The sequence below is a fragment of the Nyctereutes procyonoides genome, unplaced genomic scaffold, assembly GCF_905146905.1.
Source record: "Nyctereutes procyonoides isolate TBG_1078 unplaced genomic scaffold, NYPRO_anot_genome, whole genome shotgun sequence".
Lineage (NCBI taxonomy): Eukaryota > Metazoa > Chordata > Mammalia > Carnivora > Canidae > Nyctereutes > Nyctereutes procyonoides.
Window position 1 is genome coordinate 25,462,175 of NW_026575036.1, and position 144,179 is coordinate 25,606,353.

A 144,179-nucleotide genomic window follows, 5' to 3' on the forward strand; every position below is an offset into this window, starting at 1 on the left:
AGAGGGCTGACTTTTCTAGGATGCTTTTTTTTCCCCTTGCTTTAGGGACAATGCAGAACCCTGGGAACTGGATTAAAACCATTACAAGAGCCAGCTCTGAACAGATTGGTATTCGAAATAGAAGCAATTCTAATGATAAAGTAAATGTGAAGTCCAACACAGTTTTGACTTTCATCATGATGATTACTTCCAAGCTTTAAAATAAGTCAAATATTGGAAATGAGATGATTAATGTTTTATTTGGTGTCCCCTCACTACTGGTGTCCTAAGTTTCTAGCTGCCTTTGGACCATCTCAGGTCCCTGGGCACCTAGGCCACATTGCTCTACACTGAGAGGAAACCTCTGGAATTGTCTGTGACATTGGGCCATCCTATCAGGCTGGGAAGATGCCTGTGCTGGAGCAGGAAGTGACTGCAAGCAGAGACTGGGACACTGGAAAAAGGTGTTCCATGAGTGGGGAGGAATGAATGCTGTCTGTGAATAGCCTCATGCCATCCCTTGCAAGGTGTGGGGGTGGGGGGCAGGGCGAGGGGCAAGGAAACAAGGCCACAGAAATGGAGGCTGTGGCAGAGATGTAAGTCAGATTCTTCCCAGGCTTGGGAAATGCAACAATGACCACCATGTTCACCTCAGGAAGGAGGTGCAGTCCAAATCCAGAAGGGGCAAGGCAAAACAGTGAGAAGAATGGCAGAGGGAAGTGTTAGGAATGTCCAGTAAGGGAGCAAAGAAACTGGAGATTGCCCTGAGTCCCCTTCCCTAGTGGATCAACCCTATTCTCCAGAGCTCCTTCCTGTATTCTCTGGTACCTTCTAGACTCCAGTCTGGGGACAAGGTGGCTGGAATTAAGTGCAAGGGTATCCATCAAGAATCCAACCAGCACGTTTTCCCTCTTTCCCTGTTCTTTGTTCAGTAAGCTGTATGTCCAACATGGGGCTTGAACTCATGACCCTGAGATCAAGAGTTGTATACTCCACTGAGTGAGCCAGCCAGGAGCCCCTCTCCCTGCTCTCTGTGATACTGCAGAGGCTGAGGGGGCAATGGGGAGGATTGTGGGAAGAAGAGGTTGGGGAACTATATCAACAAGGTGGGGCGGGGGGCTCTGAGCTCTTTAATAGCAATTGGTAAGAATTTGCAAAAATCTTTTAAGTAACGAAAAAATAAACAGCTAGTAACTCTTTGATTCTCTGCCTCCAGAGAAGTAAAATGTGTTTGGGGAGTAGCCAGCAAGCAGCCCCTGACCCAGTCCCTCTCACCCACCCCTTCTGGCTTGTAGTCCTGCCCTGGTCCCTAAGCCACCCACCCTTTTAGAGTCCCCATGGCATCACGTTGTTCCCTAGCTGTTCTCTGGCTGAGGGTGGGAGGCACTGGAGACCCTCGTATGCTGGTGGAGCAGGCCAAGGTCCCTGAGGACCCTGGGGTGGAGAGTTCTTTGCAGAAGTCGGAGCAGTGAACAAAGAGGCCTTTGAGCCCTGGCGAAAGCCCCAAAGAGCCAATGCCTTCGGCCCAGCCTGCTTGCTGCCCTCATACCCCCAAGGACTGGCTCAAGCAGACTGCTGGCTCTGGCCCCTTCTCCCCAAAGGGGATTTCTGATGTAGCTTTGTGCCCCAAACACTGCAGTGAGGTACTCAATTCACCTGAAATGTCACCAGAGATGGGGCCATCCCCTCAATGCCCTCTCGTTCCTTCTCTTTTAAAAGACTTCGGAGTCAAATAGACTTGCTTTCAGTGTTAGTTTCTACCACTTACTGGTCAAGTGATCCTGAGCAATTGACAATTTCATTTGCACTTATTTCCTCATCTGTAAAATGGGAATGATGATATTATTCACTTCATCAGTTGGTTGTACAGTACCTAGCACATCGGTAAGCACTCAGTAAACATCAGTATCATAATTATTATTCCTAATATCTATCCCTATTCGCTCTTTCCTCTTGACCCCTGCTGGGCTTGACCCTCCAGTCTAACCCATCCCAGTAAATGGGTCCATTAGATGAGAAAGCCTCAGCTGAGCCTGAGCTGGGCTCTTCAAGGATGTGATAAGGTATGCAGTTCCCCAGCCTGGGGAGATAGAAGTGGGAGTCATGTGAAAAAACTTTAGGCACTAGGTACAGGGTGACGTTGACACTGACCTTAGATGATTGAGTGGACTTTCAATGGCCATGTTTGTGTCACTTACAAGCACTCAACTCATATAGAGTCCTGGAATGTTCAAGAAGTTCACTCGTTCCTCTTGCACCGTTGGTGGGAATGCAAACTGGTGCAGCCACTGTGGAAAACAGTATGGAGATTCCTCAAAAAACTAAAAATAGAACTACTTGATACTGATCCAGTAATCCCACACCTGGATATTTACCTTCCAAATACAAAAACACTAATTCAAAGCAATCTATGCTTATTGTAGCATTACTTACAATAGCCACACTATGGAATCAGCCCAAGGGTGCATCAACAGAGGAATGGACAAATAAGAGGTGGCATATATTATTCCACTGTAAAAAAGAATGAAATCTTGTCATTTGCAACAATGTGGATGAAGCTGGAGAGTATAATGCTAAGCGAAATAAGTCAGAGAAAGATACAAACCATATGACCTCACTCATGTGGAATTTAAGAAACAAAACAAATAAGGAAAAAGAAAAGAGAGACAAACCAAGAAACAGACCTTTTATTATAGAGAACAAACTTATGGTTACTGGAGGGAATGTGGGTGGGGAGATGGGTGAAATAGGGGATAGAGATTAAAAAGTACACTTACCATGATGAAAAAATAATAAAATGATTTTTAAAATAATAAAACTAAAGTTTTATCTTTTAAGTTTTGAGAGGGTGCAATGGATCTATGAGAAGATGGCTAATCTTCTGAAACCTCTTTCCAGCAAAATGTAGAATTTTAACTTGTAATTTTAGTAGGTTTGCATATAAGTTTAGTAGGTTTATCTGTGGACCTCAAGTTTACCTCTACTCATCTCACTGTTCAGAGAGTGAAGCCCAGAGGGGTTAAATGATTTGTCTGATGACCCACAGCTTGCAGGTGGCATAGTTCTGACTTGAACCCAGATTGTAATAGTCCTTGCTCTTGAAGGAAATGCTTCCATCTTGTTCTTTGATTGAGATTGTGTTCACTCCCCTTCTTGAACACTGGGAGGCTGTGCAAGCCCACGTGGGCTCCCTGGGGTCATGAGGAAGTTGTTCAAGGGTTAACTCAGGTGGGTGCTGTGCTGGGTAGAAGGGATTGAGGAAGGCAAAGCCAGAGCCCACACTAAGAGCCCAGAAGCTCTGCACGCGGTAGTAAAGGGTTAATAGAACTTGAGTGTGGCTTTGTATGTGTGTGCTCCAGAGCAAGGTTGCATGTGCAAAGGCGCACGTCTCTTACTTGTGCGTGTTGGTGCCACAGGAGCAGGACCGCAGGCCAGCCCGGGAGAGAGGTGCCGCAGTGTCCTGGTATGAATGGGCCTCTGTCTTCAAGGCTGTGTGAGCCTCTGTGTGTACAGGTCCCATTAACTCACCCTCAGCCACATGTGGAAAGGGGAGGAGAGGCCTGGAGAAGCCCAAACCACTCTGAGTCCTTCTGATTTTAGAATGAAGTAGAAGACATAGAAGAAATATAAAGACTCAAAACTCATATATGAATCGAGTACATACACACGCCCTGTCTGGTGCTGTCATAACCTTCTACCCTCAATCCTGTTGTTAACCTCCTGTTACCTATCTGGGTACTTTTGGGTGAAAACTCTTCAGTTAATGCCCTAAGACAGACTCTAGATCGCTGATCCTAATTACCTCTGGGCTGTCTCAGTTCTATCCTCTGTGTTTCTGTCTTTGTCATGATCTGGGTTTGGCTACTCTTTCCCCCCTCACCTGCAGCTCCGTGATGCATCCTCATACCTCCAACCCAACCAAGCAGGTCTCCCTTGCACCATTATGCCTGGGATGGACAGGCTTGGCTCAAGTCCTGCCCTGAGCCCCATGTTCCCACTCCCCGTTCTAGTCCTCTCTGGGCCTCTGTTGCCCTTGGCTGTGGTTTGTTTAATGGACCGACTCCTGTATGGGAGCGACCCAGAGCTCAGGACACAGGGAGACACTTGTCCAAACTGGCTATTTTTTCACCAAAGAAGCCAAACCACAGTGATGGGCTCAGTGGCCTGGCCGAGTGCCTTTTTCATCCCTCCAACCACTAGGCTGGCCCCCATTCCCCTGACTGGCCCTGATTACTAGTGGCCTCTGGTTTAGGACTCCTAGTTACCTATTGGGAGACCTCCTCAGCTGGAATCTGGTCCCCCATGTGAGGGGAGAAGGGAGACCTGGCTTCTGAGGCAGTAGCTGAGACCAGGAGCGATAGCCTGGAGACCAAAGAATAGGCCCACAGAGACCAACATCCATACCATATTCATCCTTCTCTTCCTAGTGCCTGGCACAGAGTGGGTTCTAAAAGAATAAATGAGTGAATGGTTGAATAGATAAGCAAATGGGTAGATGGGTAAGATGGATAAATAAATAAATGAAGACTCTTAGACCCAAGTAGATATTCAGATACAAACCTAATTTGGGGGGTACCAGGCTGGCTCAGTCAGTAAAGCATGCGACTCTTGATCTCAGGGTTGTGAGTTCAAGGCCCACATTGGGCATAAAGCCTACTTAAAATTTTTTTTAAAAATGTTAAACCAAAGTTAAAAAACAAAAACAAACTTGATTCCTTGATCCAATCATGGGAAAGAAGGAAGGAGTTACCTAGGTCTAGAAGGTGCAGCCATCTTACCCCTGAATCTAAAGAAAATCTCTGAGCTCAGACCCTTTATTGCACATCTTTGAGACTTCCCTGAAGGCCTGGGGTTGGAAACTGACCCTTCCTCCATGCTCATGTCCGTTCCTCAGGCCCCTTCTAGCAGAGGCTTCTGTGCTCACCAGAAAATGTGCTCTGCAGCTGAGCAAAGTAGCAATGAGTCAGGGAAGAGTGGAGGGTGGAGAGAGATGAAGCTCAGGCTAATGGTGATGCCAGGAACAGGGCCTGGGGACAAAATGTTTTAGGCTGGGACTAGAGCAAAGCATTATGTGCTTGGACTGGGAGAATGAGGCCATTTCTAGCACCTAACACAGGGACCTAGCGTACCGTAGGCACTTGGGGATTTTTGAATTAATTAAACATTTCTATGTCCTGTTCTCTCTGGCTTACACCCCAAAATCCTTTTCCAAGGGGTATATATAGGACTACTAAGGACCTTCCTCGGGGGGAGGGGGGCAGGTTAGAATGAATCAGGGTCAGCAGTCCTACTCAGCGAAAAGGAAGCCGTGTGTATGTCCACCCCTACCATCCAGTCCCCCTCCCTCACCCTCATCTTCCTTCCTACCACCAGTTACCTTGGTGTTGATCTGGAAGCTGGGGGCACCAGGGGGAGCAGCACAAAGCATCCATGCTTATATGTGCATGAGTGTATATGTGTGACTGTGATGGTCTCATCTCAAGCTCTGGCAAAAGGCCTCCTCACCCCCCTGGCATAAGGGGTGTTTGGGGCTGGAGGTTTTGAGGGGGCAGGGGCTGGTCCTTGATGGAGAAAGGGCTTGGATGATAAGATGGGAAACCACACCACCAAGGCCACAGCTGCAGGGCTCAGAGACCCCATTCAGGAGAGGCCGGGCCCAATAGATGATCTCTGCTGCTGAGCTCTTCATGGAAGGAAATGCTTAGAACTTCTCCAGGGGCCTTGCTGCTGGAACATGCTCCTAAAGTTGGATCACTATTTCCTGCTGCAATTTGCCTTAAGAGAGGCCAAGCAGCAGCCTTTCCTTACAGTGTATCCATGGTCAAAGCTGCCCTCTGAATTAGATCTAGAAAGCCAGGGTTTTGAGACCCAAAGAGGTTTGCCTCTGGTCTCAGTTGAGCCCATTTTCTGAGCAGACAGAGCTGTTGGCTCAGGGCAGGCAAGGCAAGGCCTTGTGAGCCAAGAGAAAACAATTAGGAGTAATTACCATCAAGAGAGGCCCCCAGTGAGGGGTGAGGGTGGGAAAGGCCAGTCTATTTAAAAGGAAGCTGAAAGTGGCAGACTGATTTTGGGGAAGAAATCGGAGAGAGGGTGGGAGGAAGGGTTGAGTGTGTGTGTTGTCTTTCTTCTCCAGTAAAAGAGCAGGACCCTCCCCCCTGGGCCTCTAGCTTGAACTAAGTTCCACCTCTACAGGGGCTCTGTGTACGGAGGTGGGGGTGGGGGAGCAGGAGGGCACAGGGCTACGCATTCCTGAGATTCTCAAACCAGTTGGAATGGCAGAGGAAACTCCATACTGAGGGGACAGAGCAGGAGACACAGAAAGAAGTGAAAAGAATAAATGGAACACTGTGGAGCACCAGAAATGTCTCCAAATGGCCCTACACACACACCCTTGATTCCTGAGCTCCTGTGGAGATGAGCTCTATCTGCTTGGAATCTCCCTCCTCATCATACTCCCATCCTTAGCCCTCCTCCTTTCTAGGTTAGAACCAGAGGCCTCAAAGGAAAAGTTTTGCTAATGCAGTCAGCCCAGAGTTGGGGATAAGACAGTAGGAGAAAGGTTTGTTGTGGGAGGGGTGAAGGGAATTCCTTGGTACCCCTTTCTGGTGAAACTAAGAAGAAATGAATTCAAAGGCAGAGGGACCCCACCATTTCCCTTGACCCTCCAATCTAAGGTGAAGAGGCAAGGATCTCAATCCTGTTCATGAAACAAAAGGGGGGGGGGTGTCAGCCTTTACAGACCCATGGAAGGTTCTCTTCTTTGGTTTCACACGGGTAAAACCCCCATGATGTCCAGGTCACAATGTGCTCAGCCTGTCGAGATGAAACAGTGCCAGCTGTGTGGAAGCAGCAGGTCATGGGGCTTTTAAGGGCTTTGGAGACATGTTCTTGCCTTGGAGTCCCTGTTTCTATCACTGACAGCCTGAGACTTTGGGCTTATTCAATCCCTAAGCTTGTTTTCTCATCTGAGAAATGGGGATAATAGTGCCTACATCATATACTCGTGGGGACTGAATGAGATAATGTATATAAAGTCTTTGGCACAAATGGCTGGGACCAGGGCCTCAATAAATGCTTATTCCTATTGTTAATATTATTAGAAGGTAGCTCCAACTGCTACGTGGATGATGCATTAGAAGCCAGGGATCCTTGGGTGGCGGTTTAGCGCCGCCTTCAGCCCAGGGCGTGATCCTGGAGACCCGGAATCGAGTCCCACGTTGGGCTCCCTGCATGGAGCCTGCTTCTCCCTCTGCCTGTGTCTCTGCCTCTCTCTCTCTCTCTCTGTGTCCCTCATGAATAAATAAGATAAAAAAATCTTTAAAAAAAAAATGAAGCCAGGGACCCTGGGTAGGACACACTGTAAAGCAGACAGGAGGTGAGGACTTGAATCAGGGGGAGGCTGTCAAAAAAGGAAAGCATAGGCACCCAGGACACAGCATGAACAGAATTTTAGTGAGAGACAAAACAAATGAGTAAACTGATGTAGAATTGTTGGGTTTCAGAGCGGATGGCCAAGAAAGCTTTAGATGTTTTCAGTGCAAAAAGGTGGTTTTATTACAGCACGGGGACAGGATGGCAGAAAGAGTTGCACTGGGGCTGTGAGGGAGTGACGGATTATATACTTTCAAGTTCGGAGGGGGTCAGGGACAGCACAAGGCTCCAAGGTATTTCGGACACAAGGTTTCTGGGAGTCTGAGGGGGCTAGCTATTGTTAGGAAAATGTTATTATTGTTAGTAAAAACTCAGTCATGAGACCCTTCAAGATGTGAATTGGTGGGTCCTACACTTGGAGGATGACTGCCAACATAGATCTTGGGGGGTAGAGATAAAGGATGTTTCCAAAGGAATTTCTGTATGTTAAAGTAGACTCACAGGATCCTGAGGAGTGGGGCTAAGATTGCTCTTTGCCCTTACCAAGTGTCAACATCAAGGCAGCTGAGTTTCCAGGGAAAGGTCACCCTGCCTGTTTCAAAGACTTGTTCATGGGCTGCAAAGTAGGAAGGAAATTTGTTTCTTGTTTCCCACATCATTAATAAAACAGTCAGATATGAAATGCTACAGAGAAGAAATGAAGGTACCAGAGCTGGGGAGTGTGTGGGGATGACACTGCACCAGAGGCTGGAGGTGGTGAGGGCCTGAGTCAGGAGGAGATCTGAGGGAAAGCCCTCCAGACACAGCAAATAGGAAGAACCCCTGTGAGGTGGAAGCAAGTTAGATTTGTCAGACCGACACCAAGGAGGCCCCTGTGGCCAAAGACCAATGAGCCCGGGCTGAGAGGTGGGGGAAGCTGTTGTTTGGAGGTGGTGGGCCCACAGTGCAGGGCCCCTGTAGGCCATCGCAGGCATCCATCACTGCCCAGTGATGGGCTGATGGGAGCTGATGGGAAATGGGGCACAGGTACACAAGGAAGCAAAACAGTTTTCCTGGAGTTCAGAAGTGTCTGAAACAAATTCCTTGAAGAGCAGAACAAGCCTCCCCACCTTCCCTCCACTGGGCCCTTTGTAACCCTCTGTAATGCAAGATGACACCAGGGCCCCTGGAGCCCCTGGGACAGACACTGACTCACAATCCAGTCCAGGTCCCACTTTGAAGGAGTCTTCTCCCTGTTTGGTGACAGACGTGCAGATCCACGCAATCATCAGCTATCCCTAACCACATTCAGGAATGAGAAAATAAGAATGGCTTGAAGACTTCCCTTTTCGCTCCAATCATTTTCAAAGGGTTGAAAAATCTTAACCGTGCCTAGAAAACCATTAGAACTCAAGAATGTCCTGGAGGCTTCAAGGGACTCTTCTCACACAGATAAAATCACTTCACCAACACAGTGGAAGATTTTTCAGAAGCTGGTGCTTTCTTATGTTTTTTTCTCTGGAGTAGGAGCTTTACAGGTAGAGAGGTTAGATTGTGAGGAGGAAGGGGTGCAGGAGAGGGGCAAGGAGACAAGGGATGCTGTTAGCAGAGTGGGTTGGAAGTCCTGACTTGTGTGTTTGGCTCAGGAGGGCCCTCTGGCCAGCTCCACAGACAGGCCTGGTTTTAAAAAGTGCCAGGGAGCCATGGATTTGCATGTTATTTGCGTTCCAGGCTTCAATTCCAGGTATGTGGAATGAAATGAATGAATGAACAGTATTCAGACTCTTGGTTAAGGGGTGGACTCAGGAATCCAGACCACACTGAGGATCCAATCACTGGTCCCATTTGGATCAGGAGACACAGACACAGAGACAGAATAAACAGTCAAAGAGACAGAGAGACAGTCTTAGAGAGACAAACACCACCAGGTCCCTTTTTACCAGGGAGTTTCCAGTCAGCGCAAGAAAGCAAAATCCACAGAATTTATTTTAAATAAATCAACTTTTAGGAATTAGGGAGAGTCACGCACAGGTGGATAAATGCAGTATCATCCCTGACTTCTCCACCTCTGTCCCTCCATCATCCACATCCAGCTTCCGACTGGACCAGGTGCCTCCTATGAGTTGGCCTTCTGGATAAGGTCCGTTGCTTGGTGTCTGCATCACCTCCAAATTAGTTAGACTCTAAGGTCCTTGAGGACAAGTGACTTTTATTTCCTTGGTCAAACCATCTTTTCACTCTACCCTCCAGGGCCCTCAAATCCAGGGCTTAAACACATGCTTATTAGACACCCATTGTAAAGGGTTCGTTCCCCAGAGAATCTGACGAGGCAAATGACCTCCAGGAACTTGGCTCTGGCTAATAAACAAGACACAGGCAGCATGTAAAGTGGTCCCGTTTAAAGCACAAGGCAGAAAGGGACTCACAGTCTCAATCTACAAGGGATGTAAAACAACACTGGAAATAAAAAAGATGGAGAAGACTAGAAATATCTGTGGTTAGAAAAAAAATACTATGATTAGGTCCTTCGGACGGAGACCAAGATCCCGGGAAGGCATGCTAAACTGCCAAGGAAAAGGTGTAAGGGCAGGCTGGGGCATTAGGTTTGGGGCCACAAACCAGGTGCAGTGGCTCACTGCAGGCTGCCATAAGCAGTCCTCCTTCCCCAACCTTCAAAATGCTGTCTTTCTCAATCAATGTTTAATGCAGTCACCCTACACCTCCCTGGTTGGCCTGAGAAGCAGTTTGCACTCCTGGCTTGAAGAAAAAGCGCCAAATCACTAACCTGCCCTCTGGCAACAGCCCTCAGTCCATTCCTGATGTGAAAGACAGATTACAAATAGTATGTGGAGTTATAACATTTTCTGATTCTAAGGGCTACAGCTGTCCAAATAAGAGATTTTAAGATAATATGATCAGGGAAGGCTTCAGGGAGATGGGATTTGGGTGTGTGTGCTCTGTAGGTACTTGTGAAAGGGACACAGGAGTAAACTGAATGAGGAGTGCTCAGCAGACTGAAAACTCGGGGCTCCTTTACATCACTTTCCCATACTTTTTCTTCAGGACACTGAGGTTCTGTGGAATAGAATAATTTCCAGGAGTAAGCAGTTGATGGCTACCTGTCAGCTGAAAATGGAGAATTCAACAGCTATGATCTGTCCCATTAGAGTAAGACTCTGACTGGGCTTTAATTGTAAGACCAAGCCATATTAACATTGGCCTTAAACTTGAACTTCGAATCCCTACCTTGACTGAATTCTATTCCATACAGAACTATAGCCCTCAATATTTCAGAATCTTGGGCTCTGACAAGACCCTAGATCTGGTCCAACCACTCAGAATTATCCCTGCCCTATCCTTGACAGCCCAGAGAGGCAGCCTGCACTAATATTATCTCAAGGTTTACCCTCTGGCTCTGTCTCCTAGTTTCTCTTCTATCTCACAAGGGATTCATGTGTAAGGTCCCCCTTACCTTTATGATAGGTAAGTGACCCCACATACCCTTATTGTCTCTCCTCACCTCCAAAGCCAGGAGTGATAGTCATGGACTCTTAAGAGAGGTCAGGATTCAGCACAGGTGATGTAAGGCTCTGGGATCTAAGGAGAGATGCTGGGCTGAGCCCTACATTTTAGAAAAAATTTGAAGCAATGGGTAGGTCCCCCTGGGCAGGGAAATATGGTAACTTTCCCAGGAGTTCAGCATGTAGCCTGTCTGAGTCATCGACAGGGCTTGAGTATCCATATTCCACCTCACCCTGGCCCATCCAGGTGGAGCAAGGTAGAAGACAAAGTCCAAGGGTCAATCGTCTGTCTCTCTTACTCTGGCAAGATGTATCTGAGAGCTGGAGGGATGGCACAGGACCAGAGGCTGAAACATTAAAAAAACGGGGGCTCTCAAGTGAATCCTCTCCCTCTTAAGCCTTTTATAAGCCATGTAAAACCAGGTGGTGATAGACAGACTATGGGATGGGGTTGCTGGCAGTGCTTTTTCAGAACACCTGTTTCTGCTACAGGACACTAAAACTTGGGGCTAACATTGCAGTGGGAAGTGGGTAGAAAATGCTGGCACAATTATAAGAGCTAAAGAAGAGCTGAAGCCACAGGAAGTATGAAGCACCTCATATATATAGAGAGGAGTCACTTCACACAATGCCTCCATGAGGGAGAGAGGGAGTTGAAAGTACTCTTACATCCAACCCCAAACACCCAGGAGCAACAGTCGGTCCCCAGCAACAAATGGGACAGAACTAACCTCCATGCCTTGAACCATGTATTTTCAAATGTTCTGATTTTCTCTGTACAGGGTCCAGGAGTGATTGGTGGGGCTGTGGTTCCTGTTGAAGGCTCTGTATCTAGATAGAGTTAATCATCCCTCAAGTGTCCCTTTTTAAAGGGAGGTGGGTGATTATGAGCACTGAACACAGGGAAGGAGGAAAGACAGGAGAAAAGGAAAGCAATAGGCTTTAGTTTAAAGCAGTTAAACTAAAATATTCATAGCATGCCCTTGGCACTGGAATGCAGGAACCTCCTTATCCCCTCCCCAGTCATCAAAGCCCACCCTTAAATGAAGGAGAAACTAAGTTTCCAGATGCTAGTCCTGATTTTGTTGGCTAGTCCTCTGGAAAAATGGCCCGCTACAGAAGTCTATATTTGGTTCCCACTGAGCCACCCTGGGCCACAACCTTTGTCTCAGCTTGGTCCACCCATGTAGAGTGGTCTCAGGATCCTAACTTCACCTTGTACAAAAATGCATTGGTCAGAAAGGGGGTCCACGTTCAGACAGGCTCAACAATTCCTTATATATTTTTCAAAGTGCTTTTGTTGCATGTTTCATTTTCTGTTATACATGGCAATAAATATTTGTTGCTTTGGTCTATACAAAAAGTCTGTGAGGAAGGTAAGACAGATGTTGTTATCTAAATGGACAAACAATAAATACAGACAACTATCTTGTTCTGAGTCCCCCAGACAATAGCAAGAGCATCTGAAAAACTCAGGTCTTTTGATTCATAGTCCAAATCTATGCCATACTGCCACCTTTCAAATTGTCACTGAAATACATTAAGTACCAAGAATCCATGTGCAGGAATTCTACAATGAGCCTGCACACTGTAGTTTTCTAAAAGAGAATGTGAAAAGGTCTCAGCAACTCATAAATAGAAAGCTATTTATTTCCTATAGAAAAACACAAGAAAGGAAGGGAGGAGGGGAGGAAGGAAGGGAAGGAAGGGAGGGAGGGAAGGGAGGGAAGGGAGGAACAGAGGAAGGAAGGAAGGAAGGAAGGAAGGAAGGAAGGAAGGAAGGAAGGAAGGAAGGAAGGAAGGAAGGAGGGAGGGAGGGAGGAAGGAAGGAAGGAAGGAAGGAAGGAAGGAAGGAAGGAAGGAAGGAAGGAAATGAACAAACGAATGAAAGAAAGGTGGTCTTCCCCAAAAAAGGCAGGCAGTTATGAAAAAGGTAGGACATCTGGTTGCTGGAGTGGAAACAGTAACATTCAGTTAACAATGGAATATTTAAAAAAAATAGTTTTCTTTTCAAATTGTAACCTGTGGTAAAACATAGAAAAATGTACTAAACAAGCTTGGTATAAAACAGAGTAAAATTTTCAAATAAGCCCAGAGAGAAAGCACAATGTTGGAAAGGATGGGGTACAAGGGAAGAAGAGAAAATATTTCATACAAAACTACCTATTACAATACAGAAAAAAGTATAAAACGTTCCTATTTTGGAACTTAAGTACAAAATGACACTGGCATTGGATCGTTTCACTATCTAGCCTGAGGAGCGCTCAGAGGGTGGGGGAGATGCTAGAAAGAACAAAAGGAATAGCAGTTTTTTAGTCTCAAGTTGATCAGTCCAAATTCCACCCGTTTTCCAGTTGAAAATCTTGCCTCCCTCTGTAACCTCTACCCCTAAGCCAAAGTTCATCCAGGCCTCAAAATATTGTTAGGAAGTCCACAAACACCCTACACATAGGGGCTGGGATCTGTGCGTGCTAGAGCTAAATTTGGAAAATGGATATAAATCTAAGGCTAAAGTGGTAAACACATTCAGCCTTTTAAAAAAACACATATCCCTGTGATTGATATATATATATATATACATATATATACACACATATACATATATGTGTGTGTGTGTGTGTGTGTGTGTATATATATATATATATATATATATATATAAAATTCCCTGTGGTTAGAAACATATTTAAACTAGCCACAGACCAAACTAGACCTGCATTCATCCAAAGCTGGAATTTTATGCTAAAGACTGAGGTCCTTCTTCTTGGTCAGAAGTAGGCGGCAGTAAAAGTGGTGCCTTTGTTGCTCCACTAAACCGCTCCCTGGGTGGGTCTTCTCCATATCATGTGTTGTGAGCACATGCAAACCCCTGCTTTAAGGAAAGGACTGCCTGGGACTTTGGGGTCCACCCAGGGCTCATGTGTTGTGCCTCAGGATAGAGGAAGCTACAAATGATAAAACAGCCTTGTACAGAAGCAGATGGATTTCACAAAGAGGCATATAAATAGGGAAGTCCTAGAGGGACTTATGCATGTGGCCCAAAGTCCAAGTTTACAGTCACTTTCCTGACAACACATCTTGAAAATCCTGCGTGTATGTATGTGTGCGTGTATATGCTGGTGGTTTTCATCCCTACTTTTTTGCCCATGCCCTTTCCTACCTCTTAGTAAGGCCTAACAACAAGAGTTTATATGAAACCAGGAATCTGTCCAAGCTTCTCTCGGCCCCCAAATTAGGGACTGAGCGAGGCTGGAGCCCTTTGAAAACAAGATGGCAGAACTGAAGAAGTGAAAAGCAGTCTTTCTCTTCAGCTTAGGGATGTCCCTCACCCCTTTCACAGCACCAAAGTTTCTTTGCAAAAATAGTATCTGAGATACAAAAGGAAAGGCAGATGTGCTTGTGAATGCATCTCGCCAGGGCCTGGTCCAGGATCAAGGGCTTTACAAGAACAGAGGGGTGGGAGCAGCTGTTTCCAAGGTCTCTGGCTGTAGACAACAAAGAGCTGGTCCCCCACAAGGTCAATGTCGGGTAACTGAGACATCTTCACAAAAGCTTTCGGTGGAGAATCTCCCAGACCATCCGCTTCCGGAAGTATGGCATGTGTTGCTGTAGGGACACAGAGATACCCTTAATTGTTTCATTGCTTTCATCCAGACCCAAAACTCCTTTCCTTTTCAATGTTTTCAATTAAAATAGCTTCAGTTGCATTTCTGGTCTTTCAAATTGCTCAATTCTTGATTACATGTAATTTTTTTCCATCACTATCTACCTCTACTACAGTCTTACAAATTTTACTGGACACCACCAGGAGTCCCCAGGCTATACCCAAATGTCTCCAAGAATTTTGAGAATGGTATCTATCAAGTTCTCTAATGTTGAACTTTTAAGCTATGAGATCTAAGGCCTGAAAATCAAAAGCTTACATTTTAGGGGAAGAGTTATAGGAACTGCAAGAGTTAGCTCCGCCCTAGGGCTATGGTGGAAAAGTTTGGTAAAACTATTAATTTAAAGTGAAGGATATAAGCCATAATCTCTAGTCTCAATCCACTTTGGTCTCTGAAGTACCAGATGGACAGAAATAAACAATCACAAACTAAGAGAAGATTGATCAGCTGCATCAAGCGAGGGGCAGGGGAGGAGGGCAGCATGACCAATTACACTAGGAATTCAAGTGGTGGCCTGTTCTAAAACCTAACATGCTAACCAAATGAAGAGAAAATGAAGAAAACTTGCTCTAGTCCCAGTTCAGTTTCTTACAGGATCTGAGGGAGATGGGGGAGAAAGAGGCAGTTAAAGAAGGCTCTGCTAATGACCAGGATTCCTTGACTACAGCAAGTGATGTAAGGGAACCCAGCATGTGGCCTATCACTACCCGTCTTTTTCTTATAACAGTAACCATCATGTTATGAGCCATAGGCAGAGTTCCCTAGGCAGAGCAGTTGGAGGAAAAAATATCTACCAGGCAGCCTGGAGGCAGGGTGGTCACAGGGCTCCATCCTGAAGGCTCGGCTCACCTGTGTGAAGTTGATCGGTCTGTCTTTGGTAATGCAGTCAGCATATTTGCAAGCAAACATGCCACAGTCACTTCCATTCATCTGCTGTGGAATTTCCTGAAAGATTGAAAACAGCAAAAAGGTGACATCTTTCCAAGCTTCTTTCCTTATTAGGTTATAAATAAGAACCAAAGGATATAAATATTATAGGTTTCCCTGAATTTTGAAGAGGTGACTCAGTCCTTCACCCAGAACAATGGAGGCTCAGAGAAAAAAAAATAAGCATCTCAGTCAGGTCTTCCTATTAATATTAATCTTCACATCAGGTACACGGGAGACTATCTTAGACTTCCATGACACCTACAGATGTAAAGACAAGTCCCTGCCACAAGGGCCAATCAGCAAATATTTCCCACAAAGAGCTTACTCTATCTTCCCCAAGGAACCAAACAACCAAGCCAAAGTCAGGCTAGACACTAAGATAAAAGGTCTCTGGGAATTAAGCAATAAAACCCTTTCCTTTTCAAATACCCTAATATCAAGATTTCTACCTGAAGAGAGGAGATCTACCTGGCTTTTCTTGCTGAAGAGCTGCCAGCCATTGGTGTCAAACTCTTTCCTTTTCTTGTCAATGCTTTCTTGCTTCAGGTATTGCCTAAAGGTATTGGGAGAGAAGCAGATGAGTTATGGAAACACTGATGTCAGTTGCCACTCTAAGAATGGGGTTAACAATCTCTTAGGAAGGGTTTTTGTCTATACTTCTGAGGAAAACAGTACACAATGTTGGACAGAGAGTCTCTGGACTGCTAAGCCACCCCTGAAGCTCCCATAATTCATGCCCACCCTGTCAACCCAAGAGAAACAGGACCTCTGCCTCTGACACCCAGATTCCTTCTACCTACTGTTCCTCCTAAGGAATGAGTTTTGATTCTTTTCCTTGGTTTATATGGTCCTTTAGAACTCAGTCTCATGGAAGAAGGTTTCCCTACCAATATCAAGGCAGTTATTCACTATTTATAGTCTTGACTCTCCTGTGTGAAAATTCAATCCAAATTACAATTTGATGAGTGCATACCTCATACAGAGCACTCTTCTTAAGTGCAAACTGTTCACCATTCTGGAACCTACCTCCTCCTGGCCACCAGAGTGGTACAGTGGTACAGTGAGGAATAGGTATTTTGGAAAGAGAAACAGGTATAAAGAGATTTGCATTCTGGTTTCCAGTTGAGCCACTAACTAGTAGGACCTGAGCATATCAAAGTCACCTCTGTGGGTCTTGGTTTCTTCATCTGAAAAATTAGGAGGTTGGATTAGATAATTTCTAACTAGTTACTATATCTATAGGTATATATTGACTCATTCATTATTTTTAGTGCCCTGGGACAATAGTTGTGCCCATGAGGGTATTTTTTTTTTTGGTATTATTATTAAATTTTACTTACTCATACATAATATATCCATTCTTACTCAATATGAAGATTTCCTTTATTAATCTTAATTATTCCATGGAAGGCATCAAAGAAATGACTTCAACAGCTGGAAAAATACAACATACACCCAACACCAAATTCTTTTGTTCTCAACTCCCTACTTACAGGAGGATCCTGCAGGCTTCATTGTTTATCCCACCCATAGAGTCATAATAGGTAATATTCTTCTTTCGGAAGTCCACAACCTGGAAATAAAAATATCTGTGTATTCATAAAATAAGAAAAATAGTTTCTCAGCTTATGCTTCCCTGGAATTTGAAACTTTCTGCCAGATTTCCTACAGCACCATGACAAGTTTGATTGATACTTTGCACTATACCATGCTTAAACTGCAGAGGAAAGAACAAGGGGGCTATTTACATAGCACTATGTAAATAGTAATGAGTGGCCTCATTAACGGCCCTGAAATCTTTTTTTCTAGTATTTAGGTTCTCCATCTGCCATGTGGACAACAGTGAAGACACACACACTCTTTAGAGACTATAAGATGAATGAGATCATTGCCACAGGGTTTCAGAAAGATGATAAAATATTCAGGGTTTTGCTTCTTTCTGTGGAAGTTTTCTCTTTGGCTTTATGCTTTTCTTTTTTAGGTTTTATTTATTTATTTGAGATAGGGAGGGAGAGAGGAAGGGAGCGGGGAGCATGAGCAGGGGGAGGGGCAAAGGGAACAGCAGACTCCCTGCTCAGCAGGGAGTCGATCAAGGCTTGATCCCAGGACCCTGAGATCATGACCTGAGCCAAAGGCAGATGGATGCTTAACTGACAAGCCACCCAGGCACCCTGGCTTTATGCTTTTCAAATATAATTCAAAATAGGCTGTGAGATAACTTTTATATTTTTATTAAGGTATTAAATGAATGTATGTATGTTCTCAAAGAGTCATAAAAATATTAAATTACCAAGTATGCAAGGCAAATCATAATTAGGCAGAAAATAAGTCACAGAATCTGAGTTGGCAGTATCACTAAGAAGTCACTTTTTCTCCCCATGCCTTTTCTTGAGACTGTTTAGACTTACAACTCCCTTTTAAATATTTCCAGAAAAGGAAATTCCACAACTTTCTTCAAAGTCTAAGTATCTCCCACTCTTGACAGGAAGTTCACTGATCTATCCAATTTTTAGCCAATGTTTTACTATTCTTTCTCACAATCACCCAGTGAAAATGTCGAATTACAAACTCACTCCTCTATATATTCTACTAATTACGTAGATTTCTTTTAAATTTGATTGAAAGTAAGAGAGGTACTCACAGCAAGACACCAGTGCACTCCCAGGTGAATGGGCACCAAAAGAATGTCAACAGAAAATACATCCACTTTCTTTGTCCAACGTTTCACTGCCTGATAACCGGCTGTTTTTAACTTAGTGAAGAAAAAGGTATTAAATGCATGCACACTTGGCAATCCCTTCTCTTTACTTCGCTCCATCAACATATTCATGTAGAAATTGATGATCTGTGGGAAGAAATTAAATGTATTAAAATAGATACTCAGTCCCTAATAAAATAGTTGTGTTGTGTGAAGGAAAAGCAGTTGCTGTGTTGCAGAGCATACGTTATTGTTTCTTAATCAATTGAGACTTCAACACCCCAAAGCCTCATGTCCCTGCATCAAATTCTGGAAGGTTGAGGGGCTTATAAACAGTGAAAACAGAAAAAACTGATATAGAGATGTAGATGTACAGATCTACAGATATCTTATGGGGTTGAGGATCCATATGGGGCATGCTGGTCAGATCTGTAGAAGACTGAGGATTGGATCCAAAAATGAGAAGGAGGAGGAAGGAATGCTAGAAGAAAACACTTAAAAGGAAAGGAAGGAACCAAGCAGTTGATGAGACACATTAGAGGTACTTTAATCTACTGGGAATGGGTGAGCAACTTAAATAAATCCTGAGCTCAGTTTAGTGTAATACAGCAAAGACCAATAGTTCAATCCTTTGTGTGAGTCACCTGGTTTTGCACAGACAGAAAACTGTTCCATGACTAAAGACTGCCTTTTCAGCCTAATAAGTTGGCTTGTAGAGGCGAACGGCTCTGGTTTCAAGTAGAATTGAGTGACAGGATAAACCATCAACTATACTGAAAAAAACACCTCTCAACTGACAGTAGCTCAACATTGTCATCTTTACAGAGGCAGACATGGATGTTGTATAAAAACCTACATTACATGAGACATGAAAATCCAGTCACAAACATGAAGAGTCAAGTTTTCCTCCAGAATCTATATGGTTGCTTCCTCATTTTTGTTGACTCCATATATGTCACCAATATCAAGTATGACTGAAAGAGATTTGAATGCTTGATATGGAAGATACAAGATTCTTTCTATTAACAAAACAATATATTCTCTAATAGTGACTATGTCGACTATGGCCCCTGTAGGTCCAGGACTCCCTGGTACTAAAGTCTGAAAGTTACTGTGCCGGAAGTTACTGCATACCTACTTTATGTGGCCAGCTGAGGCCAGGCCAGTGTCTGTCAACTGCAAGGAATGAATGGGCTAACTGATCCACAGCTTGGAAATATGACTAAGAAAACAGGCACATTTTTCAGAATGCTTTTTGGGGAATGGGAAAACGCCCCTGTCCTTTGACAAATATTTACACACTAGGATGCCAGAGCAGTGAACTACTGCCCAACAGTAGGCAACTACATACTGGGTAGGCAGCAGGGAACACTGCCAGGAACACACCGAAACACGGTCTAGACTAGAGAAAGGGCCTATAGATGAAGATGCCGAGGCAGTCGCAGGGAAACCACACTGCCATGAAGCAGAGCTCTGAGGGTGGGGGGGAGGAGGGGAAGACTAGGACTGAAGAAAGACACTGTTCTGCCTTCATCTCTGAAGACTGAGCAACAGGCCCAACCCTCTGGACTTGGGTCATGGCTGATCCTCTGCCTAGTGTGATGCCCAACAGATACCTGGAGCTCAGTTATTTTAAATAATGATCATGAATCAAAACCTAATTAGGATCACAGATTTCTCAAACTGAGGTTTACAATCTAATTCTGTCCCCAAGGATAATGGTGCCAAAAGACAATTCTAGGCTTGTGATAGGCAGCCAGGAATGTAGAAGACCTGCCCAACAAAGCAGAGATTTCTAGGCTATAAAACTACATTCTCTAGTGAGGGAAAACCAGCAAGAAGGAATTGATTCCTCTGGTATTCTACTCATCCCACAATATTAGTCATGTTATGAGGCTAATAAGCCCTTCAATCCAAGGGCGAGGTGAAGAGGTAGATGACCCATCAGTCACTGTAAGCCAAACCTTCCATGGGGCAAACAAGTCATATACTGTAAAAAGCAATATGGACTCAAGCAGAATGTGCAAAGAATCAGGCAAAAAGATAAGGACAATCTAACACATGAAAGCCATGGAAATGTATCTCCTTTAGGTGCCCATCAGAAGGGTATCACCTTTGGGATCATTAACCTGAAGTAAAAAAGAATGACATAAATGAGTATCATGCTATCCATAATTTTCCTTTTTTTTTTTTTTTTTTTTTTTAGGAGGAAAGAGTTCCAGAAGCCAACGAAGTTAAATTTACACAGCCAGGTTGTTTGGCTTCTTATTCTTACATTTTTATTTTGAGAGCATGGATTATAAAGCTAAAGACCAAACCAGCTTAAGTAGTAAGAGACCTAATGATTAGGATATACATTGTCTATTTTCTTTGAGAAATCCCTCTTCCATGGCTTTAGTTCTACCTCCAACCAAGGTTTCTCCACTGCAAGGGAAATGGCCACCTCCAAAGTCAGCTTGTTAGTCAGCTTTAAGGAGTGATCTGGGCTCTTTTTCATTTCCCTTGTATCCCAGTAGGAGAGAGCTTGGTGGCCTCAATGTTCTCCTCATCAGCTGATGTATAATCTGACATCTGAGGCAGAACTGAGATCCCAGTTTCCTCCGTTTTGCAGCTATTATTCTGTCCAAATGAGGAAAATTGCCATAGTTTGGCCAAGACACAGTTCTACCAAAAAAACAAGCTAGTAGTTAGAGAACAAAAAGAATCCTACATGTCAACTCACAGAGGAGGGTTGAAGATGAAGGAAAAAGAAATGAGAGAAGGGATCACAGTGCGTAAGATCAAAGAGAAGCAGTGATAGAGCATTTGCTTATATTTTGTGAAGACAAGGGTCCCTCTCCCCACCACGGGGAGAGCCTTTCTGCATGTAAGACTCTCTTAGTTCCCAAGAGATCTCAAATTCCCCTTCAAATAGGGTGCTAAGGGCAGCCTTGGTGACTCAGCAGTTTGGTGCTGCCTTCGGCACAGGGTGTGATCCTGGAGACCCGGGATCGAGTCCCACGTTGGGCTCCCTGCATGGAACCTCCTTCTCCCTCTGCCTGTGTCTCTGCCTCTCTTTCTCTCTGTGTGCCTCTCATGAATAAATAAAAAAATAAAATCTTTAAAAAAATAAACAAACAAACAAAACAAATAGGGGGCTAAAAGTGGTCAATCAGCCCTGTGCTGTTTGTCTTGCCAATATACCAGCATCTGGGGACAACTGCCAGTGTTGGTCTACCTGTCCCTCTTTTGGGGACCCATACTTGTCTGTTTGCTTGCTGTAGCTCCAGTGCCTCAGGATCTGCCCTTCCTGCTGCCTTCACAGCCTTGGTCATGAGCGCCTGCTTGTCTATGCAGTGCTTTTTGGGGGGTAGGACTGTTGTTTATAGTGTCTTGTTCCTTTGTGATTTTATTTGAAGAGCTGCCAGGCTGAAGTTGGAAAAGCTTCTCTTTAAAAGAAAAGCCTACAATGTTTTTAAACTAAAGACTCAATCCTTTTCCTGTATGTTACCACAATGACATAAATGACCATTGCTATTTGTATCTTCCTTCTCACCCAGTAGACCTGCCAAACTATTGTTTTCTCACCCATTTAGAAGGAAAACATCTCACTAACAGTAAAATCTTAACTTTTAACCCTTTCCAACTTTACACTCTGAACCTTTTTTTTTTTTTTTAAGGTTTATTTTATATGAGAGAGAGTGTGTGCACAAGTCCCACTTGGGGGAAGCTCAGAGGGAAAGAATCTTCCACAGACTCCCTGCTGAGCATAGAACCTGACACCATTGGAACTCAGGACCCTGAGATCTGGACCTGAGCCAAAACCAAGAATCAGACACTTAACTGACTGAGCCACTCAGGTCCCACTGAACCTTTCTAATTGGCTCAGGAAAAATTTAAAAAAAATTAAAAAAAAAAAAAACATTCTGAAAGTTTTGGGTGTTAACACTGGTCCTAAGTAGAGACTAAGACAAGTTTTAAGGGGAAAAAAAGCTTTTTCCTGTTTTACTTCTCTACATTTTCACCTTGACCTCCCTGTTTGGTTGTTTAAATTAAATCTAGCCTTGTCGACCACAATGCCCAAAAGACCAGCCATGCAGTAACACTTAAATACTATGAGTCAGACGATCATTCACTCCTAAGATCTAACCTAATTAATATACAAAGTAGACTTTAGGTAAGCTCTGTGCATTGCATCCCTCACTGTGAACATATACCCAGGATTTTTCTCATATGCAAATCCAAGTAACAAATGATTAGAACCAATGCTAAAGTTTTAGACAAAGACAGGCAGGCAACACCTATTTTTATGGAGTTGTGACAACCGTAATGACTCTTCTCTCTGTGACCTTGCATAAATCCCTGGTTTATCAAAAGGACTCGTTCTATTAAGAAACACTTTGACTATAATGATGTGGAATCTATCAGTGTTGAAACACTAAAATTTGTTGAAACACTAAAATTTCCATTCTGATCATTTTATTCTACACGTTAAGAGTGCACTGCATATGGCAGACACATCATATTCACTTAACTAATTTATCTCATTTTCTCTAGTTTTTCCCCTCCTTATTTCCTAAGGAAAACCTATTCCTTGTGTTAGGCTTGTCTAGTTGGGCTTAATGTTCTACAAGCCATTTTCTCTCTTTATTGAGCATTACTTAAATTTAAATTAAATTTAAGGGCTCCTTGGAAACAACCAGAAAGCTCTGATCACCACCAATTAATTCCCCATTTCCACTTTTGTTATGAAAGAATGCTAGACAAAGAGTTACATGCTCTAATTTCAGATGCTGATTCCACAATAAAAATCAGATGACCTTGGTATATCCCTTATTAAGTCTTACTTATTTCTTTTTTTTTTTTTTTTTAAGATTTTTATTTATTTATTCATGAGAGACACAGAGAGAGAGAAGCAGAGACAACAGGCAGAGGGAGAAGCAGGCTCCATGCAGGGAGCCCGATGTGGGACTTGATTCTGGGACCCCAGGATCACGCCCTGGGCCCAAGGCAGGCTGAGCCACCCACCCGTCCTTTTAAGTCTTACTTCCTAAGTCCCCTCTATCAATCAAGTAAGAATACATCCTTTATACACAAGGCTATTGTGATGCAGAACAGCTGAAAGACACCTCTTTCCTTTCAGAGACTTAAAAATAGGTAACTGGTTGGCCTGGTTAGCTTGATCATCAGTCAGTATGCTATATAGATTCTACCTTAATTCCTCCTGCATTTCCTCACACCCCACATATGCTATTAGTCATTTCTTTATGGCATTTCCCTAGCTGGGAAAAAGTCAGAAATATAGTATTCCAACAGTCTAGTGCTTTTGCATTTTGGAAACAACTGACAATAATTAACAAGGGTTTGCAAAATAAAACCAGAAATAAAGACTTGGCTGCTTGCTATTTTCCCAATTCATCCACATAAATTAGTAGTACGGGATGACAGGAAGGAAAGAATCTTGGAGGGAAAATGAAGAGACCAGAAGTGCAGCATCATCCTGTTTCTCCACATGGGATGGGAGAAAGGACATTTAGTGCTGTGTAAAGGACAAAGTATTTCTTGCCCACAAGCATTTGGGTAGATGGTATCCATCTACCTATTCTGGCTTTCTACATCCTTGATGATTTTCTGTTTCTCCTACTGATTGTTGAGAGAAGTGCTGAAATCCCCAACGATAATTATAAACTTATCTATTTCTTCTTTCAGTTCTGTAAGTTTTGCTTCAGATATTTTGAACTTCTCTTAGATTAAGTCCTTTTGAACTTATCCCTTTCAAAATGTCTGTCACTGGTAATATTCTTTGCTTTGAAATCTACTTGGTATGATATTAATATAGTTACTTCTTTCTCTTGATTAGTTTTTACATGGAATATTTTTTCTATCCTTTTACTTTTAACCTACTTGTGATTGTGTCTTCACATTTAAAATGGGTTTCTTGGGGTACCTGGGTGGCTCAGTGAAGCCTCTGCCTTCAGGTCAAGTCATGATTCCAAGGTCTTGGGATAAAGCCTCACATTGGGCTCCCTATTCAGCTCCCTACTTCTCCCCCTCTCTCTCTGCTACTCCCCTGCTTGTGGCTCTCACTCTCACTCTCAAATAGTAAATAAAATCTTAAATAAAATGGGTTTCTTGGGAGCCAAGCTGCCTCAGTCAGAAGAACATGCAACTCTTGATCTCAGGGTCTTAAGTTTGAGCTCCATGTTGGGTGTAGAGATTACTAAAAAAAAAAAAAAAAAAATCCAGGAAATTTCTAAATAAATAAATAAATAAATAAAATGGATTTCTTGTAGACAGATGTTTTCTTACCCAATCTGACAAGCTGTGCCTTTTACCTGGATGTTTAATCTACACTGTCCAATATGGTAGCCACTAGTTGAATGTGACTATTGAGCACTTAAAATATGACTAATCCAAACTGTGCTATAAGTATAAATATGCTGTAAGTATAAAATGGGTACTATATTTTAAAGAAAAGGTAACATATCTCTAATAAAATTTTAATATTAAATGCCAAAATGACATATTTTATATATATTGTGTTAAGTAAAAAATATATATATATTTTTAAGATTTTATTTATTTATGTATTCATGAGATACAGAGAGAGAGAGAGGGGCAGAGACACAGGCAGATGCCCAACCGTTGAGCCACCCAGGCATCCCATGTTAAGTAAAATATGTCATTAAAATTAATTCCACTGGGGACCCTGGGTGGCTCAGTCAGTTAAGCATCTGCCTTCAGCTCAGGTTATGATCTCAGGGTACTGGGATCGAGCCCCAAGTGGAGCTCCCTGCTCAGTGGGGAGTCTGCTTCTCCCCTCATGCTCTAATAAATAAATTAAAAAGTTTTTAAAATTAATTTTACCATTTTTTGTTTGTTTTTACTTAATGTGACTACTAGAAAATTTAAAATTACATATGTGCCTCATGTTACATTTGTATCAGGCGTACTGGGATAGATCATTTACATTTAATGTGATTATTGATACCAATGGGTTTAAATCTACCATCATGCTCTTTTTTTCTATTTGTCCCATCTGTTCTTTGCATTTTCTTTCTTCTTTTCAAGCCCTCCTTTGGAGTATTTTTTTTCCATTTTATCCTCATTATTTGCTTATTAACTATACCTCTTTGGTTTGTATTTTTGTTTTTCAGTGGTTGCTCCAGGGTTTATAATATAGGTCTTTACCTTATGATAGTCTATCTTCATATAACATTATGTCACTTCATGTACTCTGTAAGAATCTTAGAGTCATATGTACTTCCACTTTCCCCTTCTTTTGTATTGACTGTCATATTTTACATTATAGACCCCACAATACATTTGTTTTAACTAGTCAACTGTCTTAGAGATATTAAAAAATGAGAGCATTTCTACTGCTCATTCCTTTGTGTAGATTGAAATTTCCACTGTTATATTGTGTAAAAAATATCCTTCAATATTTTTTTTTTAATACAGGTCTGCTGGTGATCCATTCTCTCAGAATCTGTCTGAAAAAAGTTTTTTGAAAGATATATTGGCTGCATATAGAATATAAGTTGACAAGATTTTTTTTTTCTTCAGTACCTTAAAAATGTAGCTATACTGTCTTTTGGCCTATATGTATTTCTGTCAGAAACACATTATGTATTCCTCTAGTACATAATATGTCTCTTTTCCTCTGGTTGCTTTTATTATTATTTTTCTTTATCACTGATTTTCAGCAACTCGGTTATTGTATTTTTTAGTGTGGTGTCTCTTCTACTTGGGGTATGCTGAATTTCTTGGATCTGTCAGCATTAAGTTTCCAAATTAGGAAAATCTACCATTATTTATTCAAAAAAATTTTTTTCTGATACCACCTACATCTCATCTCCTCTTTCCTTCTGAGACTCTAATTACATACTCAGAACGCCTGATACTGTTCCTCAGCTCATATATACTCCTCTTTCTTCAGCTTTTTTTCTTTCATTTGGATGGTTCCTATTACTATATCTTCTATTTCACTGTTTTTTTTTTCTTCTGTAGTGTCCAATCTACATGTGTTAATCCCATGTGTTTTCATGTATTTTTTTATTTCAGATACTATATTTTTCATCCCTTAGAAGTTCAGTTTGGGTCTTCTTTTACAACTTCCATTTTTCTCATCATCATGTCAATTTTCCTCTAAACTCCTGAACATATGGAGTGTGTTTATAATATCTGTTTTAATATCCTTCCAGTCTATGCTAGTTCTGTCATTTTTGTCATTTCGGGGTATTTCTAGAAACTGTTTTTCCCTCGTAATAAGTTGCATTTTCCTTCCACCTTGCATAATTTTTGAATGGATGCTGGACACTGTGATTTCATGTTATTGGGTTTTGTTATTACTAGAATATGTTTGTATTTCTTTAAATATCATTGGGCTTTTGTTCTGGGATATAGCTACTTGGATAAAGTCACTTGGATCAGTTTCAAGCTTTCAAAATTTGTATTTAAAAAAAATTTTTTTTTTTTGTATTTAACTTTGCTACCACAGGTCCAGAGTGGCCTTTATTCTAGGACCAGTTTGGACCCACTTCTGAGGTAATATCCTTTAGAGGCCACTATTCAATGCCTCATGATTTTTCCACTCTAACTAGTTGGAATATGAACTATTCTAACCACCTGTTACCTCTAAGCTTTTTCTGATTCCTTCTTTCTGGTTCTTTACCCAGCCTCTGTGGTTTCTTCCTTTCTACATATAGATCAGGGCTCAGCCAAAGATTTGAGGCGGGCCTCTGTACATATCTGATGATTTCTTTGCACAGCAACCTTCCCTTCAGTATTTTACTTCACAAATCTTGGCCCACTTTCACCATCCTGAACTCTGAGCTATGTCTCCTCCACTGAGCAAGACTGTCAGGCACTGCCAGATTCTACTAGCTCTCCACACTCAACAGACCACACTAGTGAGGTGGGAGAAATCATCAGCTCATCTTTTTCATTTTCCTTATCTCAGGGATCTCTGTTATCTATTGTCCAAAAATTGTTTCATGTTTTATTTCATTTTCTAGTTAGGCTGAAAGGGTAAACCTGATCCATTTCATTCTATCATGACCAGAAGCAGAAGTCAGATCCATTTACTTATATGCCTAAAAAATTTCCATGTATCTTTAAATTTATCTGATGCCTTATAATAACATTTAGGCCCTCTAAAAAGTAGAATCATCAGGCCATAAAACAGAGTCATCAAGCTATTGGATCACAGAGGTTATCTAATGCAATTGCCAGGAATCAACAAATAATTTTTAGTGTTGATATCCATTTAAAAATATTCCCTTGTTTCTTGATTGTGATTTTTCAATCCACTTTTGCAACGAATTCCTCCTCTTTAATCCTGACCTCCTTCCTTTAATTAGATATTTCTATTAATAACTTATCACCAGACCCAGTAGGGAAATCCCCATCTATATGTCCCTGGTGTCATCAGCCTTCCAGCTCCTTTTGTATTGACAAAGATAACCAATCCCCATATTCCATTTCTGAGAAGTTTCATTTTCTTACAGTGAGTTAAAAATGTCAGTCCTATCAACCAATCATTAGTCCTTTGACGCTATACAGAATTTAACTATTCATCTATACCTAAATCCATTCATAAAAAATGTTTGAAAGCCTATTTTGTAAATAAGCAATGTAGCCTACTCTTCTTTTAGGAACAAGACCAGAGAAAGAGGAGCCTAACTGCTTTCTCCACATATTCCAAATATAAGACTTCTGGATTTTATTTTCCTTATAAATTATTCGCATCTGTTTCACTTCCACTTCCAGACACTTCCATTGCCTATAAAATGGTAAGAATAATATGCCAATTACCTTATTTTGGAGAAGGACTTACAATAGCTTATAAAACTGACAGGAGATATAGAAAGAAAAGAAATGGTTATTAATGAAAATATTTATTTGAGGGAAGAACAGGATTCTAGAGAGCACGAATTACTTGCAAAAGAAGACTCAGAGTTCTTAACAAAAAAAAGAATTATGTATTTTTAAATGAATATTAATACTTAGAGATATCTACTAATTCCTCATCAGAATGTTAGCTTCTCAAGGACAATAACTTTGAAAGCCTGAGAAGTACAGTACTTTGAAAATGGTGCTTTTCAAAATAGTTATCATCATCATGGACATGTGAATTGGTACCTGCTTTCAAGGTTAACATTCTAAACTCAGAAGACAAGTAAGCACTCTCTACAAAAGTTATGGGTAGGTGTGGTAGAGATAAAGTAGACAAGGAATATTTCCTTCTCCTTGACTTTTCTAAATAATGTAATTTCCACTAACTTTGCTTGCTAAAAATCCAACCTTTGATGGGCCGAAGGAATGGAAAACATGTCCTGATGAATGCTGCCTCTGTAAGGGATCTCACCGAATTAACTGCCATGGTAAACAGCACCGACTCAGCTCATATCCTACTCACTGCTGCCCTCTAGGAGGCTTTGCATAATCTACAACAAATGGGTTACAATGCCTGTAGAATAACTGACTCCTTTCCATTTAGCAGTGAGAGGCACAAGACAGCAAGAAACCACAAATCAATGTCTTCACATCAAAAACATTTAATTGATGGATACTTTGAACTGTCCTTGATTTCTATTTTGCTCTTTAATCTGGCTGAACTCTTTTTTTTCCTGTTATTTGATCCAATGTTCAAATATCACTCTTCTGAACCAAAAGAAGCAAGGATGCTTTCCCCTAACACAAGACAGTATCAAACATACCTTCCTTACCACTCTTTGTCAAAGATATTTCTCAGGGAGTGATTAACTTCTGAAATCTATATTTTAGAAACCTATCAGTGGCAAAGAGAATGGGACTAATCCAGCTGCCCCCAGAAAAAAAAAAAACATGCTGGGCATGGCATATGGCTCTCAAATTCTATACATCTAATCCTAAGACAGGATCCAATTTAGGATTCTGAGGCAGTACAATATAATACATAAGACCTATTGCTTGGGTCTAAATCCTAGCTCTGATTTACTAGGCATGTAACCTTCCAAGTTTCTTAATCTTTCCATGCTTTGTTTATCTATAAAATAGAAATGGATAAAACTACGGTATATACCTCTAAGGTTTATGGTGACTATTATCTGAATAGAACACATAAACACAGTAGTGTCCAACATAATGTAAATGCTCAATAGATGTTGGTGAGTTATTATTTGGAGGAGCCTGAGCTTACAAAATCAGATTATAGATATCTAGAATATCTGGTGCTTACTATATAGAGTATCTCAAAATCTTCCATGGCTGTAAAGTTTTGAGTACACCCAAAATATCAGGCAGGGATGCTTCTACTGGGCCTAAGGAAGGAAGCAGGTACTTAGAGAAAAAAACCCAACCTCATTCTCTTCTTTTGAAGTGAAAAATATTCTTCTAAAATAAAACAGGCTCTTACAAGTTTAAGAATGGGGACAGATTAAAGACTGTAGTGTAATTAATCTACTTAAAATTATCAGCAGGAGGAATGCCTGGGTGGCTCAGTGGTTGAGTGTCTGCCTTTGGCTCAGGGCATGATCCCAGGGTCCCAGGATCAAGTCCCATGTTAGGTTCCCTGCATGGAGCCTGCTTCTCCCTCTGCCTAGGTCTCTGCCTTTCTCTCTCTCTGCATCTCTCATGAATAAATAAAATAAATAAAAAATTATTAGCAAGAGCTGAGGGCCATAGCTTTCTTTCAACCCAGTACATCAAATACTTAATAATATAGCTTTTTCAGTGTCAGTTTAAAAAAATATCATGTATAACTAGGCTACTTTAGAAAGCTTATCTCTCATAACCTACGTGAACTGGAACAAGTACAGATGAAAAAGGAAGTAGAAATGGAAGCTCTGATGGAAATCCCAAAGTACTCCTTCATGCTATAACATAGTGAAAGTTATTAAATATTTGCTTAAACAATGTGAACTGCAGGGTAGGTGCCTTAAAGAGAGTGAGAGTGAATGTCCTCTCCCTCAGTGTCTAAATCTTCCAAACAGAGAAAGGTAAATCATCAATTCTTAGACTCAAAGGTACATAAAAAAATATCAACTGAGGTACTTGTTTAAAATGTGTATCAAAAAAAAAAAAAGTGTATCTCTACCACACTGCCTCATACTCACTCAGGAGAACGGACAAACCTAGGAGAGCTGATTCTGTGTAGGCCATCTGAGGACCATACTTCGAGAAACATTGAGATAATGCTTGATTTACTTTCCATTTAATGTTCACTTACTGTTTGAATATAAAAAAGTACAAGATTACCTCATCATTGAGCCAGTTCAGATGGTTTAGAGTTTGAATATCTTTGCGTGTAATGGTCAAGCGGAATGCTTCACTCAGAACTTCATCCTGATTCCCATTACGAAATACATTCTTTATTTCTTTCTCCATTTCCTAGGGAACCAAGAGGTGCCAGAGATGAAGCATACATGGCTAAGACACATTAGATTTCTCACCAAGTCCCATATAATCCCCAGACTATATTTATCAGTAATCAACTGTTTACTTCTAACATTTTGGTTTGATTTCTATTCCTTCCAGTAATCTCCTGGGTCACTTCTTTTCATCCCATCTTGTCCTCCCTTATCAGCAGTACATTTCAGACCTTTCTTTCTTTTATTCCTAAGTCTGAAATAACCTTCTGCTATCAAATTTTCTAAGTTCACAAAAAAGACCTAATTATATTTCATATCTTTGGTCCACAGGATTTCCTAATAAATAGAACTTTTTTCCAAAAAGGAAACCTTTTTCCAAAAGGTAGTAAGGGGATAAAGGTAGTATCTTTCAGACACTTTTTCCTAAAAAAATTTGGGCTTTTTAAAGGTAAATTATGGAATCCACCACAACTCTAATAAATGTGTTATACTTACCAGCTATATGATAGTTTTACAAACAGAAGAACAGATTACAGAACAGATTATCTTACAATATACTTAGACTTTCATATATTTTCCAAATTTTTATACTGATTTTATATTACTTAAAAAATACTAAGTCTCAACTTACTATTGGATGTCAAACACATACGTTAAAAGTAAAAATGTACATAAAATGAAACATAAATTTATTTAATGTTTTTTTCACTAAAGCTGTGAAAAGCCACCCATAAGTCTTTCTTCAATTTTCAATAATCCTCTAATAAGAGGAATACAATTTAAATGCCAGGTGTTCTGTTATTTCTGTGGTTGAAGTTCATTCAAAGTATTTTTTCTAAACACACTTGCTAGCACAAGAATCTGTAGTATGTAATTTACCTCTGTGATTTCAGGAAATTCATCTTCACTATCAGTTAACTTATGACCTTTCTTTTCTGTTTCTTGGGTGATTGTGACAGGGATCTCCTTTTCAAGAGGTACACGAAGATGCAGTTCTACTGAATCATGTACTGAATGTTCCTGTTCCTGCAATCTCTGCAAAACAGAACTTTAGAGTAAGTGGGATAAAGAAAACTACTCCTTGTCTACATACACTGAGTAGGACTAGCTGGAGAGATCAAGGATATACACTAATCATATAATGCTATGCCACCATAACATCTTGCAATTATAATTGCTTTGATCCCAAATCCAGGTAATCTTCCAAATTAGTTTCAACTTGGATATGCTATTTATTTACAATCTTATCCTCAATTTTTTGTTACCTGATTTTGAAGCTGCAATGCCAGTGCTTTCTGCTCTTCAATCTGGCGCAATCTCTCCCGTGCTCGAGAATCATAAACACTAGTTCTAGGAAATGAAAAGGAACATGACACAAAAGCAGACCACTGTCTTAGTATCATGCACATTGCACAATGAGCATTGAATATAAAGTCTAAAAATCCTTACACTACACTGATATTTTAAGAGAAATATTAAAATATCGCTAATTCTATCACTACACTGATATTTTGAGAGAAACCACATGGTATTATTAAAATTATCCTAATTTTATTGAAATGATGAAAATCATTAATTTACTGCTAAATCTGAACAGGTGACTTTTGTGGATATTTGTAAATGTGTAGTCCTTTTTTTTTTTTTAAAAGCATGCCTCTAAGATTATGGAGAAACTGAAGCTTCATTCTAGAAACCCAAAAATGAGACTGAATCTCAAAGAGCAAATAATATATCACTGAGGTTTTAATTCAAGTATTTATAATCCAAAATTAAAATATGAGTTAATTTTTTTTCTCTAAAAAATGAACAAGACCAGGGATTTGGATAACTCAAAGTGAGTTACTGAAACTGGAGACTAAAAACTTTCAGTAATTTTGCAAATTCCAGAAATGTGAATTATTTAATAAATTAGTTTGGTCATTGTGAAAATTGTGGCATTTATTTTCCCTTCTATGTAACCTAACTTTGAAAGTTTTCCAACTCAATTTAGTTTCAGCAGTTGTTATATATTTAATAAACCTGAGCACAGAAATGTTCTAACCCCAATAGAACTCTAAAAACCCAATAACTTAAAAGTTGTTATATAACTACATATTAAATAGGGAATATTTGCTGATTAAATATAGGTAGGATGATCGGCTGACTACTTCTAACTGGAAAGGAAGTGATGGAGAAGGAAAAATGATGCCAAAAAATAACAACTTACAATTCTTTGATCCACAGCTCTGCCTGGAAAAAAGTAGGACTATGGGTGGGGGAAGAAAATGACAAATGAACAGGAGGCTTCTAAGAAAATTCAAATATTTTCACCAAGAAAATTTACCATTTAAACAATTTACAAGAATGCTTTTATGTATGCAGTAAATAAAAGGTCCTAAATTACATAAAACAATGGCAACTGGGAACTAAAAGAATATAAGTATGAGTCATTTGTGTATATACTAGTTTAAAAGATGACTCAAAGTTCAGCAGAGAAATTAACTGTAGCATAGCTCTTTACCTGCATGAAGAGACCAGTATGACGCGGAGGAGTACATCACTTGTCAAGATAATATGGTAAGCTATAACATTACTCCTCCCAAATGGTTCAGGCTGACAGACTTATTAATGATTTAGTCAAATCTTGGACGACTTCTTGTCAGTCTACTTGAATCAAAATATATTCAACCAAATCATACTGAACACTGAAAATCCCCACCGACACAAGAGTCGATATCAAATTGCTAGTGAGCCAATGCATCACAGTGGAAAATCAGCAATACAAGTCCACTCTAAAGATGAGCGACCAAATCCAATCAATGCAGCTCTTGCTGACAATCCAAATGAATAATGCTTAGCAGAAGCGTTACAGGCATGTTCTCTCTCGTAGAGCCTCTAGCTCTTCTCAAATGTCCTCATCTCCTCGCCAATCCCTAACTGAGGAATCTCCCACAGAAACAAACAGAAGAGTCAATACTTTTCCAAAGAAAACTTTTAGATACACAGAACAAGTAAACAGAGCAAAGCATCAAATTGGGAGTTAAGAAACCTGGATTTCCCAGAGTGGTCCCTGATTCACGTTGTGACTTTGAACAAGTCACTTCATTTCCATGGGTCTTAGTTTCAGATTTGTAAAATATGGAAATCAGAGTCCCATTCAGTTCTTCAATTGCTACAGTCTGTCCTAGTGAAGGAAAGGACTCAAGAGACTATTCCTGGGACGCCTGGGTGGCTCAGCAGTTGGGTGTCTGCCTTTGGCCCAGGGCGGGATCCCAGGATCTGGGATGGAGTTCCATATCGGGCTCCTGGTAGGGAGCCTGCTTCTTCCTCGACCTGTGTCTCTGCCTCTCTCTGTGTCTCTCATGAATAAATAAATAAAATCTTTAAAAGAGAGAGAGAGACAGACAGACAGACTATCCCTCTCTCCTTAGCCTATCTTTTGAGAATCAGTATTGCCAGTCATCCTTAGGCTGGGATTTAACAATGAACATGCTATTCTATTGCCTCCACACTGTCACTGAGGTTAATAAGGGGAAAACATACGATAAGCAGCCTACACCCTTGGCACAGTGAATACTGATGTAACAATGATAAAAAGCCACAAAGATCAGTGGTAGCACTGTGAGGGGCTTAGTGTGTGATACTAAAAACAAGTGAACATGAAAACACATTTACTGCACAATATAAAGAAGTGACAAGAATTCCCCAGAATTTAATGGTATTAGATCATGCTATTGAAATTTATCTTCTTTTATTAGACCATAAACTTAATGATAGGAATTTTTGTGTTTCGTATTTACTACCGTACCCTCTGCCCCAAGAATAGTGCCTAGTACACAGCAGGTACTCACTCCTTATTGAATAAATGAATAATTTAAGGGAAAAGTACTTCTCTTCAATGGATCAAGGTATTTGCTGGCTTAGGAAAGTGAAATGCAAGGGGAGAAAGCAAAATCTTTGGCTTTTCAAAGAGATCATACATTATTTTTCATATGATTGAAGCACACAGTAATAACTAAAACAACTTATGAGCACCTGCTCAGTGCTGTGTGAAATTCTGCTCTAGAGGTTTTATAGTAGTTTAGCCTCATGATAATTCTCATACTAGTTATACTCAACAGAATATTTAATAAGGAATTATTACTCATAGTATAGAGCAAAGGAAATTGAGGTTCAGAGGATAATCTTTCTTGGAAGTCAGAATTAGAAACTATATGCATCCAATTCCAAAGACTGTGCTTTCTACTCTTGCAATGCACCTTTCAATAAACCAAAGCCTTAAACCAACAGGGAGATGATGAGTACCTGAGCTACTCAAGAGAGCATTTCAGGATTTCAAGAAAATGCATGTTTTATTTACTAAGTACCCATCATCTGCCAGGCATTATGATCAACACTAGGTGATCAGTGCAAAGGTATTAGTAATGAACAAGATATAGGGATAGAAGTACTAGAGGAAAAGGCTAATGGTATCTAGAGAAGTCAGAGAAACGTCTTGAGAAAAAAAAACAACACCCAAGTCAGATTCTGTAAAGCAAAACAATAATTTAAGAAGTAGACAAGGACAGAAAGGAAATTTCAAGAGTTAGAATCAGCATGTATAACAGTACAAACACAGGAAACGACATGGCATATTCTGGGAAATAATAAGGGCAGATCTTCCCTGCTAGAACTTAACCAAGAGGCAGTGGTGGGAGATTAAGAATAAAGAGCCAATAAATCAAGCCTTGGGAGAGGGGGGCTCCAACTTCGATAAACAGCATTATTCAATCAGCCTTACCCAACAGACCATTTTTCCCTCCACCTCATTCTTCAGGCGTCACTATGAGAAATCTTCCATAAAGGAAAGGCACGCTGAGTAAAAAACCATAAAGAACTAAAAGCACTCTTTACATGAAATCGACTTTTTCCCAAGAGGGAATACCTACTTTTGCGTAGTACATGTGAAAACACTTTTATAAGTGTTTTTCGTGTATTTTAACCTCCACAGTAAATACTAAGGTATTAATATTGGCATTTTCATTGATAAGGAAACTAAGCTTCAGAAAAGTAACTTGTCTGAAGTTACATGATGCCTGGACGAGAGCAGAATCTAGGTCTGACTCAAGAAAAAAAATTTATAAAGAGTAAGAACTCCAGGGCAGCCTGGGTGGCTCAGCGGTTTAGCGCTGCCTTTAGCCCAGGGCATGATCCTGGAGACCTGGGATCGAGTCCCACGTCGGGCTCCCTGCATGAAGCCTGCTTCTCCCTCTGCCTGGGTCTCTGCCTTTCTGTGTGTCTCTCATGAATAAATAAATAAAATCTTAAAAAAAAAAAAAAGAGTAAGAACTCCATACTACAAAATCTCCTTGAGAAACTATAAAAGAGAATTTTTCTTTAAATATCTAAAATTCAGGACATATAGGAGAGCTGCAAAGAAGTACACAAGCTGAAATGAACAAGAACATTTCATTATTTCTAACTTCCTCAATGAAAAACTGATACTATTATTCCAACAATAGAATTGCTAAGGTCACAGAAACAGCAATGGCAAAGAAATTGCAATCTAAGTAAATCTACTGAATTACAGAGCAAAAAGTTTCATGTAGAAGTATTATATAGAAGATCATACTTGAATTGAGACTTCAAAGATAAGAAAAAGACTCCTGCTTCTTTAGATAGACAAGTTGAGGTAGGGGGTACATACCAGGCTAAAGGAACACTGACTATGAACATAAGTAAGTACATATCACATTCTAGTTCAGCATGTAATAAAAACATGAAAGAGCCCCATCTTCCTATATGGCTCCTCCTTTCACCTCTATCATGACTCTCCTCAAATGTCACTTATCAGACTTTCCATGACCATCCACATAAACATCCACATAAACCCCAGTCTCTATGTTACTCTGCTTTATTTTCCTCCACAGCATTTATTACTACCAGACATATATATTTATTTGTTCACTATTTGTCCCCCATCTCTTTCCTTACACCCCGTATAGCCAGAATGTAAGCTCCTTGAGTGCAAAGCTTTCATTTTGTTCACTGCTATTATCCCTAGTGTCTGTATTAAGACCTAGCACACATAGGTTATCAACTAAAAAGAAAACAGCATGTCAAGAATGTTCTTTTTCTAAAGCTTACCTGGGATTTGGAGCCTGGGAATCTTTCACTTTGAGTAAAATCACAGAGTCTGATCCTAAAAAAGAAACAAAGAGCATATCATTATTAATAAAATCCTACATAGTTATACACTCTAGAGGTCTGTAGTCTCAGTTCCCACACTTTGTCATATTTTATTTTCATAAAAATAATGCAATGTAAGGACAAAGGCAGGATGGAAGAGAAAGAGAGGCAGGTCCATTTTCACCAAGCCAGAAATAGGGCCCAGTGAAGAGCTTGCCTCACAAAGAAAGCAGTTGTTCTAAAATACAAATATATATGCCCTTCATCATTTACTCCTGGGCTGTGCTTGATTCCTGTGCTGCTTCTTTCTGTTTCTGGGAAACAAGAACAAGCCAAGATTTCTCAAAAGTCTTTAGTTCATGAACTACCATGAGACTGAATAAGGTGAAGGCGAGGGGGTGGAGGAGGGAAGGCAGAAAGACAGAAAGGAACAGGTACAAAATTCTACCATTCCATCATTTATTTTCAGAGTTGATAAAGGCAGGAATCCTTCTAAAGGATCATGTCCTAATGAAGTTCTAATGATTAGAATTTCATTCAAAATATTTATTAAATGGTACGAGAAAAGTAGGCAGACACTTCAATGTAGTATAGTATGTTTGTTTCAGTTTAGTTTCATCAAAGCATTTGTCATATAACTTATGTTTCTGAGGTTAAAGGCTTTTTTTTTTTTTTTAAAGATTTTATTTATTTACTCATGAGAGACACAGAGAGAGAGAGAGGCAGAGACATAGGCAGAGGGAGAAGCAGGCTCCACACAGGGAGCCCGATGTGGGACTCGATCCCTGGTCTTCAGGATCACGCCCTAGGCTGAAGGTGGCGCTAAACCGCTGAGCACCGGGGCTGCCCTAAAGGCTTTTTTTAATGGTAGTTCCCAGTAAATTATCTCACAAAATTTTATAAAGGTTTTCATGAATACAAGTAGCTATATATATATATAATGAGGACATCAACGATTTTAATCCTCAAGTGAAAATTTTAAGTAAGTGAGGAATAGCATAAAAAAGAATAATCAAACCATCTGAGGGAGGGAAGAGCTTAGAGACTGATCTATCAAAATATCCCTAATGTATAAGCACTTAATCTAAAACTGTTTTTTTTTTATTTTTTTTTATTCATGATAGAGAGAGAGAGAGAGAGGCAGAGACACAGGAGGGAGAAGCAGGCTCCATGCCAGGAGCCCGACGTGGGACTCAATCCCGGGTCTCCAGGATCGCGCCCTGGGCCAAAGGCAGGTGCTAAACCGCTGTGCCACCCAGGGATCCCCTCTAAAACTGGTTTTAAGCTATATACCTAAATATATACTATCATAAATACACATAACACATAACTAAAGAAGGGGAAAACTAAGCAAACAAAGAAAATTATCATAGAAACCCTTCATTAGCTAGAGTGCTAACTAGAGTAGATATTTTGGTTCACTGAAAATTAGGTGGAAAATCTTTTTGTTTCCAAAATTTGCTGATGACCATTCTAAAATGCACAAACGTACTATACAGGTCTTGTAATTATTACCAGGTTAATAACTTATACTTCAATACTTAATTGATGTTCTAAAACTTTGAGAACTTCAGAGTACTTAATGGCCATTGTAAAGTACTAGAAACAGAGAAAGTACTGAAGTAATTGGGCTGACTGTACTGACTGTAGACTCTGCTCAGGAAGTTAATCTTCTAGATAAAAATACATGAAATCATTTACATCTCTGTAAGAAAAAAGCAAGTTACTTGCAAGGTGTAGTTTATTTGTAGTATGGCTAACTGAATTATCTGTATTTAAAGTTTCTTATATGTTAATTAAGTTACATGCATTTTTTTTTTTTATGATAGTCACGGGGTGGGGTGGGGCAGAGACATAGGCAGAGGGAGAAGCAGGCTGCATGCACCGAGAGCCCGACGTGGGATTCGATCCTGGGTCTCCAGGATCGCGCCCTGGGCCAAAGGCAGGCGCCAAACCGCTGCGCCACCCAGGGATACCAAGTTACATGCATATTACAACCTTGCCTATAATTCACATAAACTGTTAACTGGCTATTAGGATAGAAAATATACAAAACCAATTTTACCTTCTGATTGTGTATTTGAAGCTGGTAAGTTATCTGGCTGATATAGAAGAGAGTGATGATGTTGGGGTTGATGAAGAGGCTCAGAATCTTTGGATCCAAATGCAATATCTGGGGCATAAGATGATAAGGAATATACATTGTGGGACAGTTGCTCCTGGGTAGTTAAAATGCTGGCAGATCCAGATGATGAAGTATCAGAGCCAATGATCTGAGCTGCACAGGAGTTTCCATTTTTAAACAGTGGGTCTTTCAAAGTATTCTTACTGGAACTAAGACATCGAGACCTAGCAAGAGAAAAATATAAAATTCAGTATCAAATAACAAAATGCAGAATTAAATTCATTTGAAATATGTTTCTGTGACTCACAGATGTAAAGGAAAATGTGTGGTAGGTTTGGCTACAGAAAACTGTTTCCCTGTGACCATCTGTAGCAGCTGTCTGTAAATCTCTCTTTCTTCTTCTTGGACTGTCTATAAAAGAAAGAAAAAAATATTAGACACATCCAGTGAGGCAAGTTTTTTTCAAAGCAGTATCTAGACCCCTAGAAGTTCTGCTAAAGTTTAGGTAGAGTCCCTCAAGATAATTAAGAATTATCATTAGGGATATTCTAGAAAAGTTGTAAAAGGAGTTAAATGAAATGCCATATACTTTGGAAAATTATGGGACACATATGTCAGTAAATAACAGTGCAGAGAAACTATAGGATATGAAACCAGAAGGCCAGTAGGCAATCACTTTTGCGTCAACTGACAGCGTCCCAGAAACAAAACATTTGAAGATCTCTCAATTAGGATTCCAACAACCCCTATGATTCTTGGCATCTACTAGAAAAAACCACAAGGAAGTAACCAGAATAGTCAGAATCAGAGTGGGACACCTTGCAGTTTTCCATCCTACCCAATTTTTCAAAGTATCAGTATTTTCCAGAGATGGATTTCCATCTCTAGTATTTACTCTTTTTCCTAAGCCCCACTACTGAATTCAGGGAAAAGCACGTACTTCCTAACATTCATTCATTTGCTAACTTGAATACTCACTAGAGATACTGCGCTGACTAAAATAAAATTTCTGTCCTTACGGAGCTTACATTACAGTTAAAGGGAATCGCAAACAAGACTGACTAGTCAGCTAGTATGAAAAAATTAAAGATGAGGGAATAGAAAGTGATGGAGGGGAAATAACAAGTAAAACCACCTAAAAAGGTGATGATTCAAAAGAAACCTGTATCAAGAAAGAGGTAAATCACAGAAATTTATAAAAGCCTATTCCAGGTAGAGGAATAGCAAATGGACAGGCCCTCAGATAGGTATGTTCTTGATGTGTGCAAAGAAAAGTAAGGTCAATGTGAGTCAGAAGAGCAGTTAAGAAACGAGGTCACTTAGCAGAGAACTGGATTATATAAGGACTTGTAATCACAGGAAAGCATCTGTTCTATACTGATCCCCTGAAGCAATGGGCTGCATTCACTAAATAATATGCCCTGGTCCTTAAAAAAGAAAAAAGAAATATTATATAAGTTTAATACAACCACCAATCTTCACGAAATAATTTTAATACTTTGTGCTGGGGCTAGCAGCATCCTGCAGTATGACATTTCAATATGTGCATAACATTTTATTCAGTTATAAATGTTAAAAGCAGTATGAATTAAGCAATATTTATGCAAATGCAAACAGACTCTAAATTTTTTCTTCTTGATCACATATTAAATTGCTACATACTAAACTTCAATCACATTGTCACTATAATGTTACTGATCTAACAAGATTCACCTTGAACAAAGAAGCATGACAACTCCTTATGAAAAAGAGCTAAACTTAAATTTGAATAGATGAGTAATAAAGTAGAATTAATTAAACCTTTGGTAGAAAAATAGACCCAAGAGAAAAAACAAGTTGCAATTTTCTATACGAATAAAATAAATTCCATTATTTTACCCCTTATACATTAATAATATATTTAAGATAACAGCAGCTCTTTTTTCTAGTGTTTGTGAAGAGACGGTCTACAGTATTGGGCAGGCACTTCAATGATAGTACAAAAGTGATAACGGTGAGCAGGTAAACATTGATATCAATTACCAAATCTGTAGTTTTTGGCTATTGTACTGAGGAAGCCATGAGCATCTGAGGGATAAATTTAAAAACTATAATTAAAAAAAATGACTTTTATTAAAACCTAAATTTGCTATTATAAAGGTTCTTTAAGTAGACAGTGTGAAGAATGAAGCATCATTACAGATTATTAGATTTTAAGAGCTTGCCAGGCAACTCCATAGTGATCTATATACAGGAAAGCTGTGTTATCTAGTACTTTAATGACTGAAATTTTTGAACACCCCTCAATGTAAATTTTGGCCCCACTTTCCCACTACACCAAATAATCTAATTCATAACCAACAATACAATAGGATTAACAGGAGTGGTAAAATAGAGGGAGTAAAGGCAAACCAAAGGAGTAATACCACCTGGATCATGGAAATTAATTCTTTTTTTTTTTTTTTAAGATTTTATCTATTTGAGAGAGAGAGACTGAGCACACGTGTGCAAGAGAGAGACAGAGACAGAGAGAGAACAGGGGAAGGAGTAGAGAGAGAAGCAGACTCCCCACCAAACAGGGAGCCTGATTCGCAGTTCGATCCCAGAACCCTGGGATCATGACCCAAGTCAAAGGGAGGGGTTTAACCGACTGAGCCACCAAGGCACCCCATTAATTCTTAATTAACCAGTCATTTTAGCTCATTTCCATTGTCCTACCAAACTAGATTTTAAAAAAAGCTTTGACTGCATTATCACATCATAGGGAGGAAAATAAAGCAGAGAAACTGCCATTACTGATGGCAGTTGCATACTGATTTGCAAACTGATTACTTTGCATACCAAGGAAATGTAAAGAAATATACCCATCACATGAAGACTTCAAGATCATACCGAGAACAGTGAGATAGATCTTTGCTTGTGGTACCCTACAGACTTCAACTGTATAAAAACACTTCTCTCCTCCTTCACATCACATAGCAAAATGGTTTCTTAGATAAATCTTTATACTTCTAAATAAAACATGAAGAACCAAGGTGCCATTAAGTCATTCAGCTAATTATGACAAACCTATATTAATTCAATGTAAAGAACTGATTTTTAAAAATCTAACACACATAGGTCATCCACAAGTCATTTTCCCCAGTTTTTCAAAGAAAACCTTCTGTCTAAGCCTGAACAACCTCACAGTCATTAGACACCATAAAATGAACAGGAATAGAAGTTCTGTATTCCAAATAATTATCTGAGGTTTCTTGAAGCCTCATACTTTCAGTTTCAACTAACTTATAGTCTAAAAAAGAAATTATAGGAAAAAGATTAAGAACTTTTCACTGTCCTACATGTTAATTTAGAGGCCACAAGAATTTATCTTCTATTTAGGACCATTCAGGTCCTAAAGAAAAGAAAAGATAGTCCTGGCAACTCTCAAAAGAACATATAACACTTGGCTTTACCAAAAGAAAATGCAAAAAGGTAAGTCACTTTATAAACACAATTCTTTTTTGGAGCATCTGGTACTATAAAGTAAAAGGAAACCTCTTTCTCCGCACATTACTTATTAAACTATTTCTACTGAGTAAGCAAATTAGGAAACTAAGAGGAAAGGAAATAATAATTGGATAATACGTTAAAGTAAAAAAAAATTGGCTCATGTTATGTTTTTTTTTTTTTAATTTTTTTTTAAAGATTTTATTTATTTATTCATGAGAGAGAGAGGCAGAGACACAGGCAGAGGGAGAAACAGGCTCCATGCAGGGAGCCCGATGTGGGACTCGATCCCAGGTCTCCAGGATCACACCCTGGACTGAAGGCAGCACTAAACCACTGAGCCACCCATGCTGCCCTCATATTATGTTTTAAACCTAATAAAAGACCAAGGAAAGTTCAAAATCGTATAAAGGTAATTAAGGTGCTGAATCTATTTTTTTTAAATGTGAAAAATATATTAAAAATAAATAAATAAATAAATAAATAAATAAATAAATAAATAAATACTGTGGCAGATTCTTGCATTTAGTTGTTTCTCTTAAAAGGCTTCATCATCGGGACGCCTGGGTCGCTCAGCGGTTGAGCATCTGTCTTTGGCTCAGGGTGTGATCCTGGACTGGAGTCCCGGGATCGAGTCCCACATCTGGCTCCCTGCATGGAGCCTGCTTTTCTCTCTGCCTATGTCTCTGCCTCTCTCTGTGTCTCTCATGAATGAATAAATAAAATCTTTAAAAAAAAAAAAAAGCTTCCACCATAAAACTAAACTGTCTGAAAATTATAAAAATTCAACAGAGAACACAAAGTAAATCTTAAGAAACTAGTAAAACCTTTTGTTATAAATTACTCCAATAACCTTATAAATCTCCCAACTTTAATTCTGTTTAAAGAAATAGTTTTGTACTGTATAAACTTCAACTATCAAAAGGGCATAATTCAACAACTTTCTGGTTTTAAGTCCAAAATTCTAGGTTATAACAAAATTATAAAGTTTGGCTTTTTCTTTTTTTTTTAAGATTTTATTTATTTATTCATGAGAGACACAGAGAGAGGATCCCCGTTTTGTTTTGTTTTTAAAGAATAAAACCATCGGTGTCATCCGGACAAGTCAGGAATTCCAACATCTTAAAATGTTGCTCAGTATGTTGCAAAGAAGCATGTCTGGAAGCAACATATAAGTGAACGGAAACAGTTTTTCTTTTTCTTTTTTTTAAGATTTTATTTATTTATTCATGAGAGACACAGAGAGAGGCAGAGACACATAGGCAGAGGGAGAAGGAGGCTCCATGTAGGGAGCCCGATATGGAACTCGATCCAGGATCCTGAGATCATGCCCTGAGCCAAAGACAGACGCTCAACCACTAAGCCACCCAGGCGTCCCTATCTGTTTCTTTTTTAAAAACATTGTTTTTGCCATTTTACATTTTTGAAATCCCTAGTATTTTCTCTTTCCCAAACAAATCCATATCCTGTAAACAGTGTTAATTATATTAGAGATATTCTCTAGCTGTACTGTCCACCGGGGTAGCCACTAGCAATATGTGGCTAATGAGTACTTGAATTGTGGCTTATGTGACTGAGAAACTAAATTTTTATTTTATTTGACCTGAATTAATTTAAGTGACACATGTGATCAGTGGTTACCCTACTGGACAGTACAGTTGTTTAATGATGTCCTTGCATCAGTCATCACCCAAGTGGTGGTCTGTCTCGTCACCACTTACATGTTTCCAAATTCTTCTTTAAACTTGTATTCTCTTTAAACTCCTGTTGTAAATCTGAAGAGTGCAGTGGGAACAACATCACGTTAATTTTATAGATGGCTTTATATTCCTGAAGGTGGTTAATAAATCCAGCAGTAAGATTGATACACAATTTTCCTTCCTTAACATAAGCAATTGCATCTCCCTTGGAGAGCACAGTATTTGCATGGAAAATAACTTTTCCTCCACTTTGTAAGCTCCCGCCAATAAATTCTTTATTCCCAGGGGGGAAAAAGTATTGTATTTTAATCTAGATTATCTGTACTATCCAAGACTAAATATCTAAATGATCTATTGATAATCTAATGAAGTTTGGTCTAATATTTTGTTTTATACGGGTGATTCTATATTTCTGTAATACAAGTGACTCACTTTTCATAGCAGAATATAGACCAACTGAAGCAAACAACAAACCGAAGCAAAATTTTCTGCATCTGCTTGATGGAATAGGTTCTATCCTTGGCATCTATAGAAGGAAAGGGAACTCTGACTTCATGTTCTATACTAAGCCAGCCTGTGACCTGGAGGGTTGAAAATTATCCAGCTGGCCCAAGTTCTCATGCTGGAGGTTGAAGTGAAAGAGGAGGGGCCAAGTGGCCCAAAGGACTGTTTGACTAATGAGTGAATGGTGGGCTTACAACGAACACAGATAATCTTAAGAATCTCAGTGATCTCAGTGGCAGCCACATGAGGTAGAAGAGGGTTGGGAAGTCAATATCCACCTACCATGCTGCTGTTGTCTGCTTCCTCACAAGTCTCTCTGTACCCTGCAGGCTGCCTAGGCTCCAGGAGAAAGCACAACCCCAGTAACTTAAAAATACTATTTTTGTAATAATACACACATGATACTGAATTCAGTAATACAAAAGTGAAAAATAAATCTCACTTTTGTAACTGTTGCTCAGCTCTCATCAGCAAAGGCAACTGCTGCCAGTTTCTTATCCACCCTTTCCCTACTAAATATAACTTACTAGTTCAGCCATGCTCTGCTTGAATATTTCAGATTCAATACAAAATTAAAACCAAAAGGATATACAGCATTTTTACTAACCATGTCATAAATAATCACATCTTGCCACTCAAAAGATCTTCATTATCGAACTATCTAATTATTTAGACAAAATGCTGTATTCTTGACTCCTTAATCTGTAAGCTCCAGTGGGCTGGAACCACACCACTGTGTTAATATAACAGAAAGTATACCAGACTAGACTCCAGAAGACCTGGGGTGTAGGCTGGCCATTTACCAGTTGCGTGACCTTTAACCTTTACTCTCCTAATGTGTAAAATGTGGATATTACCTCATCTCTACCTACTTCACTGGATAAAAATGACCCAACATAGTAATACATGTGGAAGCATACTGGAAACTCTATATGCTACATAAATGTAAGGTATTGTTATTTATTTGCATCCTCATAGCAAGCAGTCCAAAGCTGACTAGATGCATTATAAATATTTACCATAAGCACACTCCCTACCACATAAATTAAATGCCATATTATATTAACAGAATTTTTTTCCTTTAGGTTCACTGAATGCATATAATAATCAAAGTTTCAATACAACTTCTTTCTTTGGGGGAATATCTATGATCTCAAAGCTCTTCTTACCCATAATGAAGTGATGTAAATTATTTAGCTGGCTTCTTGACTTTCCTTTTATACTGAGGGAAAACTGTCCTAATAAGAAATAAGGGGGCAGCCCGGGTGGCTCAGCGGTTTAGTGCTGCCTTCAGCCCAGGACCTGATCCTGGAGACCCAGGATCAAGTCCCACGTCAGGTCCCTGCATGGAGCCTGCTTCTCCCTCTGCCTGTGTCTCTGCCTCTCTCTTTCACTCTGTATAGCTCATGAATAAATAAATAAAATCTTAAAAAGAAAGAAAGAAAAAGGGCAGGTATTTTATCAAATCCAGCAAGGTTATCAGTTTTGCCATATGAAACAAGAGTTGAGGAAGGGCCCAAAAAAGAGAGAACAGAGGTAGTTTGATGTATGAGAAGTCATTTAGAAAATACTGAAAATTAAGTCTGCTGCTCAACAAGAATAGAAAGCAGTAAGAGAAGTAATAAAGTCCTGATAAAATCTCTCTTCAAGTTCTTTAGCACAGATGACAGCACTCAAAAACTTAAGAAAAAGCACAGAAAGGATTAAGTAAACGGAATGGTTAATAAACATCTAAATCAGAGGGAACAAATGGCTGAGTACAGGGAAAGATTCTAACCTTTAGTAGGCTTTGTTGCAGGTTTTCCTTACCTCTTCTGCTGTACTAACATGTCGCCTCTGAGTTTTCTTGGGGCTCAAAAGGTTTCGACGACATGAACCACTCCAAGATGGACTTGGAACAGGCTTAATAGGAAACGATTTTTCATATGCAGACACATGGCAGTGATGGTTTGACTTTCCTGTAAAAGTGTTTGATAATCCACTAAAAAAAAAAAAAAAAAGTTTGTAAGTAAAGAACAGCAAGAAAATTGAACCTAGTGATTTTTACTTTCAACAAATAACAAAAACAACCAAAGTGTCAACAAAACCAACACCAACAGGGAGAACGGTGGATGTACCATTTGAGAGAAATGTACAAGAAATGATACATGGGTTGCTCTATCAGGTTCTGCTCTATCAGGACTTAAGATGTCCTAGATTGCTATACTATATAATTATCAAACATTCAAAATTGTATCTCTTAGCTTTACAGTTCCTTTGGTCAGGAACCAAAGACCTGGGCAGTATGACCAAAAAGTTGATCAGGTGAGACTTCAGAAAACCTGGGTCTGAGGTACCCAACATACACTCTCTATTTACTCACTACAGCCTCCTCCCCCAATTCCCTTTGAAAGGAATTATTTTAAGATTAAATATGCAAAGATGTATAAGCTGAAGCCTTTCAATGAAGCTTTTAAGCTGAATTTTAAAATTTCCTAAAAAACCAACAGATGGCTCCCTTCCTTCATTAAAAGTAACCAGAAGGCTTTCTCCTAAGCTACATCACTATGTCAGTTCTCCTCCTGGCCTGTTTACCTCCTCTGAAGAATTTTCTTTGTGTTTCTTTAAACTGTTTGTGTTAAAAAAAAAATAATAAAATAAAAAATAAACTGTTTGTGTTCCCCAAATAATGGAAAAAACTGGCAGGAAAAATACTTCTGTGAACTTAAAACCCAGTCTTATCTCTAAGACTAGATTAATAATTTAAAGTTTTTTCTATGTGGTCTTTTTCATTTGTTATTGCCCAGCAAGTATGAGCTACTTGCTCTCAGAATACTAAATCCGCCCCCTCCCCGCCTTTTTTTTTTTTTTTTTTTTTTTTTTTTTTTTTTGCTGAGGATGCAGAATAGAAGATACATAGCTGATTAAACTGAATTCAATGAAATCAACTCTTTAAATCAGTACATTCAGTCTGGATCCAAATGCAATCAGACTAGGTGTAAAGAAATAAAAAAGGACGTATACACTCTCTCAAAGGGAAAAAAAGAGAAAGACAAATTAAGAGAGGAGGTGAGGGTGGGAGAGAAAAGTGAAACAGGTGATGAGGATTAAGGAGTGCACTTGGGATAAGCACTGGGTGATATACTGAAGTGCTGAATCACTATATTGTATGCCTGAAACTAACATAACACCGTATGTTAACTGGAATTAAAATAAAAGCTTAAAAAACTTACATGCTAACTCTTCAAATTACAATGGTTTTTATGTGTGTTAGAGTGGGGAAAGGAACAAGGAGTCAGAATTTCAGGAACAGAATTATTTCCTTAGGATGGATGGATGCCACTACAAAAAGAAGGCAAAGGCTGTACAATTTGTCTGGTGAAGATATAATGAATTCCCCTACATTGCCTTTTGTATTGATGCTTCCTAGAATGTGTGTGTTTAATGCAAAAGACTTTTTTCTAAATAAAAAACAGTGGGAGGACATATTACGATGCCGGAAAGCAACAACGAAAGAGGTTGGGCCAAATACAGCAGTAAGCTTAAAGGAGCTCCCTGTGGCAAAAGCTGTGAAAATGTAAACATTAAAAGAATAATGATTGTAGTGGATCGAAACACACTAAATCTGGAATGACACTAAAAAAGAACAGAAAAATTCAGCTGAACCACATGAAGTGGCTATTAAAAAAAAAAAACAAATTTACTTTGAAAATTGCTAATGAAAAAGAAAGATCTAATCCTATCTCCTGCCTTTCCAGTAGATGTATTTCAGGATAACCAAACAACCCCACCTAATAAGCTAATAAGGAGAAAAAAAACTCCCCTTCACAGAATGACTAATAAGTATAGAAGAAATGGTAACATTGGAAAAGTACTATTTCATTAACTCTAATAAAACTATTATCAGGTCAAAGGTCAAAAAGCACAAACTTCAAGTTATAAAATAAGTAAGTTCTGGGGATATAACATACAACGTGACTATAATTAATAATACTGCTACTGCATATTTAAAAGGGAAGGGAGAAGAAATGGGTAGGAAATATCAGAAAGGGAGACAGAACATAAAGACTCCTAACTCTGGGAAACGAACTAGGGGTGGTGGAAGGGGAGGAGGCCGGGGGGTGGGGGTGAATGGGTGACGGGCACTGAGAGGGGCACTTGACGGGATGAGCACTGGGTGTTATTCTGTATGTTGGCAAATTGAACACCAATAAAAAATAAATTTACTATTAAAAATAAATAAATAAATAAAAGTTGCTAAGGAAGTAGGTCTTAAAAATCTTCATCACAAGAAAAAACTATTTTGTAACTATGTATGGTGACAGATGTTAACTAGACCTATTGTGATCATTTTGCAATATATACAAATATTGAATCATTATGTTATATACCTGAAACTAGTATAATGTTGTATGTTAATTTCACCTCAATTAAAAAAATTATCCAATAAGGATTATTAAATGATATGAATAGCTATTAGGCTAATGTGGAACTGGTCACTGATATAATGCCAAAGTAACATCACTTAGATTACATTCTAGTCATCACAAGGGGGATAAAACCTAACTGTACAAAAGGACCAGATTGTTACCTCCTTAATCCAGAGGTTAATCCAGATCACTAATGAAGAGAACCCAGATTTGTAGGTTTTAATGTGATATAACACAGCACCAGCTTTTATTCAAGACAAAAATCTAGTTTACAAAAAAAAAAAAAAAAAATACAGAGGATATATTACAAAATAATACTATGAGGAAGAAACCTGTCAAATTCAAAAGGTGGAATATTATGTGAAAAAAGTCATGTCATAAGAAAAAGGGGATGTTCTAGATTGTAAAAGGCTTAAGGGCAATAACCACCACATTGAAAAAATGTAGGTAATGCAGAGAAAAATATCTGAAAAGATATGTACTAAGATATTACGGAGATGATCTCTCACTGGTGGAAACATGATGTTTTACTTTTTATTTTTACCTATCTGTTATTTTCTGATTTTTTTTTTTTTTACAAACCATATGTACTTGTTAAATAATGTTATTTAAAAAAAAAAAAAGAACAGTATGGCCTTACTAGTAAAAAAAAAAAAATCTTTAATGATACATACAAAAAATCTTTAATGAAAACAAAATAGCATTATACATTTCATAGTATACATAGCATATATATTATGCTACATATAAGGAAAAGGAGAACAAGCATAGGGAAAAGTTTGGAAGGAAACATACCAAGGGAAGAGGAATAAGATTGTGAGGCATGCTCAAGGATCTTTAGCTTTACTGGCAATGTTTTAATTTTTACAATGTAAATGCATTAACGAATTCTTTTTTTTTTTTTTTTTTGAATTCTTATGTAATTTAAAAATATATTAAAAAGTGGGGAAGACCAGCCCTGGGAGTACTGACACATTTTTCCAGGGTCCATGTGCTAATAATCATAAAATAAATGCCATCTCATTGGTTTCTATCAACACCAGAAAGTTTAGCATTGACTAAGCAGGAAATTATATGATCCCATATTCCTAAAATCCATCACCAGAGTAAAATTTAATAAGTCATAAATAGTATTTTAAAAAGGAAATATTTTACCAATAAAGTTCCCAAGGGAAAAGTTTCTCAGCCAAACTTTATCTGTTTTTAATGATCAGTATAAGCTTGGTGAGGGAATAGGTAGCACTTATGAAATTGGGCTAAAAAGGATAAATTTCTTTGTAACTCTATTTTCTAAGAGTAGTGTAGATCTAGTTGACCAAGGCCAAGAAGTACAGAGTTTCTTTGGTTTAAGCCAGGTCTCTCTGGTCATGTGAGACCCTATAAAACATACTGATTACTTTGCTACTGAAGCTGTAGAAATTGAACGATTTCCACTTTAAGATTCATAATAGCCATATTAATCCCAAAATAATCAAATGCACCAAGATTTCCCTTAAAGCTCTCCTCTAAGGAGAAATTTTGGCTGTCATCAAAATTCAGCAGTGAGTAAATTAAAAGCTGAAGGTTTAAAATGGATTTGTCCATATTTTCATGGTTTAAGGTTCAGAAACAGTGTGTTTATATATATATAATAAAATGCCAAAGTCAGCAACTATCTTATGGCCATTTTCTCTTATATCAGAGGAAAGGCTTGTGAACTAAGTGGCCAGAATACCTACCTTGAGGTCTTTCGGGTTTCGAGGTAAAGACTTCGGCTGTTCCTTGATTTTTGTAAAGCTGAACCTGATGCTGGAGTGGAATTTCTCCACTGGCCATTTGCACTCTGGCCAAAGGTTCTTAAATCTCCTGAGCCAAGAAAACTGTCTGAGGAAGGGTTGTCTAAAAGAATAAAAGTTTGAATAATTAGACAAATATCTTACAATAGTAATTTTCCATATGACTGCAACCATGTCCAACATTGTATTCCAAAGTAATGTGGCAAGCACCATGTCTCTCATGGAAGAAAGATCCCAGTCTCAACTGCCAGTAAAGTCTGCAGTAAGGGAACTTCTACAAACTATAATTGATTCAGCCATACTAACCTGAAAATTGATGAAGGAGCTGAATCCTGCCACAGCCATGTGCCTTATCTGCATCAATGTGACTCCGTGGTGTCCACCAAAAGTCAACATTTTACCCCAACTATATCTTGCAAGCACTCCCAGGCCTGGGCCTGAAAGAAGGTAGGCCAGACCAGTAAGAAAGCAGGTGGAGGGCCAAGGAGAATTGTAATTCATATGAACAACAGTTATTGCTTAATAAGCAGCTGGTGTCACTTTCTTGTTTTTAATTACCATGTTCACGACTCGGGGGCTCTCTCTAAGAGCAAAGATAACCTCGTTGCTGCTTATTCTGGCTGGCTTATGGCAGGAATGACCCATCATACGCATCTGATTTTGGTATGATAACATTTGGTCACTTAATGTCATAACCATCAGATATATCAATACTACCTATGATGCTTGTTACTGCAATCATCGTTAAGTGAGGATTATTTATTATTTGAATCTTCTGACTTGTGGCTTACAAGGTAGGATAAGAAAGTCTCTTGAAATTTCAGGTAGAAATAGAATAATTTCTTTTCTTTCTTTTTTTTTTTTTCTTTTTCTTTTTTTTTTTTTTTCTTTTTTTTTTAAGTAGGCTCCACATCCAGTGCAGGGCCAAACGCACGAGCCTAAGACCAAGACCTGAGCCGAGATCAAGAGTCAGATGCTCAACCAACTGAGCCACCAAAGCGCCGCAGGAATAGAATAATTTCTAAATTCACCTCTCCCTATCTGCAGGATCAGACAATTTAAAACAGTACCTTCAAAATAATTTCAGATGTTAAGTTATGAAACTCTGAGGAACACCAGTGGAAAAATGAGAATGATAATTCTCTACTTCCTGAATTTCTGCCTAATGCTAACATCATTTTGAAGATCTTCTCTCAAAGGATATAACTATAGAACTTTGTGCAAAGTTATTTAAAATATTTAATGTAGCTTTTGATATTGTATCCAAAAGATAGGGTAGGTGACAAAAGTAAGTTTTGTGCTGTTGTGATTGTTTGGTTTTATTTGTTGTTGTTTTTTAGAATCAGGATTATCAGGATTTGGGATAAATAAAACAGCAAAAAAAAAAAAAAAAGCAGCACTCAGGGGTGGTATTACTACTAGCTGATTCACCAGTAGATGAACTTAATTTAATAAATTTACTTTCAAAATGAATTATAACCTTTTAGCTTTGTAATCAGTACCTATACTTAGCATTTATTACTATTATTTTAAGGAGAGAAACCAAGCTGATAAAAATGAGTTATCATTAAAGGACCAGAACATTTTAATCTTTAAATGCAAAGGAGTAACATCAGAAATCTGTTTTCTATACTTTTTTTTTTTTTTGCTAAAATATGATGGGGAAATGATCTAACTAGAGATGTCTACTTGAGGAATAACTCTATTTAAAAAATGCAAAATTACCCTGACAAGTGTGAAATTTGAGTGAGACCAAGGATAAGCCAGAGTTGCCTCCTTAACGGCATTTCACAAAGGTTTCAGCTTTTAAACACAAGGGAAAAAGCACAGCATCAGGCAGTCTGTTTAACTAGAACAAGGTGGTTCCATCTCCACTCAATGACAGCAATGACTAGTCTTCTAGTGTTGATGCAATCAAAAGAGCTCAAGAGGAACCAACATGGATGGGGCTGCAGACACTCTTTTTTTTAGTGATGTTTAAGCTGGTTCCGTCATCGTTAAGAAATCAGATTGCAAATGCACAAATAAGACTCCTTATTATGTGCACATATGCAACACAAAACTATAAGGATCTACACCAATAATTTAATTTTGGTTGTGTTCCAATGATAGAATGATGGGTATTTTTCTACTTTTCTCTACAAATTTTCTATAAGGACAGGAAATACTTTTATGGACATAATGAAATAAACTTTATATTTTAAGAGAAGTATGTCAGGCAATCACAATAAAAGTAACCATCATCAGTTGCTCCTGTTAACTTTCAAGTTTAGTTATTAAAAGTAGCAGGATGCTTTAAGTCATCTACTAAATGACAGTTTGGCAATCTCATTTAACATATTTTCCAAAGATAAGATGTTGATAATGATTCTAAGCATGAGCAAAATCACTTCTTTTCATCTTAATCTACTTTTCTTTGTTTAGTGCTTAAAATGTTTTAATTTTCAATTGTATTCTTAATAGAAGCAAGGTCCTGAAGTCTGACCAGTAGTAAATTATTAAAATAAAAGAGCTGCATTTTCTCTGCTTTCTAAAAAAAGATTTTTAAAAATAGTCTAATCTTAATGGATTAAGAAGCAGATTTTTTAAAAACTTGATATGGAGAAGAAAATTCAGTAAAGCAGGAAATGGTAAGCTCCAGACCCTGGATTCTAAAGTTTGGGGCTTTCCCATGTTTGTTTTCATCTTGATAGAAAAGAGAACAGCAAGAGAGGAGACAAACATCAAGACAGAATGAGAAGACTAAAGAAAGTAAACTGGAGACCCCCATCAAGCAATGAAGCTCAAGGTGACTGACCACAGAAATCAATGTGGAGATTATCGGAAAAGAATACATACAAAGGAGACAGCAGAGACAAAATTCTTAACAATCAGTTGGAATGGGTGTGACAAAGGAACGAAGTTTAAAGTGCACAGTAAAAAGCAGATTTAAACTGAAGATTTTAAGAGAAAAGTATTTAAACCCTTGGCCTTCACAGATTTAAAATTCTGATTGTCAGAGAGCAACCCTGGGGGTCTATGACATGCCATACATTTGTTTGGTCAGGGATAAGATGAAACTTGGTAGAGGCACACAGCCGAATACTCTGCCTCAGGCTGTAAATTAGGGAATAAATCTAATAGCTCGGCAACCCCATTTCAATATGGCTCTGTTAGTCACAGTTACTATTCGCTATTCATCATGTATACAGTAACTGTTATGATTTTTTTTTCTTTTCCTAAAAAATGGCCTTCAAGTGAGAGACAAAACTTCAGTGTAAGATTTGCTATGGGGATCAACTTAGGTATTAGGAGAAACAAAGGAAAAAATGTACCTCTCAAGAATCATGTAATTGAGTAGAAAGCCAAGAATATGGTTAAATACTATCATAGTCAAGAACATGAGATTTTTGAGATGATCTTGGATACATCCTTTATGAATATTAAGGGTCTAATGAAATTTGAAAGAAAAGGGCTATACATACAAATGTTTTTAAGTCATATTATTTATAATAGCTATAAACAGCGAGAGTGAAGGGGACCTAAACCATAGAGAAAATAATGAAGTAAATGAAGGCATGGGCCCATTATCCTAAATCATAGTCCCCTAGGTCCCACTGCACTTCTAAATTTAAAATTTTGGGGATTTTAGAAAGATAACTATATAAATACACACACACACATAAACGCACATACACACTATGTAACACTTCAAGGTATAATTTGAAGGTACATCCTGTAATCAAACATATTGATGTATCTGCAGTGAAATATATAAGAAATATATAAATACTCATATTTACAGAGATAAATAGAAGACAAAATATAAATAGTTTCGCGTCAATTCATGTGGATTTTGCCAAGGAATGACTTCAGGTCAGGTCAGTTTGGATGCCAAGTGAATTATGAAAAGAATTTCTGGTTTTCAGGACCTTTTATATTTTGGAATTGCACATAAAGCATTGTAAATGTGCATATCAGTTCTATGGATTACTAGAAATCAACAGAAAAAGGTAGACACGAAGAATAACATGTAAACAGATGAAAAAGTAAAAATTAGGCTAAAATGTTAGGCTAAAAAAGATGATATGTATTGAATCATACAATGTGTATCATGCAAGTACACACAGATAAGTTACACAGATAAGGCCACAGTTAAGCTACACAGACAAGGCCACAGAGTTGAGTTGTTATGGTCAGCAGATTTTGAGTATAATTTTTATAAATAATTGTTTCTTATTAAGGAATTATTTTAAACTGTAAGTAAATATTATATCCAATGGTAAATCAACATATGAAATTATAAGCAAGCACAGCCTGAATTCAAATGTATATATTAATGATCTCATTTCATTATCCACTCAACTATCCTTCCCCTAGGATTAATAATGAACTATTCAACCAGATTTCAGGCTTTCTGCTCATCAGAAAGGCCTTTCCAATAATAATGATGGCAGAGTTACTTTCTGAGCCAGTTAACTGATTTTCCTATACAAACTATGCACATACTTTGCAGAGACCATTTCCCATACCAACAAACGAATCCAGAGCCCAGGGTACCACCCACCTAAATGACATTTAAATATAATATAAATCTAAAAGATCATCATACTAACGTCTTTTTAGGGAAGGAGATCTCATCTTGCTGACAAAGAATCCTGAGGAAGCCAAATAACAACAACAATTATTATTTGCATTTCATATTTATTATCTCAATTTATCCTTATAAAAATCCCATTAGGGCAGGTTCAGCAGTTTTATTAATATTCCCATATTAGTGGGAATGTGAGGAGACTGAAACATTAAGAGTGATAAGACACGGGATGGCATTATGGCACTATAATCTTCCTGGGTTCTCCTGCCAGGAAGCTAACCAACAAAAACCTCTTAGTTTCCCCAAGACAGAGCCAGAAGATCACTGGAAGTCCTAACCTTAGGAAGGGGGCAGATGGAAAGTCAGGCAGGCCATGGACTAGGAATAGCCTAGAGAATGCTGACTTCTGTCATGGATCACAAGCTGAACAGGCAAGCCCTTGAATATGCAAGCATGGCTGTGGCAGGTGCTAGACAAAAACATGTTAACATTTCCTGCCCTGATGGAGGGACAAGCTTGGGTAGAAATAATTTTTCAGGATTCATGGTTTCAAGCAGAATAGAAATAAGCTAACTCTGTGCTTTACGTCAATCCAAAACAAATATCCTTTACATCATATACACATAGCTCAAAAAAAAAAAAAAAAAAAAAAAAAAAAAGCCCAAACCAAAGTTGTACTGCTTTCCACAATGACATAATAAACAAGTAAGAAAATGGATCTCAAAAAAAACTTTTTCATTAAAAATAAGTGGTTGAGACTAGGTCAGTAAAGTATTATAGCAACTCCCACCCCCCCAACACACACACACACACACACACACACACACACACACACAGTGATGTTTTAGTGGAGAAAATACCATTTTGCTTTTGACAGTGTTTTCACTTTAGAGATGGTAAACACACACAATTTGCTAGAAAGAAATCTGAATGGTACAAATGTTGTGGCTCCAAGTAAAGTGTCATACCTGAATAATAATTTGGGTTACAAGCTGCACTTCTTGTTGAACATGTATAAGATCGGTCCAAATTTCCTTCCCTGGAAGGTAAAATCTAAACAAAGCAAAAGATTTTTCTTAAGTCATATTTTTGACAATAAAATGGAATAAAAATCTATACTAGGAAAAATGTTTCATTAAACAAGATTGTGAGATATTTCAGAATTCAATATAACTATATTTTTACATATCATAAAGAAACTACATACGAATGAGAAAGGAAAATGCATAGACAATCTGATGAAATGAGTGAGGCTTCAAGGGGAAAAACAGGCAAAGTATCTGTTACACAAGTTAATTCAAAGGACGCTCATTAAAAGGTAAATATGCACGTAGTATACCCTGTTCTAAAAGCCAGTTGTATCATTTATGAAAGAGCATGATAAAATGCATCTGATTTTGAATCTTTGGATAACTTCATACAGAAGTTCTTTATCTGGGTGGGGCTATACTCCAGTACTAATCTGGAAATGTGTGGCTATACATTCAGTTAGCAAAAATCATTATTAGGGGCAGATGCTACAGGTATTTAGTGCCCAAGAGCAGAATGCTTAACATTCTGCTTTGCTTGAGAGAGATTCACACAGTAAAGAACTGTCTTTTCCATATTAGTAACAGCTTTCCTACTGAGAAAGATTGTTCTATTAACAATGCTCCTCAGACCATAATGCGTAAATAAACCAGCTGGAGACTTTTTTCTTTTTTAAAAAAATGTTTAAAAAAATGTTTTAATTTCCGCATAGCTAAAATATAATGTTACATTGGTTTCAGGTGCACAGCATAGTGATCCAACTTTTCTGTAGGTTATGCTATGCTCACCATAAATGTAGCTATTGTCTGACACACTATACCCCCCGTGCTGTGTGCCTTTTACTTCTGTGACTTACTCCATAACTGGAAGCCTGTTATCTCCCACTGTCCTTCATCTATTTTGTTCTACCTCCTTCCCCACAACCATCAGTTTGTTCTCTGTATTTACAGATCTAATCATTGTTATTTGTTTTTTAGATTCCATATATTAGTGAAATCGTGAGATATTTGTCTTTCGCAGTCTTAATTCACTTAGCATAATACTCTCTGAGTCTATGCCATACTGTCATAAATGGCAAGATCTCATCCTTCTTTATGGCTGCATAATATTCTACTACTTATATGTATATTACATCTTTCTTATTCATTCACCTATCAATGGACGTTTAGGCAGCTTCCGTGTTTTGGCTATTGCAAATAATGCTGCAATAAACATAGGGGTGCATAATCACATTCTGATTTAGTGTTTTCATTTTTCTTGGGTAAATACCCAGTAGGAGAATTATTGGAATATGTGATATTTCTATTTGCCAGCTGGAAAATTTTAAAACTGTAGATTCTGATTCAGTAGGTCTGGGGTGAAACCTGAGATTCTACATTTCTAACAAGCTCCCAGGGGATGCTGTTGCTGGTGGTCCTTTATAGCACAGGGAAATCTAGCACCTCTGTATACTTACATATTTCCTCCCGCTTAAAGCTCAGCAACTTTAAGACACTAGTTTAAAAGAACACTAACCTGTGTTTCAGTAATTGTAATATGCACAGGAATAATAAAAAGTTTTCTAAAAGATACTGTTCTCAAAAGACTCATACACAGCCTAGTTCTTGTCTTTAATATATCAAACAAAATTGAAAACACTAGAAATATTGATCCTAAAGAGTTTATATATGTTTATCCTTTTGAGTGTGGCATTTAAATTATATCAGATGAAAATTTTAGCCAAAGTAATTCATTAACTAAGGGAAGAAAATTATTCCTAACCTGATGGTCAGAAAATGAAAGGTGGTCCTCTGGAAAACTTGTCTGTGCCAGGAGATGGGTTTTGAATATGGAGTTGTGGTTCACTAAAGTTACTTCTCCAGCATCCATCCTCATCCTATCAGCAATATCATCTGGGGAAAGAATCCAAATTAATTCAAGTCATATAATTCCTCGATAACTACTTTCCTATGAACAAATCATTTCACCTAATAAAAATGACTCCCAAAGAACATCCCTATATTCAAATACAACCCTTCTTTTATAACCATTGGCCAGAAATCTCAAAATATCATGGTCAAAAAAGAGGCCCATGTGCAGAAATTGGCTCCTCTGGAATTTACCAAGATCACCTACCAAAAAGTTCAAAACTTGTGCAAGTATAGAAAAAGATGAACTCAGGATACCTGGGTGGTTCAGTGGTTGAGCGTCTACCTTTGACTCAGGTCATGATCCCAGGGTCCTGGGATCGAGTCTCGCATCAGCTCCCCGGGGAGAGCCTGCTTCTCACTCTGTCTCTCTCTGTGTGTCTCTCATGAATAAATAAAATCTTCAAAAAAAAAAAAAAATCCGAACTCAAAGTTTTAAAAATTTTCCCTAAAGAAACTCTGAATGTTTTAAGTGTAGAAAAAAAAATTATTATAAAAAGAGAGAAAGAAATCTCACCATTCAGAAACAATCACTGTTAACAATTATTTATTTCCTTTGTCTAACTCAAAAGGGTGCTTTAAAAATTAATCCACCTGAACTTTTTTTGTGCGTGCAAAAAATATCATTTATTCATATGGCTCTTAACAGGTATCAGCTCAATTACTATAATGCTACGGCAGAGCCTTACTTTATAACCACCTTTGAAATCTTTGTTAGTACGAAGAACTAGAACAGAACCAAATGAGAGGACAGAACTCAGTGACTTACACTGACATCAACAATTAGAGTAACAGGGAAACAAATGATCAGGGCAGAGAGAAGATAGACTAAGAAAAAGGAAGAAACAGAAAGAAGAGAGAAGACTAATGTGACTTTAAAAGAAGCAAATGGAATTATAAGAATTAACTATATAAATTGTTCAATCTATTTCTGATTGGCGACTAGTCCTGACCTTGTATTGGTCCCCTTTATAGAGATAAAGAATCATGAAGATTGGAAGATGTTGCAATCACAATTCTCAATGCTCCTAGCTAGATGACATTTACCTTCATCAAACTGTTTATCGTACAAAAGTTGGTATGACATAGTATGAAAGAACAAGGACTCTGGAACCAGACTGCTTGAGTTTAATTTCTGTTTACTGGCTCTGCCAGTACAGTTGTTTCTTAACCTCAGCTTCCTTGATGATATTAGGCACCCATGTAAGGCAGTTGTAAAAAAAAAACTAATTGAATTAATATATTTTAAGTACTCAGAACAGGGCCTGGCACATAGTAAATGTTTGCTAGTATGCATCTGGCTTTTTCAATACAATGAATGAGAAAATGTTTCCAAATGATGCTATAAACAATGTCTCAACCTAAAGAAAATTGTCTCATGTTACGTTGTTACATAATTAGATTGAGACCTCCTTTAAGATCATTATTAAGCACAAAAAAGCAAACACGGAAAATGTTAAAAAAAAAAACAAAAACCAACCCACAAACATTCTTTCGATTCAACTTAACTAATCAGAGTAACTAAAAAGATTGAATTACTACTTCATAGTCAGACTTACCCATGTCAGGTCTTTTCACATCACTGACGTTAGCAAAGATACAAAGTCCTATGAAAGAAGACAGAAAACAGAAATGTTACATACTGAAACACCTCCTTCATATAATTATAGAACAGGAAGTCACTCCCAAGTGACATTTGTGTTCTTTGTAGAGAAAACTATAAGGTGGTAAGGAGAGATGACTTGATGGGAAGAGAATAGAAACTAAAACTAGAGGAGGCGATTCCAAACATTTCTGAACCCTGAGTTATATTAAACAGCAATTATGGACTACTCCCAGAATCACAGACTATTACATCAAGGAGTTGGGAGTGCCAACCCTTTGGAGATTAATTTGCATATGCTCATAAAGTTAGTCAGGGACTGCACTGAAATTACAACCTAGAAATTCTTTGCAACCCACTGCTGTATTACCACATGCTAAACCATTTTATAAACAAGTAATAGATCTTAGGGTGATCCCATTAGACTTCTCTTCCATATGTTTTAGTCAGCAGCCAAACATAAAGCTACTGATATTCTGAGAACAATCAAGGAATACTTCTCAGTTGTACTTTTTCTCCCATCATTAATCAAATTGTTACAAACCAAAGTCCTTTTGCCTACATGAAATTATTTTTTCCTCTGATGTACCTAATCCGCCCCCGCCCCCAAAAGAAATTTAAAAACCTAACTACTTGGAACTCGGATAATAAACATACCATCGGCACATAAGCTTCTTGGCACGTCTAAGAGGAAACTAGGGATGGTAATACTCACACTTACTATAATCATAATCTTATATTTTTAAGAAGATTGAGCACTTCATCAACTTTAGTTTATCATCAACTTTATCAATACCTGTATCAGTATCAGGGCTTCAATCCACTATTGAGACCAGATAATGATAATAGGTATTCCTTATGAGCGCAATAACACACAAAGAAAGCCGGCTTGAGCTTTTCTTGGCATAGCTACAGACTAAGCAGAGTAATCATCTGATTACGAGCCTCGTTGGGGAGGATTCCCAAATAACTTAAGCCTTATATTTAGGCTTCGAGTACATTCCCAAATGCTCAACTTAAGAAAAGGCTTCTATTTGGAAATTCTCCAGGTTATTTTTTTTCCCCTTCTTCCATTTTAAATTAAGGGGGAAAAAAAATCCCATCAACCAGTAAACTAGCAGTGGCTTTTTCTCATTTCACCCCTTTAGGCTATTTCATACGTGTCCTCTCTAGCCTTTTTTCTTGATTTAAGGAGAATGCCAATTTAAAACTGTGGTGCCTAGTAGAACAGTCCCAAGTTACTTCCTTTGTATTGTTAAGATAGCTGTAGAGGGAAGGAAGCAAGAAATTAAAGAATTTTACAGACTATGTCCAGACAGGTTAAGTGATTTTCCTGGAATCACATAGATGGGGGCAAAGGAAGATAAAAATCCAGGGCACCTTAACTCCCAAGCAAATGTGTTTTCAACAAACACCACAAAACTTAGTATCCTTTAACAGATCTTCATCAAGGATTCATACGCTTTGGCAAAATGAAAGTAATTCTCTGGGGGATGGTCCTGGGGGATTCCACGCTGTTTCATAATTTTAATAATTAAAAGACTCACATTTACATTTTAATACAAATACACCCAGCTTCTTCCATGTGCTTATGTTAGTTTCTTTTTGCCACTTGCATTTACATTAGAAGTAGAGATATTTTGCTCCAAGACTCAACATGAAATGCTAGATCATGAAATGCTAGATCTGGTGACACCAAATTCCCGCGAGCCTAAGAATGTTTCCATTTTAAGAAAAGTATCCTAATAACGGTTCCTGGTTTGCACTGGTCATTAATTTACTGAAAGAATATAAGCTGTTACAGGTATTCAGGTGAAGTCAAGTTAATGGCTGAACACAAAATATTAGGAAATCTGAAAGAGAGAGAGAGAGAGAGAGAGAGAAAGAGAGAAAAGATGGCCAAGTCCTGACAGTATCAGAATGTAACAGGTATAGCAAAATATGTATAATCTTACAGGCGAAGAAGTGGTTATAAAAGAGAATGTTTACAGTTACGATGGCTAGTTACTAGAAAGTATACAGACTGAGGAGAGGCAATTGGCTTTATCCAGGACCAAATGTGGTTAGAATAATTTATGATACGAGAAGGGCGTGGAAGTGATCTCAACTCTGTGTGTATGATACAGTTTGCAGCATATCATCGTGTGTCCGGGTCTCTCCTATTTGTGTCTATAATCTCCCCCACTTAGACTAACGCCTTAACACTCAAGCCCCTTAAAACACTAAGCATTCCACCCCTCCAGGACACGGACATTCCGTGTGCGCCAGTTACACGCGAGGCACTAGGCACACGAAGATGAGTCAAGAACCGGTCCCTGCTGCTGCTGCTGCTGCTGCTGCTGCAAACACTCACTGTGTCCCGGGGGGAGGGGGAAAGGGGGAAACTGGATCCATCAACAGATCACTCCTAGCAAGAAAAGTAAAGCTGGTGCAGCTGGCAGGAGGCGTGGGAGTCCCGTAAAGGAGAGGAAGAGACTTTTCAAAGCAGTAGTCAGAGGGTTACATCACCTTAGCCCTAAGTGGGAGAACCTGTTTTTTAATCCATTCTGCTCCCTCCAGATTTAACTCCGCTGACGGGTGACATAGAAGACCATGTTTGCAGGCGGGATAATCAATGGGAATTGGGCAAAAAAAAAAAAAAAAGAAGAATGAGACTTCCCAAGATTAAAAAAAAAGGGGGGGGGGAATGAGGCTTCAATGGGGGGGGGAATGGGACTGGGGAGGGGAGGCGGGGGTGGGGGGCGGGGAGAGAAGGGATCTCTAAGTTGGAAGATCTCTAAGTTGGAAGGGACCGTGCTGAAGAGAGATGCTCGAGGCTTCCCGGGGACTGTAATTTCAAAGGCAGGGGAACCTGTCCTCCAGCAGGAGCGCTCAGCACGAGTCATCCCTGCACAGGACGAAGATTTAGGAGCCGATGGGATCCTACTGCACGCGCGCCATCCAATTAGAACAAAGGCCCTCAGCCAAATAGGTGGGCAGCCTGGGGAAAGAAGGCTCCATGACAAACTTCACGGGCACCCCCACCCCCACCCCACCCCCACCCAAGTGTGCCCAGCGTGGGATGAAACGGCCTTAATAATAAAGGCTGACTCCAAAGTGATAAAGGAGCTTAAGTCCTTGCACACAAGATAGGGAAAATACTGCAGAGGCACCGATAAACAGAAATCACCAAGCTCAAGACAAGCCGGGCACCTGTCCAGGAGGGATCGCGCTGGGGGTTCACCGAGACGGAGAGACGGTTCGGGGGCAATTACCCGGAGGCGATGAGCCAGGTAAGCGGACCGCGGCGGGCACCGGGGTGCGCATAGCCCGTGTCTGCGGTGGCGACACTAAGCGGTCATCCCACCTCGGGGGAGGACACCGCCGAGTAAGAGAGTTGCAGGAACGTTTACGCGAGACGCACAAGTAGTCGAGAGAAGGGCCACCGAGGTCTCGAGGGAGGCGGGAGGGGAAGCAGGTGTCCGGGAGAGCGGAGCTTCCCGCCGCGCAGCGCGCCCCCCCCCCCCCGCGACACGAGCCCCGGCCCGGGCGGGGGCGCCCCCGGATCCCGCCCGGCCTTTCTCCCCGGCACGGCGCCCCGGGATGCGGGGCCCGAGGTCACGGCGCCGAGGAGGGCGGGAGCGGGGAGTCGGGCCTCTCCCCGGCCCAGGAGAAAGGGGCCTTGAGGGAACGGCCTCGGGAAGCCGACTTAACGGCCGCCCGCCGGAGCGCGGCCCGGGGCGCGCGGGGGGGAGGGGAGGGGGTCCCAGGGGGCGGGGCGGAGGAAAGAGCGCCGGCCCCACAGCCCCCCCCGCTTCCGCCCGGCCCGGCCCAGCCCGCTGGGCCCGGCCCGGCGCTGCCTCCCGGCCCAGGCTCCCTCCATCCTCACCCCTCCCCCAGCTTCCCGCCGCCACTCACCGAACCGGAACCGGCTGCTATGCGAAGGGGTTTCCGGCCGGGCGCGGAACGCAAAACCCGGGAACCGCCGCGAACCGGAACAGCCTCCACAGCACCGGAAGAGCCGCCCGGTGGCTGCAGCTGCGGCGGCGGCGGCGGCGGCGGAGGGGGCGGGGGAGGGGAAAGGGGGGGAGGGGGCGGGAGGTCAAAGAGCAGAGTGGAGGACCCGGGGAACGCCTGCGCAGTGCGGCCAGGCCCGAGCAGCGCCCAAGGCTGAAGGCAGAGTTCCCCTGTTCCCCTTTCAGTTTGGGGGTTTTTCTCCTTCCCGTCCCGTTCCCGTTCCCGTTCCCGGGGTTACTATTAGTGCAGCCGTCGTCCTTCGCTCTTCTCTGTTCCCTCGAGCCCCTGGCGCGCCGTCTTCTGGTTCCGCTGGGCGAGTTCTGCGTTCGCTCCGGTTTCCATGGCAGCTTTCCGCCGTGGCCCGCCCGCGGTCGGCGGGAACGTGCGGCCCCCGGGACGGACGCAGACCTGAGAGCCGGAGCGAGCGCGGCATCGGGCTTCACGGAGACTCGCGCAGCGGTGGTGCTTACAGTAGCTGTGGGAAGCGGGCGAGGCGAGCCGTTTCGGGGAGGGGCACGTCCTCTCCCACGGCCGCGAAGGGCACGGCAAATGTGGGACGACGAAACAAGTTTCCTAACTTGCAGTCCTGGACGCTTTTACGTCACGTTATGCTCGAATGGCCATTGGGAAAAAGGAAAAAGGGGGGAAAAAAGGCAGCATATTTTTTTTTTTTTTTAGGATTAGCTTAGGTCAGGCTCCGGAAACACGGAGAACTTGGCAGGACTCGGAGGGAGTTCGAAACCTGGGCAGAGGTGTGAGGGGAGCTCCGGCAGGGTCCGCCGGAGACGCGGGTGTCGGTCACCCTGTGAAGGACTGAATGGCCCAGGCGGTGGCCCTCTGGCTGAGGTGGCTGAGGTGACTGACGTGTAGTCCGTGAGATTTTATTTATGGATTTACTCATGAGAGTCACACACAGAGAGTGAGAGAGAGAGAGAGGCAGAGCCGCAGGCAGAGGGAGAAGCAGGCTCCCCACGGGGAGCCCGACGTGGGCCTCGATCCCGGGTCTCCAAGGTCACGCCCTGGGCTCAAGGCGGCGCTAATCCGCTGAGCCACCCGGGCTGCCCCCACCCCCAGCCCTGCTTTTAAAAAGGAAATAATGGGGAGAAATATGTTGGTTCATTCAGACTTTTTACCAAGTCCTTCAGCTTGGCCTCTTGACCCTAGAATCTAGGAGTCTTGGAGAAATGCTTCTAAAAAAAAAATTTTTTTTTTATTCCTTTATTCGAGAGAGGCAGAGGACAGAAGCAGGCTCCCTGCAGGGAGCCCAATGTGGGACTCGATCCCGGGTCTCCAGGGTCGCAGCCTGGGCCGAAGGGAGGCGCTAAACCGCTGGGCCATCCGGGCATCCCAGAGAAACACTTAGGAAACCTCCCGGGTCTGAGCGCAGCCTTAGAGCAGGGGAGCCTCTGGGGGAGGGGCCCCACCTCTTACCTAGATGCTCACTGAATCCAGGAGCTCTTGCCCTGTCAAATGCATAAAAGTATGTTATTTGTACCACTTCCTGTGCTGATATTTTATGTGGTCATGTCCCAAGGCCTTCAGGACGGGGCAGTACCTGGCCCATGACCGTTTTGTCCCAACTCCATCGTTCCACAGATCTGTTCATATGGATTAAACTGCATCTCTATTTCTAGGAGAAATACAGCCATGAGTAAAGAGGAATTTCATCTGAAATTTTTCATGTGTGTGATTCAGTCCCGCGGGTTAGTCAGGACTCCTCAGAGCACAGGTACCATGGTCTCCTGATCACACTCCAAGGACAATGGGTTCTCTTGCAGGGAGTTTCAAGGCAAGATGAGACACTTACTGGTCTAAATGTAGGTGTTAGGGGCCAATTGACTTTATCCGTTCCATCTCCACTGTAGTAAAATATTTACCTCTGAGTCATGTCTCTTCCTCATACGGGTATCAGGCGAGATTTTGGTCTGATCTGTGGGAGTAGGCCCAGGCAGGTAAGAAGGATGGACCTGGGAGTTGAGGAAGAACAGGATTTATAGCATGTGAGCGGGTAGTTGACTTCTCTGTCTTTTGTGGGCCCGTCTGTCAAGAGTCCTTGTTACAACTGTAATCGACACTCTAAGACCTTTAACCTAGTGTCCCAAGAAAAATGGCTTTCTATTCCACCACATGCTCAGAGTAGCTAGTTGCACGTTCTGCTTTTCTCTCATTTATGTCAAAGGAATAGAACCTTTTTTTAAGGTAAGATAGTTATTGAGAGGGGTCATCGCTTCTCTAATTTTTCAATGGATTATGGGGGGAAAAGGCCCTGAACAGCTGAGAGTTACAGAGGAAATGAAAGAGAATAAGTCACACTCTCTTCCCTGAGTCCCACCTTGAGGGTGACCTAGAAATATTGCTTCTCAGCTGGGGGAGCTTCAACTTCCAGCATGCTCATACAAAAGCCACCACCTGAGACAGACGACTTGAAGCCTCTACATGCTGTGGATGATCCAACCACCATGGAAGGCATACCTATTTTGAAAAATGGTGAGGCATGTGGTTAAACAAGGGGGTGGGAAAAGGTGGAAAATGAAGTTTATGCATACATTATAAATTAGGATACAACTACCAAATTTGAAATATGAATTAAAACACAGAGGAGAAAATTTGTGTGTGGGGGGGGAGGATGAGGGAGACAGAGAGAGAGTAGGAGATCATCTGGGAAACTATAGAAAGAGGGACAGTGCTTTCTATGAAAAACAGCTCAATTTAATCAGTAGCCATTCAGTTGGCTTTCTCATGCCTATAAGGCACTAATCTAGTTTATCCTATTACCAGCAAACTTGATGTATAAAAATATGAAACTCAAAAAATGGATTACACAAAGGAGTTATACTACAAAGTGATTCCAAATATTGTAAAATATACTCACCTTAGGAATCCATTTAATAACAAATTTCTCCTGTATGTTTCAAATAGTGTTTAACTTGTAAACAATTTGTATGGAACGTTGGAAACATCTCCCCGTTTCCTCTCAACTGAAATACATCTGTGTTGGAGTCCGTTCATTGCAAACATTTCTTGAGTTCCCACTGTTGTGCCCAATAACATGCTAGAAATGATAGAGACATTGTAAAAATTACATTAAAGAACATAACCTTGTCATTTTTCTAATAGTTGCCAGTTTGAAAATGTCTTACTGAGTCCCAACTGCTCATATTTGAGGAAGAAATTCAAGTCGAAAGTAGTCTTCCTCAAGATGCAAACCAATTCATTGGTGTCATCAGTCTCAGTACCTGTGAAATTTATAGCAATCCTTATTCAATCATTTTTTCAAGCAGTTACCATTCAGTCATCGCACTTCAATAGCAGTACATCTCCTCTACGATAGTACATGACAAGATGAGCTAGACACTTTCCCTTTCCCCCAGGGGCCTGTGATCAGAAGGTGATAACATAAGACAGGGGGGATAGCTTTCGTTCAAAGTGTTGAATTTCAAAAGAGGATGCCATGGAGAGGTAGGAAAGGGAGAGAGCAGCTGACCACCCCTTAGGCAGAGTTCACTCTGGCAGGGTACCATCGCAAAGTCCTAAGCTTCGTGATGCACAAACTATAGCTTAATTTAGTCTCATTTTAGTGAACCTAGAGTTAATCATGCTCACAAGAAAATGGTTTATACACAAGAATACCAACTTAGTAAGATATTGGAGCAATATATATCTGTATATGACAATTGTGTGTAGTCGGTGTCCCTTTAATCACACTTGCTTTGCCCATCCATAAATAGCTGCTAGGTACAAGAAATAAGCCCAGCTTGTGCCCCTGTCCCACAGTTCCTTGGATTTGAATAGATTATTTCTTATTTGCCCTATCTTCCCTGCCTTTCCCATTCTCGTGTTGCTCTATACCTAATACTCACCTCAGAACTCCTTAGCTCTGATCTATCTGGTGCCTCTTCTGTGGTTTGAATTCAACAGTATCCCACAAACAAAATTCTGATGTTAACTTCTGCCTTTAAACACTGAGGACTCAGGTAGGAGTTACAGTGAACCCTTCTAGCTTTCCCACTAGAGATGGAGAATCAAATGTCTTCCCAATTAGTCCCATTGGGACCTCTGTTCCTCCTTTTCTGCCTTTCTCCCTGCCTGCCTCCCTCCTCTCCTGTCTTCCCTCTTCCCTTCCTCCTTTTCTTTCTTCCTCTCTACCTCCCTCCTTACTCCTTCCAAGAAAAGTGGTTGAGCACATACTGTGTCAGGCACTGTAGTTGGCACTAGGAATAGAGCAGCAAACAAGTACATTGCTTACTGTCATCAAGTTTATAGCCCTGTGGGAGTAAGATGGCAATCAGATCATCACACACAGATCATTAGAATGATGCTAGTAGAGTGAAAATAATATCACATAATCAGAGTATAAAAACAGGGTAAGTAAGCAGACGTGAAAAGTTGGAAAAACCATTTCTAAGGAAGACCTGAAAAAGGAGTATGTATCAGCCAGGAAAAGGGGAAAGAAGAGCTTTTTGGGAAAAGGGGCAGTAGGATCTGAATTGAGAAAGAGTTTGGGGATGCCTAGGTGGCTCAGCAATTGAGCACCTGCCTTTGGCTCAGAGTGTGATCCCCGAGTCCCGGGATCAAGTCCTACACCGGGCTCCCTGCAGGGAGCCTGCTCTTGCTCAGCTTGTGTCTCTACCTCTCTCTCTCTGTCTTTCATGAATAAATAAATAAAATCTTTAAAAAAGAGAGAGAGAAGGAGTTTGGCTCATTGGAGGAGCAGAGAAGGCCAGTACAACTTGAGTAAGAGAAGAGTAGCTGGGGAGTGAACTATAAAGATAGTGTAAGAGCCAAATCATGCTGTGCCTTCTAGGTCTTACCATTCCTGAGCTGTGAGAACTCACTGAAGAGTGACAGGATCTGGCTCCTGGGTTGAGGATGACTTGGCAAGAGAGGTTATGTGCTCTGACGGGATTGGAAAATGCCACTGCCTGGCTCTTCTCCACCCAGAGCATGAGTGAGAAAGTCATGCCATCAAACAGCATGGTTGGCAGGGTGAGCCCAGAGCTACCGATGCCACAGTACCCCAAACCCCTAGCCTGTGTCCCTCTGCTGCTATCAGCCTGAAGAATCCATAGGCAGTCCACATGAGGCTGTGTGTGGACAAGCTGACCTCTAATCCTGATGGAAAATGGAACACATTTTATTTCTAATTTCACACTTGGTGGAGAAGCAGCTGCTGTTATTATCTTCTCAGACTCCCTGTCCCTTAGAATAGACCAGCTCTGCTTGTACTGTGATGAGGCAGGCCCCACAGTGTGTGCATTTGTGGATGTTTCTGGCCTATGGAGGATCAGTTCCCAACCCAAGGAAGCCATTTGGTCCTGGCCTGGGAGTGTGTCACCTAAGCCCCTAACCTTTGCGGTTAGAATTCCAGGAGAGCCCAGAGCGTGAGACAATGACATCCAGCACAAAGGCTCAGGGACAGCAATAGCTCTGTGGGTCAGGCTCTGATCCAGCGGATCCAACCTCCTGCTAGGCCCAGAGCTTCTACCTCCGTACACACCTCTCTTAACCACTAATGGACAACTGGCCTTGGCAATCCAGGAATCCTGAGAGGACTACTTATCATGCTGCAAATGGGGGAGTGCACCAAGATAGTAGTGTTATACCCATCTGCCCCCTGTGTTACCACTTCTCCCTGGAAGCATAAGACCTTACTACCATATTTCATACTTCATTTGGGCGATCTGTTACTAGCATTGCCCGATTCTGAGGACCATTCTGTTCCTTTGACAGTAGGACTGTCAAAACCACTCATATCCTGGTTTATGCAGACCAGGATGCGATGTTTCTCCAACACTGTGAATGCAACTGATACATGGAGGTGATCGCTCCCCATAGCCCAGGTTTCTTCCAAGCCAATGTACTTGTTTTCTGCATCAGAAACAAGATTCTCCATATATAGATGCCATGTTATAAGTGACCCAAGACCTGTTCTGTTGTTGAAGGAAAATCAATGGGAGTTCTGCCTCTGTAAAGATTGTCTTAATCTCAACCTAGTTGCCATTCAACATTGATCTGATCCCAACCTTTCAGGACTAGCTCCAGAGAATTTGATTTTTCATGGACCTGAAACTCTCAGGGCTCTTCAAATGTCAACTGAATTGGGAAGATCATTGAGTAAGAAAATAGACTTTCAGGTGCTCTTCTTTCAGTCAAATATGCAAGGATACCAGTAAACTTCCGGAACACTTTTTTCATCTTCCATTGATATTAATCTCTATTAAGAGATAATCTTATGCATCCCCTTTGGGCACCCTACTCTGTGTTGGTCCTCTATCAAATTGCCTCTCAGTCAATCCAGGGAAATGTATTTTTTTTATTCTTATTTTTTAAAGATTTTATTTATTCATGAGAGACAGAGAGAGGCAGAGACACAGACAGAGGGGGAGCAGGCTCCATGCAGGAAGCCCGATGTGGGACTCGATCCCGGGATTCCAGGATCACGCGCTGGGCCAAAGACAGGCACCTTCTAAATACTTGTCTGTACTCTGAAGATCAATATAGAGAATATATCTTTTATTGTTTGGTACCAGGGTATGACATATAAGGTGAGATATTATTTGGCTTTTCTCTGTGCATATTGGCTTTTCCTGACATGCTGAAAACAGGAAGACCATCACCAGATAGTACAAGATAGAAGAAATAGTGGATTTTTAAAAAATATTTTATTTATTAATGAGAGACACGGAGAGGGAGAGAGAGAAGGAGAGAGAAAGAGAGAGAGAGAGAGGCAGAGACACAGGCAGAGGGAGAAGCAGCTCCATGCAGGGAGACCGACGTAGGACTCGATCCCAGGTCTCCAAGGATCAGGCCCTGGGCTGAAGGTGGTGCTAAACCACTGAGCCACCCAGGCTGCCCAAAATGGTGGATTTTAACCACATGGCCTTCTCAGTCCAGCTGACCTTCTTCTTTTGGGTTCAGTCACAAGAAATTGGTACATTATAATTGTTAATTGGAGTACTGGTTTCTTCAATTATATCGCAGGTCCAGTGAAATAACTAAACCCTTGTTAGTCCCTCTAGATTTTATTTTATTTTATTTTATTTTATTTTATTTTATTATTTATTTTTTAAGATTTTATTTATTCATGAGAGAGAGAGAGAGACACAAGCAGAGGGAGAAGCAGGCTCCATGGAGGGAGCCTGATGTGGGACTCGATCCCGGGTCTCCAGGATCAGGCCCTGGGCTGCAGTAGCGCTAAACCGCTGAGCCACCGGGGCTGCCCAGTCCCTCTAGATTTTAAACTCCATGAGAGTTTATTATAACTCAGTACCTGGTACAGTGACTGGCACATAATGAGTCCTCAATAAATATTTATTGAATGTATGAATTAATAATGAATAGAGATTTCCTAAGATTCTTATAAAGAAGACATTTATGGCTTTTCTTAACATGATGTTTTTCTTCCATCAGCTGTCTCTATTTTGTGTTGGTTTTTACTAGTTTAATTCTCAGAAAATAACATCTTCAAGTTTGGAGATAGTACTAAGATGACATAAGCAAGGCCTAAGTACTTCTGAGAAAATCCTTCTTTTCTGGGACTCTCACTCACAACTGACCTGAAGGTTTCCAAAGAGCCTTTTGAGATATTTCCTTGATTTCTGCTTATATAGTTTTCCAGGAACTCCAGATGACTGATCCCTGGACACAAAAAGGAATCTAAAGGATCAAGTGTCTTTGAATAAGGCTATGAGTAACAGTGACATTTCCTTGCTTTCACCTAATTAAGGTAGACTGATTAATGCAATAATTCATTAAAAACACTTTCAACAAATATTTAAGAGTTGGCTTTGAGCCACATGCAGAAGAGTGAAACTGGACCATTTCCTTATACCATACACAAAAAATAGACTCAAAATGGATGAAAGACCTAAATGTGAGACAGGAATCCATCAAAATCCTAAAGGAGAACACAGGCAGCAAACCTCTGTGATCTCGGCCAAAACTACTTCTTGCTAGACAAGTCTCCAAAGGTAAGGAAAACAAAGGCAAAAATGAACTATTTAGACTTCACCAAGATAAAAAGCTCTTGCATAGCAAAGGAAACAGTTCACAAAACCAAAAGAGAACCGACAGAATGGGAGAAGATATTTGCAAATGTCTTATCAGATAACGGGCTAGTATCCAAAATCTATAAACAACTTATCAAACTCAACACCCAAAAAATTAATAATCCAATCAAGAAATGGGCAGAAGACATGAACAGACATTTCTCCAAAGAAGACATACAAATGGCCAAAAGACACTGGAAAAATGCTCTACATCATTTAGCATCAGGGAAATATAAATCAAAATCATGATGAGATAACTACCTCACACCAGTGAGAATGGCTAAAATTAACAAGTCAGGAAATGACAGAAGTCGGCAAAGATGTGGAGAAAGGGGAACCCTTTTGCACTGTTGGTGGGAATGCAAGCTGGTGCAGCCACTCTGGAAAATAGTACGGAGTTACTCAAAAAGTTGAAAATAGAGCTACTCTATGGCCCACAATTGCACTACTAGGTATTTACCCAAAGGACACAAATGTTGTGATCCAAAGGGATACTTGCATCCCAATGTTTATAGTAGCAATGTCCACAATAGCCAAACTTACGGAAACAGATGTCCATTGACAGATAAATGGATAAAGAAGATTTTATACACACACACACAATGGAAACTACTCAACCCACAAAAAAAATTAAATCTTGCCATTTGCATAATGTGGATGGAACTAGAGGGTATTATGCTAAGCAAAATAAGCCAATAATGGGATGCCTGGATGGCTCAGCCCTGCCTTCGGCCCAGGATGTGATCCCAGGGTCCCAGGATTGAGTCCCACATAGGGCTCCCTGCATGGAACCTGCTTCTCTCTCTGTTTATGTCTCTGCCTCTCTCTCTCTGTCTCTCATGAATAAATAAATAAAATCTTAAAAAAATAAGTCAATCAGAGAAAGACAATTATCATACGATCTCACTCATGTGGAATTTTAAGAAACAAAACAGGATCATAAAGAAATAAGATGAAATCAGAGAGGGAGACAAACCATAACAGACTCTTAATCATAGGAAACAAACTGAGGGTTGCTGGAGGGGAGGAGTATGGGGGATTAGTGTAACTGGGTGATGGACAGTAAGGAGGACACATGATGCAATGAGCACCTGGTATTATATAAGACTGATGGGGAATCCCTGGGTGGCTCAGGGGTTTAGCGCCTGGCTTCCGCCCAGGGCGCAATCCTGGAGTCCCGGGATCGAGTCCCGTGTCGGGCTCCTGGCATGGAGCCTGCTTCTCCCTCTGCCAATGTCTCTGCCTCTCTTTCTCTCTCTGTGTCTATCATGAACAAATAAATAAATAAATCTTAAAAAAAATAAGACTGATGAATCACTGATCTCTACCTCTGAAACTAATAATACATTATGTGTTAATTAATTGAATTTAAATAAAAAATAATATCTGCTGCTGAAAAAAAAGAGTTGGTTTTGGGTAGGGGACCCTGGCTGGCTCAGCTGGTAGAGCATGTGACTCTTGATCTTGGGGTTGCAAATTGAGCCCCACATTGGGTGTAGAGATTACTTTAAAATCTTTTTAAAAAGTTGATATTGTGTAGAAGGGGTAAAGAATAGATTGCCTCTCAAATTTCAACCTGTGTTGGGAGTTAGAAACTCTAGAATGTTGTGGGAAGCTTTTCCAACTTTTCCTTTTCCAAAACTCTTTAACATCTTTATTGAGATATAATTCACATATAAAATTCACCCGTTTCAAGTGTATAATCTGGACTTTAGAGTTCCTCCTAAGTAGCTTACAAGTCACCACTCCATCCTAGCAATGAGTAAGTGAAAAGACTGAAAAATTAACAATTCCTGGATCCATAAGAAAGGGCAAACCGCTAGCCCCAAAGTTGGAGAGACAGACCAGCAAGTACAGTTCCTCACGGCTTACTAGAGCAGAGACCCATGAATGGGAACATTCTTGGAACCAGTGATGCTGTAGGAAAACCTGAACTGTAATTAACAAGTTGCTGAAGGCTCAGTGTAGACCATTCTGAGAGTTAAAAAACGCAGGGGGTCCAGTCAAAGGGATTCTACACAATATTGTGAGATTTCCTTTCAGGAGCTCAACCCGATTCTCACAGTAAATATCAAAGAAACCCCCCCTAGGGCTTCCAAAACGGGAGAAGAAAAGGAACTGTTTGGAATACAACAGAGCATTCCTTTCTTGTTAACAAGCCCCGCCTTCACAGGAAACTAATTAACCAGTGCCTAACTTACTGGGGTTTTCTCAGAGCCTAACCCACTTGAGGGAGATAAATACCCAACTCCAGTCCACTCTAGCCTTTCTAGAACTACCTAGGGAGTAAAACCTGAGAAACTTTTGTCAAGTTCACAGTCTTGGGGCAGAGATTGAAATCTAATCATTGGACTATAGATTGCTTCCTCTCCTCACCGCATCTTACCACCACATTACTGAAGGGCAATTTACAGTACTTCCTTTTACCCATTACCTCATGTCTGGCTATCAGGAAAAAATTACAAGGCATATAAAAAGACAAAAAATACAATTTGAAGAGATGGAGCAAACATCAGAACCAAACATAGCAGGGCATTAGCAGACTAGGGATTTTAAACACCTATGATAATGTGTTGAGGACTCTAATGAATAAAATAGCATGCAAAACAGAGGGGCAATGTAAGTAGACAGATGGAAATCCTAAAAAAGAGCGAAAAAGAAATGCCAGAGATGAACAAACAATCATTGTAACAGATATGAAGAATGCCTTTGGTATTAAATAGTACACTGGACATTGCTGAGGAGAGACTCTGAACTACAGAATTTATCAATAAATTCTCAAAAACCAAAAAGAAAAGAAAATACTGAAGAAAACAGAATACCCAAGGACTCTGGGACATCTACAATAGATGTAATATACACAAATTAGGAATACCAAATGGAGGAAAGAAAGAGATAAAAGAACAGAAGAAATATTTGGAACAATAATGACTGAGAGTTTCTCCAAATTAGTGTCAGACATCAAACCACAGACTTAGGAAGCTCAGACATTTATGCTAAAAATAAAGACAAAACCCCCTACACCTAGACATATCATTTTCAAATTACAGCAAATCAAAGATAAAGTAGCAAAAGAAGCCAGGGGAAAAAACACCTTACCTATAGAAGAACAAAGATAAAAATTACATCCGACTTCTCTGGAACCATGCAACCAAGAAGAACATGGAATGAAACATTTGAAATGTTAAGAGAAAATATCACCAACCTAAAATTCTGTACCCTGAAAAATTATCCTTTAAAAGTGAAGAAATGGACTTTTTCAGACAATTTGAGGAAATTTGTTGCCAGTAGACCTGCCTTGCAAGAAATGTTAAAGAAGCTCTTTAAAAAGAAGGAACATAACATGGGTCAGAAACTTGGACCTATGTAAAGAAAGGAAGAACATCAAAAAATGAAAACATGGGATCCCTGGGTGGCGCAGCGGTTTGGCGCCTGCCTTTGGCCCAGGGTGCGATCCTGGAGACCCGGGATCGAATCCCACATTGGGCTCCCGGTGCATGGAGCCTGCTTCTCCCTCTGCCTGTGTCTCTGCCTCTCTCTCTCTCTCTCTCTCTCTGTGTGTGTGTGTGTGTGACTATCATAAATAAATAAAAATTAAAAAAATGAAAACATGAAGATAAAGTAAAAACTTTTATTTTTCTTGTTTCTAGTTAATCTAGCAGATAATAAGTTGTTAAAAGTAATAATAGCAACAATATATTTAATTATGTAAACTCATATACATATCATATCTATACAGCTTACTCTTGAACAATGTGAGGGTTAAGGGCACAGTTGAAAATCCATGTATAACTTTTGATTCCTCCCAAATTTAACTATTAATAGCCTACTGTTCCTGGAAATCTTATCAGTATCATAAACAGTTGATTGACAGATATTTTATATGTTATATGTATTATATGCTGTATCCTCACAATAAAGTAAGCTATAGAAAAGATAATACTATTAAGAAAATCATGAGGAAAATAAATACAATTACAGTACTGTAAAAAAAAAAAACTCCATATAAGTAGACCTGCATAATTTAAACCAGTGTTGTTCACGGGTCAGCTGTATATATTTATGTATGTTTATAAGTGAGTGAAATGAATGACCACATTCTGGGCCATCAAATACACCTTAACTAAAAGAACAGAAATCCTACAATGTCTGCTCTCAGACCACAATGGAATTAAACTAGAAATCAGTAACAGAAAGATAACTGGAGAACACCCAAATATGTAAGGATTTAACAACACATAAAACACACATAAATCAGAGAAGAAATCTTAAGGGAAATTTAAAAAACATTTTGAACTAAATGAAAATGAAAACACAACTTGGCAAAATTTGTTGGATGCAGTGGGAGCAGTACTTAAAGGGAAATTTATAGCATTGAATATATATATATATATATATATATATATATATATATACATATATACACACACACACACACATATGAAAAGAAGAAGGTCCAACATGAATAATCAGTTTCCAACTTGGGAAACCATAAGAAAAGAGCAAATTAAATCCAAAGTAAGCAGAAAAGCGAGATAATAAGAATTAGAACAGAGGGATCCCTGGGTGGCGCAGTGGTTTGGCACCTGCCTTTGGCCCAGGGCGCAATCCTGGAGACCCGGGATCGAATCCCACGTGGGGCTCCCGGTGCATTGAGCCTGCTTCTCCCTCTGCCTGTGTCTCTGCCTCTCTCTCTCTCTCTCTCTGTGTGACTATCATAAATAAATAAAAAAAATTTTTTTTAAAAAGAATTAGAACAGAAATTGGGCACCTGGGTGGCTCAGTTAATTGAAGGTCTCTATTTCAGCTCAGGTCATGTTCTCAGGGTCATGAGGTTGAGCCCCAGGTGTGACTCTGTGCTGGATGTGGAGCCTGTGTAAGATTGTCTCTTTCCCTCTTCCTCTGCCCCCTAACTCCAAGGGGAAAAAAAGAATTAGAGCAGAAATCAATAAATTTGAAAAAAAAAAAAAAGCAATGAAAACACAAGCCAGATCTTTGAAAATATCAGTAAAACCTATAAGCCTTTAACTAGGCTAACTAAGGAAAAAAGAGTGAGGACACAAATTCCTATCAGAAATAAAAGAGGGGACATCACTACAGATTCCAGAGAAAATAAAAGGATAATAAAATATTACTGTGAACAAATCTATGCCCACAAAGTTAATAACCTAAATGAAACGGACCAATTCCTTGAAAGACAAATGTGCCAAAATTCATACAAGAAGAAACAGGTGATCTGAATAGGCCTAAATCTATTAAAGAAATTGAATTAATAACCTTTCAAAAGAGAAAGCACTAGTCACAGATAGATTCCTGGTGAATTCTGTCAAAGATGTAAGGAAGAAATCTTGCCAGTTTTCTACAATCTCTTTCAGAAAATAGAAGCAGAAAAAATACTTCTAAATCTTCTATGTGGCCAGCATTACCATAATACCAAAACCATACAAAGATACTAAAAAGAATACTTCAGATCACTATCTCTTATGAACAGATATAAAAATCCTCAACAAAATATTAGCAAATCGAATCCAAAAAAGAATAAAAAGAATTATATACCATGATCAAAAGCATTTTATCCCAGGTATTCAAGGCTGGTTCAACATTTGAAAATCAATATAATTCATCAGATAAACAGATCAAAATAGAAAAATCACATAATCTTATCAATAAACACAAATAATATTTGACAAAATCCAACACCCATTCATGATGAGATTTTTCAGTATATTAGTATAGGGTAACTGTTTCAACCTAATAAAAACTATCAATGAAAACCTATAGCTAACTTCGTACTTAATGTTGAGAAATTGAAAGCTTTCCCACTAGATAAAATACAAGGCAAGAATGCATCCTCTCACCACTTCTTTTCAACATTGTGCTAAAAGTCCTAGCTAAGGCAACAAATGATGAAAAGGTAATAAAAAGTATAATGTACACAAGGAAATAAACACATTTGTAAAAGCAAAAAATAAAAATAAAAAAATAAAAAGTATAATGACTGAGAAGGTAGACAAAAAACTATTTTTGTTCATAGGTGATATGATTGTTTATACAGAAAATCTGAAAGAATTGATGAAAAATTCCTGGAACTAATTAGTGGGTGTAGGAAGGTTGTAGGATAGAGGTTAATATGCAAAAGTCAATTGCTTTTCTATACACAACAACGAACAGGTGGAATTTGAAATTTAAAACACACTACCATTTATGTTAGTGCCCCCAAAATGAAATACTTAGGAATAAATCTAACAAAATATATACGAGATCTTTATGAGGAAATCTAAAAAGCTCTGGTGAGTGAAACCAAAGAACTGAATAGAGAGATATTCTGTGTTCATACAGAGGGAGACTCAATATTGTCTAGATGTCAGTTCTTCCCAACTTTGTCTATAGATTCAATGAAATCTCAATCAAAAGGCCAGCAAGTAAATTTATGGGTATCAAGATGCAGATTCTGAAGTTTATGGAAAGACAAAAGACCCAGAAAAGCCAATGCAATATTGAATGAAAAGAACAAAGTTGGAGGACAGATGCTACCCAACACCTCAAGACTTACCCTAAAGTTACAGTAATCAAGACAGTGTGGTATTGGCAAAAGAATAGACAAATAGATCAACGGTCCAGAAATAGACACCCATAAATATAATCATTTGATCTTTTACAAAGGAGCCAAGGCAAGACAATGGAACAAAGATAGCCTCTTCAACAAATGGTGATGGAACAACTGGACATCCATGTGCTAAAAAGACTCTAGATACAGACTTTATGCCCTTTACAAAAACTAATTATAAATGTATCATAGACTCAAATGTAAAATGCAAAACTATACAATTCCTGGAAGATAACATAGGATAAAACCTAGGAAACCCTGGGTATGATGATGCCTTTTTAGATGTAATACCAAAGATATTATTCATGAAAGAAATACAGTCGACCCTTGAACAACACAGGTTTGAACTGTGCAGGTCCACATATACATAGATTTCTTACAGTATAGTACAATAAATGTACTTTCCTTATGACTTTCTTAATAACGTTTTCTTTTCTCTAGCTTACTTTATTGTAAGAATACAGTATACAATACATACAACGAACAAACTATGTGTCAGTCAACTGTTTTTGTTATTGGTAAGGCTTCCAGTCAACAGTAGGCTGTTAGTACAGTTGGCCCTTGAACGATGTAGGACACTAACCCCTTGTGTAGTTGAAAATCTGCATATTAACTTTTGGCTCCCCCAAAACTTAACTACTAATAGTAGGAACTATTAACTCTGTACAAGTGGACCCATGCAATTCAAACCCATGTTGTTTGAGGGTGAACTGTAATTAAGTTTTGGAGGAGTCAAAATTTATATGATTTTTGACAGCATGGGGGTCAATGCCCCTAACCCCCATGTTATTCATGGGCCAGCTGCAATAGATAAGCTCAAATTCATTTCAATGAAAGCCTACAATTCAGTGGTATATAGTATGTTCATAGTGTTTTGCAGTCACTTTGAGTTTAGGACATTTTCATCACCCACAGAAGAAATCCTATCCTCATTAGCAGTCACTCCTCATTTCCACATCGCCCTAGTAGGCAATTGCTTATCTGCTCGCTGTCTCTATAGTTTTGCCTATTCTGGATATTTCATATAAATGGTATCATATGGTATGTGGTCATTTGTGAATATCTTCTTTCACTTAGCATGTTTTTTTTTTCACTTAGCATATGTTTTTAAGGTTTATCCATGTTGCGGCATGTATCAGAACTTCATTCTTTTTATTGCCAAGTAATATTCTATTGTATGGACATGCCACATTTTATATATCCTTCATGAGTGGATAGACATTTGGCTTGTTTCCACTTTTTGCTTATTATGAATAAAGCTGCTATGACCATTGGTGTACACATTTTTGTGTGTGTGTACACGTTTTCATTTTTCTTGGGTGTATAAGCTAGGAATGGAATTGCTAGGTCATACGGTAACTCTGATTAACATGTGGAACTGCCAAACTATTTGCCATAGTAACAATATAACTTAACATTTATACCAGCAATACACAGGATTCCAGTTTCTCCAGGTCCTCTCTAATACTTGTTTGTTTTTGTAAAAGTCACTTTAATAGGTGTGAAGTGGAATCTCATTGTGGTTTTGATTTGCATTTCCCTAGTGATTAGTAATATTGAGCATCTTTTCATGTGCTTATTGGTTATTTGTATATTTTATTTAGAGGAATGTCTATTTAAGCTCTTGCCATTTTTTTGTTTTTTAATATTACAGTTTCATTAGATATATATTTTTAAATATTTTATTTATTTATTCATGAGAGACAGAGAGAGGGCAGAGCCATAGGCAGAGGGAGAAGCAGGCTCCTCGCAGGGAGCCTGATGTGGGACTCGATCCCAGAACCCTGGGATCACACCCGAGCCAAAGGCAGATGCTCAATCACTGAGCCACCCAGGTGTCCCTTCATTAGATATTTCATTGAACAGAGTATGTTTTTTTAAAAATTAGTAGACATTGTTTGTTAGAGAAGTTTTAAGCTTACAGAAAATTGAGCAGATTGCACAGTTTCCTCTCTTGTGGCCAGTTTCCATTTATTACTATTTGCATCTGTGTGGTATATTTGTTACAACTGATGAGCCAATATTGATACATTATTAACTAAAGTCCAAAGTTTGTTTATATTAAGGCTCACTGTATTAAAAGTTCTATGAGTTTTGACAAATGCACAATGTCATGTATTATGCAGAAGTTTTATTGCCCTAAAAGTCTCCTGTGCTCCACCTATTTATCATTCTTTCTCTACGCCAGAGAAATGTCATTCTTTACCTTTTCCAGGATGCCATTTAGTTGGAATCATATAGTATAGAGCCTTTTGAGACTGGCTTCTTTGACTAAGCAATATATATTTACGTTTCCTCTATGTCTTCTTTTCTTGCTTGATAATAGGTCATTTCTTTTTACTGCTGAATAATATTCCATTGAATTGATATACCACAATTTATCCATTCACCTTTTGAGGGACATTTTGGTTGCTTCCAGTTTCTGGCAATTATAAATAAGCTGCTATGAACATTCATGTGCAGGTTTTTGTGTGGATGTAGTTTTCAGCTCATTTGGGTAAATACTTAGAGGGGTGTGATTGCTGGATCATATAGTAAGACAATATTTTGCTTTGTAAGAAACTGCCAAACTGTCTCTTAAAGTGACTGCACCATTTTGCATTCCGAAGAAAAAACTTAGGGTTCTTGTTCCTCTACATTCTTGTCAGCATTTGATATTGTCAGGTTTGTTTGTGTTTTGGATACTAACCATTCTAATAACATGTAGTGATATCTGTTTTAATTTGCAGTTCCTGAATGACATATGATGCTAAGCATCATTTTATATGATTATTTGCCATATGTCTATCTTCATTGGTGAGGTATCTGTTCAGACTTTTTGCCCATTTTTAAAATTGGGTTGTTATCTTTTTTTGTTGGATGGCAAGAGTTGTGTATATATTCTGGCTACCAGTCCTTTATCACATATATGATTTGCAAATATTTACTCCCTTTCTATAGGTTGTCTTTTGATGGTAACATTTGCATCACAAAAGTTACTTTTGTGTATTCCAGTGGTTTCATCTTTATTCTCAGTGTTTGCAGCTAGCATATATGCAGGGGGTAGAAACAAAAGTAAGAGGAAGGGAAGTAGAAAGAGCCTGGGGAGGAGAGATGCCTGTGAAGAGGCATTGCCTCAAAGACTTGGGTGGAGAGAAGAAGGAATAAAGCAGATCAAGGAAAAGAGGCACCTTTGGCTCTGGGAGTACTTGGCTCAGGCTCCAGTGGTGGATGCTGTTTGCTTGGTAGCCCTGTATTTTCCCTGAGAAAGGCCCATACATGTAAAAGGAGTTTGTTTTTGAGATCCCTCTATGGAAAATACCAGAGTTCAATGCTCCTCCAGGGTAGGGACTCTGTTTCCTTTAACTTTTCATCCCTCAGCACCTACTACCAAACCTGGCACAAAGCCTTTCCATGAATGTTTGTTTAAAGAGTGAAACAGGTAGGAGACAATGCATCAGGCCAGAGGGAGTGGGGGAGGTATTTTTAGTTGTTGAGGGTGTTTGGATGCAAGGAGTCTCAGTCAATCCCAGCTAGAAAAAAGTTTTCTCTGCGGACAACATGGGAAGCAAGTAAATAATTTCTGATTCCCCCTGTGTACAGGAGCTGATGGCTCCCGAGACAGACATGGGGACCCGAGAACCTTCTGGGGAGTGAGGAGACTAAGCTGATGCCGTATCTGAGCAGTCCTTGGGAGGAGGAGGAGGGAGAGGAGGAGAAAGAGGAGCAGGAGGAGGCGGAGCCTCCGGGCCAGCATCAGCCAGTGGAGGTTGGGAAGCCTCTCCTCTTTCCCCTCCCTGTCGCCTCCACCTGGCTCCTCCCCGCGTTGGCCAAGCTCCCCTCCCCCTTCCCCAAGGACAGTCTGCAAGGAAGCCGTGGCGGAGGAGAGCTAAGACTGAAAGGCAAGAGGGGCCCTTGGGTAAAGACCCCAGGGGAGAGCCGAGAGCGAGGTGGGGATGACCGTGCTGGGAGGAGGCGGTGGGGAGAACTGGAAGGAGAGGACGGGAAAAGAAGAGGGGGTACAGCATAAGAAACTGGAGGGCGGAGGGGGATGGGTAGAGGCCGTCGCGAAGAATCCTACCCTTGGGCTCATCTCCCTCGGCTTGCACGCACAGCCCCCCTCCCTGAGAAGCAGGGATGGGTGAGTGGTGCCCGGACCTCGTCGCCCTTGGTTGCCCGACTCCTGTCCTGGCACTCCTCCAATTCGAATCAGTGCACCTATGATGTTGCCTCCCTGTGTTTCTTCCTCCCGCGTGCTTATCTACACACATGTGGTTTTATATTTAGATTTTATGTCTGTGTATCTCTACGTGTGTGTCGCTGTGAACCTCTAAGGATGCTTATAGATGAATCTGCGTGCATTTTGGTATCCTGTACCTCTATAACTGGTTAGAGATGCAGGAGAAGAACCTGAGCTGTTTTTTGTTTTGTTTTGTTTTTTTGTTTTTTTTTTTTTGCAGGTCAGCACTCCTAAGCGCCCCCCTTGTTATGGTGAATTCTCTCCCTCGCTGAAGCCCCCAGGGGGTGAATGATCCCTGGGGGGTTTGTAAGTGATGAGCTCCCAGTGTGAAAGAGAGGAAAAGAATTCAGGGGAAATGGGATCAGCATAGTCATGTTTTGTTCTTTCGTTCCCAAATTTTTGCCTTCCTCTTTGCACCAGCTACTTGGTCTTTCTTTCTTTGAACATCAGAGATTTGGACATGCACACTCTAGTAAATAGAGTGTTTCTATCTCTGTGTTTATTGTATTCCTTTTGCTGTTTGTCATTATATGCTTTCTGAAGTCCTATTTGTATCTGTATGTCTTAGAAGTAGAATATGGAGCTATGTTTGTGTCAAAGCATATTAGATAAAAGTTTTCATACGTCTCTGTGCATTTTGTATTGTTTGTCAATTCACTAATGCTTTCAACAAGGATTTATTGAACTGTTATGTGCATAGACTTCACCAGGCTTTCATAAGCTGTGGGAGAGTTTTTAAAAAAATGAACATGATCCTTCCCTGGAGGATTGTTCAGTCTAGTTAGGGAAAATGGCTTATAGCAATCATCTATCCGGGGGTCTGCGAACATTTTTTGTAAAAGGCCAGGTAGTAAATATTTAGTCTTTGCGGGCTACCTAGTCTTTGTCACAATAATCTACTCTTGTGGTAGCAGAAAAGCAGCCATAGGATGACATGTGAAAGAATGAGAGTGGTATGGACACTGAAATCTGAATTTCATGTAATTTTCCCATGTTGTGACATTGTATTTTCAACCATGTAAAAATGTAAAATACTTTTTTTAGTTTGCTGCCATACGAAACCTTAGAAAGGGCTGCATTTGATCTTTGTGCTATATAGTTTGCTGATCCTTGATTTAGTCCAACATTTTTGACATATAAGAACCAATTTCAATATCACATAGAGGCGCCTGGGTTGCTCATTGGTTAAGCAGCTGACTCTCAATTTCAGCTCAGGTCATGATCTCAGGGTCCTAGAATTGAGCCCTGAGCCCCAAGATGGGCTCTGCCCCCAGCAAGGAGTCTGCTTCAGGATTCTCTCTCTCCTTCTGTCCCTCCCCATCTCTCTCTCTCTCTCAATGAAATAAATAAATCTTAAAAAAAATACCACATAAAGTAGTGATTAAATGCTAAATGAATGATCCACTACCAGACAGTATATGATTAGATGAGGTCCAAAAAGAATCTCTCCTTGCCCTGTGGTAGTCAGTGAAGGCTTAAAATAGACTTAATATTAATAGAATTGCGACTAGGACTGGTCTTAAATGATGGGGTGGGATATTGATCTGTGGAAGGGCCAGGGTGGCCTTCCGGATGCGAGATGCAGTGTGCTCAAGTACACAAGTGGGAAGGAGCAAAGTAATGTTCAAGTGATGATGGAGCAGAAGATTTGTGGGAGCAAAGGTTGAAGCTAGATCACAGAAGCTTTGACTGCCAGTCTCGGAAGTTTGGACTTTATCTATGGATTATGTGTAGTATGTCTGAGAATCTGTGTCCCTTAATAATACTATGTGTGTTTGTGTATGTATGTCTTCATGAGTGTCTCATTGCATGTATTTTATTGGCATATATTCGGATTTGTGTGTTTATGTGACCTATGTCTTTATCAGCAGCTACCCAGATTTCCCCAGATTCACAGCAGAAACATGAGCTGTGCTTAAAGGTCATCAGCCCCCGTTCAAGTGAATGCATCCTCTCTCCACTGAGGCCCCAGGGTCCGGTGACCTTCCCGTGGAGGTTTGTTTTGTGTCTCTGATACAGTGGAGAAGGGAAATAAACAGAGGGAGAGCAGGTAGGCAGTCCAAGTGGGGAGAGGCAGCGAGGATCACAAAGAAGCGAAGGGTAAGGGAAGACAGTAAGGGAGAAAATTAGGATTTGATAACCATTTTGACTCTGAGAGTATGGAGGAGATAAATTTAAAGATATAGGTTTTAGCCTGGGTAACTGGGAAAGTGATGATTTCGCTGACATTTTTTTGGATACAAAAGTATGTCTTGTGTGTTCCTGTGAGAAAGAGAAGCCTTGAAGACAAAAATAGGAAGGTGGTCACATGTACTGTGTCCATATCTATGTATAGGTGGCAGTGATTGTGCTACTCTTCCATCTGATAGCATGGAGTGTAAGGGGCAAGGCCTGAAGATGAGGTGGGAGATGCTCAAGAGTCAGGGAGCCTGAGAGAATGGGAGAAACTGGAATATCTTTAACCATTCCTGAGCCTGAACCATTGATTTGCGCATGTAAAACCCCAATCCCAGTTCCAGCCTAGCCCAATTCCATAAAACTGAACCCTAATCTTCCTGTAATCCAGCCTGCCCTCGCTTTTCTGCCTCCACTTAGCTGGATCTTGATCAATGGCCCAAACCTCATCCGATTCCTACAATCTGCAGCAGCCCTTCCCTTCATGAAAGGGAAGGATCCTTGAGGCTAACTTAACTTTCCTCCTTCCTTTCTCATTTCTGTTCAGTCAACTGCCCTTCCGCCTGACCTTAGCTTGTTCTTCAAATAGGCTCCAATTGAGGTGGGAAGGATTAGCCAGGACCTTTGCAGTGTTGGGTTTGATTACTGTGACATTTCAGCTTGTCACTCTGCGAGGGAGTGGCCCTCTTCTGGAAGAAGCCCAAAGCACCCAGGCTGTAAAGCCCAGAGTCAGTATAGTGAGAGAGCCTGACTGAGGTGGCTCTTGCCAGTCTAACAGAGCCATTTCCCGAGCACCTCCATCTTCTTGTGTCTTACCTGGTCCTTCCCTTGAATTCTAGAGTGGATCATGACCCATGAAGAGCACCATGCAGCCAAAACCCTGGGGATCGGCAAAGCCATCGCCGTGTTAACCTCTGGTGGAGATGCCCAAGGTAAGGAGGATGGCCCTGCTTGAGGAGGGACTGGGTGGCTGGTAGGCCCCCTTGAGTCTCTTGACTCCCTTCACCTGTAGAACAAAACTATCCTCCTTAATATCCTTTTGTAGATTCACACTGGATTCCTGGGCCTTCCCCAAAATCTGTTAGGTCTAAGTCCCCAAGTGCTTCTGGATATTGTTTGCTCTAATTTACTCAAACCTTTATAACACTTCTTTCCAGATTTTTCTGAAGATTTGGGACCATTTGGGTCCTTTGGTACCTAAAAAAACAGGTGTTTCCTCAAGCAACATTAGAGACTGAAGAGATAAAATGGTTGAGAAAGCAGTAGGTGGATTCACTTCAAGCACATTGGAAGTGGTGGGGAAAGGGAGGGGCCCCTGAACTGGGATTTGGTGGGCCCTACCTAGACCCTTAGGTATTGCCTCCGATGTCTGTAGAGCTCCTGCACTGACCAGAGACCGGCACCTCACTCTGACAGCACTAGAAACAGTTCTACTTCATTCTCTGGCTTTTTCCTCCTTTTCTGTTCCTTCAGCCCTCGAACAAACAGGAACAGCAGCAGTTAATCAGTGCAGATCCATGGGTCGGGGGTGGGGTGCAAAAAGCAGAGCCAAAGAGAACCCCTGTCTGGGTTGAGTCCCAGAAACCTGGAAGTCAGGAAAATCAGGTATATGGAAAAATGAAGTAGGAGATAGGGAATGTGTGATTTTTTTTTTCTCCTTTGATGATCTTGTATATTCTAGTTTATAATGCCTTGGAGAGAGGTAGAATCTCATTGGGAGGGATACCAGGACATGAAGACTGTGCTGGGAAGAAGACAGAAGGAAAGAGATTTCAGCTAGTCTCCCTTTTGCTCTGCTCCACTCTCTCTAGGCATCCTAGACTTTGTGTTAAGGACTCACTTTTTTTAGAGCCCTGTCTTACATGTTGTGAAGAAGTTGATTTCCTTGGGGGAATTTGTAGTTTTAGGAGGAGAGATGACATATATTAGCAAAATTCTTATGTAAGGCTCATAAATAACAATAATCAAGTGTGCCTTAACCAAATAGAACCCACTCTGATAATGAAATGCTAGACCTTGGTATGATTAACCAGGAAAAAGTTCCCAGAGAAGGTAGATTTCGAGAAACCGAACTCTTCGTTGAATGAATTCTTCATTTGGTAATGCCTGGTACATAGTAAATGCTAAGTAAATGTTCCTAATTAAATGCAAAGGAAATTATTGAGCACCTGTATACCAAACAGGATGGCGGGCACTAAGGATATATCCATGAAAAAGTCACATGTTGTCTTTACTCTTATGGTCCTTTTCTAAATGTAGATTTTAAATATGTTTTTTTTTAATTAATGTTCGCTTAATTAAAACTGTGGCATATATCATGAATATGAGAATGCTAGAATGAGGACACATAGGAAGGAGGGCACAGAAGTCCGAGTTCAGGAATAGTGGCCAGATAAGGAATGCAGAGCCCTACTGGAGGCTGACCTGGCTTCTATTGCTTCTCTGTTCTCTCCTGGAAAGAATCCCTTGCTACATAAAGTCTGAGTGTTGACCCTAAAACCTTGGTAGGACCCTAAAACCTCCTCCAAGTGAGGTATCTGAAGTTAGGAAATTATGAAAAAGAAGGACTTTCTGGAGAGGGAAAGAGGGGGGAAAAAAAAGGAAAGAAAAGAAAAAAATGAGAGAGACCTAGGATATAACTTGAGTCTAAGAGCAGCAGAGCCCTTCCAGCTCCTGATCCTGAGCAGAGAAATCCTCATTCCAAAGGGACTTTCACCTGCTTTAAGGGAAGATTATCCTTCATGGAGGCAGGGGCTAGCATAGGCTGATTTCTGGAAGGCCAGCTGGACCATGGCCTTTGGGATCCTGTGACAGGCACAGTGTGCCCAGGGAAATATCCCATTGTGGACCACATAACATCACAGGTGCACATTAGTAGGATGAAACTAAGAGAGGCAGGGAAGCAAAGCAGAAAACTCAAAGAAGAGCTGATAGGTCCCAATAGAAGGAGCAGCTCAAATATAGCAGTGGCCTGCCCAGAGATAGGTTTAATGATCTTCAGTTCTCCCAGGGAGAGGGCACAGAAATGATTTTGCCTCAGAGGCTGTGGGCCACGTGGGAGAGTGGGGTTGGGCTCTGTAAAATCCATAGAGGCCAACAGCTCTGTCATTCCCTGAGTTTAGCAAAGCTGATAACTTCTTAAAGCAGAAGAGAGGCCAGAAGTCAGACATCCTGAGCTCAGAAGCTGGGCTGAGTTGATACAAATCCTAATTCTTCTTTCAACCCAGGAATGACCCCAGCTCTGCTAAATCATACCACATTTGGCCGTATGACATTGGCTTGTTCTGGAAAGGATCATCTGCTCTAGCCCTCTGTCTTCAGATGGGCAGTCCATTCCGAATGCATGTTTATCCTGTTTAAAGTTTTTAAAGGTTTATAGGAACAGGGATTCAATTACCTCTCTGAATTGCTCTTCATAATTTTATTTCATATTCATAATTTTAATTTGCATATTCAAAAGTGTCATTCAGATCTAACATTTATTTCTCATGTTGGAATTACTGGATTTTTTTTTCCTATTCAAAGTCCAGTTAAAATAGAAAGTTTTTAACATCTGCTTTCCAAAAGGTAGTGACTAAGTCATTTATTGTTTTTTTCTGTCTCATGTCATAGAGACCCATCACCCTTAGTTCTCCTCAAAGCCTCTTCCCTATAGGCTGTAATTAGAAACTCCAAAGTACGTGCCTCTGATGTTCTCCAGAGCCCCTCCTGGCTGTACCCAGAATACCCCCTGGGTGGTGCCTGTAATCTTATCCTTCGTCTTGCTTCTAATAAGTCAGACAGCTGTGAATAGAGGGTTATTTAGGGTAACATGGAACGGCCAAGGAGAGTCTGGCCAGGACTGGTCTGGGACCAGTAATGTTAAGTAGGAGAGCCCAAAGAATTACTGGGACTCCCTAGAATAAGTTCGATATACATCCCAATCTGTGATTTTTAGGGAACTGAGAGTTTGAGATGCAGGTATAGGGGGCAAAGAGAGTCCTAAAACTTGGTTTCTAGGAAAACAACTGTCTAACTTAGAGGCAGGATGGATGACCTCTGGAAGGTTGAGGTAAGAGGGTAAAGAGAGGAGAGAAGAGAAGGAATCTTTTTTTCTTGTGGGATTTTTCTTCTGCCCAATGGATTTATATTTCCTACCTGCCATCTATTTACTTTACACTTAAAACCTTTTAAGTCACTTTTCTTAAATCTTTTCTCCCTATGCTTACTGAGCTTGGGAGTGGGAAGCAGTATTCCAACCTATGAATTCCAGAAGAATCTTTTTTCCTTATTTCTTAAGATCACAGATTCATACTCCAGAATTTCAGATATCCCATAGAGAATCCCACAGGCTTTGTGAAAGTCTAGAAAATAAAGGATAGTTTCATTTCTGTTCTGATCATACTGACTTTATTTATCCTTCCTAAGGCACTGATGGCTTTGCGTTGACTCCATTCTTTTCACACACACAGGCTTTCCCTAAAGCTTCTGAGAAGCCTGCTCCCATCACAGATTTTTCCCTTTTGATTCCTTCAATTTTGGGGTGTGAATCTAGACTTCTAGACCTCATGTGACTTTGCTTCAGTGGTGGCGGAAGTGAGCTTTGACAGTGGTGCTCACCAGAGACCTTGTGTGGCAAGCTGAGTCTTTTAGCTCTTACTGAGATCAATTCTTGGAAGCATTCAGCACTGTTCCAGCTTCTTGCAACTGTCCCCTTTGGCTTCCAAGACATCGCTAAGACCTGGTTTCCCTTTTGTCTTTCTTGCTGCTCCTCCTCAGTTTCCCTCATGGATCTCATGTTCCCTGCCTGTTCCTTCAGTATCAGTGTTGCTCCACATTCTATTCCTTGCCTTTCCCATTCAGGTTCTATCATTCTCTTGAGACAGCCTCTTCCAAGTCCTCATGGATGTCCCATAAGAACATCAAGCTCAAGCTCTCCCAGTACGAATGTGTCATCCACACCCCCACCTGCCTGAATCGAAGCCTGCCTCTGCTCAGTCAATTGCACCACAGTTTTACCCTTTGCCTGAGTCAGTCATGGGGCTTTTGCATTGTCCTCTCCAACACCCTGAAATCTTGTTTCCTAGATATCTCCTGTCCAGTGTCTTCTGTTTTGTCCCAAATGCCAGTCTCCAGTCCAAGCCCTCATCATTTTTTGCCTAGGCTGCCAGATAGTCATCTTATCCAGCCTCCTCTGCATTGCTGCCACCCTGATCTTTCCAAGATGCAGGGAGCATCGTGTCTGTCCACTCTCACAATTGTTCAAAGATTTTCCATCATTTGCAACTTTTTTTTCCAGGTCACAGACTCCTTTAAGAATCAAATGAAAGCTGTGGACCTTCTCTCAAAGGAAATTTCCATGCCCAGAAAGCTTTCCATACAGTTTCCTGGGGTCTTTGAATTCCCTGAAACCATCATCTGTGGATCTCCAGTCGAACCCTAGCCTGCAGAATAGGAGCCACACTCCCTCACGTGGCATGCAGATGTCTGCCTGCCTGTATAGCTTCCTCTCTCACAGCTTCCTGTCTTACATCTTATTTTTTATAGTACTGAATTACTTAAGGTGGTTTCTTGACCTTCACCTTCTTCATTTTTCACTGGCCAAAAAAAAAAGATTTGTAAGGAATTGTCCACTGGGTCTGAGGCCAAGTGCTGTCTTATCTGGTATAACCTGTCCTGACTTACTCCTGGCAGCTTGGATGCTCCTTCTCCTTGTTCCCACTGGCTTTATACGTACCTCCCTCATAGGGATCTGTGTTGTAATCATCTTATACTCTTTGCAAGTCTTGAGGACCATTACCAAGTCCTTTATCTTCATATCCCTAGACTATATCATTCACTGCTGTTTCCCCAATGCCTGTAGTGTGTGGAGCACGGTAGGTGTTCAGTAAATATTTGCTCAATGAGTGCATGGACCTCCAGTTTAACTTGGCACATATAGCCACCCGATACCAACTTTGTCAGCCTGCAAACCCCTGCAAATATTCTGATCTTTTTTATTTTATTCCATTCCAGGTAGTTTTGGATTTTGTAGTAGTTAATGATGGATTTTGGTCTGCTGCTGCAGATTTTCTAATTACTGGTTTCTCTAGTACTCACTGGTATATGATAATACTCTAGGCAGGATTCAGGACCATAAGAATAGATTTTAGATTGAAACAAACAAACAAACAAAAAAACATGCTAGGGAAGCATCTGAGGGAAGGTGGTTAAAATGGTTCATAAGAAATTGATCTATCTTGGCTCCGACGTTCCTTGAGCATCACTGTGAAGCCCGTCCTCACATTACAAGGTAGGATGGGTTACCAGGATCAAGACCTGGGAATGTCTTCTGTCTCTCACCAGGGAAGCTCTGCTTAGCACAGTTATCAGTAGCATTGGTGGAGGACTTTACAGCTTGCTCCATGTCTTGTGTGTTATGCAGGGTAGTTCCTCCACCGTACTCTTGGGAGAGATGGTTCTTATTGCTGAGTAGCTACTCAGAAGGAGTAATACTTCTATGGGAGAAAGGGGAAAGACTCTCCTCTCTGTTTTAGTCCTAATTGTTTCTCCCTGTGGAGAGACTGGCTTTGTGACCTTGACCTCTTTGAACTTCAGTTTCCAGATCTGTAAAATGGAGGCAACTTTAGGGTTGTGGATAGGATTAAACGAGATGACATTTGACGAGCGTTTAGCAGTGTCTCCCACTACAGTAAGCATTCAAGATTATAATTCCCAGATTGCCCTGTGAGGAAAGGTCTTAGGAAAGATGAGATTTGGCGGGGAGGGAGCTGACTGAGGGATATCTGGAGCTACATCAACACTAAACATGGTAATTCAGTGTTAGTGGAGGAGAGTTTTCTAGATTCAGAGAAAAGCCTGAGAAATGGACTGAATTGTATCTTGTAGTCCAGGCTGCTTTTCTCAGGAGTAACCTCTCCCTGTTGTCTCTCCTCTCTCCTCACAGGTATGAATGCTGCTGTCAGGGCTGTGGTTCGAGTGGGTATCTTTACTGGTGCCCGTGTCTTCTTTGTCCATGAGGTTGGTTCTCTATTTTGTTCTCTGTTGCTCTTTCCCTATTTTCTGCTCCCCCTTCCCCACTTCCTGTTTCCTCACCTCCCAGTTACATGCTGTCTGACCTATCTCAGCTCCCTGTCTTCATGAGTGTCCCCTGCCATTCCAGTCTCCAATAACGATGGTGGGATCTGGGGATCTACAGACTGGGTCCTCATGTTGCCCATCCAGTTAAAGGAAGAAGTAACCCTCTCTTCCCCTAACCTCCACCAAGATAAAGAGAGAAGCTGAAATGAGAATTTCACAGAAAATTTAGGTATGTCCAGAGCTAGAGCCTTTGGAAAGAAGACTCTCATCAGATTTCTGTAGTTTGCCAAACCTTCTGAGGTTCTGACTCCTCTTTCCTTCTCTCCCTTCCCTCTCATTCTTTGTCCACTCTTCTTTCTGTAAATTTTATCTACCTTCTCCCAAATTTTATCTTTTCCAGTCCTATTTCTCTCTTGGCCTCCCTCCAACACCCTTCTCTTTCCCCTCTACTGTTAACAAAGCCATCTGTTATCTAGTTCCCTGGGAAGTAGATTGGAGGACATGGGATGAGCCATAAGCAAGAGCAATTAGGATGAAATACTAGGAAGGGCACCCTGACCTTTTGCGATTACAAGAAACTAGATGAGGGTCTTGAAAAGTTGATGTCTTCTTCCTTGCACAGTGTTAAATATGACAGTGTCATGGGCATCCAGGACTCAGTAATGGGAGGAGGTGACTTGATTCTCAAAACGCTTCTTCCCAGGGATTCTGTCTTAATCGTGGGGGTTTAGGGAGAACTGGCCTAGCAGGGGCTGAATGGCTGTAATGTGCCCCACAGGGTTACCAAGGCCTGGTGGATGGTGGAGATCACATCAGGGAAGCCACCTGGGAGAGCGTTTCGATGATGCTTCAGCTGGTATGTTCCAGAGACTCCCATCCCGTATTTGTCCTGTCGTTGTTGCACCCCATTCTGGTTTGGCCTCATGGTTGCCTAAGTCTCCCCCCAACCCACAACAATGTGGCTTGACATGAAGGGTTCTATGACTAGAGAGGTGCCTCAATTGCTCTTTATTCTTTGAGTTTGAAAACATCACCCTGAAAAAAAAAAAAAAGAAAAAAAGAAAACATCACCCTGTTTTCCTACGGTGGCATGGGGGCAGGAATGCGGTCACAGGACAGTTTGCTCTTTAAAGAAAGGTCATAGGCAAGACTTGAGGAATTGGTAAGTAAGCAGGTCCTGCTCTGGGGTCACGGGGAAGGTCTGGCCATGAAAATAACTTTACCAGAGGACTGGAGCCAGAGCCAGAAGTAGAGCTGAAATCTGCCAGTCCTCATGTGATGGTGATAAGGTCACCTGAAACCAGAGTGTTTAAGGGAGGAAGAAACCAGTATAGAGTTTCCAGAAACACCCTAAGATTATGCTGATTGCCTCACAACCCCTTGAGCTACTTTCTCTAGGTCATATACCTATTTTCTGATTTACTGAAAGATCTACAAATTACATTTGTATCCCCATTCTTTACCTCTATCCTCTAAAAATCCATGGGAGGAAATTTAATGTGCAGTGCTTTGTGAAGGTTCTTTATAGGCAATAGTGCCTGCTGTAAAGTGGTCTGAGAATGAGCCAGACTTCTCCATCAATACTCCCAAAGTCATGGATGCCAGTATATATGATTTGTGAAAACCCTAAGTATACTTACCTCTCTTGGGGTATCTCTAAACCACTGACAATCCTCAGAGCCATTTTTCCTGTGAATACCTAGGTCTTGTGTCTCCTTCCACTAGCGCCATAGATCCTGAAGAGCAGAGAGGAAAGAATTGGCAGTGCCTGGTTACAATTAGAAATCAGTGAGTTCAAGAGGGAAAAAGTACTACCAGACACATTGGGATGAACTCCTAAGAATAGTTTGGATGCAATCTGATGCAGTCAGGTCACTAGGGAGAATTTCCAAAGACTGAAGCCAGTACTATTTCATATGCTTCCAAGAACACGCGAAAGATGGAGATGATTCCAAGAGCCAACAGCATGTATGTGTTCCTTTGCTCCCCTTGAGGATAATCACTTTGATGACAATGCCTTCAATGAAATGGGTTGATCTGAGCAGTCTTCAAACAGGTGTAGCAGAATATAAGGAGTGAGTGACCCTGTGGTAGCTCAGCCAGTATCATTTCCCTCTCCTTTAGAAGGGACAAATGACCTGTAAGGATGTCAGGGTATGTCCTAGAAAGCCATGTGGTTATGACAGCCCATCACAGTGTTGGAATAGGGGAAATCTTAGCATGTTCAGTCAAAATTCAGCTTTCTCCTCTGCGGGGGTGGGGGGGTGGGGCTGACTCCTACCTCTTCCCCATAGGGTGGCACAGTCATCGGAAGTGCCCGGTGCAAGGATTTTCGGGAACGAGAGGGGCGACTTCGAGCTGCCCACAACCTAGTGAAACGTGGGATCACCAATCTGTGTGTCATCGGGGGTGACGGCAGCCTCACTGGGGCGGACACCTTCCGTTCTGAGTGGAGTGACTTGCTGAGTGACCTCCAGAAAGCGGGTGAGACGTGGTTGTCAGAAGCGTGTGCACCCCCACCCCATTGGAGGAGATCGTTACCCAGACACGAACGGGGCGGGGGGGGGTGGTCCTTGCTCTCCTCACTGTGCCACTGCCTGCAGTGCCCACTGGCTGCGGGTCCTGCTCCCTCTGCCCATCTGTTCTTTAGGCATGCCAGGCCCCTCACCCGGCGGCTCCTGGTTTCTTGTCTTTGTCAGGTAAGATCACAGCGGAGGAGGCTACGAAGTCCAGCTACCTGAACATCGTGGGCTTGGTGGGCTCAATTGACAATGACTTTTGCGGCACTGACATGACCATCGGCACCGACTCTGCCCTGCACCGGATCATAGAGATCGTGGATGCCATCACCACTACTGCTCAGAGGTGAGGGGGCCTGCAGAGAGGCAGCTGGAACTGACTAAAGGGCTGGGGTCAGAGAAGAGGCACGCACTGGAGCTGCAGGCCATAATGACCAGTTTTCTGGTGCTGGGACACTCTAACAAAGAGTGATCTCTAGGGCCTGAGACTGCACTGCTGTCTGAATGCTGTAGGCTTGCGTCTTCTCACCATCTAGCCTACTGGCCACACTAGCTCTGGGGGCTTTGACACCCAAAGGATGTCCCAGGATTAGCGTCCAACCTGAGACAAATCCGGGGAGCCCCACACCTCAGCCACCCTTTTCAGCTGTGTCATAGTGATTGTGGGGGCTGTCGCTGCCACTGCTCAGAGTAGGGGGTGCGGGGGAGGCAGTGTGCGAGACTGGGAGGACAGAAGGTCACACTTTGCCAAGGCAATCCCAGGGGATTCCAGACCGGTCAAGTCCTCACTTCTTCACTTCTGTTCCCTTTCCCTCCTTCCCTTCCTGGGACCCTTGGAAGAGAACAGAGCCAGAACAGAGCCGCAGGACTGATCCCTTTCACTGCACGTTTCAGCTGCCCGTGGCTGATGTGTTTCTCCTAGGTCTTCCTGGCTCTCTGGGAGCCTGCTGGAAGGTCTAGTGGCATCTCCCAGGGAGGTTACCCATCCTGGCTCTGGGGGCGGCTTGATCCTGGCCGTAGGGACAGCAGGATTATGTCAGCCCTGTGTCTGTCTCTTGCAGCCACCAGAGGACGTTTGTGTTGGAAGTGATGGGCCGGCACTGTGGGTAAGATCATCTGGACTTGCTGCTTTTGTGGAGTCAGCACTAACCTTCTCTTCCCCGGAGGATCCAGGGAGGTCTCCCGGGGGAGATCTGGAGGGGCCCACGCTCCTCCGGCTGGGGCCCCGTTTCCCTGCTTCCGCCCCAAGTGTGTGCGTGTGTGTATGTGCACAGGCCCACTCCAGCATGAGAGGACACCCAGTGCTCTGAGATCTGAGGCCACTGTGGTAGGGTGGCATGACTAGAAGGTGCCCTTCAGGGACAGAATCGCACTGAGAAGCTGTCTCAGCAGCGCTCTCACCTCCAAGAATGAAACCACAGGTCCTCAGACCCTTCACCAACTATGGGGCCAGGCAACCTGCAGGGTTCGGGTGAGGCTCTTGGTGGAGTGGGGCTCCCCACGTGATGCTTCTGCCTCTCCTCTCAGATACCTGGCCCTTGTCACCTCCCTCTCCTGTGGGGCTGACTGGGTTTTTATTCCTGAATGTCCGCCAGATGATGACTGGGAGGAACATCTTTGTCGCCGGCTTAGTGAGGTACTGGAACTTCTTTTTTTTTTTTTTTTTGCCCTTAAAAAAAACCCTCGCCTGTCCCGCTGACGATGCCCTTCCCATCCATCAGTTTCACCCCACTGACCACTCTTCTCTTTGTTCTTCACCAGACAAGGACCCGGGGTTCTCGTCTCAACATCATCATTGTGGCTGAGGGTGCGATTGACAGGAATGGGAAACCAATCACCTCAGAAGACATCAAGGAGGTTAGTATCCATGAAGCCAAAGAGGACTTGGATGCCATCCTGCCCGCGCCCTTCCCTGGTGGTTTCTGAATCTCCCCTTAGTCCTTCTGCGCATCTTTCCCCAAGTTTCCTGCCCCCTAGTTTCCAAGGAATCATTACAAGAGGTTAAACCATCTGTGGTTTATCTTAGTCTCTGCTTATTTTTGGTCTCTGACTCTGTGTCCTTTTGCCTTCAGCTGGTGGTAAAGCGTCTGGGATATGACACTCGGGTCACTGTCTTGGGGCATGTGCAGCGGGGTGGGACCCCATCAGCCTTCGACCGAATCCTGGTAAGTCATGGGGTTCTGTGGCCCTCACATCTTTGGACCCACAACTTGCAGGACTGCACTTCACCACGACAGGGGCTTACACTGTTGACTGTGCCACCCACCACCAGCCTCTGGACTGCGGTGGCCCTTGACCCATTCCTATACATTTAAGAATTCCCTTCTGTTGTAAAAATTGATGGGAACCTCTATGCTCCCTGAACGGTGAGGTCTCATATCTCCGCTTCGAGCATTAGTAACATTATTAAGATCTAACTCAGACACTCAGATTGAACCCTCTTATCTGACCTGCATTGGAAGAGAGAGGCCATATTCTTTCTTGCTTTATCGATAAGAAGGAAATATTATCAAGCCTCAGTAATCTCCTTGATTGCTACATTGGATGTTGTTTCTCTGGAACCAAATAGAATTCTAACGGCAAGAGGATGAAGAATTATCAAGCTATAGATGAAATCTGAGTAGGGAGGCAAAGCCCAGCAAGCTCTTGGCTGTGGTCCTTAAATCCGCCCTGTGATTTGGAAGGGCCTTGAGTGCCCTGGCTCTCCAGGCCGAGTCCAGATGGGGAGGCCTGAACAGACTTGTCTTTGGTCCCTGGGCTCCCACAGGGCAGCAGGATGGGTGTGGAAGCAGTGATGGCGCTCTTGGAGGGGACCCCGGACACCCCGGCCTGCGTGGTGAGCCTCTCTGGTAACCAGGCTGTGCGCCTGCCCCTCATGGAGTGTGTGCAGGTGGTAAGTACTGACCTCGCCTCCCATTCCTAACAGCCCCGAGCCTGTCTTTGAGCTGGAGCTTAGAGGGAAAGAGACCAAGTTCCAAGGCCACTAGAACAGGAGCAGATGGAAAGGCAGCATGGTGTAGTTAGAGTGAGGTGGGGAAGAGCAGAATAGGCTTTGCAAAGAAGCCGCCACCTCGCCGAGCCTCAGCATCCCCGTCTGTAAGTATTCCACAGGAGAGATGCTGACCCTACCAAGTAATGAGACCCAATATCGCGTAAAATCCAACCTCGCATCCAAGATTTTGCAATGTCTTTGCTGGAAGAGAAATGCAGTCTCTCCAAACATGAGTAGAAGCAGGGATGTTATTAAGGTCTGGCTGGCTGGCTTATATGTTTCTGTGATTTATTTATTTATTTTTAAAAGAGATTTTATTTATTTATTCGTGAGAGACAGAGAGAGAGAGAGAGGCAGAGACACAGGCAGAGGAAGAAGCAGGCTCCATGCAGGGAGCCCGATGTGGGACTCGATCCCGGATCTCCAGGATCACACCCTGGGCTGAAGGCAGGCACTTAACTGTTAACTGCTGAGCCACCCAGGCACCCCTGTTTCTGTGATTTCTACTTGGACATGCTTCTCTGAAGCAACGTGAGGTTTCTAGCACTCCTCCTGAGGGCTGTTACAAGGAGTGGAGGGGATGTTTGGGATGGGTGTGACGCAGTACCCGGAAAATGCTGAGTGCTCAGGGAGTGGTGGCTCTGGTGATGAAGGAATCAGTCCTCGGATGCCACAGAGCAGACCGCGTGGCTGGGGGCTAAGGGGTCTGGCTGGCTGATCCTCCGGGCTGGCTCCCCCGCTCCTGGCCTGCTTCTCTCCGAGGCTCACGAGTGTCAGCAACCTACAGCACAGACACGCTCCAGCCTTGCTTGGGACTGCGTATCCAAAAGCCCAAGAGCTAACGCACCAGAAATCAGTAGCTGGGAAACACATGGCAGGGATCAGCCTTTCTTCCTAACCACGCTGTCTGGGGGGGTCTCCTTCAGTCATTCCGTTTAGAGGCTGCTTTGAGGTTGGGGCCCTGGGTGTGGAATGGGGAAGAAAGCTGTTCTACTGCTGAGCACTCCTCTGCTCTGCCCAGGTTCTAGTAAGTAGAGCACTGAATCAGCTCCTTCCTTCTGCTGCTCATTACTCCACAAATTAAAGAAAACCAAAGATACCTCTTTCTGTGAAAGCTTGGAGCGTGTAGAAAAGGTGGGGTGCATGGTGGGCAGCATCTTTGCAGAAGCGCAGAGACAGGCAGGGTCTTACCACCGGGCAGAAATCCTGCTGTGTAGAGGGCCCTGCCTCCTAGTCATGACTCTTGCCGTGTTCCTTCCTCAGACCAAGGATGTGACCAAGGCCATGAACGACAGGAAATTCGATGAAGCCATGAAGCTGAGAGGCCGGTGAGGGGACGACCAGAAGCTCAGTAGCTACAGAAAACAGATCACTGGAGTGAAGAAAAAAAAAAATTGGACATAGCTTCAGACCCAAAATAGGAGCTTCTGCTTCTTTCTCTTGTGATTGTCTCTGCAACAATTTCTTCCCCCGGAGCATGGGCTGTGGGGTGACCGGGAGGCACAGACCACCCCAGGGATGCTCTCCCTGGGATTGGCCTTCTGTAATCTGGTGTTCGTGTGTGTGGATTCCAGCTAGGTTTGCCCTTACTCTAGGCGAGGGGCAGCGTCTCAGGCTGAGCGCAGCGCCCGGGAGGAGAGCACTCTGGCCGGGGTTGATTAATTCGTGGCCCCTTATCAGCTCCTGTCCAGTGCCTGCCATGTCCCGGTTATATCCCTTGAGCTTTGCCCCATGGAACTTTCACACTCAGAGCAAAACTTCAGACCCCCTTGGCTGCTGGCCAAGAGGAGTGGCCTGAAGTCCCCTCCACCCCCCACCCCGTACTTTTTACAGGAGCTTCATGAACAACTGGGAGGTGTACAAGCTTCTGGCTCACATCAGACCTCCCGTCTCGAAGACATTGGTGAGCTCTCTGCCCTTGACTCCTTCTCTCGGCCTTCCTGTGTGGCCGCTCCTGCAACCTCTAGCTATGCCAGCTTCCTTGCCCCCGTCATCTTCGGTACAGGGTCCCTGACCCTGTGAAGAACTCTGCTTGTAGCCACCCCAGATACCAGCCCCGTGCTCCCAGTGTGCCCTGGTTGTCTCTAACCCAAGACCCTCAACCAAGTTAGGACTCCCAAGGTACCATGCAAGGAAGGGAAAGAGGCTTATGTCATATTTCCTCTGAGCAAGGCTGAGAATAATCACACCTGGGTGTACGGAAGCCACTTCTTCCATGGAAGGGGTGGTTCTCAATATGTAATGTAAATCAGAATCATCTGGGCTGCTTATCAAACATGCAGGTTGCTGGATCCTTCCCTCAGAGAGGATTTAGATCTGGGGCAGGGCCCAGGAATATGCAGGTTTAACAGGCACGAAGATCAGGTGGTCCAAGGATCACGCTTTGGAGATGCTGCCCAGGAAGGCCTCACCGTTACGGAATGAACGGTGCCTGGGGTCAGGGACAGCGGCTTTACTTACTGACTTGTGACAGAGTTTTGCCTCCGTGGTACGAGGAGACGGGCTGTGCCGGCGCTCCCAGGGACAGGGTGTGTTGTCCAGAGGCAGATATCCTCATCCCAGGACCTGAGGGACCCCAGAGTTCAGCTGCCCTTACTGACCTGTCCCCTCCCATCTGCTGGCGTTTCTGTCCCATCTTTGCCCTGCTCCCTCTCGGCTTCCTCCTCCCCAGGCTAGCATGCACACGGTGGCCGTGATGAACGTGGGTGCCCCAGCCGCAGGCATGAATGCTGCCGTCCGCTCCACCGTGAGAATTGGCCTCATCCAGGGCAACCGGGTGCTGGTTGTGCATGATGGCTTCGAGGGCCTGGCCAAGGGTCAGGTACGGGGACCAGAGGGATGGAGGGCCAAGGAGTGGTCGTGGCGAGGGGAAGCCTAGCAGGGCGACTTATCCATTTTCTTCCTTTCTACACCCCCCCGCCCCCGCCCTCACTGCCTTCCATTGTCTACATTATTTTCATCTCAGGGTTTGAGCAGAAGTAGCTACTTAATTTTAAGGCAGTATAAACAGGCAGGAGCCACATATGTGATTTAATTCTCTATCCCGAAGCTCAGTGCGGCGCCCGGCATAAGTAGGCGCTTATTTGTGAACGAGCCCATAATGGTGGAAGGAGTTCATTGGGGTGGGGAAGAGCTGGTGCCTGGCGTTCCTCTTCCAAGGGGTGGGGTTGGGGTGGGCTCAGAGCTCAGGGAGTGGTGCAGACCTGCGCGACCCTCTCCTGCAGATCGAGGAGGCTGGCTGGAGCTATGTGGGGGGCTGGACTGGCCAAGGCGGTTCCAAACTTGGGACTAAGAGGTAAGTGGCACCCTAGGAGCACCTCCTCCGGGTCAGCCCTGAAGATTCCCCGTGAAGTATAGTGTCGGTTCATTAGGTCAGCGTCCACGCTGCTGTAGTGGGACCCTCTGTCCCCACGCTTGCGGCTGCCTCAGTGAATTAGCAGCTCTGGCAACCTAAAGCCCCAGGGCGGACCCCTGGGCAGCGGTGAGAGGTGGCGGAGGGAAGGGGCACAAGTCCGGAAATATACATCAAGCACCTCCTGAGTCTAGCTTTTCTCTCCCTTGATTTTGCTGTCTCCTCTCCCCATCGCCCGCCCCTGCCCCACCCCGCTCAACCAGGACTCTGCCCAAGAAGAGCTTTGAGCAGATCAGTGCCAACATCACTAAGTTTAACATTCAGGGCCTGATCATCATCGGGGGCTTTGAGGTGAGTGCCTTGCCGTTTCTTTACCTCTGCACTGCCCCCCCCCACCTCTCACTTCCCCCCCTCACCGCCGCCCCTGCTGCGGTTCTTCTTCGCAGGCTTACACTGGGGGCCTGGAGCTGATGGAGGGCAGGAAGCAGTTTGATGAGCTGTGCATCCCGTTTGTGGTCATCCCTGCTACGGTGTCCAACAACGTCCCTGGCTCGGACTTCAGCGTGGGCGCTGACACAGCCCTCAACACTATCTGCACGGTGAGAGCCCACCGCCGCCCCCCAGGCCTCGGGCCGGGACTGTAGTCCCTGGGCTGCCTGTGCTCCTAGAAAGTGAACGGCTTTTTTTTTTTTTTCTAATTTAAGATTTTATTTATTTATTTGAGAGAGAGAGAGCATGAGCAAGGGGGAGGGACAGAGGGAGAAGCAGGCTTCCCGCTGAGCAGGGAGCCCAGTGCCATGCTCAGTCCCAGGAACCCGCGATCATGACCTGAGCTGAAGGCAGACACTTAACCAACTGAGCCACCCAGGTGCCCCGAAAGTGACCTCCTTTTTTGCTACCAGCCAAGCGAGTGTTTGAAAAGTGCTCTTGAAGCGCAGGCCTTTTCCCAGACTTTATTGGACCACATATGGGGCTCATTCTCACCTGTGAGTCTCCATCCTAGAAACCTGCCGAATGGCTTCTCCTTCCTGAGGGCCTGTGGCCTAATTTCCCCACTCTGAGCGACAGAAGGGCCGAGTACGGCTCCCTTCTGAGAGAGGACTTCCACAGCCTGGTTGGCAAGCAGGGCTGCCGTCCCTGAAGGCAGGAATGTGACGAGGTGTAGGGGCCTGGCTGGCCTGGGGAGGAGTTGGGTTGCTGCAAGGGCCAGAGGAGGGACGAGGATCAGATCCCGGGCCCGGTCTAACTAGGTAGGACCCACTGTCTTTGCAGACCTGTGACCGCATCAAGCAGTCAGCAGCAGGCACCAAGCGGCGGGTGTTCATCATTGAAACTATGGGTGGCTACTGCGGCTACCTGGCCACCATGGCAGGCCTGGCCGCTGGGGCAGATGCTGCCTACATTTTTGAGGAGCCCTTCACCATTCGGGACCTGCAGGTAGACGGCCACCCGGGGCCTGTAATGTAGCTCTGTCCGCACTGTCCCCACAGCAACCTGGTCCGTGGGGCCCTGCTAGGAGACTGCGAGGAGCGGCACGCAGGCATTTCCCGGCATCACCTCACACACACAACCACAGCTCCTGTCGTAGGGAGCATTTGTTGCGAAGGATGGCATGTTGCTAAGCCCTTCTCATGTGTTTTTGCATTTTGTCTTCAAAACAGATGTGCAGGAGAGTTATCCTCTCCATGTTACAGACGAGAACCATTTAGAGAGGTTAAAAGCCTTGTCTAAACTGGCGAGGTGGTTTAACTAGCAGAGAGTCAGTCTTTCTACGGCATCAGGCCACCCCTCCAGATTTCCCTTGCTCCCAGGCTCTTTCCCGTCACTTCCGGGGTGGGGGGCGCTCCGACTCCTGTTCCACAGAGAAACTACATGATCCTAATTTTCCAAGATCTCAGTTCGCTGGAGGAAAGAGGAACCACCAAGTGGAGGGGCAGCAGGCTGAGGGAACTCCCTAATCTGAAAACCCAGCCAACCCCTGCCAGGGATGGAGGGTGGGAGTCTTCCTCCTGTACCCCCGACTCAAAGCCCAGATGAAGGAACTGGTTCCTCCCGGGTCAATGACTGCTGCACACACACAAGCAAACCATTTAAAGGGCGACACTGAGAGCGAGAGTCAGCCCCCTGAGGGAAGGGAACCGGAAACCCCTGGGAAGGGACACTGGGAGCGGGTGGAAAGGCAAAAACTGGCAGTTGCCACAGCCACAGCTGCCTCGGACTTGCCTCCTTCCAGCTCGGCCTGTCTCGTTCGGAATCTCTGTTTAAATTTCTGTCCGCTGAACTTCTTGTAGGGACAAGACAGGATCGCAGACAGCTGTCTTCCATGTCTCCGCTTCTAGAGAGGCCTGGTGGGGAACCAGAGAGCCAGGCACCTGCCCAGCCTCATCCACTCCCAGCTAGGCTTAGGATTTGCGCTCTTTGTTTTCAGGCAAATGTTGAACATCTGGTGCAAAAGATGAAAACAACTGTGAAGAGGGGCCTGGTCTTAAGGTACCTCATCCACGGCTTGTTCCTGAGTGAAAAGACAATAGGCTCTGGCTCTAGCCCACAGGCTGCACCCACGCTCGGGACACCCCCGGGAATTTGGATACAAAGGGAGAGAACCTGAGCCACGGGAGATGGAAAAAGCAGGAAAGGGTTGCGAGGGATGGATGGGGAGAGGACCAAAGTCAGGCTTTTGGTGTCTACTTGGCAGGAATGAGAAGTGCAATGAGAACTATACCACGGACTTCATTTTCAACCTGTACTCTGAGGAGGGGAAGGGCATCTTCGACAGCAGGAAGAATGTGCTCGGCCACATGCAGCAGGTAGGGAAGGTGCCTCCGTCCTGCCCCTCACCAGATGGCCATACCCTCCGTGGCCACTGGGTCTCCCACTGGCCTCCAATCTGCCGGAGGCCATTGGTGCCACCATAGAGCGTGAGCCTGCAATTTCTTACTGTCATAGGACCTGAATATCTCTACTCTGGAAATAGCCTTAGAGATGATGTGGTCCGTCCTCTCCATTTAGGGCAGGGTGGGCTGGATAATTCTTCATCGCGGGTGGCTGTTGTGTGCACTGTGGGATCCTTTAGTGACATCTGTAGACTCTACCCCCTAGAGGCCCGTAGCACCTCCTTCCGGAGTTGTATCAACTACAAAAATGTCTTCAGACATTGCCAGATGTCCCCTGGGAGGGAAAGTCACCTCCAGGTGAGAACCACTAGTTCAGATGAAGAACATGAGGCCCAGAGAGGAGAAACAAGCCTGGGTGAGAGCCAGGGCACCTATTCCAGGGCCCTTCCCACCACACCACGCTGCCTTCCAGAAGGAACCTGCACACAGGCACCTCACTGGTGTGGGCTCCATCTCCACCAACTGGGGTATCCGGGGGAAACGGATACCTTTCTACCAGCCACGTTCAACCCCCACACCTGTGGTGGGTCTCACTCCCTGATGGTACTAGTGGTCTTAGGCCTCCCCATCCGGTGTCTCCAGCCAATGCTGCTTAAGTGCGGACCCCAATAGTACCCTTAAGAATAGGGGTACTATTGGATAAAGTATGGCCACCTCGTCCCCGCTTCCCACCTACGTTCGCTTAGTTCAGAGAAAATCCATGTGGCGTTTTATTGTGAGATGGTGGATCCATCCCAAGGGCATCCATATTGGTTCCTAAGGAACGCTTCTGTGTCATTGATGATGGTGACTGACAAGGGCTGCTCAGAAGTGACTGAATGGCCAGACGCGAGGTGAAGGAACAGGAGCTGACAGCTGTGGAGCTAGAAGAGGCAGCTGTGAGACCAGTTACCCCCTTGTCTAATTAGTCACCCTTACTCCTGATAAATGGCCACACCTGCTGTGCCCGCGCACTCTGGTGCTCAGCACGGTCTCAGAATTTTCTTTCAGAGTTAGACTTCTGGATTCCTGTTACTGGCCGTAAACCTGAGGCCTTTTCTTTATCTCTGTATGTTCGGGTATCTCTGCTACTTGATTAGAGTCTTTCCCTCAGTAATCTTTATGCTTTTTTTTCCAGGGTGGGAGCCCAACTCCATTTGACAGGAATTTTGCCACTAAGATGGGCGCCAAGGCTATGAACTGGATGTCTGGGAAAATCAAAGAGAGTTACCGTAATGGTAGGTTGGGAAAGAGGGGAAGCCCCCTCCAGAGGCTGGTTCCCCATTATTGAAGCTTACTGATCGTCCTTCGTTGCAGGGAGGATCTTTGCCAATACGCCAGACTCTGGCTGTGTTCTGGGGATGCGTAAGAGGGCTCTGGTCTTTCAACCAGTGACTGAGCTGAAGGACCAGACAGATTTTGAGTGAGTACATCTGCTTCCCTGGTAGTTTCAGGGTCTACTCTTCCCAGCCTGTGCGCTGCCTTCAATCCTCTCATCCTAGGACTAACACCGTCGTCACACCTATTTCAGATCTTAACCCCGTGCCCTAAAATCCGGCCTCTTCTACTCAACTTCTTTCCATAAGCTTTGGATAGAAGTCAGTTGGGGTGCTAAAAGCTGAAATCATCATCTCTCTCATTTCTCTGTAGTCACCGCATCCCCAAGGAACAGTGGTGGCTGAAGCTGAGGCCCATCCTCAAGATCCTAGCCAAGTACGAGATTGACTTGGACACCACAGAGCACGCCCACCTGGAGCACATCAGTCGGAAGCGATCCGGAGAAACTTCTATCTAACCCTCTTTGGAGTGAGGGTCATGGATTGTCTGATCATGGTCAGCTCACCCCCTGATAGATCCAAGTCCATGTATCCCCAAGTATTTTAGCTCATTTTTCTTTAGGTTTCCTTTTATTCTGCAACTGTAGCCATGACCAGCTCTGGCCAGGGAGCTGGGGCAGTGGGCAGTGAGTAGAGGCTCCTTTTAGGTGGAATTTATCAACTTCTACCCCAGCTTCATCTGTCACACAAGACTGGGCTCCTCTAGTGCTACTGCTAGATTTCAGCTACTCGGTTAGAATTTTCCTGAAAATAAGCTTTATTTATTTCTTTGTGATAACAAAGTCATGGTTCCTCTATTACTTTTACTGCAGTGACAAACAATAGCTACACTAATAAATGCCAACTGGTCACTGTGCTTTTGGTTCTCCTGTTGTCACTTTCACAAGTGAATGTCAGCCTGTTAACCCTAAGGACTGGACTCTGTTCAGACACCTGGGAAAATGCAGCCCATACGATCACCCCACGTACCTCTCCACCTCATGGCTTTTGTCCCCCCACAGCATCTCTTGGCTGTGAACATAGGGATCTAGAACATCATCGTACACTGGTCCTTACCCTCATTCCACACCAGTCCCTCCTGCATCCTCCATAGCCATAGGACGTGCCAGGCTCTCTTAAGCATGAAGTTGTGTTTCACCTTCTGATCATATGCTCATGACCTGAGGGTGCTTTTTTCCAGCCATCCTATGAGCTCTACTCTTCTGACAACCTAGGGTTCTTTCTTCTCAACTCTTCCCCCGTACTCCTTCCTAGATGAAAGGCAGACTCCATTTGTGAGGAGCCATGCACATTTTGAAAGCCTGGGAAAGGGACCCCCAGACCAGGACCTGGTTTGGTGGTTTGGCTGAAATATGGCTTTAAAGAGTTGTTGGTTCTTATTCAGCTCAATGTATTTTCTGTGCCATAACAACAGCTTCCTCCTCCTCATTAGCCATGTGACTGCATCATGCAGTTGGTCTTCAGGAACCATCTAAACTGATAGGATGGTGCCCTGTTGATGCCTGGTTTAAGCTTAGCTTCCAAAAACCAGATCCTGTCACTTGTCACAAGCACACATACTCCCCCCAACCCGGTTTCCTCATTTGCTTGACGAAGCAGGGAGAGGTTCAAGGTTTTACCAGTGGTGGAGGAAGGATTATCTCTAGTAGGCTGCTTTTGCTGGCTGTCCAAAGTATTACCTCTGTACTGTGCAAGCGGTTCTGAACAGGAACTGAGGCGGCTTGTCGGAATCCAGAATTAAAGCAGCCAGATGTTCTTTGGGCAGTTCTTTAAGGGGAAGAGAAATAACAATAAATATCAAGCACTGTTTGTCACGGCATCCTCAGACCAGCTAATGAGGAGGGTGATGGCAGCCCCGCTCCAGAGTGATGGACAACGGGACTCCCAGTGATTAAATAACGTGGAGAGAAGCAGGAATAGTAGAAATTGCCAAAATTGCTTTTAGAAGTGTTTATTTCTCTTTTTTCAAGTGAGCAAAAAAAAAAAAAATAAAAAAAAAGAAAGAAAAGAGAAAACAAAAAAACCCTAGCAACAGCAAAAGGGCAAAAGCAGACATAGTTTTTCAAATTAGCTGTGTTAGCAGATTCCAATCATTTTTATTTGTAGTTTCCAATCAGTTAAAAAAAAAAAAAAAGGTTTTTCAAAATTGCATCTGGGTCATCCAAGATCAGTAACGACCTGATCTAGTTTAGGACCATGAAAAGGAAGAGTACTGTTGGCTAAGTATGGGTCCCTAAAGCAGCTCTGTGGTGAGTAGGCGGGCCATGGCAAAAGCAGCTCTTACAGAGCTCGTCCCCCGCACCCTCCGCTCCCCTGACGTCTTGTATAGATCAGTAAAAAGCAAACTTTCCAAAACAATTGAAAGGAAGGTAACTCCCAACTCTTAGGAGAGTGAGCTTCCTACAAGGAAATGAAGAAGACCCGTGGGAAGAGGCAGCCCAGCCCATCGTCTCCTGCTGGCGTAAAACACCTTCACCAAAGGTGCTCAAACACCTGCCAAGCCCGATGGAGCAAACTGGCTTTCACCAAGAGAAAGAACTGCGTTAGGAGAAAAGTTCTGAGGACACGGAGTTCTTAGGACTGCTGGGACCTCTCTTCTACCATGTGGAAAGCAGCAAGACCATGCTATTGCTGAGCTACCGTAAGCCTCAGGCACACCCATGGAACAGAGGCCAAAGGTGCAGGTTCCTCTGATGGTGAGCAAGGGGCAGTCCCCTCCGGCCGCTCCATGCACCTTAGGGCATCATCCAGCCCAACTGTGAATCTGCACATCCTGTGAGGTTGGAGGATCTTCATCTTTGGCTGGGATGTTTGAAACTTCTTCATGGACCAGTTACAATGCTTCTGGAGGGATGCTTCTGAAATGTTAATCATGTTCCCGAAGGAAAGCTAAACACACATTCTTTAAATACTCTTCATCTTCCTAGAGTTTAGTTGCACTTTTTCCCTATAGGGGAGGGGGGAGGCCTCTCCATTTGTAGGGTGCAATATAAAAAGCCAAGTAAGCAATAAACAGAAAACAAAAGTGAGGGATTTTTTGTTTGTTTGGTTGCTTGGTTTAGGGAGGGGAGATGGTGTGGAGGTTACTGTTGTGACACGTTGCCTCTAAATACAAACCACACAACAGGAACGACTGCTTTTCCTGTTTTCCAAGACAAAGAGTGTACTGCAGGGAAACACCTCGGCCGGAGTTGCCTGCGTGACGGTGCAAATGTTTCCTCCAGCCTATTCTACAAGTAACAGGTATTCCTTCAGAGAAGCTGGCAGTGGGAGGCCCTTGACTGCATCTGGCAGATACTGGAGTCCTAAACTCCGGCGCACAGCATAGCGAGAGAGTGTTTTTAGAGTTCCTGGGGCTGAGCACAGAACAGTCAGTTTTTCACACAGCTGCTGGTCTCTGGCCACTTCGCGTGGCATGGTGCCATTCTTCCTTAATTCAAAGTGTCCAACAGCTCTGTAGAGGAGCTCAAAGCAAGAGTCTTCCTTCTCTGTTCCGAGTCCCCTAACTAACAGAGCCACCAGGCGGGAGATGGGCGTCTGGCCTTTTAGGTTGATGACTCTGACCTCTGCACCGTAATCAAGAAGGATGCTAACGCTCTCGAGATTCCCCTTCATGGCGGCCCAGCTGAGCGGGGTATCATTGTTATAATCCAGGGCATTGACAGAGGCCCCGCTCTCTAGCAGGGCCCGCACACACTCGGCATTGTTCTTAAAGGCTGCCCAGTGAAGTGGGGTGTCTCGGTTGCCATCCAGTGCATTGGGGTTTGCTCCATACTCCAAGAGGACCTCCACACAAGCCTCATCTTTCTCAGCTGCATAGTGGAGGGCTGTTCGGTTGTAACCATCCAGGGCATTCACCTGTAAAGAGGGAGGAACTACATTACAGTAGCTAGACTGCTGACAGGAAGATGGGCGGGCAAAAGCTTGCGTGTATCAGTCCACTACCTTTGCTATGTCCTGTTCTGAATATGAGAATCAACAAGCAATTCCCGAGGAGTCTTGGTGATCAAGAGGAGATATGACAAGAACTTAGGAACAAATAGGGAGAGAATGGTCTCAAAACAACCAGCACTCTATTCTGGGCATTGACTAGGTGGCCTGCATTATATAGGCTTTTGCTCTGTTCTTGTTTATTATTCACTAGGATCCCTACCATGGGGTAAGGGGTAAAGAAAGAGATGAAGTCTAAAACCTTGTAACTACTCTGGAAGACATTTATTGGAAAGTAGCTTGAATATATTAGCCAGAGTAAAGGTTTTAGATTATTTTGCTTATCCCATCTCACTCTATACTGTGGCTAATGGCAATCACACTGAAAAATGAGGCCAAACTCTGCCCACGTAGCGTTGCTGTGCTCTGTAGCCATACAGAGCAGCTCAAATTGTTAATCCAATCAGCTCCCTTGCAAAAATATGCTGTGCAGTCACAAGAGAACTTCGATAAAAGCATCTGAAGGGAAGAGCACAGATCTTCCAAAGCTGGAAGAGCAGCTGACTTGCTAAAAATCAACATTACTTATAATTTTTGAAGGCTACAAAGACTTCAAAACCCAAATTTATACTATCTTCCCCTAAAAGTGCAATAAAAATACGCTGAAATATTTAACTGAGTTTAACTTTCTATTTAGCTAAAAACTTTTCTCCCCCAGGAGATTTTCATCATTGACATTAGTCACTGGCTTTCATTTCAGGGCCACTCACAAGAGTGATGGAATAGATAACGACAAGCAGAGAACAGCATGGCTGTGTGGAGATGATGGCCCCTTAGGCTAACTGACCAATATTTGGGGCCTGAACACCAGCTTCATGGCACGTCTGATTCCAATTAGCGCCTCAGCACATGCAACTTCCTGATTGCTTACAAATAGTTAAAACTGCTTATTTATTTATTAAAAAAGTGCTGACTTAGCAATTACTACATGCTGGTGACTACGTACTTGACAATCTTGTGAAGAAGGGGTCATTATCACCTTCGTTTTACAGATGGGGAAACCGAGGCAAAGAAAAATTAAGTAACGTGTTCAAAGTCACACAGCTGGAAGTGACAGAGCTGGGATTCAAATCCATGAAGTCTGGCTCCCGAGTCCATTCTTTTATCATTCATTACACTAAGCTGCTTCTTGCTAATGCCAATATAAATTAACCCATGTCTCTTATTTTAAGATACATTAAAAAGAAGATAGGAACAAGATACAATAAATGGAAAATAATTAGTGGGCAGATAGCACAAGTAGCTCAGCCCTGAGGAATGGGTTACCTAATGATATTCATCTCCCAGTTACAGTGGTATTAGAAGTTCATGTCTGGTTGCAGGTGTCAATGGTTTAGATTTAATCACTTGAGGGGCCTCTGTACTTAGAGCTCCTGGACAGTCAAGAGGCAACAAGAGGACGGAATGGAAATGTAAACAACCCCAGAAGGAAGGCTGGGAGAGAAAGGGGAGATAAAACCCCCTCTTCTGGAGCCACAGGCAACTTAAGAAAGAAAGGCAAAGGAATGAAATCCTTTGGATCACAGAATATATTCACCGTTACATTTTGGCTATGCCAATGTGACCGTGGGCCAGAAGATGGGAAGATATGGGAGAAGAGACAAGCTTTAGGAAAATGTGAAGCTCAAGTTTTAGTGGACCATTAATGTGACAGTGGTAAGAACTTTACCTCAGCTCCTTTTTCCAAGAGTAACTCCACACAGTCAGCATCTGACACCATGCAGGCACAGTGCAGTGGCTTCAGTGTGCCATGGGTACAGTTCACATCTGCTCCCTATGGGCAGAAGGAAACTCCAGTCAGTGTGCTCAGCTCTGGCTCGCTGAGCGGGACGAGACTCAGAAGTGAGTCCAGGGTAGAAGAGGGTTGTAGCTCTGACTGTACTATAAACATGCTACTGGTCCCAGTTTCTCTTCCTATGTATTAAATAATATCCAAACCAAGAGAACACTCTGAAGATGAATGAAAGGAACTATTAATTCCTTAGATCAAGTTATTGAGTTTTTCCACAAGGCAACTTGCCAGGTGGTCATCTAGACACCGCTGAGGACCTATAGCCTCAAGTGTAAAAGCAATGGAAAACTTAGTATCGGGCAGGAAAGCTGGAAAAGCAATCCACTCTCCATGGCCACCATGCTCTGAAAAGGTCAGGAAAGGGAGTCTGTCACAATGAAGCCAGAACCTGGCATGTTCCTTTTGCCATTCAACAGATGAACATCATTAATAGTGAGGTCATCTTAACGTTATCTTTTTGTTTATAAACATCTTCAAAGTAGCCTCTTAGCTTCGGCATTCTCTGCCACCTAGGCCCTGCTGGTACTTCTGTTTCAAATCTGATGAAAGGAGATGGGGATCCTAGGGGCAGACCAAAGTCGCTGAATGACTCAGCAGCAGAGCTAGAATTAGAATGTGACAAACTTCCTACTGCTGGATCCTCTGGTACCGCTTTTGCTGAGAACAAGTTAACGCTGTATGACCATTTCTTCTCAAAGCTGCACCACCCAACTCTGCAGCAGCTAAAGAGCTCCAGGCTGTAAATAAGGATTCTACAGTTGTTGAAAGAATGTACAAAGGTAACCACCTGGACACATTTTCTAGGGAGCAAAAAATTACCCTGTAACTTCTCTTCAATAGGAATAATAGTCAGAAAAAAGTATCAAAGACCAAAGACTGTCTAGGATACTAGTCATATAACAATTGTTGCATAGCAGTGGTTAGATATGTTAAGATGTTTTCTTAAGTCAAAAATTACCACGCACTTTAGGGGTTGACATTCCTTACAGAACTCCCAAGTGGTAGCTGCTGTCAAGATGGATGGCAAGTGATATCTCTCTGTGTAATTATTATAACCACAAGGATGTGAAAACCATTTCTGCTTTGCTCGTCTCCTTCCTCCCTTAGTAAAACATGTGTAGAAGACTTTGAGCTTGCTGGATCCCATATGTAACACATCCAGAGAGACATTTTACAAAGACTGTGAGACTAGGGTTATCTAGAACATCTTTCCTGAGGAAAGTATCAGATGCACAAAGTGAAAGGGAGAAGGAGAGAGAAGCAAAACACAAGGAAATGTACTTTCATGGTCAAGTTAATACATGTGAGAGGACCGTAAAAACTCCTTGTAATCTTGTGGTGAGTCAATGCTACAAATCTGTAATCTATTATGATTCCCCCAGGAACTGTCCCCCTTCACCTCCCACAGGACTCCCCATCAATCCAGCACACTCACCCCTCTGATGAGGTCCTCTACATTATCATGTGGGAAGGAACGAATGGCAGCGATTGTTCGGATTAAGCGCTCTGAGAGAGAGTATTTGCTCTGAATGCTCTGCATAATATACCACATACTGGAACTCATCAAGGCTCAGAGTATGTTCACATGCTCCAAACTGCCTGAAACAAAGAAGTTTTAGGCATACACAATATCACTGAGCAAACCTGTCCCTGGGATTAGGAGTTCTCTGAGGCCTTCCCAACTTTTACTAGATTTCAAACAGATCAACGATTAATTAATATTTTTTCTTAATCATAAAGAAATAGATCGTAATAGTTGCCTAGGGAGCTGGGTAAACCGCATGAAAATGCTCTAACCCTCGGCACTTCAATGCTACTCTCTGAACTAGTCAAGAGGCCCCAAGACCCTAACTGAGCTCTGTGTAGTTTTAAAAAAGACCAGGCAAGGAAGGGGATTTTTTTTTTTTTTTTTTTTTTTAAGGCTGAGGATGCCACACAACACACTTTTCCTCCTCTGGATTCTGCGGTCTTTCCTATCAGCATCACCTTTAGCTTACTTGTTATATTTGGCCCTGCAGTATAGTTATTTTCATACCGCTTCTCCTCTAAATTGTAATCAATTAGAAGTCAAGGTCTCTGTCTTCTATTTTTTTTGTCCATGGAAGGCCAGCCAGAGTCTCACAAAAAGTAGGTATTTCACAAAGACTGGTCGATTGACCAAAGGCTATAGAAGTGATCGATACCTGTGTAAAGAGAGGGAAAAGGCTATGGAACAAATATATCTATGTTAACAACAATGAGGCATCTGTGAAACAGTTTAAAATGTCTTCAACAAAGAAAAAAAAAGGAAAATATTTGAGGTGATATTCTAAAACAAAAATGTCAAAAGTCACGTATATAAAATTAGAAAAAAATTGCAGTTGATATCAATGACATATGCTTGTGGTTGTAGGAAAACAAGAAGATTTGAGTGCAAAATGAACTAAAAATTTTAATAATTGGCTGTTCAAGACAGCTGAGAAATAGATTTGGGCAAATATATGTTGTTCAAGCCAGAATATGACAGTGAGTTCTAGCATTCAATAAGAAAATAATGCAAAACACTCAAATTTAACTGATAAAAGTTTTGGCTGTATAAGAGCCATATACTAGTTGGGGAACATTTAAAATTCTAGCAAACAAGGTGGAACATTTCCATGAAAAAACATAAATCAAAAACTTCAGAAAAAAAACAGTATGCAGTATCAGCTTTCTAGACAGAACTGCTTAGGAATACGTGTTCTTATTGAACTATACGTTCCTTGAGGGTAAATATAGTGTTATTTTCAATAGTTCCTGGCACATGGCAGGTTCTCAATATTTGTTGAATGTAAAGATTATTACTTTAGATTCTAAAAATCCAAGACTTGCATAATTACATACGTTATGCATATGGTGACTACTAAGGTAAAAAAGCCCAAAGTTGGGATCCCTGGGTGGCGCAGCGGTTTGGCGCCTGCCTTTGGCCCAGGGCGCGATCCTGGAGACCCGGGATCGAATCCCACGTCAGGCTCCCGGTGCATGGAGCCTGCTTCTCCCTCTGCCTGTGTCTCTGCCTCTCTCTCTCAATCTGTGACTATCATAAATAAATAAAAATTAAAAAAAAACCAAAGTTATTTTAGTCCTTTCACACTACATAATTTTTGCTTTCCATAATGGAGTAGCCCCTTACGAATTATGTAATATAAGTTTGAATAGTTTCTATTTTGCGAATCAGTAGCCATTTGTCTGTTTAAGCTATTACAGTATTAACTAACAGGATGTAAGTTAACAATGTTCCGAGGCATCAAAGATTCATACTGGGCATTCTTCTCCCCTACGTTGTTATTATTATTATTAATTATTATTAATTATTATTATTTTAAAGATTTTATTTATTTATTCATGAGAGACACACACAGAGAGAGAGAGAGAGAGGCAGAGTCACAGGCAGAGGGAGAAGCAGGCTCCATGCACCGGGAGCCTGACGTGGGATTCGATCCCGGGTCTCCAGGATCGCGCCCTGGGCCAAAGGCAGGCGCCAAACCACTGCGCCACCCAGGGATCCCTTATTAATTATTTTAAAAGATTTTATTTATTTATTCATGAGAGACACAGAGAGGCAGAGTCACAGGCAGAGGGAGAAGCAGGCTCCATGCAGGGAGCCCGGCGCGGGACTCGATCCCGGGTCTCCAAGGTCACGGGGCTCGGTCTGGGGTCTTCAGGGTCACGCCCTGGGCTGACGGCGGCGCTAAACCGCTGAGCCCGGGCTGCCGCCTCTACGTCATTATGAATGAATAACCTTATGCACTTATTTATAGGTCCCTCTGAAATTTTCTAGATAGTTTAGACTTGACATATGTTTGAATCTAGCAGCTTAAATGCAGAGACAAGGGTCTGTATCTTATACTTCTTTGTTGCAAGGGAAAAGGAGGAAAAAGCAGGGGTGCGTTTGCGCCAGAGATTCCAGGACGGGGGCAGAAGACAGAGCACCTAAAGCGAAAGGCCCAGCTGAACTGGTTCCGCTAACCACTCACGGGCCACGATAACCTTGAAGACACTAAACCCCGCAATCATTTTCGGGGCACTCTTGGGACTCCAGGCTTCCAAGTCCTAACGGGTCAGGGCTGGCGGTTCTGTGCTGCTGCGCCCAAGCACGGCGCACGTGGGGAAGGGCCACGGCAACGTACACTCGACCCATCTCCTGACAGCAGCCCCGCGCCCTTTGACCCCAAGGGGCCCCTTTCCTCTGCTGGAGCCAAAAGCCCCCCCCCCCCCCGCATTTCACTTCGGATCCAGAGAAAACACCAAGGGGTTCCTCTATGGCAAGGCGGGAGAGGGGCGACACCGACAGTTCCGGCGCTAGCGAGGTGCCAGCGCGCGCCCAGGCCGGGAGACCCTCCGCGCAGCCGCGGGCGCCCCAACCCCGCCGCACCTGCCACGTCCGGCCGAGGCAAGGCGCCGCAGGGCGAGGGCACGAAGCGCGAGGACGAGCGGGGTCGCTTTCCGCAAGGGATGCGCAGAGCTCGCAGCAAAGCCTGCAGCGTCCCGGGGCGGGCGGCGGAGAGACGCGGTCGCGCGAGGGACGCCGGCGGAGCCCCCGCCCGACTCCCCCAAGGCCGGGGGCCGTCTCTGCCTCGAAGGCTAAGGAAACCCGAGCTGGGAGCGGAGGAGGAGTTCCCGGGCGGAGCGCCACGGGCCCGCACTCCCGCAGCCGCGGACGCACTCACCGGACCTCGGGCGCGGAGCCGGGCGGGGAACGCCGCTGTCAAGGCGCGACCCGGAAGCAGAAGCCGTCGTCTCCGGCGGGCCCCTCTGTCAGTGCACAGGATGTGAAAGGCGACGGGGAGGGGTGCCCGCGCGCCGACCAATGGCTGCGGGCGGCGCGCGCCTGCGCAGACTCGTCAGGCGGCCTCCGTCCTCCCCGGGTAGAGGTAACAGGTGATTTTCTGGGCCCGCCGGGAGGGCTGCGCGCAGGCGCAGTGCGGCGCTGTCGGCCGCCGGGCGCTCGGGTCCGCGGCTACGGGGCGGCGGGGGGTGGGGGTGGGGGCGGCGCCTGCGTGGAGCGGGCTGGTAGCGGGCCCTCCCTGCCCTCCCTGCCCTCCCTGCCCGGCGCTGCCTGCCGCTGAGCGGGGGCCGGAGCAGCTCAGTTCGACGCGGCCAAACCCGCTGGCCTGGCTCAGTAGCCGGGGAGACCGGGCGGGCAGGAGCAGTTCACAGGGCGGGAACGCTCGTCTGCTCTTCCGCACCGGCCGGCCCCTCCGCCCGCCCCCCGGAGCTGTGCCGCAGGTAACCACCCGAGGGGAGGAGTCGCCTACCTGTCGGAGACGGAAAAGGACGGAGGGCTGCCCCCTCCTCCGCCGTGAGGGGAGCCCACACCTGTCGGCGAGGTGCCTTCCCCGCAGAGCCGCCGCCGCCGGGAGACGCGCAGCCTGTGGCCCGCCCGGCCGCGCCCCTCACCTGCTCCCCAGAGCGTGTCCTAAGCCCCATAATCGAAGGAGTTTTAGCGTAAAGCAGGGCCCGGACAGTTGGTGACGTCACCGAGGGGATGATGAACTGGAAGGCTCGTGCCTAGTCGGCGGGCCCAGAGCACTCTTGCCAAGGGGGATGCGCCCTCCACCCCCCGCCACTCTGCTAGGGCGAGGTCGTCCGGTTCTCTCCAAAGAAGCTCGAGTCCAGGTTTTGAGAGGAGTGAATCCTCCCCAATTGCAAATATGGGCAACGCCTTTTAAAAAGAGTCATTTTGAAAGCAGGCAACAGTCAGCCCGTGAGCCACCAATTCCATACTCTGGATCAAAGGCTGCTTTGGTCATTGGTGGTTCTTCGGGAAGAAGGGCTTAGGGTTGACTGGAAGCTGCAGCTACCTATTAACTACAGCGCTTTTAATTCATAGATTTGTTTAGGAGATGTTGAAGGGATCTGAACATTATGTGGAGGCCCCACCCCCCACAACTACCGTAAGGCATTTGATCAAATTCAGTGAATGGAAACTGTTTGATTCTGTACCCATTGCTTCTAAGGCAGAAATCTGTATTATTCTCTAGGGCCCTACAGAGTCTTAAACCTTCAAACACAAGGGCAAGAGATACCGGTGTTGCTGCTGATCCACAAGTTCATCCTGTGAACCTAAGTCCTTCCTGGCCACCAGCAGGGAAGACCATAGATAAAATCAAAGCACTACGTGTCTCGTCAGACCTGACCTTGTTTCAGTCAGTACCTCTCAAACTCCCATCCCCGTGTCTAGAACTGTGTGACTCCTTTTAATACCCCAACGGTATATTCTCCCTAGAATCCCCCTTGAATCCTACTTGGCTGGGGGAATTAATGAGGTGAGAGGCAGATGTGTAATAAATTCCACTGCACGATGCAGTGGTCCAAGGTGTGCTAGCTCTCCCTCTCCCTCTAGGCCCAGTAAGGTGATGCTTTGCTTGGCACCACCCATAGCTTTCTCTAAGTGGAGCACAAGCTTCAGACGGTTGACCTATTGAAGGGTTGATGACTGCCTCTACGGCCTTCATTTTATTAAGTCTAGCACTACTCTGTGTTGGAAAACCCACTGCACAAAAGAAGGAGGTCCCCACGTGGACACAGCAGAAATGATAGGGTCAGAAGATGCAACGTGTGCAAGTAGTGCACCTGAGTTTCCCTGCCTTGGCAGCTTTTATTTAAAAGAGTCGTATGCCACTCAGGTGGAGAGAGAAACCAGAGTACAGAAGTACAGAAGACCTAACTTTTGTTCTGGCTTTGAGATTGATAGTTACTTCATCCCATTTCTTTGGGCATCAGTGTTCTCATTTGTAAAGAGAGCATTGGCTGAAATAACCTCTGAATATCCTTCTATTTCTATAATTCTGAATCTGTGTGATTCTTGCTTCTAAAATTTTTTACTCTCTTGTCAGATAAGAACAGCTTTGTGGCTATCATAAGAGTACTACATTAATGGGACCTGTGAGGGCTTAATTAGAAGATGCCAAAGTCGACATAGTTTCCGTTCCATTTTTGCTTCCTCTCTAAAGCAGGGTAAAGACAGTGCTGATTCCAAACTTCAGCTTTTAAATGTTATTTGTGTTACATAAATGTTCAAGCATACTAAAAAACACTAGAGAGAATAGTATCGATGAACTCCTATCTGTCATCCATATTTAACATATTAACATTTTGTCAGACATTTTAAAAATCCATTTTTTCTTTGTTGTTCTGTACAGCTTTAGGGTTTCCTAATAAACTATTCAGACAATACCCACAGTTCCCATGGTTTGGGAGGGAAACTTTTGACATCCTGTAAGTTTTCTAAAAACTTGAGCTATCTCGTGTTTATGTATTCATTTATTCCTTGAAAAAACTGTGAATTTTTCCCCGGGTTGTCATGTTTCTCAAAAGTTCTTGATTGGTAAATGATAGGGTGTATAAATTCTGGCAAACTCCCAGCATCTTATAAATATAGAATGAGACTCCCATAGGCCATCTATGCAGATGATTTCATAGTGTCTGAGGATCCACTGCACAACCAAAGGAGTTTTCAGATCCATTCATTAATACATTTATCAAACATTTACTGGCAATTTGTTCCAGGCCCTGTGCTCACAATGCAGGGAAGACAGTGATGGAGAAACACATTCTCTTATTACCAAGGGTTGGAGATGGATTTGCAAACAGTTGCAATTCAGGATAATTATTTCAACAAAGTTTTAACATTCAAAGTCAATGTTGAAGAACAGTTGTACTTCACAGTGAGATGGAGAGAATATAGGGCGGAAGGGTCTGTGAAGAGGTTTCTTGAGGAGAAATTTGTTTGTGCTCTTCAGTTCCCACTCCCTTCCCACCCAAAGGGAGAGTTAGTGATGGTGCTGCATCCCTGTCCTTCAGCCCAGAGAGGGCCTTCTCTGGGACCAGGGAGGTTGGCAATTGTTTCCCATAGTTGTAAAACACAGCACCAGCACTTGCCTATAATTTAAAGGCAGTAGCCACAAACAGAGGTGAATGCATTGGGATCTGCCACATTCACAGAGTTGATAGGGATGACAAATGTGTAAATGTTTCCCAGGACCGGATGTGGGCCATACGGAAGACAGCGTGGCATTGCCTTTGGTTTATTCATATGGCTGTCTAGAGGTGTGGAGGGACTTGGGGACCAGAAGCTAGGGATGGACGAACATAGGAATCCTGGAATACACAGAGATTGTCATCTATTTAGGCCAAAAGGACTGAAGTGAGAGGTCTCTGATGATAGGATCTCCAAAGAACCTTTAAAAGCATCCTACAAGAAAAAGTCAACTTAAATCATCTGCCAGACCCGGGTAGTACAGATCTATCATATCTCTTAGCTGCCCTGCTTCCCACTTTTACACAGCAGGTCAAACAGCAGTTAGCTAGTTGGGGGAGGAGGGAAGGAGAAAGCTGAAGGCAGGCAACTGCCAGTCACAAGGGGCCTTACATGGGGCAGACAAGGGAGAGGAGAAGCCTTAAACTAGTGCCTTAGAATGAAGACTGAAGTATTTGATTAACATCCTGGACTGGAAACATTCTAATTACCAAATCAAGACTCTCTTGACTTAAAGTGACTAACATAAAGGACTGTCAGTTATCAAACAATGAACCGAAAGGTCAGGAAATCTGCCCAATTTTCCACTCAGGAAAAATTGCAGGGGAAGATCATCCCCTCCATATTATTATATTAAAAAATATATTTTTAAGTAGGCTCCATACCCAGCATGGAACCCAACGTGGGGCTTGAACTAATGACCCTGGGATCGAGATCTGAGCTGAAAAGAGTTGAACACTTAACTGACTGAGCCACCCAAGTGTCCCCTGCCAAAATTTAAAAGACAGTAAAAGCCAAAAAACAAAATGGTATTTTGATCACATCCAATGAATTTTGCATTCAACATTCCAGCTCCATCTCTATACATTTTAGTTTGCTATTTGTGATCTTCGTGCTTTGATTATAAGTAAATTGTTTTTTGCTTGTTTTACATACATTTTGTCTCTCATAAGACTTTTAGGGTCATTATTTTTTCTTTTCTTCCCTGCTAATTCCAGTTCTGCTCTCAAGAAGTGTTCATTAGATGGTGTTGACTGACAGTACAACTAGTGTTCCTATTTTCAGACCTTGGCACAAACTTGAGCTAGAAATTTGATAATGATGTTTTTGCTTGTAGTGATTGCTGCCATCACCGTTCAACATGTATTAGTGTCCAGGCTCCGGGTAGATGCCAGTTAGCTGTCCCAGGTTACAGACCTGGGTGTCTTGCTTTTTGAGCTTTGGGAATACCTCACAGCCACAGGCTTTTGTGCAACTCTTTTGGAGTGGAAAAACTCCTTTCTTCACCTGCTGGCTTCAAACCCTTTCCTGATTCTGAGTGCAGTCCTCTAGAGTGACCATGTACTGGAGGAGAGGAATGCTGTCTTGCAACCTCTGTAGGTCGTAACCGAAGCCTTTCACAACAGTTGTCTGGCTTCGGGCCAGAACTTATCCATTACTCTTCTGTCTAAAAAGGACTCATCTTTCTTCAGGGGCCACTTAGCTAATGTTGATGCAAATTTTTCCTGACACCCTTCCTAGAGAAAGATGCCTTAAGGAAGAAGCGATTCCTCCCAAATGAGTTCTTTTGTCACCAAAGAGGGCGGAAAGAACCAAAAGTAAGTTTGTGATACCCTAAGAGGAAAGGAGAGAGAGGGGATCAGTCAAAATTAACAAAATAAGGTGAAAAAATAGGATCTAAGTGTCAGACTAGTTAGGAAAATTAGCTTTGCTTCATTAATATGTGTATTTTCTCTTTGAATTTCTTCAATTTTTAGTTATTGTTTATTGTATATCCCTTATTTTAGAAACAACATAATATGCAAACACCTTAGCGACCAAGTTTTCAGTTCTGATAGTAGTTCTAGTTACTCTGCCTAAGCAAGTTACATTATCTGTCTCAGTTTATTGATCTGTACAACAGGATGAGAGAAGCAACACTTATCCTAAGAGCTAATTTCATAAAACTTAGATCACATTGGTGAAAAGTGGTTTTGTAAGCTATATAAATGCTGGTTCTTATCTGTCATCCTGTCATCCTTGTAATATTTTGTATTTGTCTAATCCTCCTAGTTTCACTACAAGCACCTCTAAGACAGAGATTTAGATTTCCTGCACTCACCCCGCCCCCCGACCAGTAGCACAGTTCCAAACATACACCAGGTATTAGATACATGCAAACAGAATTGAACTAAAGTGAACTGACCTCTCAAAGACGGGAATAGTGGAATACCTCTATGTACTATTGGTCCTTGACCCTGAGAAAGAAGTCAGAAATTGCATTTAAAAGGAAATTTGAAAAGGAGCTTTGGAAACAGAGCAAAGGAAAGAAAAAGTTCAGAGAAATATAAGCCTCTTGAAACTTTTTATACACTTAAACTTTGTCCTGGAGAAAGTAGTTCAGCAGAGAAAAGAACAGCATTAATGTGCAGCAGGGGTAGTCTCCCAAGATGTGTCATCAGGATTAAACAAGGACTTCTTTCAGAAACTGCTCAAAGGCAGACATGCTCCCAATATTCAAACTCTATTCTTCTCTTTTTCCTTTTAACTTTCCCCGAGGCACAGGGAAATCTATGAATCGCTATTTTTTGAAAACTAGCTTTTCATCAATATTTTATTGTTTTTTGGCCTTATAGGTTACCAATATTTTCCACTATCACAACAATTTTAAAACATTTTGAGTCTTTGTAGAGAAAGAATGCCTAAGGGATTTTGTGGGGGGAGGGATGCAGTAAAAATACAAATAAAAATGTTAATGATAATATTTAAATTACATATACGTAGATACTATTTTTCCAAGAATGTGGGCAGTTACAGCTAAATCATCTAGCAAACCAAGACTGGAATAGACAAACTATAGCAGGAAGGATTTTAAGATTGTTCAAGGAAGGGAAATTAACAGAGGAAGTGCTCACTTGTCTGGTACCATTGAGTGGTTTAGACTGATCTGGAGAGTTCTACTAGCAAGGAATGATTGGATTCTCTGAATCAATTTCAGGGATTTAAGCTTACTGTTAATTTCAGGATTTTGTGCTCTCTTGAGGTCCATGCTACTTCTAGTAGGAGTAGGTCTCCCCCTAGAGGGGAAATGGAGAATTTGTTCCTTAGGCTTCTTGCTTAGAATTCAATGAACTAGTTCTTTGTTCATTCACCCATCATTCATCCATTCATTCAATAAATACTTATTAAATTATATTACTGTGCTGTTCCTTATGATAGATGCTGAAGCTACAGCTGAAAATAATATCATTGTGATCCCTGCCTCCAGGAAAATTATAGTTAATGTCAGAAATAAACATTAGATAAAGAATCACAAATAATCACATATGAGAATAAACATAGATAAAGAATCACACAAATAACATTAGTGATAAGTTCTATAAAGGAAAAGTATGGAGGATAATATGACAATTCAGTAGAGAGCCTCAATAAGACTGGGAAGTAAAGGAAAATGGCCTTGAGTACGGATTTGGAAAACAAATGGATATAACCAGATCAAAACTGTTTAGGGAGTGGGCCCTCCAGCAAATGGACAAGAGTATTCAAAGACTGAGAGGGAAAAAGCTTAGGTAGTTGGAAGAAGAATATGAGGACAGAATAATAAAGAGGCAAAGGGCACAAGTTATGGTTAGAAAGGTACAGATGCTCCAGATCAGCCAAGGTCTGAGTGAACGTACTAAGGATTCTAAACTTTTTCCCAAAAGAATAGGAAGTTATTGATAGGTATTATACAAGTGATATAATCACATCTGTGTTTTTAAAGGATCACTTTGACTTTTTTTAAAAGATTTTATTTATTTATTTATTCATGAGAGACAGAGAGAGAGAGGCAGAGACACAGGCAGAGGGAGAAGCAGGCTCCATGCACTGGGAGCCCGATGTGGGATTTGATCCCGGGTCTCCAGGATCGCACCCTGGGCCAAAGGCAGGCGCCAAACCGCTGCGCCACCCAGGGATCCCTCACTTTGACTTTTTGATGAAGAATGGGTTATAGGAGCAGAGATTAAAATAGGAAAAACAGCAATTAAGTGATCTGGGCAAGAAGTGATAGGGATATAGACTAGGGTGGCGGCCATATAAAGGGAGAGAAGTGAGTGAATTTGAAATATTTTAGATCAGAATTGATCAAAATATTGGCTTGGTGACTGACTACAAACTGAAGATAAGGGGGTAGAGTTTGCCAAAAATGACTCTTAGATTTTTACTGTATGCTTCTAGATGAATTGAAGAGCCATTTACAAAGGTAAGAACTTGTGTGTGTGTGTTGGGGGGAATCTGATCAAAGATCAGTTCATTAAATATTAAGGCTCCTACTAAATGTCAGGCACTGTTTAGCACTAGACACTGGAAATTTTAAAGTGGAGGAAAAACAGGATTTCTGTCCACAAAAACTTTTGACTAATGAAAGATAATGATAATATTAATGCATCATTTCAACATTATGCAGCTATGCAAGAATAAATGCCATCCAGTAGAATCCCAGAAAAGAGACATCTTAGTACAACCTGGGGGCTCAGAGAAGACCTTTTAAAGAAAATTATAATGACCAAAGTCTTGAAGGATTAGGAGAAGTAAAGAAAGGTAGAATTTTTTTTTCTTCAGGGAAAAAAAGGAATTAGATTACTTAGACCAGCCATCTGCTGAGAACAACTAGGGTACTGAATAGATATTTTTTTTAAATATCCCTAAAAATTATCCAAGATGTTTCAAATAGGATTCTTTAAAGACCTATAATCCCAACTCCACTCTAACGCACAGAAAAAGGACTTCAAAAAATCTTTAGTGAAATAATAGAACATTGAAACCAAAATGTGATAAAGATTATACAAAAGAGAAAGCTACAGATGAATCTCATTCACAAATATCAATGCAAAAATCCTAAATAAAATATTAGCAAATTGAATCAAATAGCATGGTATGTCATGACCAAGTAGAAATTGCTTTAGAAATGCCAAGATGGTTCAATGTTAGAAAATACATTAGTATACTTATTAGTATTATTATGTATAAGAAGAGATGTCTTATGATTATCTCCATAGATTCTAGAAAAATATCTAAGAAGACTCAAGATGTATTCCTAACAAAAAATAATTTTCAAAACTGGAAGAGTATTTTCCTAACATCATAAAGCATCTTGCTTCCCAGTATCTTATTTTTATGGGAAAACACTGGAGGCATTCTTGCTAATGTTTGAAACAAAACAAGGATGTCCACACTATTACTATAACATCTAACATGGTATTGACGGTATTTGCCACAGCACTGACACAGAAAAAGCAATTAGATATATGAGAATTGCAGAAAATGTAATGGTGTATCTAGAAAATGAAAGCAAAGCAATAGGAAAATTGCTGAAAATAAAAAGATGAATCAGTAAGGTAGCAGGATACAAAAGCAATTTACAGATGTCAGTAGGTTTCATACATATAGGGAAGAACCAGTTAGAAAATAATGTAGAAGAGAACATTGTAATCCCATTTGCAAAGGCAAATTACAAAGCCCCCAGGAATAAAGTTAATAAGAAATATATAAAAACCAATGAGGAAAGCTTTATCATATTCCCTGAAAACCAAAACTTGAACAAATGAAAGACATACCTTAATTTGTAAATTTAATTCCAGTAAAAATTCCAACACGTTTTTTGTTTGTTTTTTAGTTAAATAGATTTTTTAAAAAGATTTTATTTTTTTTTATTTGAGAGATATAGTGCACACTAGCTCAGGGGTAGGAACAGAGGCAGATTCCCTTCTGAGCAGGGGGCCTAATCAGGGCACCACCATCTCTACACAGGGCTTGATCTCAGGACCCAGGACATCAGACCCCAAGATCACAACCTGAGCTGAAGGCAGATGCTTAAAGTAGTAAAACATATTCAAGAAGGAAAGAAAGAAAGAAAGAAAGAAAGAAAGAAAGAAAGAAAGAAAGAAAGAAAGAAAGAAAGAAAGAAAGAAAGAAAGAAAAAGAAATTACATTGAGATAGCATTTCTTACTGTGTTGGCAAAAATCCAAAAGTCTGAGAGCACACTGTTGCCAAATGTCTGGTGAAAGACACATACTGATATGGACCAGTGAAGTGTAGAATGATACAGCCCCCAAGGTGGGGAATTTGGTACTATCTAGCAAAATTACAAATAGATGCAGTCATCCTTTCGCCCAGTGAATACATTTTCTAGGAATCTATCCTAAAATACATCTGCACAAATTTGGAATGATCTATGCTCAAAGTTATTCACTGTGGCATTATTTTTAGTGGAAAAAGACTATAAATATCCCAAATGCCATTTAGAGAGAGGAACTCAATAGTTAAATAAATTATAGTATATAATAGACATACTCATACCAATATAGGAATATTTCTTTGCATTGCTATAGAATGATTGTCATAATAATATTATGTGAAGCAAGGTGCAGAGCAGCATATCTGGTAGCTACTTCTTGTACAAAATTAAACATTAAAAAATAATCCAGAAACTAATAAAAATGGTTATTTATAGAAGGTGGGGATGGGGAATGAGGATCAGGGGATAGGATAGGAAGAGAAACTCCTCTGAGTATACCAATTTTTGTAGTTTTGAATTTATAATCATATAATTTTACATATTCAAAAAATAAATTAAAAAAGGAAAAAAGAGCAATCCTCCAAACTGAAAACAAATTAAATGAACCTAAGCATGTGATTGGTAACACCACCCAACACACACACAGACAAGATTTATTTCACATGACTTTTGAAACTTCATTCTGTAGTTTTATTGTTAATACCAATACTGGTATCATGAAATATTTTATGTATATTATAGGATAAAGCAAGTAAGTTCAATATAAGAGTTGATAAAAATGTAAAATCGAATCAGTTAAAAAATTTTTTTTCTCGTTAAACTTTTGTTTTAATGGGTCTCAAAATTCTGTGACAGATTTTTGGTCAAGTTGTTTCCATTAAAAAGTACTGATTTTAAAAACTAATAACTTAAAACTGCCACACACGCACACACACAAAAAAAAAAACCAAAATGGTCCACAAAACATTCTCCTTTCCTTCTGAAGGTTTTACGATGCATTGTTATCATTAACCAGTCTTTTACTATTAAACTTAAATGGCCAATTGACACAAACAGTTCTGAGACCGTTCTTCCACCACTGATTAAGACTGGGGTGGCAGGTATTGGGGATAATATTCATTTAGCCTTCTGAGCTTTCTGGGCAGACTTGGTGACTTTGCCAGCTCCAGCTGCCTTCTTGTCCACTGTTTTGATGACACCCACAGCAACCGTCTGTCTCATGTCACGAACAGCAAAACGGCCCAGAGGAGGATAGTCAGAGAAGCTCTCAACACACATAGGTTTGCCAGGAACCATATCAACAATGGCTGCATCCCCAGATTTCAAGAACTTGGGACCATCTTCCAGCTTCTTTCCAGAACGACGATCTATCTTTTCCTTCAGCTCAGCAAACTTGCAAGCAATGTGAGCTGTGTGACAATCCAGCACAGGTGCATATCCAGCACTGATTTGGCCTGGATGGTTCAGGATAATCACCTGAGCTGTGAAGCCAGCTGCTTCCATTGGTGGGTCATTTTTGCTGTCACCAGCCACGTTGCCACGACGAACATCTTTGACAGATACGTTCTTGACATTGAAGCCCACATTGTCCCCAGGAAGAGCCTCACTCAAAGCTTCATGGTGCATTTCAACAGACTTTACTTCAGTTGTAACATTGACTGGAGCAAAGGTGACCACCATACCAGGCTTAAGAACACCAGTCTCCACTCGACCCACTGGGACAGTACCAATACCACCAATTTTGTAGACGTCTTGGAGAGGCAGACGCAAGGGCTTATCAGTTGGACGAGTTGGTGGCAGAATGCAATCCAGGGCTTCAAGCAGTGTGGTTCCGCTGGCATTCCCATCTTTACGGGTGACTTTCCATCCCTTGAACCAAGGCATGTTAGCACTTGGCTCCAGCATGTTGTCACCATTCCAACCAGAAATTGGCACAAACGCTACTGTGTCGGGGTTGTAGCCAATTTTCTTAATGTAGGTGCTGACTTCCTTAACGATTTCCTCGTATCTCTTCTGGCTGTAGGGTGGTTCAGTGGAATCCATTTTGTTAACACCAACAATTAGTTGTTTTACACCCAGTGTGTAAGCCAGAAGGGCATGCTCACGGGTCTGCCCATTCTTGGAGATACCTGCTTCAAATTCACCAACACCAGCAGCAACAATCAGGACAGCACAGTCAGCCTGAGATGTGCCTGTAATCATGTTTTTGATAAAGTCTCTGTGTCCTGGGGCATCAATGATGGTCACATAATACTTGCTGGTCTCGAATTTCCACAGGGAGGTATCAATGGTGATACCACGTTCACGTTCAGCTTTCAGTTTATCCAAGACCCAGGCATACTTGAAGGAGCCTTTTCCCATCTCAGCAGCCTCCTTCTCAAATTTTTCGATAGTTCTTTTGTCGATCCCACCACATTTGTAGATCAGATGGCCAGTAGTGGTAGACTTGCCCGAATCTACGTGTCCAATGACGACGATGTTGATGTGAGTCTTCTCCTTTCCCATTTTGGTTTAGGTTTAGCGGTGGTTTTTACGACACCTGTGTTCTGGCGGCAAACCCGTTGCGAAAAAGGAATCAGTTAAAAATTGAGTGTTTAAATCTGCAAGCTATAGGTATTCTGAAGAAGGCAATAATTTCACTGAAGAATATGAATAAGCTGAATGATGTAGAGCTATGGATGAATCTTTGAATGAGGAATCATAGAAGATTGTTCTTCAGGGGGCCGAGCCTGATGATTCTCCACACAACTTCTGTGAAGCTAATGACATATAATACCGTGACACTGAATATGTAAATTGTTCTTAATTCTGAATATTACACAATTATAGGGGACCAGATGCTTGGAAGGTAGGGAATATCGTCACCTATGAAGAAAACTGTTTCAAGTCACAAACGATTAAAACCCTTTAGGGCTCTTGGGTGGCTCAGTGGGTTAAGTATATGCCTTTGACTCAGGTCATGATCCCAGATGCCCTGCTCCATGGGGAGCCTGCTTCTCCTTTTCTCTCTGCCTGCCATTCCCCCTGCTTGTGCTGTCTCTGTCAAATACATAAATAGAATCTTAAAAAAGCAAACAAAAAACCCTTCAAATATTTTAGCTTCTGACCAAGCGAAATGTGAAGAGAACATTTTTCACAGATGGTTTCCATGCAAAAAAAAAGAAAAAAAAGAAGAAAGAAAGAAAGAAAGAAAGAAAGAAAGAAAGAGAGGAGAGCATTTAACAAACTACTATCTGGACTGCCTGCAAGCATTAATGTGCATCTGAGTGCAGGATAGTTTTCACAGTATACCTGTTTGGAAAAGAAATAGGGACATGCATTACAGAATTTCACCAGTGTGTTTCATGGAATTTTCAAGAACTCCTATTTTCTCTACTTAAAAGAATTAAAGGCCTTTATCTAAAGAGTTATCATTCTCTGAGCATCCAGATTTTCAACTGTTCAGTGGAAATTAAGTTTAAGATTTGGAAGACAAATTTACTCTTGGAAATATTTTATAAAGTTAAATAATTTTTTTTCTAAAGATTTTATTCATGAGAGAGAGAGAGAGATAGAGGCAGGGACACAGGCAGAGGCAGAAGCAGGCTCCATGCAAGGAGCCCGACATGGGACTCGATTGCAACTTTATAAGAATTATTATTTTTTTTTGCTTGGAATAGAAAAAGGAGGAAACTAACTAAAGGAAGACTTTAGACTGCATTATAGAAATGTTACAAAAATTATGGACTGGGGGATCCCTGGGTGGCTCAGCGGTTTGGCGCCTGCCTTTGGCCCAGGGCACGATCCCGGACTGGGATCGAGTCCCACGTCGGGCTCCTGGCATGGAGCCTGCTTCTCCCTCTGCCTGTGTCTCTGCTTCTCTCTCCTCTCTCTGTGACTATCATAAATAAATAAAAATTTAAAAAAAAATTATGGACTGTGTTTGTTGGTTTAAATGTCAACTGTGGGAAAATATTCAGACTCAGGGTTTGGGCACTGCTTCGAAGTCCTCTTTTTCAGAGAAACTGATAGCAATCATAGCAGAAAGTGGGCCGACTTACGAATTCCATCTAATCAGACAAGAAATAGTATCATTGTTTACTGCAATTGGAAGAATTTCTACAAGTGTAAAAGAAATGAAAAAGTTCAGGAACTTGTTGCAAAGTATTCATTAAAAAAATGAGTTGAAATGTGCCTACAATGTGGCACATTCAAATGTGCCTCTGAATAACAGAGGCCAAAGAGTGGATTAGTAAGAGTTTGAAGTCAAACTTCTTATATAAAGTCACTTTTATCAAAGAAGAATTATATTGTTTAAATAGTTTTATTCAGTGATTGTATTGAATTTAAACATGTAAAATATTATTGTGAGTCAAATAATATCTTGATAATGTGGCACAAATGTTAAAGTTTAATATTGAACAGAATCATAATTATTAAATTTTAAATTTTTAAAAATTTTCACAGGAGGAAATATAGTAAATTATAAACTATAGAAGAAAAGATTAGAGAGCTTAAAGGCCTGGAAATAAGAACTATTTAAAATGTAGTATAGAGAGAGAAAAAGAAGAAAGGATCAGAGCAAAAGTGATCTGTGAAATAAGCAGTTTAACACACATGCAACTGAAGTTTCAGGAATTGGGGGCTAAAAATATATTCAAATAAAAAGTAATGGCTAAAAAATTTCCAAATTTGAAACTTCTGAAATCTAGTCAGAATAAACTTAAAGAAAACATGCCAAGGCACATCCTAATCAAACTGCTAAAAACCAAGGGTAAAGAAAAAATTTCTAAAAGTAGTCAGATAAAAAAAGACACATTACATGTAGAGCAAGGATTAGCAAACTATGGCCCATGGGAAAAATCTGGCCCACTGCTTGTTTCTGTAAGTAAAATTTAGTTAGAACACAGCCCCACAAACTCATTTATGTATTTGCTAGAGCTGCTAGCCCTTGGCAGAGTTGAGTAGTTGCAACAGCCTAAAAGGCTTTTATGATTTGCAAAGCCTAAAGGATTTACTATCTTTCCCGAAAAGTTCGCCATTCTGCTATAGAGGAACAAAGAAAATAGCACAAGATTTCTTATAAAAGCTACGCAAGACAGAAGATAAGATCAATCCAGAAGTTTTTACTCAGAAAAAATATCTTTCAAAAACAAAGGGAAAATAAAGACTATTTTAAACAAGCAAAAGATGAAATGTTATAAGGAAGCTCTTCAGGCAGAAGAAAAAAAAACGTGAAAATTTGGATCAACACAAAGGAATAGAGTATGAGAAGTGATAAAATGTAGGTAAAATACAAAGAATATTTTTCCCACGTATTAGTCTCTTGAAAAGATAAACGACTACAGTAAAAGTAATAAAAGCTCACTTGAGATTTTAGCATATGTAGAAGTGATATATGACAACAAAAACACAAGGATATAAGGGAGGAAGGAAATGAAAAATGTTATACTATTTGAAGGTTGGCTATGCTAAACTGAAGTGTATATTACAAACTCTGTAGCTCCACCATCTCACACAGTAGCTGGTTGCTACATGTGGCTATTTAAATTAAAATTTGAGAAAATTAAAAATTTAGTTTTTTAGTCATACTAGCCACATTTAAAGTATTCAATATCTGTATGTGGCTAGTAGTTACCATATTGAGCAGTGCAAATTAGAACAATTCCATCATTGCAGAAAATTATTTTGGAGGGCACCTGGGTGGCTCAGTGGTTGAGTGCCTTTGGCTCAGATCATGATCCCAGGGTCCTGGGATGGAATTCCGCATCAGGCTCCCTGCAGGGAGTCTGCTTCTCCCTCTGCCTATGTCTCTGCTTCTCTGTTTCTCATGAATAAATAAAATCTTTCAAAAAAAATTTTTTTTGGAAAGAACTGTTTTAAAGCAATACTAACGACAAGAGAGCAAAAGAAAGAAAAGAGAATGAAAAGAGGAAGAGCTAATAATCCTACAGGTAAAAAGGAATCATTTAAAAATTCAATTAATGCAAACACTGGAATAGAAATAAGAAAAAGGAAACAGGGGGATCCCTGGGTGGCTCAGCGGTTTGGCACCTGCCTTTGGTCCAGGGCTCGATCCTGGAGTCCCGGGATCGAGTCCCACGTTGGGTTCCCAGTGTGGAGCCTGCTTCTCCCTCTGCCTGTGTCTCTGCCTCTCTCTCTTTCTCTGTCTATCATGAATAAATAAAATCTTAAAAAAAAAGAAAAAAGAAACAGAACAGATGGGACAAACAAAAACAGCAAGATGATAGATTGAAGACCAATCTTCGGCAGCCCCGGTGGTGCAGCGGTTTAGCGCCACCTGCAGCCCAGGGCGTGATCCTGGAGACCCGGAATGGAGTCCCACATCGGGCTCCCTGCGTGCTGCCTGCTTCTCCCTGTGCCGGTGTCTCTGTCTCTCTCTCTAGCTGTGTCTCTGTGTCTCTATGAATAAATAAATTAAAAAAAAAAAGAAAACCAATCTTATCAATAATTATAAAAAATGTAAGTAGTCTAAATATCCCAATTAAATGTAGAGACGGTTAGGTTGGATAAAAAGTAAGACCTAAGCATATTCTAAATATAAAGACATACAAGGAAAAAAATGGAAAAGCTATGCCAGGCAAACACTAACAAAAAAAAGCTGAAATGGCTTCATTAACATTAGACTAAATAAATATTGGAGCAATGGATATTACCAGGAATAAAGAAAAGCCATTTCATAGTGATAAAGTTGCCAATTCAGCAAAAGGACACCTTAATCCTAAATTGTCAAACACCTAATAGTTTCAAAATGTAGGAAGCAAAATCTAATAGAAATGAGAAATAGATAAATCTACAAATACAGTTTAAATCCAAATATTAACATATTGATATTAAATATAATTAGACTAAATGTTCTAGATAAAAGACAAAGGCTGCCAAATTGGATAAAGAGGAAAACAAAACAAAATCTGACTATATTCTATCTACCAGAAATATACTTAAAACTTAAGGAAACAGGCTGAAGGTAGATGAATGGAAAGGGATACATCATGCACCCCATTCAAAAGGAAGCAGCAGGGATCCCTGGGTGGCGCAGCGATTTGGCGCCTGCCTTTGGCCCAGGGCGCGATCCTGGAGACCCGGGATCGAATCCCACGTCGGGCTCCCGGTGCATGGAGCCTGCTTCTCCCTCTGCCTATGTCTCTGCCTCTCTCTCTCTCTCTCTCTCTGTGACTATCATAAATAAATTAAAAAAAAAAATAAAAAAATTAAAAAAAAAAAAAAAAAAAAAAAACAAAAGGAAGCAGCAGCTATATTAATGTCAGTCAAAAATTTAAGACAAAAGAATAAGAAAACAATCTAATAATGAAGAATATTCAATTAACTAGGAGTTATGACAACTAAATAATTGAGATTACACTTATAACAGCATCAGAATATATAAAAAATAGAAAAAAATTATCAGAAGGATAAATCCACAAATACAGTAGAAGATTATAATAGCAACTTGTTGGTAATTTGTAATATAAGTAGAAAAATCACTATAGAAAATTTTTATAAACAGTTTATAAATTTGTTTAAAAATTTGTACTAATATATCTAAAACTTACATCCAAAAAATGCAAAATATGGGCAGACTGGGTGGCTCAGCGGTCTAGTGCCACCTTCAGCCCAGGGCCTGATCCCGGAGACCCAGGATTGAGTCCCACATCAGGGTCCCTGCATGGATCCTGCTTCTCCCTCTGCCTGTGTCTCTGCCTCTCTCTCTGTCTTTCATGAATAAATAAAATCTTTAAAAAAACCCAAAAAAACAAAAAATGCAAAGTATATATTCTTTCATTTATATATATAATAATTGTAGGGATCCCTGGGTGGCGCAGCGGTTTGGCGCCTGCCTTTGGCTCAGGGCGCGATCCTGGAAACCCGGGATCGAATCCCACGTCGGGCTCCCGGTGCATGGAGCCTGCTTCTCCCTCTGCCTGTGTCTCTGCCTCTCTCTCTCTCTCTCTCTCTGTGGCTATCATAAATAAAAATTTAAAAAAAAAAAAAAAGACTTGTATATTAGGCAGATTTCAACAAATTTTGAAAAGTTGATACTGAACAGGAAGTATTCTTCAACTACAGTGAATTTAAGCTATTAATCAATAATAAAAAGACAACCAGAAAATTATCATGTTTGGAAATTAAGAAATGTGAATTTATTCAACAAATATTTAATGCATGCTTATTATGAGACAGGCAGTGTTCTAGGTACTTGGGATTGTATCAGAGAAGATAATAAATAGAAGTTTGACATACCAGGTATTGGAGAGAATATAGGGTAATGAGAACTTTTGCCATGCTGATGGAGGATGAATTATTACAACCACTTTTGAAAGCAATTTGATGTGTTCTAGTAGAGCTGAAGATAGACATACCCTATGACCAGCAAATCCACCCATATGTATAAACTTTTGGAAAATTCTACTTTAGAAAGGCTTGTTATGCATACTGAGAGATATGTACTAGAATATTCATAGCAGTATTGCTAGTAATAACCTAAATTTGAAAACGACTGAACTGTCCATCAACAGTAGAATGCAACTGTAAAACAGATATTTATGCATTGCGGTATATTCATATAATGGAATAGAGAAGAACAATGAAAATGATGAAGCACAGGTACCTCAAGAACATTGATAACTTTTACAAATTTAATGATTTGAAAAAAGAAGCAGGGCATAAAACACTAAAAAATAGTGTGATTCCATTGATATAAAGTTCAAGAGAATAATGTCATTATGATTCCATATACGTAATGTTTGAAAATAGGCAAAGTCACCCTATATTGTTTAGAGATGTGTGTAAATATGTGATAAACTATATAGGAAAGTGAAAATTATTATCATGGCAATCAAGATAGGGGGTTCCCATAGGAGGGAGAGAGCGTGGCAGTGGAGGACTTTGGGGGGGGGGGAAGATAATTGCCATATCTGTTTCCTACATAATGATTATACATCTATTGCTGTTGTTCATTAAATTGTACATGTATGGTTTTATTTACTTGTATATAGTTTGTTATATTTCACAACTGATGAAGGCCCAAAAATAAAGGTAAGAAGGCATATTGTCAAGAAAGACATTAACATAGAGGACAGTGTAAATAAAGGTATGGTGGCATAAAAGTGTGCTGGGTGGATGGGAACTACAAACACACTTGTGCCTCTAGAAGGTTAATAGTGGAGTAGAAAGTGCTGGGAAAAAATGAGGTTGGAAGCTATGGAAGCCTTTTGTACATTTAAGCTGGGCTGTGAGAAGGCTCAAATCTGAATTTTAGGTAGATTCCTCTAAATGCTGCAGGGGAGAAGGATATCCAGGGAGGAGAAAGAAGGGAAGGGGCAGAGGAAAGGCTGAGAGAAAGGAGCTATTAGAATCTTCTGGGCAGGAGATACCAAGGGCCTGAAGTATGGTGTCACTTACAGAAATGCAGAGGAGGAAATGGATTAGAGAAGTATATGTGTACATTCTGGTAATCTTCCTATTTTGAAAAACACAGTCACTCCAGGGCTCTTTCAACTTTGGGTTTGTGGTTAAAATGTGGGTAGTATGGTGCCAAGATATCACAGAGCTAATCTCAAGCATATATAAATCTATTTCTTTCCAAGCTAAACTCAGACAAGTAATACTCTCCCAGTTTTCAAGTCCTCCAGGCAACTGAGGATCCTTCATCTCAAATATCCATCACTCTCAAGAAGCCCTTTAGGTAGTATAGACATTTTAACAATGTTTGTTCTTCCAATCCACGAGCATAGAATGTTTTTTCCATTTCTTTGTGTCATCTTCAATTTCTTCCATCAGTGTTTTATAGTTTTCAGAGTATAGATCTTTCACCTATTTGGTTAGGTTTATTCCTAGGCATCTTATGGCTTTTTGGTGCAATTGTAAATGGGATCAATTCCTTGATTTCTCTTTCTGCTGCTTCATTACTGGTGTATAGAAATGCAACCAATTTCTGTACATTGATTTACGCCTGAGACTTTATTGAATTTGTGTATAAGTTCTAGCAATTTTTTGGTGGAGTCTTTGGGGTTTTCTACATAAAGTATCATGTTGTCTGCCAATAGTAGAAGTCTGACTTCTTCCTTGCTGGTTCGAATACCTTTTATTTCTTTTTGTTGTCTGATTGCTGGGGCGAGGACTTCCAGTGTTATGTTAAATGATAATAATGCCAATGGACATTCCTGTCTTGTTCCTGACCATAGAGGAAAAGCTCTCAGTTTTTCTCCATTGAGGGTATTAGCTGTGGGTCTTTCATATATGGCCTTTATGATTTTGAGGTATGTTCCCTCTATCCCAACTTTGTTGAGGATTTTTATCAAGAATGGATACTGTACTTTGTCATTTGCTTTTTCTGCATCTATTGATCATATGGTTCTTGTCCTTTTATTAATGTGGCATGTCACATTGATTTGCAAACATTGAACCGCCCTTGCAGCCCAGGAATAAATTCCACTTGATTGTGGTGAATAATTCTTTTAATGTACTGCTGGAGTTGATTTGCTAGAATCTTGCTGAGAATTTTTGCATCAATATTCACTAGGGATATTGGACAGTACTTCCCCTTTTAATGGGATCTTTGTCTTGTTTTATAATCGAGATAATGCTAGTCTCATAGAATCTGCACATTTAATGCAATCCCTCTTAAAATGCCACCAGAATTTTTCACAGAACTAGAACAAACTATCCTAAAATCTGTATGAAACCACAAAAGACCCAAAATAGCAATCTTGAAAAAGAAAAGCAGAGCTGGAGGCATCATAATTCCAGACTTCCAGGTATATTACACAACTGTCGTCATCAAGACAGTATGGTGCTGGCACAAAAACAGACACATAGATCAATGGAACAGAATAGAAAATTCAGAAATGGGCACTCAACACTATGGCCAACTAATCTTCAACAAAGCAGAAAAGAAGACTCAACGGAAAAAAGACAGTCTCTTTAACAAATAGTGTTGGAAAAACTAGACAGCAACATGCAGTAGAATGAAACTGGATCACTTTCTTACACCACACACAAAAATAAGTTCAAAATAGATGAAAGACCTAAATGTGAGCAGGGATCCATCAAAATCCTAGAGGAGAACACAGGCAGCAATCTCTTTGATCTTGGCTGTAGCAACTTCTTACTAGACAGGAACATTATCAACAACAGCCAAATTATGGAACTAGCCCAAATGTCCATCAACTGATGAAAGGATAAAGATGATGTGGTCTATATATACAATGGAATATTACTTAGCCACCAAAAGAATGTAATCTTGTCATTTGCAATGACGTGGATGGAGCTAGAATATATCATGCTAAAAAATACGTCAAAGAAAGACAAATGCCATATGACTTCACTCCTATATGAAACTTAAGAAACAAAACAAGATGAACATAGGGGAAGGGAAAAAAGAGAGGGAGGCAAACCATAAGAGACTTAAGTGTAGAGAACGAACTGTAGAGAATGGAGGGATGGGCTAAATGGGTGATGGGGATTAGGGAGGGCACTTGTTATGAGCATGGGGTGTTACATATGTGATGAATCACTAAATTCTATGCCTAAAACCAGTAATACCCTATGTGTTAACTAACTAGAAGTAAAAACTTGAAAAATGAAAAGAAACAAAAAAGAAGCCCTTTAAAAAGACTTAAATGTATCATCCTGCCTTTTGCCCTCACAGGGCATCAGGGAATGATGCTGCTGTCTATCCTCTGTGCTAGGTTGTTTCAGAGATAAAAATCTACTGAGAGGGCAGCCCGGGTGGCTCAGCGGCTTAGCGCCTGCCTTCGGCCCAGGGCATGATCCTGGAGACCCGGGATCGAGTCCCACGTCGGGCTCCCTGCATGGAGCCTGCTTCTCCCTCTGCCTATGTCTCTACCTCTCTGTCTGTTTCTCATGAGTAAATAAATAAAATCATTTTTTAATCTTCTACTGAGAAGTTCTTTCTAGCCTATCTTCCTCTCTCACATCTGTTGATTACTTCCTTTCTTCCATTAGACCTTAGATGCAGATTATACTCCAGCATCACCTCCATGCTTCATCTTCAAAGAACCTTTCTCCATAATCACCTTTTCCAATGACAAGAATTTCCCCCCAAACACTAATGAAAGTCCATAAGTGTGAAGCAGAGGGCACTTATGTCTCACAGACCTCATTACAATTAAACACCAGGAATTTCAATGTTCTAACCATGTGAAATTGTGGGCAGTTTATTATAAATCACACCTGGAGGTGCCTTGGATGGTTCTCATTATTCTGCAGAACTGCAAAAGCCAGTATTGCCATTGGTAAGAGGGAATTAATTTTTAATAACACAAGAAGCAACTGGAAGCAGGTGTGTGATATAGTGATAGATAAGCTGGGATGAATGGGAGAATGGATATGTGACTCAGGATCACACTTGAGGGGAAATGAGTCCTGGTTTGGTATATTCATTCTGGTACTCACCAGTGAAGTCACATAAAATTGCCCTCTGCTTCTTAGAGACCCAGACAATACTGTTGAGAATAGAAAGGCCTTACTGAAATTGTTCTACTAAGGTTGTTTAGGGACTAACTTTGACTTCTGGAATATTGTTTTTCTGATCCATGGTTGATTTTTTTTTTACGATTTTATTTTTTCATTTTGATATATAGAGAAAGAGAGAGCCTGAATGGTGGTAGGTGGGGGTAGTAGAGGGAGAAGCAGGCTTCCAACCAAGCAGAGAGCCCAACTTGGGGCTTGAGTTGGGACTCCAGGGACTCCAGGATCATGACCTGAGCGGAAGGGAGATGCTTAACTCACTGAGCCACCCAGGTGCCCTTGATGTTTGGTTTTAATTTGGTTTTGCTATTCTAGAAAGTTTTATCCTTAGATCTCCTTTGTTATGTATTTGGTCAATGTGGAGAATTTTCATTTTTGTTTGGTTTGGTTTTAGAACAGAAGTAGAGAAGGCATAAGCAAGGGGCAGAAAGCAAGGGTCAATTTTATTGCAGTAAAATGTACCCTGAACTAACATTACCCTAAATTACTAGCCTACTAGCTCAGGAACTCAAAGGGAAGAGAAACACTAGCTTGTAAAACACAGTAACCTTCCTATTCATAATACCCTTGTCAGTTAGCTACCAATATTATAACCAGTAGTAGGACATTTTTTTTTAACCTGTCTTTGGTAGATTAAGAATATACATCAGGAGTTCTCCCTAACATATAGGATGGGGATACATTCTCAAAAAACACTGATGGGGGGTGGGGAGAAAGCATGCAGTTCTCGACTTTGAGTTCTGACTGAAACTTGGCTCCACTATCTTTGTGACTTTGATGGGGAGGGTGGTAGTATATACCACCGGGGGTTCCAGTGGGTGGGCAGGTGATAACTCTCATTTCAAAGCCATAAGCACTTTCCTGTTTTACAAGTAGACACTTCTGTGTATCTTACAGTAAGTATTCCTTTTTTTTTTAAAGGCCACTAGTAGGGTCATTTAATTGTGTGAACATAAGCTTTAAATCACTAATGTAGATGGGTGAAACCAAAGAAGCTACGCTGCTCTCTAAGATAAGACAGAGTTGGAGCTCTGCAGCTACATGTCCTTAAGGGAGATGTTTCTTTTTCCTAGATATGGATTCAGGATTCATTCATTCATCTATTCAGCAAATATTTATTGAGCACCTATCATGTGCCAGGCACTATTCTAGGCTCTGGAGATATCAGAGTGAATAAAATCCAACATCTGCCCTAATGGATCTTATGCCCTATTTGAAAGTGAAAGACAACAAATAAATAAACAAGTAAAATATAGTGTAACAGATATTGACTGTTCTTCTCCCTGTGGAGAAGAGTAAACCAAAGAAAAGGGACTGGAGAGTTCTGGAGTAAGAGGGGATCCTTGTGCCTGCAAGAAAAAAAAGCAGGGGATGAGTAGGTTGCTCAGTGGTTGAGTGTCTGCCTTTGGCTCAGGGCGTGGTCCTGGAGCCCCCGATGGACTCCTGCATCTGGCTCCCTGCGTGGAGCCTGCTTCTCCCTCTGCCTATGTCTTTGTCTCTCTCTCTGTCTCTCATAAATAAAATCTTTTAAAAAAAGAAAAAAGAAAACAAAGCAGGCACTGTGTCTATACATTGTGAACTTATGGTTGACCATAGAAGATGGAACTGTTTTCACATAAGACTTTTATTTAAAACAGGGGCTTCAGGGTCTGTGTGAAAAAGTTGGGAGAAAGACCCTTCTCCTCACTTCTGCCTAAGATCCAGCACTGATGCAGTACTTTGAAGATGTGGATCACCTTCTGGAAACCCAGTCTGGGAAACCATCATGAATACTAGTGTGGTCCCCATTTGTATGTATTGAATAGAAGCCTAGGGCACCTTCACAGTGGCTGCTAAAATGCAGCTGGCAGTGCCTTGGTCATAGCAAAAGAGATGTGGTAAAAACTATTCTTGATAGTATTTTTAGGGTGTCTAAGAGATTTGGAGAGAGCATAACTATATGTGTTAGTAAGAATGAGACCACAAAATTTTGTATGAATTGTCTACAATAGAATACCTTAGACTCCCTCAACATATGACAGTAGAGAAGAGGCCTGGAAATTTGCATATGTCAGTATATAGGAACACCTAATTTCTAAAAATTCATTTAAATGGAAGGGCATATTTCACTCAGCATATGAAATAAGTCAATCGGAGAAGGACAAACATATGGTCTCATTCATTTGGGGAATATAAAAAAATAGTGAAAGGGAATAAAGGGGAAAGGAGAAAAAATGAGTGGGAAATATCAGAAAGGGAGATGGAACATGAGAGACTCCTAACTCTGGGAAACGAACTAGGGGTGGTGGAAGGAGAGGTGGGCAGGCGGTGGGGGTGACTGGGTGACGAGCACTGAGGGGGGCACTTGATGGGATGAGCACTGAGTGTTATTCTATATGTTGGCAAATTGAACACCAATAAAAAATAAATTTATAAAAAATAAAATAAAATAAGTGGAAGGGCAGACATACCAGAGTCTGTGCCCTGTCCAGATACTTGGGACATAATTTCCTCCAAATCGGACTGATACTCTCTGGGAGAGGCAATTTGTCGAGCAAAATTGTCCCATGGAACCAAAAATTGTGAGTGGCCTTCAGTGGTAAAGCATTATCAGTGCCTGATGAGGGTTGGGACTTGGGGCCAAACCAGTCCCTGAGCTGATGGCAACTTTCTGGGCCAGGGGGGCGGGGGCACAAAAATATATAGAAAAGATGGAAGGTACATGAGGCCCTGTTACAGGCATCACAGTTGGCTCCCGAGCTCCAAATGCCAGTCTGTTGCCAACTACCCAGCAACACTTGGACTGGAACTAGCCCTGTCAGAGTAGCACAGGATAAATGATTGAATGTACACTGAGGAAAAAAAGCCTCTGCAAGTGCTGACACAAGTCATGCAGAAAGGGGAGATAGGGTGAACACCAGCACGACAGGTTTAATTGGAATGACAGGTGATTTTCAGTGGAAATTCAGACTGCGTAAGAAGGAATTCTCGCTTTGAGTAAAGTTAATATGGAAGAGAAAGAAATGTGGGGGGAATGGCCTTTTTTAATACTCCTAAAAATGATTTGAGGGCACAGACAAAGCAACTGAAAGTCTTGCTCGGGCTCAAGTGTGTGTGTGTGTGTGTGTGTGTGTGTGTGTGTGTGTGTGTGTGTGACTTCATGGCCATGTCTGTGACAACGGTACTCTGGAGACTGTGGACAGTTGGACACCCTCTCCAGCTAGAGGCTCATAATGGTTCAGGGTCCTTGCAAACTACCATGTCCACTTCTCTGTACAAGGGTAGAGGAAATGAGCAAACAGGTTGTCTGTAATACCAGGCAAAGCACCCTCTCATGATGAGAATATTTAGTCAATGAGACAGACCGAACCTACAACAGTGAGTATTCTCAGTCTCTCTTGAACCTCTAGAAAAAGACCCCTGCCTATGACAGTTGGTGCTCTCACTACCAGTGCAGAACGGAGGGCAAAATCAAAGATGCTGAAACAAGGACAAAAGTTCCTTCTCAGAAAAAAAGAAAAAAAAAAAAAAGAATACATCCAATACATCCAAGAGGTGAAGTAAGCAGGCGAGTGAGAAAGCAAGGGCCAGGCTTGAGAGAAAGTATGGGAGTGTCTGCAGTGAAAGGAGAGAGAATGGCAGCTACAGCTCTGTCAGGATGTGTGAGATGAGGAGAGGAGGAGGGAAGAAAAGTTTAAGATGTTTTGCTCTGTGCTGAGAATGTGAATTCCTTTAGAGTTTTCCCAGAGATTATAATAAAAATAAAGTGCTTTTAAATTCTTTTGGGCTGTTGGATGTGTTTCTTTGGAATGTGACATCATGATGGGATGGGCTTCAAGGTAACTCCATGCCGTAAAAGTTACATCTGGACAGAACTCTCTGGGATGGTTGGACGTAGCAGTCAGCTCCACCTTGATTTTGATCATCACTCTCCATCTGGGTCAAGGCAGCATCTTCATCCTGGCTGTTGGATTTATATAGTGCAAAAAGTACACTAACTATATAAAAGACAGACTGGAGAGAAACTGGACGCCAGAGAGGAAAAGAGCAGAAACTTCTAAGAGTCACAATTCTAGTGAGAATGTGATGGTTAGAACTAGGTGTGCCTGACAGAAATCTGTATCTGTACACTATGGAGTCTCTTCCCCACATTGGCTCATGAGACTGGAATGAAGGAATAGACCAGCTGGAGCAGTTCCCTGAAGATAAGAGCAAGGAGCAGAAGGGATTGTTTTATTCTTGCTATATGGCATACATGCTATGTGCAAATACGCTAATGATGTGGCCAGAGTACCCATTCAGCCCCCTTTTGTTTGGGAATAGATCCATTCAATAAATCCTAGGGCACTGGTGTCCAGAGATCCCAGCCCTGAAACCTGGCCAGCTGACGGAGGCTTCTTTGCTCCCTGTATCTGTCCCCTTTATTTTTCAGAGGCTAGACCCTCCTATTTTCCCTAGTCCCATTTCCACACAGAATTCCTAAAATGATCTGGCTCTGAACCTGATGCACCAATAGTCTCCTCCTCACATTTTCAAGTCCTGCTACTAGTCTACTCCCCCAGGTCCCACCTACCCTCGGTTCTCGTAAGTCTGACCTGGAACTTGACTGGTTCAGCCACACCACTTGATCTCTGCACCTGTATCCCATGTTCTTTCGTGCTTCTCCAAGATTTTCCTTCCCTCTAAGCTCAGACCCCCTGTACTCTCAGCAGACTTCCTCCTAGCACCTCTGGGCAGCATAATGTGATCTTATGCTGAAAGCCTTGACATACATGGTATCCTCAACAATAGTGGCAAAAAGCCCTGTATGATGACATAACCCAGCTCCTACTGTACGGGGACCATGTTTAATGTAAGAGTAAGACTAAGATGGGAAGCCCTGTATTAGGGACAGGGTCATTTTTATGGATAAAGGCAGGGACCCACTTGACGGGTGAGATAACTGGCAAGATGAAATCAACCATCTGCAATACTGGTCAAGAATGTGAAGTAACAGACCCAGGCAAAAAGCCCAAAGTCCTGTCTTCTCTGGCTATAGCAGAACTCTCCAAGGAAGGATGAACTACAGGGTCAAACCCATATGCCCTGAGAAGATGCTTTCTATAGTATGATGAGGAAATTACACCGTGTAAGCTCAGCTGTGTGTGTATGTGTGTCTTGTCTCCATTTCTAGTTTTCCTATATTTTTCTTGTAAAGACTTTTTGTAAATACCAGCCCACTTCAGCTGTGCTTAGGAAAACCAAGGAAAAGCATTTCTGTCTTCTCCTGAGCTTTAGGAATAACGCCATGGGGAACAGAGCACCACAAGTTTGTGGAGTAAAGAAAGGAATGAGCAAGCAAATGGGATCGAATCATTTTGTTTTAGAAAATATCATACTGCAGGGTTTTTAATCTGTTCACATAGTCGTTCTGGGAAATCAAATTTCTAATGGCTGCAAATAATACTTTATAATTTCAGCCATCCCTTAGGTTAAACTTTCTGCTATTTAGGTTACCTCCCCACTAATTTCTGTTTTAATAATAGTAGAACAGACATAAACCAAACAGTTCTTTAGTGCTAATAGTGCTGCAAAAGTTTCTCTGGGCCAGCCCCACTCTTCCTTACTAGAGTACACGACCGGGGAAATCCCAAGGTAACAAGTCGGCTATTGCTGAACTACTAGGGTACAAAACGTTTCACGCAGATCTAGCTCTTCCCCACCTTGAAGTGGTCCAGTTTGTTTCTCCTCTTTAGATTTATTTCCTCGTACGAAATTCATTTTTAGCTCCTGACCACCTGGCTCCTCCCAATTTGCTAGGGTCATTACTAGTGAGCGTGCTGCTGCCCAGGTGCTTCTGCTTCTCAGTCTCAAGTCGGATCTGTAAACATATTAAATTCACAGTTTCTTCCCCCTCCCCTTTCCCACTCCGCTCCTCAAAGAGGGAAAGTCGTCACTTCTGTGAGGCACTTGAGGGTGTCTGTGCAAGGACACTGGGCCCTGGGGTGGGTGGGGGGCGGGGGGCGGGGGGACTGCCCTCACACGCACTGTCCCCATCCATCCCTTTCACCCGTGAGCTGATGCAGTGTCAGGGTTAGAGATAATATCGTAGATCATTCAATCCAATCCCCTAACAGATGAGGAAAATCATTCATCCAAGGTCTCCGCACTTGGTCTTCCGGCCAAAAGGCCGAGAGAAGCGATATCCAAGGTCTCTGAATTAAAAGGCAGGAACAAAATCGGATTCAGGTCCCCTGAACTCGGCTGTGTGTGGGCTGCAGAGCTCTGGATGAGGGACCCGGCGCGCACCGCGGTTCTGGCCACGGGTTCATCCAACGAACACAGAGAGCGTTTACTTACTACGCGCCAGGCACGATTTTAGGTGCCGGGGACTCCGGGATTGGGGGCGGGGAGCCGCGGATGCCCGCACCTTAGGGAGCTTCCGTCCTCGGGCCTGAAGGGCTGGGCCTCCTCGGGCCGGAAGGCCTCCCAGCGCCCCGGGCGGCAGCGGCTGGCTCAGCTGGGAGGGAGTCGCGCGCTTCCTCCGCTCCCGCGCGGCCTGCGGCGGGGGGGGGGGGGGGGGGGGGGCTGCAGAGGCCCGAGCGAGAGGCGAGGCCGGGCGGGGCGGGCTCCCGGGCGCCTCCGGGTCCCTCGCCTTCGTGCGCGCGGCCGAGGGCAGAGCGGCGAGGCCCGGCGCTGGCGCCATCCTCGGGCCGAAGGGAGGCCTGGGGGGGGGGGGGCTCCCAAGGCGGCGGGCGCCGAGGAAGGACGACGTCTCGGTGACCTGGAGGTCCGTGCCGCGCTCCCTCAGGAAACGGCCGCTCGCGCCTCCCCCCGGCGGAGGCCCCCGCGGCGCCCCCTCCCCGCCCGCCCCACTGCAGCTTCGCCGCCGCGCTCCCCGCTCGCCGCCACTGCCCGGTGGCCATGGAGACACACGTCATTTACGTGCCGTGCGTCGCCTTGGAAACAGGGGCGCATCCGCGGCGCGGCTGGGAGGCCCGCCCCTGCCACTCCAGGCACG

General features: G+C 42.0%; 3 protein-coding genes across 17 annotated transcripts; 1 reads left to right on the forward strand and 2 right to left on the reverse strand.

Annotated features, from left to right (window-relative positions):
* Positions 1-12,107: 12,107 nt before the first annotated feature.
* Positions 12,108-64,246, reverse strand: SENP1 (SUMO specific peptidase 1). 4 transcript variants are annotated; one of them, XM_055318880.1, is made up of 18 exons: positions 63,947-64,246; positions 59,669-59,716; positions 57,964-58,094; positions 56,142-56,226; positions 50,544-50,703; positions 46,226-46,397; positions 39,052-39,155; positions 38,685-38,968; positions 36,578-36,632; positions 32,679-32,717; positions 31,738-31,822; positions 31,352-31,507; positions 30,360-30,491; positions 18,084-18,287; positions 16,936-17,015; positions 15,911-15,995; positions 15,362-15,457; positions 12,108-14,453 (listed from the first exon to the last, which is right to left on the reverse strand). In XM_055318880.1, exons 2-18 carry the CDS (start codon positions 59,670-59,672, stop codon positions 14,391-14,393), a joined length of 1,935 nt encoding a protein of 644 aa, XP_055174855.1. In that variant the 5' UTR covers positions 59,673-59,716; positions 63,947-64,246; the 3' UTR covers positions 12,108-14,390. The 4 variants fall into 4 exon arrangements, with proteins under 4 accessions (XP_055174855.1, XP_055174853.1, XP_055174852.1 ...); XM_055318878.1 differs by lacking the exon at positions 63,947-64,246 and adding an exon at positions 63,610-63,933; XM_055318877.1 differs by lacking the exon at positions 63,947-64,246 and adding an exon at positions 62,967-63,566.
* On the forward strand, positions 62,756-105,745 carry PFKM (phosphofructokinase, muscle). Of its 3 annotated transcripts, none has more exons than XM_055318874.1 (23): positions 62,756-62,984; positions 85,597-85,689; positions 91,683-91,756; positions 92,595-92,672; positions 94,111-94,300; positions 94,516-94,681; positions 95,397-95,441; positions 95,863-95,971; positions 96,097-96,192; positions 96,408-96,500; positions 97,103-97,228; positions 98,591-98,655; positions 99,161-99,230; positions 99,999-100,148; positions 100,552-100,622; positions 100,943-101,030; positions 101,126-101,278; positions 101,952-102,116; positions 103,108-103,169; positions 103,375-103,486; positions 104,691-104,790; positions 104,870-104,975; positions 105,203-105,745. In XM_055318874.1, exons 2-23 carry the CDS (start codon positions 85,605-85,607, stop codon positions 105,345-105,347), a joined length of 2,349 nt encoding a protein of 782 aa, XP_055174849.1. In that variant the 5' UTR covers positions 62,756-62,984; positions 85,597-85,604; the 3' UTR covers positions 105,348-105,745. The 3 variants fall into 3 exon arrangements, with proteins under 3 accessions (XP_055174849.1, XP_055174850.1, XP_055174851.1); XM_055318875.1 differs by lacking the exon at positions 62,756-62,984 and adding an exon at positions 82,178-82,244; XM_055318876.1 differs by lacking the exon at positions 62,756-62,984 and adding an exon at positions 84,454-84,577.
* Positions 105,746-105,851: 106 nt separating this feature from the next.
* ASB8 (ankyrin repeat and SOCS box containing 8) lies at positions 105,852-115,450 on the reverse strand. 10 transcript variants are annotated; one of them, XM_055318886.1, is made up of 5 exons: positions 115,360-115,416; positions 112,707-112,854; positions 112,107-112,270; positions 110,549-110,653; positions 105,852-108,747 (listed from the first exon to the last, which is right to left on the reverse strand). In XM_055318886.1, exons 3-5 carry the CDS (start codon positions 112,233-112,235, stop codon positions 108,115-108,117), a joined length of 867 nt encoding a protein of 288 aa, XP_055174861.1. In that variant the 5' UTR covers positions 112,236-112,270; positions 112,707-112,854; positions 115,360-115,416; the 3' UTR covers positions 105,852-108,114. The 10 variants fall into 10 exon arrangements, with proteins under 10 accessions (XP_055174861.1, XP_055174863.1, XP_055174862.1 ...); XM_055318888.1 differs by lacking the exon at positions 115,360-115,416 and adding an exon at positions 115,065-115,349; XM_055318887.1 differs by lacking the exon at positions 112,707-112,854 and having other exon boundaries at positions 112,107-112,266; positions 115,360-115,450.
* Between the last annotated feature and the right edge of the window lie 28,729 nt (positions 115,451-144,179).

What these genes read in the sequence shown, in the direction of transcription:
- ASB8 (XM_055318887.1), bottom strand. Translation starts at nt 112,235, where the DNA reads ATGAGTTCCAGTATGTGGTATATTATGCAGAGCATTCAGAGCAAATAC. An exon ending in TAGAGGACCTCATCAGAGGG is followed by an intron (nt 110,654 to 112,106) that starts GTGAGTGTGCTG and finishes TTCTGCCCATAG; the next exon opens with GGAGCAGATGTGAACTGTAC. An exon ending in TCTTGGAAAAAGGAGCTGAG is followed by an intron (nt 108,748 to 110,548) that starts GTAAAGTTCTTA and finishes CCCTCTTTACAG; the next exon opens with GTGAATGCCCTGGATGGTTA.
- PFKM (XM_055318874.1), top strand. Translation starts at nt 85,605, where the DNA reads ATGACCCATGAAGAGCACCATGCAGCCAAAACCCTGGGGATCGGCAAA. An exon ending in TTTGTCGCCGGCTTAGTGAG is followed by an intron (nt 95,972 to 96,096) that starts GTACTGGAACTT and finishes GTTCTTCACCAG; the next exon opens with ACAAGGACCCGGGGTTCTCG. An exon ending in TCATCATCGGGGGCTTTGAG is followed by an intron (nt 101,031 to 101,125) that starts GTGAGTGCCTTG and finishes TCTTCTTCGCAG; the next exon opens with GCTTACACTGGGGGCCTGGA.
- SENP1 (XM_055318877.1), bottom strand. Translation starts at nt 63,018, where the DNA reads ATGCGCACCCCGGTGCCCGCCGCGGTCCGCTTACCTGGCTCATCGCCT. An exon ending in TAACCCAAATTATTATTCAG is followed by an intron (nt 50,704 to 56,141) that starts GTATGACACTTT and finishes TTATTCTTTTAG; the next exon opens with ACAACCCTTCCTCAGACAGT. An exon ending in CATTGCAGCTTCAAAATCAG is followed by an intron (nt 31,508 to 31,737) that starts GTAACAAAAAAT and finishes TCTGTTTTGCAG; the next exon opens with AGATTGCAGGAACAGGAACA.